The 144,179-nt window shown below is 42.3% G+C and overlaps 3 protein-coding genes and 1 long non-coding RNA gene across 6 annotated transcripts; 2 read left to right on the top strand and 2 right to left on the bottom strand.

The window, feature by feature from the left end:
• Nucleotides 1-30,091: 30,091 nt before the first annotated feature.
• Nucleotides 30,092-44,663, bottom strand: LOC118386747 (zinc finger and BTB domain-containing protein 1-like). The gene is made up of 2 exons (XM_035774518.2): nt 44,374-44,663; nt 30,092-34,152 (listed from the first exon to the last, which is right to left on the bottom strand). The coding sequence occupies exon 2, from the start codon at nt 34,146-34,148 to the stop codon at nt 32,082-32,084; it is 2,067 nt and encodes a 688-aa protein (XP_035630411.1). The 5' UTR covers nt 34,149-34,152; nt 44,374-44,663; the 3' UTR covers nt 30,092-32,081.
• A 4,867-nt stretch (nt 44,664-49,530) lies between these two features.
• On the top strand, nt 49,531-56,606 carry LOC118386746 (zinc finger and BTB domain-containing protein 25-like). The gene is made up of 3 exons (XM_035774517.2): nt 49,531-50,216; nt 51,731-51,925; nt 52,369-56,606. Exons 2-3 carry the CDS (start codon nt 51,753-51,755, stop codon nt 53,594-53,596), a joined length of 1,401 nt encoding a protein of 466 aa, XP_035630410.1. The 5' UTR covers nt 49,531-50,216; nt 51,731-51,752; the 3' UTR covers nt 53,597-56,606.
• A 1,105-nt stretch (nt 56,607-57,711) lies between these two features.
• LOC127931328 (uncharacterized) lies at nt 57,712-62,442 on the top strand. The gene is made up of 3 exons (XR_008140695.1): nt 57,712-57,749; nt 58,425-58,520; nt 61,528-62,442. It is a non-coding gene; the product is annotated as an uncharacterized LOC127931328 (long non-coding RNA).
• Nucleotides 62,443-71,840: 9,398 nt separating this feature from the next.
• Nucleotides 71,841-122,763, bottom strand: LOC118386744 (C-1-tetrahydrofolate synthase, cytoplasmic-like). 3 transcript variants are annotated; one of them, XM_035774514.2, is made up of 28 exons: nt 122,263-122,763; nt 121,484-121,623; nt 121,079-121,163; nt 118,293-118,352; nt 118,142-118,195; nt 114,297-114,433; nt 111,106-111,206; nt 110,625-110,761; nt 104,073-104,184; nt 103,623-103,750; nt 101,191-101,288; nt 100,760-100,933; nt 100,394-100,530; nt 99,808-99,854; nt 99,613-99,720; nt 96,450-96,524; nt 96,033-96,119; nt 94,114-94,248; nt 93,716-93,784; nt 89,568-89,679; nt 88,359-88,498; nt 86,465-86,506; nt 85,574-85,674; nt 84,962-85,139; nt 80,833-80,940; nt 77,459-77,611; nt 73,429-73,517; nt 71,841-72,535 (listed from the first exon to the last, which is right to left on the bottom strand). In XM_035774514.2, exons 2-27 carry the CDS (start codon nt 121,582-121,584, stop codon nt 73,446-73,448), a joined length of 2,751 nt encoding a protein of 916 aa, XP_035630407.1. In that variant the 5' UTR covers nt 121,585-121,623; nt 122,263-122,763; the 3' UTR covers nt 71,841-72,535; nt 73,429-73,445. The 3 variants fall into 3 exon arrangements, with proteins under 3 accessions (XP_035630407.1, XP_035630408.1, XP_052379374.1); XM_035774515.2 differs by having other exon boundaries at nt 121,484-121,615; XM_052523414.1 differs by lacking the exons at nt 80,833-80,940; nt 122,263-122,763 and having other exon boundaries at nt 121,484-121,649.
• Nucleotides 122,764-144,179: the final 21,416 nt, after the last annotated feature.

Raw genomic sequence — 144,179 nt, 5'->3', positions numbered from 1 at the left:
AATTTTATATTGCTTGTTGGTGTGTGGAATTATTTTTCATGGCAGGTGCTAAATGGCATATATTATTATTATTATTATTATTATAGGTGGCGAACCAACATACCACACTTATGGAAAGTATCCACGTATTATCAAATTAAGGTCAAATGTTCATACAGAGGTGTTTGTACACCAGAAAAACACAGTCATAACTTTACTGTAAACAGCACCATTAATCTAATCTTATAATAATACGTAGTAATGAGTTAACCCACATACTTGATTTATTTGCTACATCTAATTTGAGAATAAGAACTATGAATAGTATAATATTATAGCTTTTTACATTTAGGATAATAATCATAAATGGCAAAGACAACCACAAACATTTTCACAATCCATAGTGTTCAGAAACACTCATGTGAAACTCCAAGCCAGCAAGTGTCAAGCTAATCTTTACACCACATTGCCTTTCTGTAGGCCTAGAAATGGTTGCATGTTGAACTAAAGTACCCACCTGCAAACCTTATAGCTTATCATCCATCAGTGGTGCCAAACTGTTTTACAATCCTGACCCTAAGGGCTCACTCTGGGCTTTGACAGATGTCATATTGGACACAACCCTGTGTCGGGCTGATCCTAGCCTACAGTCCTGAAACGTCAAGCCTCAAGTAGAGTTTCAGTGCATAGTTGTACTGACAAGACATATTGCCCAAAACCGTCTTTCATTAACTTTATTTTCCTGGTTCTCTAATGGTACTGCCAGACAAAGAGATGAGACGTGATTGTTCAATGCCTTTTTCATCATTCACCTATTTACAGAAAGTAATACAAAATGCCTCTTCTCAGACCACAACTCATCCATTCCCTGTCACAAATAATAGTGTTACTTCAGTTTAGTCTGGCTGTGTGCTGAAAATAAAACAGAGTAAGACAAGGGTTGAAATAGTCTGGGACATGTTTATCCTGGCCGGATTTCTCCATTGATTATTATTATTCTCCAAAAATATTCAGTCATTTTGTCCTATAAAGATGAATGGTGGGGGCAGGGAACATTTGTCATCGGGATGACATTGCTTCACCAATTGGGATGAACTCCACCGTAGCTGCAGCAGAAACTGCCTTGTTGGACAACATGGCACGAACACAAGCAGGGCATTGTGGGAAGCCATAAGGTCATTAACATGAGGGTTTGTGGACCTTTCAGAGCCCTCAGGGGATTGTATGGAGCACTAACCAAACCAATGAAACCAGTAAACCACAATGCCTTAGAGAAGGTTAAGAAGGTTCCCCCAGAGATGTAGATTGCAACCCTTTGATGTAGGGCCAGGGTATATGTAGGGGCTGTTTCAGAGGGGTGTTACGGGTGGCAACTACCCCCCCCGAAATAGGATTGATCTTAACATTGATCTTAATGAGAAAATGTATTAGATATCACAAAGTATGACAGCTGCTACCTTATTGTATTTTCCATGGGCCATGAAATGGGTTTCTTGCAAACTGCAGACATGACATTGGACAATAACATTGAAAACAGTTTACAGGCTGACACATTTCCTAATAATGTTCATTGAGGCAAGGAGTTCACATGAAGAATATGGTTTTAGAATTTTGGGGCATTTCACATTAAATTGCACATTGAATACAAGATCATATCAACCCCCTTTGATTTGTTCACATTTTGTTGTGTTACAAAGTGGGATAGACAAATATTTGAAGAGATGATTTTTTGTAATTGATTTAGACAATATACTCCATAATGTCAAATTGAAAAGAACATTCTTCACATTTTTACAAATGTATATATTTTTTTATAACTAAAATACAGTTGTTGCATAAGTATTCACCCCCTTTGTTTAGGCAAGTCTTAGCAAATCACATAATAAGTTACATGGACTCACTCTGTGTGAAATAATAGGGGTTGGCATGATTTTTGAATGACTACCCCATCCTCTGTCCCCCATACATACAACATCTATCTGTAAGGTCCCTCCGTCAAGTATTGAATTTCAAGCACAGATTCAACTACAAAGACCATGGAGATTTTAATAAGCCTCACAAAGAAGGGCATTGATTGGTAGATGGGTAACAATAACAAATCAGACATTGAATATTTATTTAAGCATGGTCAAGTTAATAGTTACGCTGTGCTGTGGATGATGTATTAACCCACACAGACACAAAGAGACAGTCGTCTTTCTGAACTGAGCTGCAGGATTATACCATGAGGCCATTGGTGATTTTAAAACAGCTACATAGTTTAATGGCTGCGATAGGAGAAAAAACACATCACTGAGTAACTATTTTAAAGCATGGTGGTGTCTGCATCATGGTATGAGTATGCTTCACATCGGCAAAGACTGACGAGTTTGTCACGATAAATAGAAACGGGATGAAGCTAAGCACAGGCGAGAGACTAGAGGAAAACGTGCTTCAATCTGTTTTACACCTGACATTGGAAGAGGAATTCACCTTTCAGCAGGACAATAACCTACCAACACGAGGCCAGATCTACACTGGAGTTGCTTACCAAGAAGACAGTGAATGTTCTTGAGTGGCCAAGTTACTGTTTTGAGTTAAGCCTGCTTGAAAATCTATGACAAGACTTGAAAATTGCTGTCTAGCTATGATCTACAGTCATTCTTCCTTTAAAAGTTGCGTCGTACTGCAGCACAACTTGCAGGTTGCCGCAGAATTCTATGGCAGAATTTATATCGTTACTTAAGTGTCAGCCATTAATGCTAGTTTGACCACCAGAGGGCATCTTTGAGAAGCTAAGTTATTGAAATGACATGGACCTGTAGGCCTAGCATGCTGACCAGACCGGAAACGTCGTGTGCGCGAGCGTCGCAAAATAAATAGAGAAATCCATGTTATTCTATTATTGCACCCACACTGCTCGCACGCACCTACGAGCGTCTGCGACGCCAAGGGCTAAAATAGAAGTCGTTCCTATTTCTGACTCAGATCGCGCTGAAAGTCATCTCCTCATTGGTTTATAGAAGCAAGTACCCACGTGCCATCTCCTCATTGGTTATACCCACGTGGGTGACTGAAAGACGATCTTTGTTTCCGGTTGTCGTGGTAATACTATGAAAGTTTAGATGCAATCGCCATATAAGTTCAAAGATGAAAATGCCTGGAAGGAGGAGAGATGACTAGAAACGATTCGGTTGTCCGTTTTATGTGTGGATTAATTGTCGGAGTAGAGGTCCTTGTGCATTTCAGGTAAAATAACAACTCAATGTTTATATCCCAGGACAGATTAGCTAGCAACAGCAAGCTAGCTAAATAGGACAAATTAACATTAGTTAGCAATTGCAAGCTAGCTAAATAGGATAAATTAACATTAGCTAGCAATTGCAAGCTCGCTAAATAGGACAAATTAACATTAGCTAACAATTGCAAGCTAACAAGCTAAATTTCCATACATGTTTAATGCTTTTCGATCTGTCCCCAAATTAATGTAATTGGTTCAGAGTTTGTTTTGATATTTTAACCTGCGTCTCGTGATCGCGTTTGGTGTGGTGGGGGCAAAATACATTTATACACTATAGCCCACGATGGTGCTCGCGCACAGCCGGTTTGGGTTCAGTGTTAGAGTCCTGTTTACTGGAGCTGTTTTAGCATAACTTACTTTTAGCATAAAGACCTACTTCAATATACAGTATATCAATCAATCACGCATTCATTTGTGCATGTCATCACACAACATGCAGGTCATCCATGTCTTTAAAAACATTCAAGCAATTTAGTTATAAAATAAAATAACAAAGGGAGCCTTGAATATTTAAACAATAAATAAACCTCAACATGTCAGCAAATGCGATTGAATTCAGGAATGAATTTAGACCTAGGCTACTGAATTAGACCTAGGCTACTGAATTAGACCTAGGCTACTAATTCAGAAGGTTAAACCCATAGGTTTTAGGCCTGCAGTAGGTTATAATAAATGGAAAATTGAGTGTCAACTTGATGATTTGAGTTGGAGACGCGCATGGCCACGCAGTCATGGATGAACAGGGAGTACAGGAGGCGGCTGAGCACACACCTTCGTGGGGCTCCAGTGTTGAGGATAAGCGAGTGGATATGTTGTTTCCTACCATCACCACCTGGGGGGGTGGCCCGTCATGAAGTTCAAGACCCAATTGCACAGGGCTGGGCTGAGACCCAGGGCCTCAAGCTTAATGATGAGCTTGAGGATACTATGGTGTTGAATGCTGTGTCAATGAACAGCATTCTTACATATGTATTCCTCTTGTCCAGATGGGATAGGGCAGTGTGCAGTGTGATGGCGATTGCATCATCTGTGGACCTATTGCGGCGGTAAGCAAATGGAAGTGGGTCTAGGGTGACATGTAAGGTGAAGGTGATATGATCCTTGACTAGTCTCTCAAAGGACTTCATGATGAAAGAAGTGAGTGCTACGGGCTGATAGTCATTTGGTTCAGTTACCTTTGCATTCTTGGGTACAGGAACAATGGTGGCCATCTTGAAGCATGTGGGAACAGCAGACTGGGATAGCGAGAATATGTCTGCAAACACCAGCCAGCTGGTCTGCACATGTGTTGAGGATGCAGTTAGGGATGTTGTCTGGGCAGGCAGCCTTGCGAGGGTTAACACGTTTAAATGTCTTACTCACGTCAGCCACAGAGAGCCCACAGTCCTTGGTAGTGGGCCGCGTCGGTGGCACTGTATTATCCTCAAAGAAGGTGTTTAGTTTGTCTGGAAGCAAGATGTCGGTGTCCATGACATGGCTGCTTTTCCTTTTGTACAGTCGTGCCAAAAGTTTTGAGAACGACACAAATATTAATTTTCACAGTCTGTTGCCTCAGTTTGTATGAAGGAAATTTGCATATACTCCAGAACGATATGAAGAGTGATCAGATGATTTGCAATTAATTGCAGAATCATTAATTGCAGAATCACTGACATCATGCGAGTGATTCTCTCGTTAACACAGGTGTGAGTGTTGATGAGGACAAGGCTGGAGATCACTGTCATGCTGATTGAGTTCGAATAACAGACTGGACACTTCAAAAGGAGGGTGGTGCTTGGAATCATTGTTCTTCCTCTGTCAGCCATGGTTACCTGCAAGGAGACACGTGCTGTCATTGCTTTGCACAAAAAGGGCTTCACAGGCAAGGATTTTGCAGCCAGTAAGAATGCACCTAAATCAACCATTTATCGGATCATCACGAACTTCAAGGAGAGCGATTCAATTGTTGTGAAGAAGGTTTCAGGGCACCCAAGAAAGTCCAGCAAGCGCCAGGACTGTCTCCTAAAGTTGATTCAGCTGCAGGATCCGGGCACCACCAGTACAGAGCTTGCTCAGGAATGGCAGCAGGCAGGTGTGAGTGCATCTGCATGCACAGTGAGGCGAATACTTTTGGAGGATTGCCTGGTGTCAAGAAGGGCAGCAAAGAAGCCACTTCTCTCCAGGAAAAACATCAGGGACAGACTGATATTCTGCAAAAGGTACAGGGATTGGACAGCTGAGGACTGGGGTAAAGTCATTTTCTCTGATGAATCCCCTTTCCGATTGTTTGGGGCATCCAGAAAAAAGCTTGTCCGGAGAAGACAAGGTGAGCGCTACCATCAGTCCTGTGTCATGCCAACAGTAAAGCATCCCGAGACCATTCATGTGTGGGGTTGCATCTCAGCCACGAGAGTGGGCTCACTCACACATCCTCCGAGAGCAACTTCTCCCAACCATCCAGGAACAGTTTGGTGATGAACAATGCCTTTTCCAGCATGATGGGGCACCTTGCCATAAGGCAAAAGTGATAACTAAGTGGCTCGGGGAACAAAACATCAATATTTTGGGTCCATGGCCAGGAAACTCCCCAGACCTTAATCCCATTGAGAGCATGTGGTCAATCCTCAAGAGGCGGGTGGACAAACAAAAACCCACAAATTCTGACGAAATCCCAGCATTGATTATGCAAGAATGGGCTGCCATCAGTCAGGATGTGGCCAGAAGTTAATTGACAGCATGCCAGGGTGTATTGCAGAGGTCTTGAAAAAGAAGGGTGAACACTGCAAATGTTTACTCTTTCTCTTTGCATCAACTTCATGTAATTGACAATAAAAGCCTTTGACACAATTATTGTAATTATACTTCATTATTCCATAGTAACATCTGACAAAAATATCTAAAGACACTGAAGCAGCAACTTTGTGATAATTAATATTTGAATCGCTCCGTTTTGTTCATCACGTTTGGGTAAAAAAAAAACGAAAATTAAGTCATTACAATGCAAACTTTTTTCCAAATTAACTCCATAATATCGACAGAAACATGGAAAATGCTGTTTAGAATCAATCCTCAAGGTGTTTTTCACATATCTATCGATGATAAATCATTCGTGGCAGTTGACTTTCTCCTCTGAAGAAAATGGAAACACGCATTGAGCTGGAGATTACGCAATCATTTCGACAGAGGACACCGGGCGGACACCTGGTAAATGTAGTCTCTTATGGTCAATCTTCCAATGATATGCCTACAAATACGTCACAATGCTGCAGACACCTTGGGGAAACGACAGAAAGTGCAGGCTCATTCCTGGCGCATTCACAGCCATATAAGGAGACATTGAAACACAGCACATTCAAAATCTGGTCCATTTCCTGTATGAAATTTCATCTTGGTTTTGCCTGCAGCATAAGTTCTGGGGCACTCACAGATAATATCTTTGCAGTTTTGGAAACGTCAGAGTTTTTTCTTTCCAACGCTGTCAATTACATGCATAGTCGAGCATCTTTTCGTGACAAAATATCTTGTTTAAAACGGGAACGGGATCTCGAAGAAGTTAATCCAACCGTTGTGTCAGATTTCAAAAAGGCTTTACGGCGAAAGCATACCACGTGATTATCTGAGGACAGTGCCCAGCACACAAAACATTACAAACAGTAACCAGCCAAGTAGAGGAGTAACAAAAGTCAGAAATAGCCATAAAATGAATCACTTACCTTTGATGATCTTCATATGTGTGCACTCACAAGACTCCCAGTTACACAATAAATGTTTGTTTTGTTCAATAAAGTCCCTGTTTATATCCAAAAACCTTTTGTTGGCACGTTTTCTTCAGTAATACAATGGCTCTAAGGCCGTCACAACTGGCAGACAAAAAATCCAAGTATCAGTAAAGTTTCTGGAAACATGTCAAACGATGTTCATAATCAATACTCAGGTTATTTTTAATCATAATAATCAATAATATTTCAACCGGACATTAGCTTCGTCAATATAAAAGAAAAACAAGAAAGGCGTGATCTCAGTCGCGCGCAGAAAGCAGGTCTTTCCACTATCTACTCACTCAGAGTGGTCTTACTCCCTCAGTTTTCAGAATACAAGCCTGAAACTATTTCTAAAGACTGTTGACATCTAGTGGAAGCCATAGGAAGTGCAATCGGAGTTCTAAGTCAATGGATACTGCATAGCCAGTCAATTGAAAACTACAAACATTTAAAAAATCCCACTTCCTGGGTGGACTTTTTCTCAGGTTTTAGCCTGCCATATCAGTTCTGTTATACTCACAGACATTATTTTAACAGTTTTGGAAACTTTAGAGTGTTGTCTATGCATATCTTAGCTTCTGGGTCTGAGTAACAGGCAGTTTACTTTGAGCACGCTTTTCATCCAGAGGTGAAAATAGTGCCCCCTACCCTAGTGAGGTTAACACAGTTTCCAAAGAAGGGCCAGATGTATACAGAATGGTGTCGTCTGCATAGAGGTGGATCAGGGAATCACCAGCAGTAAGAGCGACATCGTTGATGTATGCAGAGAAAAGAGTCGGCCCAAGAATTGAACCCTGTGGTACCCCCATAGAGACTGACAGAGGTCCAGACAACAGGCCCTCCGATTTGACACATTGAACTCTGTCTGAGAAGTAGTTGGTGAACCAGGCGAGGCAGTCATTTGAGAAACCAAGGCTGTTGAGTCTGCCGATAAGGATTCAATGATTGACCGAGTTGAAAGCCTTGTCCAGGTCGATGAAGACTGCTGCACAGTACTGTCTTTTATCGATGGCAGTTATGATATCGTTTAGTACCTTGAGCGTGGCTGACGTGCACCCGTGACCATCTCGGAAACCGGACTGCACAGCGGAGAAGGTATGGTGAGATTCAAAATGGTCAGTGATCTGTTTATTAATTTGGATTTCGAATACTTTAGAAAGGCAGGGTTGGATGGATATAAGTCTATAACAGTTTGGGTCTAGAGTGTCACCCTCTTTGAAGAGGAAAATGACCGCGGCTGCTTTCCAGTCTTTAGGGAACTTGGACGATACGAAAGAGAGGTTGAACAGACTGGTAATAGGGGTTGTAACAATGGCGGCAGATAATTGTAGAAAGAGAGGGTTCAGATTATCTGGGCCCAGCTGATTTGTACGTGTCCAGGTTTTGCAAATGTTTCAGAACATCTGCTATCTGGATTTGGGTGAAGGAGAAGCTGGGGAGGCTTGGGCAATTAGCAGAGGGGGGTGCAGAGCTGTTGGCCGGGGTTGGGGTAGCCAGGAGGAAAGCATGGCCAGCCGTAGAGAAATGACAGTGTTACATAGCCTCAGTGCAGTGGGCAGCTGGGAGGAGGTGCTCTTATTCTCCATGGACTTTACAGTGTCCCAAAACGTTTTGGCGTTAGAGCTACATGAAGCAAAGTTCTGTTTGAAAAAGCTAGCCTTTGCTTTCCTGACTGACTGCATGTATTGGTTCCTGATTTACCTGAAAAGTTGCATATCGCCGGGACAATTCGATGCTAGTGCAGCGGTGGTTGTTTGACCGTGGACCCATGGCGGATGCAGACAATGAGGCAGTGATCGCTGAGAACCTGATTGAAAACAGCAGAGGTATATTTGGAGGGAAAGTTGGTCAGGATAATATCTATGGGGGTGCCCATGTTTACGGATCTAGGGTTGTACCTGGTGGGTTCATTGATAATTTGTGTGAGATTGAGGGCATCTATCTTAGATTGTAGGACTGCCAGGGTGTTAAGCATATCCCAACTTTGCTCACCTAGTAGAACGAACTCTGAAGATCGATGGGGTGCAATCATTTCACATATGGTGTCCAGGGCACAGCTGGGAGCTGAGGGGGGTCTATAGCAGGCGGCAACAGTGAGAAACGTATTTCTGGAAAGATTAATTTTTAAAATTTGAAGCTCGAACTGTTTGGGCATAGACCTGGAAAGTATAACACAACTTTGCAGGCTCTCTCTGCAGTAGATTGCAACTCCTCCCCCTTTGGCAGTTCTATCTTGATGGATAATGTTGTAGTTGGGGATGGAAAATCTCAGTTTTTCTGGTGGCCTTCCTTAGCCAGGATTCGGACACAGCAAGGACATCAGGGTTGGCGGAGTGTGCTAAAGCAGTGAGTAAAACAAACTTAGGGAGGAGGCTTCTGATGTTAACACGCATGAAACCAAGGCTTTTTCGGTTACAGAAGTCAACAAATGAGACCGCCTGGGGATATGCAGGGCCTGGGTTAACCTCCACATCACCCGAGGAACAGAGGAGGAGTTGTATGAGGGTATGTCTAAAGGCTATTAAAACTGGTCATCTACTGCGTTGGGGACAGAGAATAAAAGGAGCAGATTTCTAAGGGTGGTAGAATAGATTCAGGGTATAATGTACAGACAGGGGTACGGTGGGGTGAGGGTACAGTGGCGGTAAACCCAGGCACCGAGTGATGATAAGAGAGGTTGCATCTCTGGACGGGCTAGTTATGCTGGGTGAGGTCATCACATGTGTGGGAGATGGGACAAAGGAGGTATCTGAGGCATGTTGAGTGGGACTAGGGGCACTGCAGTAAACTAAGACAATAATAACTATCCTAAACAACAATGTACAAGGCATATTGAAATTTGAGAGAGACATAAAGCGAGGCATAAAGCAATCACAGGTGTTGATTGGGAGAGCTAGTTAAGATAAGAATGGGTAAGAAAACAACAGATAATCAGCTAAGACAACAACAGGTAAAATGGCAATGAATGGGCAGAGAAGGTCGATTAACCACACACAGGGCCAGAGATTGAGGCTGGGGCCGACAGATAAACAAAAAATAAACAAAACAGAGTACCGTGATTAATGAACAGTCCAGCAGGCATCAGCTATGTAGCCAAGTGATCATAGGGTCCAGTGAACAGCAATAGATGGAACAGAGAAGCTGCGGGGTAGTCGTTACTATGCTAACACACGGGAGACACAGAGTTTAAAGTTAGCAAGCCGGGGTAAGTAGAAGCGTCTGCTCTGACGTCCGGCGAAGGCCGGTTGAGGGCACTGCTGATGGAGTTAAGTTGGAGGATCAGTCGTGGTGGTACGGCGGGGCGCCGTGTTGACTAAGGGTCCAGACCAGATGGCAAAAGAGGTAATTATAGTTGTAGTAATTTTGTTTGCTAGCTGGGAGATGCGCCTGGTTCGCGGCTAACTGGTGTTGGCTTCGGGGCAGGGGCATTAGCCACTATAGCCACTCGGTAGCAGCGATGATCCGATGCACAGGTATAGAGCTTATTGCAAGGATCCGGCGGAGTGGTGGATTCTAGCTGTGTCCGGAAGGCTTCGGCTGAGTAGCCGGGTGATCACAGAGTAGGCCGGGAGGTGGACCTGGCTCAGGGCTAGAGTCGGGGCTGGGTCACTCGGTGGCAGCTAGCTAGCTGTGATGATCAGGGGTAATGGTCCAGGTTTACGACAGGAATCCGGCATTGTAGTGGAGAAAACAGTCCGATTGCTGGAAAGTATTATCCATTCTGTTTGTGCAGAAGAAAAGGCAGCTAGCATTGGCTAACAATGGCTAAATAGCTAGTAGCTAATTAGCTGGCTAGCTCCTGATGGAGGTTCTGGCTGTAAGGTCTTGAAAATAATGGATTTGTGTCAAGGGAAGTGAAAAGAAACCAATTTATACAATACATTTGAGTCATTTAGCAGACACTCTTATCCAAAGTGGATTACAGTTGTGAGTACGTACATTTTCATACTTTACTTCATACTGGTCCCCCATGGGAGTTGAACCCACAACTTTGTCATTGCAAGCATCACGCTCTACCAACTAAGCCACACAGGACAGAGAAGGCTGGCTGCAATCACTTTTGATTTCTGTGAGAGAACCACAGAACCGTCTCTTTTCAAAATGTAATCACTGGGTGGGTTTTATGTAAGCCTGATAATCTTGTGAGTAGATTGCTGGCTAATGCTTAGACCTTCCTCCTCTTTAGGGCCCTAAACTCTGCAGGTGTCGAGGTGGAAACAAATGGTTTATAGGCATCGAAATCCCAATCCCAACTCTGCCTGTGAACACAATACACACAAAGTCACACAGAGCCACACACAGCAGCAGCATGTGCACAAAGCCACACACACATATGACACACAGACATGACACCCACCACACACAGAGATAACATGCACACAAACAGAGACAAGCAGAAATAGACAACACACACACACACACACACACACACACACACACACACACACACACACACACACACACACACACACACACACACACACACACACACACACACACACACACACACACACACACACACACACACACACACACACACACAGAGAGAAACAGAAATAGACAAAACACACACAACTTGCTTCAAACACAATCTGCTTACAAAGATACACAACCTGCTCCCAACACTCTCACACATCTTGCTTCCAACACACACACACAAACACGCCCCTCCACCAGCCAAGGTCTTAGGGGCTGTCCCTGCATGACCCCAGGGAACACTAAACCTAGGGAATACTAAACTGAATCACACTACAGGATAAACCAGGATGCTGTGTGGCTAGGGACCATACTTCCAAGCAGTGTCCTACAGTCCATTTAAAGAACACCCATGTAAAACTGGGACAACAGATGTTATACATAAATTACTGGACCAAGCTCTGTTTATCTCTACAAAAATGACCATTTAAGCTCAACGTTTGTGTCTTCGACTAACCCGGAGTAGCCAGGTACAGTTGTTTGAAGGAATTTTGTAGTGGGTAAACAATAATTAAACAATTAAATTAAGCCCCAAGGTAAACGTTGGCCAAAACAATTCAATTAAGAGGCAGAATTATTATATTTCACACAAACAGTCACTTAATGTTGTTAAGTGACTTTGTACCTCATATGTTGTAAGTATACCATATTGTTATTAAAAGCCAGACAATGACATATCATAAAACAAATGTAATTGTGATTTAAGATGAATTTTACCCTAAGAACACAACACTTCAGTCAGTCATTGTGTGGCATACTATCATCTCCTTTTTTACTAGACTCTTTTACTTACATGCTTTAGGTTGAAGATTTGACAGAAGGATTTGTGTGGTCTTTACTATTCTGTAATGCTTTATCATGCTTTATCATGCTGGCAGAGACTCTTTTACTATGGGCCAAGAGGACAAAATAACAATGCAAAGCTGGCAGACTCTTTTACTATGGGCCAAGAGGACAAAATAACAATGCAAAGCTGGCAGACTCTTTTACTATGGGCCAAGAGGACAAAATAACAATGCAAAGCTGGCAGAGACTCTTTTACTATGGGCCAAGAGGACAAAATAACAATGCAAAGCTGGCAGAGACTCTTTTACTATGGGCCAAGAGGACAAAATAACAATGCAAAGCTGGCAGACTCTTTTACTGTGGGCCAAGAGGACAAAATAACAATGCAAAGCTGGCAGAGACTCTTTTACTGTGGGCCAAGAGGACAAAATAACAATGCAAAGCTGGCAGAGACTCTTTTACTGTGGGCCAAGAGGACAAAATAACAATGCAAAGCTGGCAGAGACTCTTTTACTATGGGCCAAGAGGACAAAATAACAATGCAAAGCTGGCAGAGACTCTTTTTACTATGGGCCAAGAGGACAAAATAACAATGCAAAGCTGGCAGAGACTCTTTTACTGTGGGCCAAGAGGACAAAATAACAATGCAAAGCTGGCAGAGACTCTTTTTACTATGGGCCAAGAGGACAAAATAACAATGCAAAGCTGGCAGAGACTCTTTTACTGTGGGCCAAGAGGACAAAATAACAATGCAAAGCTGGCAGAGACTCTTTTACTGTGGGCCAAGAGGACAAAATAACAATGCAAAGCTGGCAGAGACTCTTTTACTGTGGGCCAAGAGGACAAAATAACAATGCAAAGCTGGCAGAGACTCTTTTACTATGGGCCAAGAGGACAAAATAACAATGCAAAGCTGGCAGAGACTCTTTTACTGTGGGCCAAGAGGACAAAATAACAATGCAAAGCTGGCAGAGACTCTTTTACTGTGGGCCAAGAGGACAAAATAACAATGCAAAGCTGGCAGAGACTCTTTTACTGCGGGCCAAGAGGACAAAATAAAAATGCAAAGCTGGCAGAAACCCTTTTACTGTGGGCCAAGAGGACAAAATAACAATGCAAAGCTGGCAGAGACTCTTCTACTGTGGGCCAAGAGGACAAAATAACAATGCAAAGCTGGCAGAGACTCTTCTACTGTGGGCCAAGAGGACAAAATAACAATGCAAAGCTGGCAGAGACTCTTTTACTGTGGGCTAAGAGGACAAAATAACAATGCAAAGCTGGCAGAGACTCTTTTACTGTGGGCCAAGAGGACAAAATAACAATGCAAAGCTGGCAGAGACTCTTCCACTGTGGGCCAAGAGGACAAAATAACAATGCAAAGCTGGCAGACTCTTTTACTGTGGGCCAAGAGGACAAAATAACAATGCAAAGCTGGCAGAGACTCTTTTACTATGGGCCAAGAGGACAGAATAACAATGCAAAGCTGGCAGAGACTCTTTTTACTATGGGCCAAGAGGACAAAATAACAATGCAAAGCTGGCAGAGACTCTTTTACTGTGGGCCAAGAGGACAAAATAACAATGCAAAGCTGGCAGAGACTCTTTTACTGTGGGCCAAGAGGACAAAATAACAATGCAAAGCTGGCAGAGACTCTTTTTACTATGGGCCAAGAGGACAAAATAACAATGCAAAGCTGGCAGAGACTCTTTTACTGTGGGCCAAGAGGACAAAATAACAATGCAAAGCTGGCAGAGACTCTTTTACTGTGGGCCAAGAGGACAAAATAACAATGCAAAGCTGGCAGAGACTCTTTTACTGCGGGCCAAGAGGACAAAATAAAAATGCAAAGCTGGCAGAAACTCTTTTACTGTGGGCCAAGAGGACAAAATAACAATGCAAAGCTGGCAGAGACTCTTCTACTGTGGGCCAAGAGGACAAAATAACAATGCAAAGCTGGCAGAGACTCTTCTACTGTGGGCCAAGAGGACAAAATAACAATGCAAAGCTGGCAGAGACTATTTTACTGTGGGCCAAGAGGACAAAATAACAATGCAAACCTGGCAGAGACTCTTTTACTGTGGGCCAAGAGGACAAAATAACAATGCAAAGCTGGCAGAGACTCTTTTACTGTGGGCCAAGACGACAAAATAACAATGCAAAGCTGGCAGAGACTATTTTACTGTGGGCCAAGAGGGCAAAATAACAATGCAAAGCTGGCAGAGACTATTTTACTGTGGGCCAAGAGAACAAAATAACAATGCAAAGCTGGCAGAGACTCTTTTACTGTGGGCCAAGAGGACAAAATAACAATGCAAAGCTGGCAGAGACTCTTTTACTGTGGGCCAAGAGGACAAAATAACAATGCAAAGCTGGCAGAGACTCTTTTACTGTGGGCCAAGAGGACAAAATAACAATGCAAAGCTGGCAGAGACTCTTTTACTGTGGGCCAAGAGGACAAAATAACAATGCAAAGCTGGCAGAGACTCTTTTTACTATGGGCCAAGAGGACAAAATAACAATGCAAAGCTGGCAGACTCTTTTTACTATGGGCCAAGAGGACAAAATAACAATGCAAAGCTGGCAGACTCTTTTACTGTGGGCCAAGAGGACAAAATAACAATGCAAAGCTGGCAGACTCTTTTACTGTGGGCCAAGAGGACAAAATAACAATGCAAAGCTGGCAGACTCTTTTACTATGGGCCAAGAGGACAAAATAACAATGCAAAGCTGGCAGAGACTCTTTTTACTATGGGCCAAGAGGACAAAATAACAATGCAAAGCTGGCAGAGACTCTTTTACTGTGGGCCAAGAGGACAAAATAACAATGCAAAGCTGGCAGAGACTCTTTTACTGTGGGCCAAGAGGACAAAATAACAATGCAAAGCTGGCAGAGACTCTTTTACTGCGGGCCAAGAGGACAAAATAAAAATGCAAAGCTGGCAGAAACTCTTTTACTGTGGGCCAAGAGGACAAAATAACAATGCAAAGCTGGCAGAGACTCTTCTACTGTGGGCCAAGAGGACAAAATAACAATGCAAAGCTGGCAGAGACTCTTTTACTGTGGGCCAAGAGGACAAAATAACAATGCAAAGCTGGCAGAGACTCTTCTACTGTGGGCCAAGAGGACAAAATAACAATGCAAAGCTGGCAGAGACTCTTCTACTGTGGGCCAAGAGGACAAAATAACAATGCAAAGCTGGCAGAGACTCTTCTACTGTGGGCCAAGAGGACAGAATAACAATGCAAAGCTGGCAGACTCTTTTACTATGGGCCAAGAGGACAAAATAACAATGCAAAGCTGGCAGAGACTCTTTTACTATGGGCCAAGAGGACAAAATAACAATGCAAAGCTGGCAGAGACTCTTTTACTGTGGGCCAAGAGGACAAAATAACAATGCAAAGCTGGCAGAGACTCTTTTACTGTGGGCCAAGAGGACAAAATAACAATGCAAAGCTGGCAGAGACTCTTTTACTATGGGCCAAGAGGACAAAATAACAATGCAAAGCTGGCAGAAACTCTTTTTACTATGGGCCAAGAGGACAAAATAACAATACAAAGCTGGCAGAGACTATTTTACTGTTGGTCAAGAAGACAAACTAACAATGCAAAGCTGGCAGAGACTCTTTTACTGTGGGCCAAGAGGACAAAATAACAATGAAAAATAAAAATCACCCACTCGCTACTAGAGGGTCAATGTTTAAGGTAGTTTGGCGTTTTATTATTTAAATGGAGAAACATTAAACCTGAGATTATAAATTATAAGAGATGATTTACTCGGAGAGGAGACACGTGTCGACATAATAACCCATCAAATTAACGAGGCGGCTACATGGAAAGCGACAATGTAGAGGGAAACAAGGTAGCTAGTCACGCAATCCCCTTTAAACGGAATATTACTGTAGATAATCTCCTGTAAAGAGGAGCACTAAATTGCTTCCTCTAATTGCAATTACATTTTCCCCTAAGAGGTTTCAATCAAAAATTGGTCACTGGTATAGATAGTACAAAACATTTTTGCCAGTCTGTAATGTTTTCTCGATGTTGAGGCCACTTTCGCCAGAGAGCTAGTTTCTTGTTCATATTTGGGTGCCTCTTAGATTCAAATTCACATCTACAGTTTTGTAACATGAGTGTTCTGATGGTCTTGCTGTAATTGCTTGTTTTTCAACAACAACCCTAATTCCTTAATTACTGCCAAAGATTCATTACATGCTTCCAGTGTATTAATCATAGGAGATATGTATCTGAAAATGTGTTTAGAAAAGCCCCTATTCTAGCTGAACTTCTAGCCCAATTTTTCAGTTTTTGATTTGTTAAAAAAGTTTGAAATATCCAATAAATGTCGTTCCACTTCATTGTGTCCCACTTGCTGTTGATTCTTCACAAAAAAATATAGTTTTATATCTTTATGTTTGAAGCCTGAAATGTGGCAAAAGGTTGCAAAGTTCAAGGGGGCCGAATACTTTCGCAAGGCACTGTATATAGCCCAGGAAAGTAGCATAAATGTGCAGAAAGTAGTTTTATATGCATTTTATTGAAGGGAAACAATAACAGTCTTGAACGTTTTTGGCAACATAGTGATTTATTCTTATATACTGTAGAATGAGGAATGAAGAACTACAAAATAAAAAGTTTTAACCATTGCCCCCACCCACAAGGTCTATAAACAACAAAAACAAATAATAATAAAATATTATAGATATAAAACTAAAATGAGAAGAACAATCAATCAATCAACTCTAATTAGCACATGTAGGACAGTATGCAAGTGTGTGTGCATGAACTTTGCAGATGTATTTCTCACATGTGCAGCACATAGTATTTGTTTTACAGTGCTTTTTGTTTTGGGGGGGCAGAATTGGCATCTCCTCTTGCCTGCCCCAGCTGCAGCCTCCGGTGGATCAGGACAATATTCGGTCCCCTGAACAGCTTTCACAAGTGCTGCAAAGACTGCTGTGCGGGAGAGGCGCTCCTTTCTTTGAATGTGTGGGGTTACAAGTGCTTTTCCCAGCTGCTCCAGGAAACGGGAACGTTTTTCATCCAAAAATTTTAATAGCGCCCCCTAATGCTTAACTGGAAGAGGTCATCATTTCATAGAGTCTGTGAAGAAAGAAACCACATGGATAAATAACATGGTAAGCAAATTAGGTCCAACAAACTGATATTCACAAAGTTGTGTTATATGTTTCATCATGCGTCTAAACCAAAGAAACCCCAACTGATCTACAGAACAGTTGTTATCTATAAGCTTCAATATGAGGTCCTAACCCTTCCATGAAAGTACATCCTTGTTGGGTTAGTGCTATCTAGGATCATTGGGACGTCCCTACCCTGAACCCCAACCCTTACCTTAACCATAGCCCTTACCGAACCCTAACCATTTTACATGTCAATGGGGTAGCGACATTCCAAAGATGCCGGATAGCATGGACCATCCCTGTAGCTGTGAGGGTTAATATGGGACTCGTTTCAGGAAACTAGGCGTGTGTCGCATGTCACTAATTCAGAGAGGCATTTGAACGTAAACATTTATTTTTAATCAAAATGTGTTTATTTGGTAGAAATGCCTTCTGGAACATGTGCACTTGCTCTTAGTACCAAACTTGTGTTCCAGCCATAAATACAAATACAATTGTTAAATCACAAACCTAGTTGGTTAAGTTACGGAAAAAGCCAGGAACCTTCCTGCTAGCCATGATTGGCTGACATAATGGAAGGGCTGGACATGCCAGGGGATGAGTTTGAATTGGTCTGCCATATAGCATGCTTCTGTCTATAATGTGAGCAGCTCAGTATGTATTGAAAGTCCTTTCTACTGCAACATTTTTGAAAGATATAACATTAGCCATCAAGAACTACAACAATTTTGCTACTTTTCTTAACAACATTGATGCCCTGAATTTAGCAGGCGCTATCAACAGATCAGATGTTAAAAGTGATGGGCTACACACGCCACAGTCTGCACACGCCACAGTCTGCACACGCCACAGTCTGCACACGCCACAGTCTGCACACGCCACAGTCAGTGTCAGTGTGAACCAAAACAGAGTTAAATAAGAGTCTAGATACATTTACAGATAGTATATGTTTCTATTTTTGTCAGAAAGTCATTTTCATATCAAGTCAAAGCGTACTATTAGCTAGCTAGCAAACATTAGCTTGCTGGCTCGCTAGCTAATATTACGTGTATGATCTGTGTAGTAATATAATTTGTATTGCTAGTTATAGCCTAATGTTAGCTAGCTAACATTGCACCTAGTTGGTTAGCTGTTTAGCTACCTGCAGATTTACACTACAGCTATGACAATGTTTGTATTGGGAGTCAATATAAATATTCTCTAAAACAGGCTATAGACTACATGTGCACCACCATGTCAGAACAGTAGGCTGAGTTCTGAGGGGAAATGGATCAAATTATTATGGTGAGGTACATGGGCTACCGATAGCTTAATACACAACAATACACAACATACACTTAGTATAACTTTCTTAGCTACAGTATACAGTGCCTTGCTCACCGTTCTTGTGATTATTTTGACCCCACGGGGTGAGAGTGAGATCTTGCTTGGAGCCCCAGATCGAGGGAGATTATCAGTGATCTTGTTCGTCTTCCATTTCCTAATAATTGCTCCCACAGTTGATTTCTTCAAACCAAGCTGCTAACCTGTTGCAGATTCAGTCTTCCCAGCCTGGTGCAGGTCTACAATTTTGTTTCTGGTGTCCTTTGACAGCTCTTTGGTCTTGGCCATAGTGGAGTTTGGAGTGTGACTGTTTGAGGTTGTGGACAGGTGTATTTTATACTGACAACAAGTTCAAACAGGTGTCATTAATACAGGTAACGAGTGGAGGACAGAGGAGCCTCTTAAAAAGAAGTTAAAGGTCTGTGAGAGCCAGAAATCTTGCTTGTTTGTAGGTGACCAAATACTTATTTTCCACCATAACCTGGAACTAAATTCATAAAAAATCCTACAAAAGGGATTTTCTGGATTTTTTCTCTCATTTTGTCTGTCATAGTTGAAGTGTACCTATGATGAAAATTACAGGCCTCTCTCATCTTTTTAAGTGGGAGAACTTGCACAATTGGTGAATGACTAAATACTTTTTTGCCCCACTGTACATCTCTGCTGTCTTCAACCAGGATCTCAGCGATCGCTGCCTCATTGCCTGTGTTCGTAACGACCACCCGTCATCACTGTCAAACGCTCCCTAAAACACTTCAGTGAGCAGGCTTTTCTAATTGACCTGGCCCGGGTATCCAGGAAGGATATTGACCTCATCCCATCAGTAGAGAATGCCTGGTTGCTCTTCAAAAGTGCTTTCCTCACCATCTAAAAATAAAAATGCCCCATTCAAAAAATGAACTAAGAACAGATATAGCCCTGGGATCACCTAAGACTTGACCGCCCTTGACCAGCACAAAAACATCCTGTGGCGTTCTGCATTAGCATCGAATAGCCCTCGCGATATACAACTCTTCAGGGAAGTTAGGAACCAATATACTCAGTCAGTTAGGAAAAATAAGGCCAGTTTTTTCAAACAGAAATGTGCTTCCTGTAGCACTAATTGCAAAAAGTTTTGGGTCACTGTAAAGTCCATGGAGAATAAGAGCACCTCCTCCCAGCTGCCCACTTCACTGAGGATAGGAAACACTGTCACCACCGATAAATCAATGATAATCGATAATTTCAATAAGAGTTTTTCTACAGCTGGCCATGCTTTCCACCTAGCTACCCCTACCCCGGTCAACATCTCAGCACCCCCTGCAGCAACATGCCCAAGCCCCCCCGCTTCTCCTTCACCCAAATCCAGACAGCTGATGTTCTGAAAGAGCTGAGAAATCTGGATCCCTACAAATCAGCTGGACTAAACAATCTGGACCCTCTTTTTCTAAAATTATCTGCCAAAATTGTTGCAACCCCTATTACTAGCCTGTTCAACCTCTCTTTCATATCGTCTGAGATCCCCGAAGATTGGAAATCTGCCGCGGTCATCCCCCTCTTCAAAGGGGGAGACACTCTAGACCCAAACTGTTATAGACTTACATCCATCCTGCCCTGCCTTTCTAAAATCTTCAAAAGCCAAGTTAACAAACAGATCACAGATGATTTCGAAACCCACTGTGTCTTCTCCACTATGCAATATGGTTTCCGAGCTGGTCATGGGTGCACCTCAGCCACGCTCAAGGTCCTAAACGATATCAGAACCACCATCAATAAAAGACAGTATTGTGCAGCTGTCTTCATCGACCTGGCCAAGGCTTTCAACTCTGCCAATCACCATATTCTTATCTCAAATGACTGCCTCGTCTGATTCACCAACTACTTCTTAGATAGAGTTCAGTGTCTCAAAAACGGAGGGCCTGTTGTCCGGACCTCTGGCAATCTCTATGGGGGTGCCAAAGGGTTCAATTCTCGGGCCATCTCTTTTCTCTGTATATATCAATGAAGTCGCTCTTGTTGCTGGTGATTCTCTGATCCACCTCTACGCAGAAGACACCATTCTGTATACATCTGGCCCTTCTTTGGACACTGTGCTAACAAACCTCCAAACGAGCTTCAACGCCATAAAACACTCCTTCCGTTGCCTCCAACTGCTTTTAAATGCTAGTAAAACTAAGTGCATGCTCTATACAACCGATTGCTGCCCTCACCCTCCCGCCCGACTAGCATCACTACTCTGGATGGTTCTGACCTAGAATTATATATTCATTAAGTACCAACACATATGTTCAACTGGTTCTATTACCGAAATATGGTTCCCTTCCCCCCACCCTTTGATGTTCCCAGACTCTCTATGTTTAAGAAAGGCTATTCAAGAGTCCTTCAGTCGAGTCAAGAGAGAGGGGAGAAAGGTATTTAAACCTTACCCACAGGCCAACGTCATGACACTGTTTTGCACCATAATTGCGCACACCTCGGTTTTGTTGCCAAACAACCAACCCATCTACAGTCAGATGAGAGTTGTTTCTTCAGTAGCTTACTTTTACTCTGGTAAAACACAATTTTCAACAGCACATTTAATAACAGTAACTTATCAAATTACATTGGTTGTAATAATAAAGCCTAATATTGCAGAAGTCATTTACAAGCATTTTTTAATGCTTAAGGTGCGCAGATGTGCAAAATCAGGGGTATATATCTCGCACAACAGCCTCACACGAAGCTGCACACAGTGTGCAGTTTGACTAGGCTACTGATATTGCCTGGGGTTGTTCAACATACAAAATGACTTGTAAGCTCAATGACTGAGTGTCAACACAGTTACTTGCCTAGCTCAACACTGAAGGAGAGGACACATCAGTTGTCACAAAAGATTAGGTACTTTCAGGAGGTAGAAAGAAAGTAATTTGCAAAAAACCTTTGTGAACCAATGATTCGTAGTGTTTGAATTGATTTTCTGACCCATGCATGCTTCATTTTGATCGATTCGGGGTCCCACAGACCGATGCACTTCTATCTTAAAAATACTTTTTTGGGGGCCGATGCTTATTGGTGAATTGTTACATACCTATGTTAACCTCTCTAGGATAGGGGACGCGTGCGTTCCACTTGGCCAAAAGCCAGGGAAAATGCAGCGCGGCAAATTCAAATAAAATTATATAAAAATCAAACTTTCATTAAATCACACGTGTAAGATACTAAATTAAAGCTACACTTGTTGTGAATCCAGCCAACATGTCAGATTTTAAAAAGGCTTTTCGGCAAAAGCATAAGAAGCTATTATCTGATGATAGCACAACAGTAAACAAAGAGAGTAGCATATTTCAACCCTGTAGGCGCTACACAAAACGCAGAAATAAAATATAAAACATGCCTTACCTTTGACAAGCTTCTTTTGTTGGCACTCCAATATGTCCCATAAATATCACAATTGGTCCTTTAGTTCGATTAATTCCGTCCATATATATCCAAAATGTCCATTTATTTGGCGCGTTTGATCCAGAAAAAAACAGCTTCCAATTTGCGCAACGTCACTACAAAATATCTCAAAAGTTGCCTGTAAACTTTGCCAAAACATTTCAAACTACTTTTGTAATACAACTTTAGGTATTTTTAAACATTAATAATCGATCAAATTGAAGACGGGTCTATCTGTGTTCAATACAGGAAGACAACAAACCAACGCTACTTTTCAAGTCTTGCGCAACTTTCAACAGTGTTACCCAGTTCCTAGATGGCCGTACTTCTTCATTGCACAAAGGAATAACCTCAACCAAATTACAAAGACGTCCAGTGGAAGCGGTAGGAACTGAAAACAAGTGCCTAAGAAATATCGTTTCCCAATGAGAACTCAGTGAACAGACAGAGACCTCAAAAACAAAAAAATCTGAACGGTTAGTCCTCGGAGTTTTGCCTGCTACATAAGTTATGTTATACTCACAGACATGATTCAAACAGTTTTAGAAACTTCTGAGTGTTTTCTATCCAAATATACTAATACTATGCATATCTTATATTCTTGGTATGAGTAGCAGGAAGTTGAAATTGGGCACGCTATTTATCCAAAAGTGAAAATGCTGCCCCCTGTACCTTAAGAAGTTTGAACCTTTTTAAAAAAGGGATTTAGAGTGAAAACCTGAACAAATTTGGAAAAACCTGTAACATTTTGGGGGAAACTAAATGGAATATAAAAATGACAGATTTTATAGGGCCCTAATATTCCACGATATGCAATACATAGAATCATTGTAAGATTCCATTCGACAACACTCAACTTGGCATTATATAGGCCTTTCATAATAACAGGGTACTCACAACAGAAAGAAATAGAACACAAGTAGACCTATTTTGTGGTATGTATGACCTATGCACGTTGTACTAGCGGATATAGTCAGCAGATGATGGCCAGCAGTGATTTCTGCATCCTGTGTGGAGTGGTGGGCATAATCAGGCCTAATTGCCTCTCCCAGGAAACTCAATTACTGTTTGACAGAGACTCAAGTCTCAGTGGGGGAGAAATGTGATATATAGCAGCTTTCTGATGTGTTTGGAGTTGATAGGGCTCCACAGTTGCCCGATAGAAGGCAATAGGGGCACTAGTTGTTGGTCAATCAATTTAGCAAGTGAAATGTAGAATTCAAGAAACATAAACTTGACAAAAAAACTGCTAAAACGGGAAAATGAACATACAGGACTAAAACATGGGTCAAGAAATGCTGTAGAATAGCCCTGGACTAATTCAAACAAACAACTGTAGAATAGCCCTGGACTAATTCAAACAAACAACTGTAGAATAGCCCTGGACTAATTCAAACAAACAACTGTAGAATAGCCCTGGACTAATTCAAACAAACAACCCTGGACTAATTCAAACAACTGTAGAATAGCCCTGGACTAATTCAAACAAACAACTGTAGAATAGCCCTGGACTAATTCAAACAAACAACTGTAGAATAGCCCTGGACTAATTCAAACAAACAACTGTAGAATAGCCCTGGACTAATTCAATTCAAACAAACAACTGTAGAATAGCCCTGGACTAATTCAAACAAACAACTGTAGAATAGCCCTGGACTAATTCAAACAAACAACTGTAGAATAGCCCTGGACTAATTCAAACAACTGACCCTGGACTAATTCAAACAAACAACTGTAGAATAGCCCTGGACTAATTCAAACAAACAACTGTAGAATAGCCCTGGACCAATTCAATTCAAACAAACAACTGTAGAATAGCCCTGGACTAATTCAAACAAACAACTGTAGAATAGCCCTGGACTAATTCAAACAAACAACTGTAGAATAGCCCTGGACTAATTCAAACAAACAACTGTAGAATAGCCCTGGACTAATTCAAACAAACAACTGTAGAATAGCCCTGGACTAATTCAAACAAACAACTGTAGAATAGCCCTGGACTAATTCAAACAAACAACTGTAGAATAGCCCTGGGCTAATTCAAACAACTGTTGGAGAGAGAACCTGTTCTGAGAGGAACAGCACACCCAACTGTACAAATTAGGAATCACAGCCTAGGCAACAGCAACAGACAACCCAATGAATTAATCTCCGCCAGCATGATTTGTTCATTGTTTTCCAACAGTACATTGCATCATATCAAAAGACATGTACGCAAGCAGAGTGCAACAACTAAAACACTAGGCCTACTGTGTGAATTGAAGCATAGTAAACACATTTGAATGAATTCGACAACACATTTTGCAATAACAGATTGCAGCAGTAATGTGCCTTCAAAGGGATCAAGCCGAGGGCATGGCCCAAAACTACACAATCACCATGGGGACTGAAATAGCAACTCTGCTGCAGTTGAATAATTAGCATCTATCCCTGAACTTCTTTTCCATTCCACTGTTAAAGCCAGTTACTTAAGTGTCTTAAAGTGGGGTGTTTAGGCTTTCCGGGGGTGGCCTTGTCTGCTTTTAGCTGGGCAGTGTTCAAAAGGGACAAAACAGAAGAAAATGCTCTAAAACAGAGTAAAACAGGGTGGTACTATGTGAACATGTCCAATAAGAAACAATTGTTTTTGTTCACTGCTACAAAAATAATTCTACGCTCTGACCTTATGGTGAGATTTCTGGCACAAAATGGATGCCATGGCATTATCCAGGTGGGTACTTCACATCAACAGTGGACGAGGAAAGTACTCCCAATACAATGTAAAGCGCCAGGAGCACCTAGAACAGCACTAGCTGCAAATCCAAACCATTATTATCAAGTTATCAAGGCCTACACACTGTATACAATATTGGATACAAACAACCAATCAACAGTGGGTTCTACAATAGTGTATACCTTCTACTACTGCTGCTGGCCCTATGATATAGTTGTGGGACCCTAAAGTAGCCTAACATATACTACACTACGTGGCAGAGCACTAGCTCCTACCCTTCAGAATGGGATAGCGCGCTATGCAGTTTAGCCTTGTGGCTGACATGCTGTTTTCATTGCACTTCGTAATTTGCATGGCACTGGTGTGTGTGCATCACTCTGCTCAACACTCTGCTCTGTTTCCGAACATTCCGTGGTGGTTTGGGGTCCAGCATTGCTGGTCCAGCAATGACAGCTGGTATAGAGAAACATGACTAGAATATGGGTTGAGAAAGTCTGAAATATCCCACTCTCTTTTCCTACAAGGAGTTAATAGTGTTAACCTTGTCTTCTGGCATACCACTTCTCACAAAGGAAAGGAAGCAGATGAGGACTATTGGATTGGGACACAGACCATGAAGCTCAATGGCAGACAGGTTCAAGAGGGATTTAAAACAGGATATGATGTCAAAGGGTAGATGTTCTGAATTGTGAAAAAAAATTGAGAACGTCAATGTTCTCTCAGCCTAGGTCATAATGAACAAAAGTAGTTTCACCTAATGAGAGTCACATTACCATAGTGAACCTTATAAAAGGTGAAAAGAAATCACTGCAGTTTGAGGTCAGGACAGAAAGCTGACAAACACATGTTCGTGTTATAGCAGACACACAGGGCTGTATAGAATGTGTTTCCATTTCCGGAAACACATTAGCAGAACAGCCAAGCTTTACAGATGTAAAACATTGATGTCAACCACACATTAGTACATTACACAGCTTCCTTTTCAAGGGTCTTATTTGTTCATCCTTGTGTGAGGGGATGGAGTTTCCTTGTCAATGTTAGGGGGTGATTTTATGCAAATTACTTACTTAAAAATCAATACAATACAATGTGATTCCGTCTCTCACAGTTGAAGTGTGCCTATGGTAATAATTACAGACCTCTACATGCTTTGGTAGTAGGAAGTAGGAAAACCTGCAAAATCGGCAGTGTGTCAAATACTCTCCCCACTGTGTGTGTGTGTGTGTGTGTGTGTGTGTGTGTGTGTGTGTGTATATATATATATATACACTGCTCAAAAAAATAAAGGGAACACTAAAATAACACATCCTAGATCTGAATTAATGAAATATTCATATTAAATACTTTTTTCTTTACATAGTTGAATGTGCTGACAACAAAATCACACAAAAATGATCAATGGAAATCAAATTTATCAACCTATCAACCCATGGAGGTCTGGATTTGGAGTCACACTCAAAATTAAAGTGGCAAACCACACTACAGGCTGATCCAACTTTGATGTAATGTCCTTAAAACAAGTCAAAATGAGGCTCAGTAGTGTGTGTGGCCTCCACGTGCCTGTATGACCTCCCTACAACGCCTGGGCATGCTCCTGATGAGGTGGCGGATGGTCTCCTGAGGGATCTCCTCCCAGACCTGGACTAAAGCATCCGCCAACTCCTGAACAGTCTGTGGTGCAACGTGGCATTGGTGGATGGAGCGAGACATGATGTCCCAGATGTGCTCAATTGGATTCAGGTCTGGGGAACGGGCGGGCCAGTCTATAGCATCAATGCCTTCCTCTTGCAGGAACTGCTGACACACTCCAGCCACATGAGGTCTAGCATTGTCTTGCATTAGGAGGAACCCAGGGCCAACCGCACCAGCATATGGTCTCACAAGGGTTCTGAGGATCTCATCTCGGTACCTAATGGCAGTCAGGCTACATCTGGCGAGCACATGGAGGGCTGTGCGGCACCCCAAAGAAATGCCACCCCACACCATGACTGACCCACCGCCAAACTGGTCATGCTAGAGGATGTTGCAGGCAGAAGAACGTTCTCCACGGCGTCTCCAGACTCTGTCACGTCTGTCACATGTGCTCAGTGTGAACCTGCTTTCATCTGTGAAGAGCACAGGGCGCCAGTGGCGAATTTGCCAATCTTGGTTTTCTCTGGCAATTGAAAAACGTCCTGCACGGTGTTGGGCTGAAAGCACAACCCCCACCTGTGGACGTCGGGCCCTCACACCACCCTCATGGAGTCTGTTTCTGACCGTTTGAGCAGACACATGCACATTTTTGGCCTGCTGGAGGTCATTTTGCAGGGATCTGGCAGTGCTCCTCCTGCTCCTCCTTGCACATAGGCGGAGGTAGCGGTCCTGCTGCTGGGTTGTTGCCCTCCTCCACGTCTCCTGATGTACTGGCCTTTCTCCTGGTAGCGCCTCCATGCTCTGGACACTACGCTGACAGACACAGCAAACCTTCTTGCGCACATTGATGTTCCATCCTGGATGAGCTGCACTACCTGAGCCACTTGTGTCGGTTGTAGACTCCGTCTCATGCTACCACTAGAGTGAAAGCACCGCCAGCATTCAAAAGTGACCAAAACATCAGCCAGGAAGCATAGGAACTGAGAAGTGGTCTGTGGTCACCACCTGCAGAACCACTCCTTTATTGGGGTTGTCTTGCTAATTGCCTATAATTTCCACCTGTTGTCTATTCCATTTGCACAACAGCATGTGAAATTTATTAAATAAATAAATAAAAACAGTGAAGAGGCGACTCCGGGATGTTGGCCTTCTAGGCACAGTTCCTCTGTTCAGTGTCTGTGTTCTTTTGCCCATCTTAATTTAATCTTTTTATTTGCCTGTCTAAGATATGGCTTTTTCTTTGCAACTCTGTAATCTGTTACTCCCCAACCTTGGATATGGCTACTATATCCAGGTTTGGATACTGCTTTCAAGCTAATTTCTGCAGCCTTAATAAATATGTGATCAATAGATTTCATTCCTGTCTGTTTTTAACTCCCCTGGTAGCTTGACTGATAACCTGAACCCAGTTGCAGGCACTGGTTACAGTAGCAAGAGTCAGAAGAAGTGCAATGTCTCCCCCTAGTGAGCTTCATAGGAGACACACCTGAGTTGGCATCTGGTTCATTAAAGTGATGGTGAGGCTATCCCACTGGTCCGACAGGTGATATGAGCTGAATAACTGGTTTTGGTTTTGACCAGCAGGGTTGCCACGCTCTGTTTGGCCTTTCTCCTGTCCTTCTAAACTTTTTATAACGAATTAGACATGTCACGTGATATAGGTGAGGCCTCAATGCAGCCAAAGACATTAGGAAAAGGTAACCAATTCAGTGTTTGTATGCAAAACTATACACAATCGATCATTCAGATAAATGCTTAAGAATATGCTGTAAAAGGTGTGTAAAAGGCTTCCGTTTGAACTCAAACAGAGACGCATATCAACATATGGTGTTTACCTTTGTGTGATATTGGTTTCTATCAGTCAGGGCACTGCACTAGCTACTGATAGACACTCACATTGAACCTCTCCGGCAAAGCCTCATTTCTCCTCGATCATCCTTTCCAGCTCTATGGCTGTATTGGATGGGTGTACAACCTCCAGCTCTGCAGAACACTAGCAAGGGGAAAACATGGAGTTAATTAACAAGCAACTGTATACCATCTTTGTGAAAAGTAAAAAAGTTTTTTTCTTCTTCAGAATAATATTTCTCTATTAGGATGTGCCGGCATTCAGCGTTGTAGATGAATGACCACAACATCGTTGTCTTGTTGACTCTTGCATTGGCATAGACCATCACCAAGTTTGCAAAACAGAATGAAAGTGTAGTGTTTAACAAGGAAAATTTCATTTGAAAAACTGAAATATTGAGTAAATATGCACCACTAGATTGCTGACTAAAGCTATGCTATGCTAGAGTTTTTTGCCAAAGCTAACTAGCAGCTATAACGTTAGCTAGCATTGCTAGAATTGTGACTTTGCCACAAAATTGACAGAGTAAAAATTCACGAAAAGTAGGAACAATGTTTGTAGCAACTAAATTACCTAGCTATATCAAAAGCAAACTTTATTTGTACTTTATTTTACCTTTAATACTAACGTTATGGGCCATGATGAATTTGTAAACCAATACACTTTGGCAAGCACATTTTCGCCATCTTGTTTCTAGCTACCACCGAGAGCTAGCAATATTTTGCCCACCTGACCAACAGGCCTAGCCTTCTCCAGGTACCACCTAGGTTTGATTTGGACAGTTATGCATGGTGGATTGACAGATGAAAGCAGCTTGCACCATACTTAACTTGGTTAAAACGATCAATCTTGTTTTTTCTGTCATGTCGTGCAATCAGTTGCTGTATCACGACCATTAACTTGTGTCTATCCTAAAAATACTCCATATCAAGAGTGTAGTTGCAGCCAAATCAATCATAATATACCATTTGCATATAGCTCTGTTATCTGCCCTGTTGGATTATACTCTAAATCATTAGAGTACAAACCAGTGCTCGATCCCTCTGGTATATGGTCTAGCTACATATCTAGGACTGCTGCCAGGTGCTGACTAGTGCTGACTGAGGGAGCTAGACTTATTTTGTATATTTTTCCATCATTAAATATTTCAAATACTCAGTGCTTGACTCGGACGGAAATAGGTTTCGGTACTCATTTTGGGTGTCAGTACTGCTTATATTTAAGTGCAGGAGCTCCACAATACTTTTGAGCTAATATTCTAGAAGAGAAAGAGGAGCTCAAGCAGTATAATATATTTTCATAACTCAGCTCCGGCAAGCTCCTGCTGAAGTCAAGCCCTGAAAAGACTACAACCCTTGCCTAGGTAGGTCCGTTATGATCTCTTCAAAGTGGGTTAACTGTATTGGAGCCATGGTTAGCAAGTTTGCCTCTGGGCTGTTGATGCTCCCTACATTGTGATCAGAAGTGGGATGAGTCTATCAGAGTTGCGTGTACACCTGAGGGACTTGTTATGTTGAAGCCAGGGTACACGCTTTTCCGAACAGAGGGGATAGGGTAACAACCCTTGACCTAAGTAGGCCTATTACGATTTCCCCCCAAGTGGGTTACCGTTTTGGAACAGTGATTAGAAAGTTTGCCTGTGGGCTTTGAGACCCATAGGGGAGTTGCACTGTTGCTGTCTGCTACAATACTTTGTATATATGTGGTAATTAAGTAAAATGGGAGACAACATGAAAGACTAATTAACATAACCCACTGGAGTTCGATAGAAACAAAAATGTTTTTTCACACGGAGAGTATCCTCTTGGTTTATTCAGACCTTGAGAAAAAGCATCAATATCCAAATGAAAACATCAATCGTGGGTAAATAATATATTTTTTAAACAGCTTTACAAACCGGTGCGATAATGTTTTGACCTCTCAGATACCCAAACATCAGTCAACCAACAAAACTGACATTTCTGAGTGTGAACACAACACAACCATTAAAAAGGTCAAATTTTAAAAAACAATGAAATGACCACCAAAAAACAGTGACAGTGATACACTAAATTCAGATCCTTAAAAGATGACTCATCACTCTTGATCTTTTGAAACAGGATACATACTAAGCCATTTAACACTACTGTGAAAACTAACCAACAGCTAGAACAGTAACCTTTGAGTGTACTAGGCCTACCTTTTACCAAGGGAAATCAGCATCACTTGGGGTGAGTTATCAGATTGTATGTATGTATTATTTTAAAGGATTATTTTAGCCCCTGAAGGGATGTCACCCTGTTAAGGTAACTAAATAGACAACCTCCATACATGGTTATTTTGTAAGCTACATTGTGATGGTTTAAGAGGCTTCACTAGCTCCCACACTAATGCATGTCGTGTCAAGCTGTTTTCAGAGATTATGTTCTCTCTGCAGTGAAACAAACAACATGATTGGCATTTCACAGTAGCGACATGTGTGCGATACTATCTAACATGCAGGAGACATATTGCTCAAGTAGTTCCCCGCAATACAACACCAATGTAGGACAAACCTTAATATTGGCTGTGCAATGCAATCAAACGAAAGGGCTGATCTGATTGGTCAAAAGACCACTTAGTGAAATGGTCTGCCTGTGTAAATGCAGCCAAGTTAATACAAAGGCAAATGTAAAGGGAAGCTTTAAAATGTAACACACATTTTACTTTGATACCTATCCAAGCTGAAGAGAAGGCTAAAGTAACACGAATGAAATAGAGATCACTTAGTACATAAAAGTTCCTAAGAGTGGATTCAGACTTCATGATTTTAGGCTGTGTACAGTATACACAAAGGAAATACTACAGTTTTTGATTTGTCTGTAAAGCCAAAATGATGGCCGTCCTAGTCACTGGGTACAGAAGTTCTGTTGCTAATTGTATAGGTAATTTACAGTACCCCTACATTGCCATGAAATCTGAACAACAGATTAAATCATTGATTATGCAAAAGAGCGAATGCATGCGCTTGCCTTTGTGGCATGAACAATTTCATAGGGAATTAAGTTATAACCATTGGCAATATTCAGTATGCGTTTCTATTTGTTCTGGTTTCAACCAGTGGAGCAATTCTAGTGTTTTTGTGTATTGACATTATTTTAAATGTATAAGTGCTGGTACAGTAACTGCTCAACAAAACTATATTGAAGTGTGGATTCATATTACAATAATAATTTAAAAAAAGCTTAATTTGAATCCACTTCATTCCATTAACTGTGTATTACATAGGCTGTTTGCTAGACACTAGATTCCAAAAGCATTAAAACATGAACAAATTTGCTAAGGATTTGTCTATAAATGTTTACATTTTTAATTTAACTAGGCAAGTCAGTTTAGAACACCAGCCAAACCCGGACGACACTGTGCCAATTGTCCACCACCCTATCTGACTCCCAATCCCGGCCGGTTGTGATACAGCGTGTACTCGAATCAGGGAGTCTGTAGTGACGCCTCTAGCACTGAGATGCAGTGCCTTAGACCGCTGCGCCACTCTACTGTGTGTGGCAAATGTGCTAAGGATTTGTCTACTGTATGTGGAAATGTCATGAAATTACATTGTGTGTTTAGTACAGGGGTGGAAAACAAATAGACATCAAACTCAAAAATATATGCCTAAACTTTTAGGCAATAAGACACTTCGATTATGCATACATTTTGAAAGTGCAGATTTAGTAGGTTCTATTTTTTGGTGTTTAAGTGCATACATTTGTTCTCACTTTTATGACTTTGAAGTAACAGACAGACATTCATTCAGGCAGGACACAGTCTTTTGGTGTGTTTGGAGTTGTAGTGACTCCGCATGTCCTTGCGAAGGCGAAACTTCTCCCCACAGACGCTACAGAGGTACAGGTGCACGTCCATGTGCTTCTCCAGGTGCTCTCCGCTGGGGAAGATTTGAAAGCACACCTGGCAGATAGTCTCCCCGGCTGACAGGTGCGAGGTCATGTGGCGCACATGGTCATGTTTGAGGAAGGTGCCCTGGTCGCACACGGGGCAGACGTAGCGCGCCATGCCCTTGTGCATGTCGGTGTGCAGCCGGAGCTGCCGCTCACGCAGGAATTGCTTGCCGCACGTCTGACAGCTGAACTGCTTCTCCTTGGTGTGGACGGTGTAGTGCTCCCGCAGGTGGCAGCGCTGGTAGAAGCCCTTACCACAGATGGCACAGAAATGCTTGCGCCGGTGGTCAGGCTCGACACCGTCATCCTCCAGCAGGACAGGGCGGAACAGCTCCTGCTCGTGGCAGGTCAGAGCGTGTTCCAAGGCCAGGCTTTCACTCTGGAAAAGCAGGCCACAGTGGGGGCAGGCCAGGTCGCCCCCCTCCAGCAGCCCATCGTCCATGGCCTGCAGGTCCTCTGGCAGGGGCGTGTCGCCTTCCTCCCCATGAGAGTCAGTGTCAGCACTTTGAGGTTCACCACAGCGCTCAGCATGCTCCTGCAGTTGCCACCCCTTGATTAGGACCTGGCCACACCTCCCACAGGCACAGATGTGGCCCATGTGGCTGGAGATGTAGTGGGCTGACTGGTACTCCTCCGTGAGAAGTTCTCCACACAGCTCACATGGCAAACTTTCCCCGTCCTTCTTCTCCTCTTTAATCTTGTGCATCTTAGCAGGTATGCCAGAATCCTCATTGCTGGACATGTGCCCTTCAAATGGCTTGTTGCTGTCATTCATGACGGAAACACCAGCCATGGGCTCCTGGTCAAATTTAATCGGGTCCTTCATTGTGTCATTGAGTGCACTGTGCCTCACACTGATATCTTCCACCTGGACCACCTTAATGCCATCCATCATCTCGGACACCACGTTTTCTTCCGGCTCCACCTTGATGGCAATATTTCTGGCAGACCCAGGCTCGTTTTCCGTACCAGTTGCCACAGACCTGATCGCCGTGTCGGAGTCAGACTTGTGGTCCGGCCAATCTCCTCTAGCCTTGCAGACCACCCTGTGCTCCTCCATCTCCTCAGAGGCCGAGCTCTCCGCCTTGCTGGAATCATTGTCTGCCTCTGCGCTGGTCCTGGGGACCTTGAAGGCCTTACGGTTGGTGCAGGTGAGGATATGCTCAATCAGCAGCTTCTCGCAGCTGAAAACAAAGCCGCAGTCGTCGCAGGTGTATGTGCGTCCGAAGCGGGGGCGCTCTTTTAAGGTGGCGATCCGGGCGCTGGGCCTCTTGCGCAGGTCACAAGGTTGCTCAGCTACACTGTCTAGAAACGGTGATGCTACTACTACCAAAGGGGGTGCCACTTCCTCCACCACGAGTGGAGGCCTGTTGACTGGGACAGGAATGCTTGGTTGCACAGCAGTAATTGCAACTTTGGGCTTGCTCTCTGGGGCACCTGGCTTCTGCTGCTCATACATGCGGACTCCAAACATCATTTTGCCGATAATTGCCGGGCCAGCGGAGGAAGAGGAGCTGGACGAGGAAGAGGTAGAGGAGGACGGTGTGAGGTTTGAGGCGCTTCTGATGTCCCCGAGGTCCTCCGGGGAGTCAGGGATGTAGTACATCTGCAGGAAGGCCATTGAGGCCTTGAGCTCCTCGAACTCATAGCTGCCCACCACGATGCGGCCCAAGTACATGAGCTGCAGGATTAGGTCGAAGCACTCCGCGCTAATCTGCATGTTGCTGAGGTCCATGCGCGCCGTCCCCTGTTGGTCTCGGATGAACATCATGCGGAAGTAGGAGCTGCAGGCAGCCAGCATGGCCTTGTGGGCCCGGAAGTAGATGTCGCCGATGGCAATGCAGCAGTCACACAGGAAGCCCCACTCCCGCTGGTTGTTGAACTGCTGCAGGACATGCTCGCTGTGGCTCGGCCTCGCCATCAAACTGGAAAAGGAGCAGAGAGGAGAGAATTAGCAAAGCAATGCTTAAATCTACAGATGCTAAACAACAGCAATGTAGCACCAAATCTGTTCGAAAACAAGTGTGTAAACTTGTGCAGAGACCAATTGCATGTCTTACGATGTCTTTATAAAGTAAATTAAGCTGTTATTTCTTCATGATACCCCGAGAAAAATAAAAGGTTAAATGCAACAATATAAGAGACATATCTGAATCAGTCTTTTCACAACACAAGAGGAGACCCAATAAACGCAACATAAAAACACAATTGTAGTACTCCACGCTCCTAGGCATTCGATAATTTACAGATGAATGGTTGCTTATTAAATTATTTTTAAAGATTAACACTCATGCCTTAAAAAAAGGTGGAATCCACAAGTCGCCCCACTTCTTGTGTTGTGTTTTCACTTTGAATGAATACAATTGGGTTGAGCCCTGAGCCGCCTTGGGCTGGCCTTTTGGGCAAGGTGTGTCATTGTGCTAAATCATGCCTACTCAAACGACGCTGCTGCCATGGCTTCGGAGCCAGGTTGCGCCTTCAATATGCCGATAACATTTAGGGAGCCTTGTTTTCAGATAATCGAAGAGAATTCTCTTGGTGGATAATGCATGTCGGCATTTGATTGTAAGGAATTCTAGGTCAGGTGAATAAAAGGACTTGAGTTCCTGTATGTTGTTATGATCATATGATCACACCACGACTCCTTAATCACAAGGCATACACCCCTGCCCTTCTTCTTACCAGAGAGATGTTTGTTTCTGTCTGCATGACGCGTGAAGAAACCAGGTGGCTGTGCCGACTCCGATAACGTATCCCGAGTGAGCCATGTTTCCGTGAAACAGAGAATGTTAAAATCTCTGATGTCTCTCTGCCACTGGATCCTAGACTTCCTGATGGGCCGCCCCCAGGTGGTAAGGGCAGGTAACAACACATCTGCCACACTGACCGTCAACACGTGGGCCCCCAAGGGGTGCGTGCTCAGTGCCCTCCTGTACTCCCTGTTCACCCATGACTGCACGACCATGCACAACTTCAACACCATCATTAAGGCCTGATCACTGACAACGATGAGACAGCCTATAGGGAGGTCAGAGACCTGACCATGTGGTGCAAGGACAACAACCTCTCCCTCAACGTGATCAAGACAAAAGAGATGATTGTGGACTACAGGAAAAAGAGGACCGAGCACGCCCCATTCTCATCGACGGCACTGAAGTGGATCAGGATGAGAGCGTCAAGTTCCTTGGCATCTACATTACCAACAAACTAACATGGTCCAAGCACACCAAGACAGTCGTGAGGAGGGCATGACAAAACCTATTCCCCCTCAGGAGACTGAATAGATTTGGCATGGGTCCTCAGATCCTCAAAAGGTTTTACAGCTGCACCATCAAGAGCATCCTGACGGGTTGCTACAGAGGGTACGAGCGTACGGCCCAGTACGTCACTGGGGCCAAGCTTCCTGCTATCCAGGACCTCTACACAAGGCGGTGTCAGAGCAAGGCCCACAAAATTGTCAAAGACAACAGCCACCCGAGTCATAGACTCTTCTCTCTGCTACCGCACGGCAAGCGACACCAGCGCGCCAAGTCTAGGTCCAAGAGCCTTCTAAACAGCTTCTACCCCAAGTCATAATGATCCCGGGCAGCTCATCAAATGGCTACCCAGACTATTTGCACACCACATGCTGCTACTCTCTGTTATTATCTATGCATAGCCATTTTAACAACTCTACCTGCATGTACATTATTATCTCAATTACCTCGACACCGGTGCCCCCCCACATTGACTCTGTACCGGTACCCCTTGTATATAGCCTCCACAATGACACAGTACCGGTACCCCTTGTATATAGCCTTCACATTGACTCTGTAACGTAGCACCCTGTATATAGCTCCGCTACTGTTATTCTCTGCTGCTCTTTAATTATTTATTTTTCTCATCTCTTACTTTTTTTTAATAGGTATTTTCTTAAAACTGAATCTTAAGGGCTTGTAAGTAAGCATTTCACTGTAAGGTCTACCTACACCTGTTGTATTTGGGGCATGCAACAAATATCAATGTTATTAACTATTATCAACTGCTGTCTATTTGGTTAGAAAGATGGTTCTATACAGAGGATAATTCTGTACTGAATGGAGAGCCATCCTCCTATAGGTTGACTTCATCCACACACACACACACACACACACACACACACACACACACACACACACACACACACACACACACACACACACACACACACACACACACACACACACACACACACACACACACACACACACACACACACACACACACACACACACACACACACACACACACACAGGTAAGGGATGAAGGGAACCTGTAGGAGGATAGCTCTCCATGACAAGGGTTGGGCGTGAAATGACAGTAGGCTGTTTAATACTAAGCCATACTGACTGATGAGTGGCATGGATTGGTACTCGACTCAGTCCCACACAGTATATTATCATTTATTTAGCTAACTGATTATCCATAGTTGCCTCTTTTGATACAGCAACAGTCTTAAAATGCACTGTTACCTTGAATGCAACATTAAGATGTTAAACTTTCCAACTCCAAATTAACTCTATGACATTTCCTATTTTTACTCTCTCTCTCACTGCAGTTGTTCTCAGATGATGGATTAGTGTGTGTAGAAAACATATCTGACAAGGTTAGTCAGGCTTCTACTTGGACCACTACACCTATGAGGCAGAGGATGCCAATTTTGACCTGTGTGTTACCTTTGACCTTGACATAACTTTCTAAGGCTTTTGGGGTCATGGGTGTTCCCTAACTCATTTTGTGCCTTACACAACTTAACACATATGTATCCATTCACCTTCCTCCATTCACCTGGGGTATCAAACTCCAATATTTGTGAACTCAGAGGAAGGCTTCAACAGCAGAGGGACATCAGGGAAATGTGGCGTCTTTGTTTTTACTAAGACGTGGCTTACGAACAATAAACTCGACTCTGCTATACATCCGGACGGCATCTCCATATTTCGATTGGATCGAGTGGTGGCTTCTGGTAAGTCAGGGTTAGGGGCTGTGCTTTCTCAAACAATTCCTGGTGTCCCGAAGTTGAAAACATTGCAATCCTCTTCACCCCATCTGGAGTTTCTGATGTTTAAATGCCAACCCCACTATATGCTGAGGGAATTCACGCGTTTTATTATCGCATCTGTGTACATACCGCCACAAGCAAAACCAAGGCGGCACTCAGCGAACTGTAAAGGATCATTAGCCTGTAAGAATCCTCTCACGCGGAAGTAGTCTTTATTGTTGCGGGTGACTTTCAAATCAAACCAGTCTAAAACAAATGTTTCCAAAAAAAAAATCACCAACATGTATCCTGCCCCACAAGAGGATCCAGCGTGCTTGACCATGTATACACAAACATCCATTTAAAAAAAGATTTTACCTTTATTTAATTTGACTAATATTATGGTATTTCTATTCAGAGAAAAATGAAAAACGAAACCCCCATGGTTTCCGATAGGGTGGAATGGAAAATGCGGCGCTGTACAACGTGATGGTCGGGGGTAGGCTACGGGATTGGAGGAGCCTAAATGGTTTGCCTTCATTAGACAGATTTGTACCAATATTTCTGTAAATCAGCAATATTTATTCCCATAGTAATTCGTTATGGATCCATAACTAAATAATCATCTGCATTTTGAAAGAGTATTTTTTATCATTATTATATTGATGAAATGTGTTTTTGTTTATTAGGTTACTGTGCAATATACAATACTGTAGTAAACATTTTTTTTTACTGTAGTAAACATGGGAAAGTGCCTAATTCCTTACATAAGGGAGAGCAGTCTGTACTACAGAATGCGGGGCACGCAGGAGACCAGTGTTATTTCACAGTTGTGATGCCTTTACTATAATTCTACAATGTAGAAAATAGTAAAAATAAAGAAAAATCCTGGAATGGCAATTGACTGGTACTTGCTTAATTAAATTGACTAATATTATGTTTTTTCTATTCCAAGAACTATGAAAAACTCTCTGGGTTTCCATTAGGATGGAACAGAAAATATGGTGCTGTACAACGTGACGGTCGGCAGTACAGTACTGGGCTATTTAGCAAAAGAAGCTCCGTAGGGCACGAGGAAAGAGTAGGTTGTGCTTGTAAATAAGAATTTATTAACTTTTTGGGGATGGGGGCAGCATTTGGAATTTTGGATGAAAAGCGTGCCCAAAGTAAACTGCCTGCTACTCAGGCCCAGAAGCTAGGATATGCATATAATTGGTAGATGTGGATAGGAAGTGCTCTACAGTTTCCAAAACTGTTAAAATAATGTCTGTGAGTATAACAGAACTGAAATGTCAGGCGAGAACCTGAGGAAAATCCATCCAGGAAGTGCTATTATTTTGAAATGGGTGTTTTTCCATTGAAAGCCAATCCACCATTTAAAGGGATAGGACCCAGATTCCATTCCCTATGGACTCCACTAGCTGTGCACAATCTTTAGACATTGTTTCTGGCCTTTATTCTGAAAATTGAGGGAGAATGAGCTGTTTCAATGAGAAGTCCCCAACCTGTTTGGTGCGTAATCCCGAGAGCGCGTCTTTCTTGTTTTTCATTTAAATTGACGACACTATTGTCCAGTTTAAATATGATTGATTATTTAGGCTAAAAACAACCTGAGGATTGATTATAAGCATCGTTTCACATGTTTCTAAGAACTTTACGGATACGATTTGGAATTTTCATCTGCCTCTTGTGAACGCACTTGAGCCATTGGATTATTGAACAAAACGCGCCAACAAAATTGAGGTTTTTGGATATAAAGAGGGACTTTATCAAACAAAACAAACATTTATTGTGTAACTGGGAGTTTTGTGAGTACAACCATATGAAGATCATCAAAGTGATTCATTTTATTGCTACTTCTGACTTTCGTGACTAATCTACTTGGCTGCTAACTGTTTGTAAAGTTTTGTGTGCGGAGCGCTGTCCTCAGATAATCACATGGTTTGCTTTCGCCGTAAAGCCTTTTTGAAATCTGACACGGCGGCTGGATTAACAATTAAGTGAAGCTTAAGGTTAGTGATTCATTTCTCTCTTTCTGCTTTTTGTGACTCCTCTCTTTGGCTGGAAAAATGGCTGTGTTTTTCTGTGACTTGGCTCTGACATAACAATCTTTTGGTTTGCTTGCGCTATAAAGCCTTTTTGAAATCGGACACTGTGGTGGGATCAACAAGAAGTGTATATTTAAAATGGTGTAAAATATTTGTATGTTTGAGGAATTTTAATGTTGGGATTTCTGTTGTTTTGATTGGCGCCCTGCACTTTCACTGGCTGTTGTCCTATCGATCCCGTTGGCGGGATCTCAGCCCAAAGAGGTGAAAGACTGTGCATCCGTATTCATCGACCTAGCCAAGGCATTCGACTCTGTCAATCACCACATTCTTATCAGCAGACTCAACAGCCTTGGTTTCTCAAATTACTGCCTTGACTGGTTCACCAACTACTTCTCAGACAGAGTTCAGTGTGTCAAATCGGAGTGCCTGTTGTCCGGACCTCTGGCAGTCTCTATGGGGGTGCCACGGGGTTCAGTTCTCGGGACGACTCTCTTCTCTCTTCTCAATTATGTCGCTCTTGCTGCTGGTGATTCTCTGATCCACCTCCACGCAGACAACACCATTCTGTATACTTCTGCCCCTTCTTTGGACACTGTGCTAACTAACCTCCAGTCGAGCTTCAATGCAATACAACTCTCCTTACATGACCTCCAACTGCTCTTAAATGCAAGCAAAACTAAATGCATTCTCTTCAACCGATCGCTGCTAGCACCTGCCCACCCATCCAGCATCACTACTCTGGACGGTACTGACCTAGAATATGTGGACAACTACAAATACCTAGGTGTCTGGTTAGACTGTAAACTCTCCTTCCAGACTCACATTAAGCATCTCCAACCCAAAATGAAATCTAGAATCGGCTTCCTATTTCGCAACAGAGCATCCTTCACTCATGCTGCAAAACATACCCTCGTAAAACTGTCCTACCGATCCTTGACGATGTCTTTTACAAAATAGCCTCCAACACTCTACTCAAGAAATTGGATGCAGTCTATCACAGTTCCACCCGTTTCTCTGAAGCTGGAGACTCATATCTCCCTCACTAGCTTTAAGCACCAGCTGTCAGAGCAGCTCACAGATCCTTGCACCTGTACACAGCCCATCTGTAAATAGCCCATACAACTACCTCATCCCCATACTGTATTTATTTTGCTCCTTTGCACCCCAGTATCTATACTTGCATATTCATCTTCTGCACATCTACCACTCCAGTGTTTAATTGCTATATCATAATTACCTTGCCACTATGGCCTATTTTATTGCCTTATCCCTTATATTATCTCATTTGCACACTGTGTATATACTTTTTCTACTGTATTATTGACTGTATGTTTGTTTATTCCATGTGTAACTGTATTGTTGTGTGTGTTGAACTGCTTTGCTTTGTCTTGGCCAGGTCGCAGTTGTAAATGAGAACTTGTTCTCAACTAGCCTACCTGGTTGAATAAAGGTGAAATAAAATAAAACCTCTGGGACTTGTTGGATTGGAGGGTGAGGGCTAGGTCCATTCCCCCAGAAATGTCTTAATGCAGCTGGTGGCGACACCAGATAATGACTGTTACTTTTGACCCCCCCCCCCCTTTGTTTAGGGACACATTATTCCATTTCTGTTAGTCACATGTCTGTAGAACTTGTTCAGTTAATGTCTCAGTTGTTGAATCTTGTTATGTTGATACAAATATTTACACATGTTAAGGTTTTTTCAAATAAACGCAGTTGACATTGAGAGGACGTTTCTTTTTTTGCTGTGTTTATGTCAAGGAAACAACTTTATAGGTGTAAGCAATAGAGTGAATGCACTTTGAAGTAAATCTCAGCCCTGTTAAAGTGGCAATATGTAACTTTTGGGGGGACCAGACCAAATTAACATAGAAATGTGAGTTATAGATCTGTCATTTCCATTGTAAGCAAGTCTAAGAAGCAGTAAATCTGTTCTATGTGCCCTATTTCTATGCTTTCAGTTATTATTTTTTAAGCACATTTTTTCTTTAAATAGGCAATTCAGTTAAGAACTCATTTTTATTTACAATGACGGCCGACCCCAGCCAAACCCTAACGACGCTGGGACAATTGTGCACCGCCCTATGGGACTCCCAATCATGACCAGTTGTGATACAACCTGGAATTGAAACAGTCTGTAGTGACGCTTCTAGCACTGAGATGCCATGCCTTAGACCACGGTCACACTTGGGGATCCGTAAGTTTAGTTTTTGTGTTTTTTACTATTGATTTTGTACACCAGCTTCAAACAGTTGAAAATACAATATTTTGGGTTATGGAAAAGATATTTCACAGTGGTTTAGATGGTACAATGATTCTCTACACTATACTAGCTGATTTTGTCACAAACTGAAATTAGGCCAACTATTACAATTTCGCTAACTAGGAAATGTCTGAGTGATTTTTTCATAGTCTAACTTTAAATGTACACAAAAATATTTTATTGATCATAGTGATTCAGGATTATCATTAAAAAAACAGGTTAACATGCCTCACCAATATTAGACAACTATACAGAAAGCTCTTGAAATAAGTAAATCAAATCAATGATGAGAACAGTCAGATTAACCAATACGTGACTGGACACAGTGGCGTAACGGGAAGATCGGAATACCATGAACCAAGAGGTTGTGAGTTCAAATCCCAGGTTAGAAAATGTTGAATATTTGCTGTATAAATGAACATGCACAATGTAATCATCTACTTCAGTGTGTAAAAGGCTCTGGAGCAACGAACCGCCCTTGCTGTCTCTGCCTGGCCAGTTCCCCTCTTTCCACTGGGATTCTCTGCCTCTAACCCTATTACAGGGGCTGAGTCACTGGCTTACTGGGGCTCTCATGCCGTCCCTGCAGGGGGTGCGTCACCTGAGTGGGTTGATTCACTGTTGTGGTCATCCTGTCTGGGTTGGCGTCCCCCCCTTGGGTTGTGCAGTGGCGGAGATCTTTGTGGGCTATACTCAGCCTTGTCTCAGGATGGTAAGTTGGTGGTTGAAGATATCTCTCTAGTGGTGTGGGGGCTGTGCTTTGGCAAAGTGGGTGGGGTTATATCCTTCCTATTTGGCCCTGTCCTCGGGTGGGGCCACAGTGTCTCCTGACCCCTCCAGTATTTATGCTGCAGTAGTTTGTGTCGGGGGGCTAGGGTCAGTTTGTTATATCTGGAGTACTTCTCCTGTCCTATTCGGTGTCCTGTGTGAATCTAAGTGTGCGTTCTCTAATTCTCTCCTTCTTTCTTTCTTTCTCTCGGAGGACCTGAGCCCTAGGACCATGCCCCAGGACTACCTGACATGATGACTCCTTGCTGTCCCCAGTCCACCTGGCCATGCTGCTGCTCCAGTTTCAACTGGCCTGGGCCCTAGGACCATGTCCCAGGACTACCTGACATGAGGACTCCTTGCTGTCCCCAGTCCACCTGGCCATGCTCCTGCTCCAGTTTCAACTGTTCTGCCTTACTATTATTCAACCATGCTGGTCATTTATGAACATTTGAACATCTTGGCCACGTTCTGTTATAATCTCCACCCGGCACAGCCAGAAGAGGACTGGCCACCCCACATATGCTCTCTCTAATTCTCTCTTTCTTTCTCTCTCTCGGAGGACCTGAGCCCTAGGACCGTGCCCCAGGACTACCTGACATGATGGCTCCTTGCTGTCCCCAGTCCACCTGACTGTGCTGCTGCTCCAGTTTCAACTGTTCTGCCTTATTATTATTTGACCATGCTGGTCATTTATGAACATTTGAACATCTTGGTCATGTTCTGTTATAATCTCTACCCGGCACAGCCAGAAGAGGACTGGCCACCCCACATAGCCCGGTTCCTCTCTAGGTTTCTTCCTAGGTTTTGGCCTTTCTAGGGAGTTTTTCCTAGCCACCGTGCTTTTACACCTGCATTGTTTGCTGTTTGGGGTTTTAGGCTGGGTTTCTGTACAGCACTTTGAGATATCAGCTGATGTACGAAGGGCTATATAAATAAATTTGATTTGATTTGATTCAATTACACCTGACAACTGATACACAGAAATGATCCCATAAAACGTGTCTAGAACATTAACATCTTAGATTCTGATAAAATGGTAACCATACTCTGGGTAGGATCTATGTGACATTATGTAGATGGTCTCTTAGAAACATTCATTACACATCACACAAACATTCCTATGAAAACGTTATTTAATGACCTAATGAGATTCTTAAGGAACCTTCTCTAAAGTTGTGGGGACGTTCTTGTTAGCTGGGGTGGCCCTTCAACCAGAGGGTACAATAGGGACAAATCTGCTGTGATTCGGTTATTCTAACAAGGCCCTTAATCCCTATACTCCAGGCGTGCTACACCGTGGCAGACTCTGGCATCCAGCCGCTCAGTGTGTGTGTACCTCGGGAAGCAAAAAGGACCGGTTTCTATATTGCTTATCATTTTTGATGTGATATACAGCCAGCCTGTCAATGACATATGTTCTACAGTGTTGACATAGAGGGGTTCAGTCTGCAATAACTAAGCATTTGTAGCCTTTTTTTATTTTAAGCCTTAGCTGACTAAAATCCACTCCATAGTGAAGGAAGTTGAGTTCATCAGAAATGCCTTTCAGCTCTTCAAGCCTAAATCTATAACATTCTAGAATGCATTTGAACGTAGTTGACCACAATGAACTATCTGCTATCATCAATGGTCTACTTTGAGAATGTGCAGTCAGTAAAAATAACCTCATGTTTGTGGTTCAAAACAGCAGTTTTTTGTCAGGACTCCACGACGACTCAAATTGAGAGGTTTTACATCCCACCCACGCATCTTCATTTGCCTAATTTGGAGACTGTCGCGCGGACATCATGTCTGTCAATCATACCACAATAAATAGTAATAATCAGCTAGACAGATTTACAATCATTCCGATCGGAGCAACAGAGTGGTGCTTCTTGAAAATATCGGACCAAACAAAGTGAAACCAAAATGGAGAGCTCCACGGCAGTGTTGTCGGAAATGTCACGCAAGCACGCACTGCCACCCCGCGCTGCTTCCCGCATTCACGCTAAGTGAAAAAAGGCACAAGGTTTTTCCAAACGCCGGAATGTTGACCCTGTGAAAACACTGAATAAATACTCACCGAAAACAAAGGTGGCCGACTGTGGCTGTAGTAAAACTCAAGTTGGGTTGTACTGTCCAGAAGTTCCACCTGAACCGCTTTTATCCAAGCATAAAGTTGTGACGAGAATAATCGCGAGGGCGAAGCCCCTTCTGCAGCAGGGATGACTGAACTTCCGCACAGCCGCTGTTTGAGCTCGTTCACCGCACTGAGCCTGATCGAGCCCCACTCACGCAAATCCAACCCTCTCGAGACTGCACAGTAGAGTAACAAGGCAGGTAACATTACTCAGTTGAATGCTTGCAGTTAAAATGGACGAACATAGAAAATGTGATTTATGTGATACTGGCATAGTAGGCTAGTTATTATATTATACATGTAGGCCTGTACAATTGAATTAGGCATATCTTCCTCATCATTAATTTGATTAATAGCCAATGTGTATTGCACGGGCATTTACTATAATGACCGCCGATTATGTTTAGGCTACATTTCAGCATAAAGGCAAATTAGAATAAACTTTGACATATCCAAGGCATACGTTAATTAGAACTTTGCTGCACTCATTGGCTGAGCATGGCATGTACATTTGATGATCTATAAGAAAGTGTTCTCTGCTGCAAAGTTTGTTAACGAACATCATATTTTTATTAGGGTGGCGTAAAACACTATGTGCAAAAATAAATAAATACGTGCGTTCGTTCGCTACCCAGACAGGTGATTTTTACACATTTTATGACCTGACAGAAAATGTACATGGGACACACACTTTTTGTGTTTATTAGGATATAGCATCAAGTACTAGGATTAGGATATACAGTGTCTGAGTGTCTCATAGTGTTATTGTAAGAGTATCGTTCCATAGTATAGTAATTCCATACCCAGCATTTGGAATTCAGTTTATGTCCTCCCACTGCTAAAGGGTGGAGATCCCTCAGATGCTAATAACAATCGTCCTATCTCCAAACTCCCTGTCCTGGTCAAAGTCTATGAATTCCTAGTGAATTCACTATCCTGGCCAAGGTCTATGAATCCGTAGTGAACTCACAGTTCAACAACTTATTGAAAAGAACATACTGAGCAGGGTTCAGTCTGGCTTTAGATTGGGGCACAGCACCACAACTGCAGCTATGGCAGTGGCAAACAACATGATAGGAGAGACCATGTGAGGTTTGTCATTCTCAAAACTTTTGGCCACGACTGTATGTAAAACTTCCAACTTCAACTTTGTTCTTTCTGGATTCCAATAGAGTGACAATCGCTGAGAAAGGGGCAGGGCAACACATTTTACAATCAAATCCAGCTTTATTCACAAAGCACATTTCAGACATGGCAACACAACGTGCGTTACAGGGGGAAAAAAACACTGAAGTTTAAAACTGAAATATTTACTACACAACAAACGTAAGAGGATTCAAAACAAAAGAATAACAATACAAACTGAACGACTAAAAAGCACCCTGAGGAAAAGCAAAGGAAAAAAGACGCGTTTTAAGATCTCTTTTATATATGTCCACAGTTTTGGCCCCCACCAGGTTCTCTGGCAGGCTATTCCAGAGGCTGGGAGCATAATAACTAGAGGCTGCCTCTCCATGCCTCTTGTTCTTAGTGTTTGGGATAGTTAAAAGGCCAGAAGACCTGAGGGACCTATTGGGTACATAACTCTAAAGCATGTCCGACATGTATTGGGGTGTACAACCGTGGATTGATTAAAAAAAAACAATATAAGTATAAAAATGTATTATCAAACTCGCAGGCAGCCAGTGGAGAGACCTTAATACCGGTGTAATGTGTGCTCTCTGTCTGGTCTTGGTCACTACCCACGCTGCAGCATTCTGTATGTTTTTCAGTTGACCAATGGGTTTCTTGGGTAGAGCAGACAGGAGAGCACTACTACAGTAGTCAAGGCTGCTTGTAATAAAAACACGGATGAGTCTCTCTGTATCAGCCAGAGAGAGAAATGGTTGCACCTTGGAGATGTTCCTCAGGTGGTAAAAAGCTATTTTGGTCACATTCTCAATGTGTGATTCAAAATGTATTACCTGGTGTTTTCTCTTTATTGCCTGTGAATGACAATGTGCGGCCAGATTCTCTCTCTGTGCTGTGGCTCAAACAATAAGTACCTCGGTCTTGTCTTGATTTAGCTGGAGGAAGTTGTGTGCCATCCGAGTATTTAAATCACTAATACAGTCTAATAATTTATCCATGGAGCTAAAATCGTCTGGGGACACAGAAATGTAAAGTTGTGTATGGTCTGAGTAGCAGTGAAATCAACGCTGTTCTTTCTGATAACGCTCCCAAGGGGGTAACAATATAGAAACTGAACAGTAACGGGACCCAAAATCGAACCTTGTGGAATGTCACATGTGATATGTATTTTCTATGAGTTATGTTCACCAAGGGTGACGACAACTCTTGACGGGTTAAATAGGTCCTAAACCAATTTAGATCTGGACCAGAGAGGCACACCCACCTCTGCAGTCTGTCCAGAAGGGCATCATGGTCAACAGTGTTGAATGGAGCACTTAAATCCAAGAGTACAAGGACAGAGAGCTGTTTAGCATCTGTGTTGGCTCTAAAGATAATTGACTACTTTACAGCACCCTCAGCACCCCTACATCCCGCGGCTATAAGCCAATCTACAAAATGTATTTGAATGAAATATATTAAACTGATTATGATTAGATTTAACCTAATTTCAGGACCTCTATACCAGGCGGTGTCAGTGCAAAGCCCACAAAATTGTCAAAGACTCCAGTCATAAGACGCGCTCTCACCACTGGTGTCCCCCAGGGCTCTGTTCTAGGCCCTCTCCTATTCTCGCTATACACCAAGTCACTTGGCTCTGTCATAACCTCACATGGTCTCTCCTATCATTGCTATGCAGACGACACACACACACAATTAATCTTCTCCTTTCCCCCTTCTGATGACCAGGTGGCGAATCGCATCTCTGCATGTCTGGCAGACATATCAGTGTGGATGACGGATCACCACCTCAAGCTGAACCTCGGCAAGACGGAGCTGCTCTTCCTCCCGGGGAAGGACTGCCCGTTCCATGATCTCGCCATCACGGTTGACAACTCCATTGTGTCCTCCTCCCAGAGCGCTAAGAACCTTGGCGTGATCCTGGACAACACCCTGTCGTTCTCAACTAACATCAAGGCGGTGGCCCGTTCCTGTAGGTTCATGCTCTACAACATCCGCAGAGTACGACCCTGCCTCACACAGGAAGCGGCGCAGGTCCTAATCCAGGCACTTGTCATCTCCCGTCTGGATTACTGCAACTCGCTGTTGGCTGGGCTCCCTGCCTGTGCCATTAAACCCCTACAACTCATCCAGAACGCCGCAGCCCGTCTGGTGTTCAACCTTCCCAAGTTCTCTCACGTCACCCCGCTCCTCCGCTCTCTCCACTGGCATCCAGTTGAAGCTCGCATCCGCTACAAGACCATGGTGCTTGCCTACGGAGCTGTGAGGGGAACGGCACCTCAGTACCTCCAGGCTCTGATCAGGCCCTACACCCAAACAAGGGCACTGCGTTCATCCACCTCTGGCCTGCTCGCCTCCCTACCACTGAGGAAGTACAGTTCCCGCTCAGCCCAGTCAAAACTGTTCGCTGCTCTGGCCCCCAATGGTGGAACAAACTCCCTCACGACGCCAGGACAGCGGAGTCAATCACCACCTTCCGGAGACACCTGAAACCCCACCTCTTTAAGGAATACCTAGGATAGGATAAAGTAATCCTTCTCACCCCCCTTAAAAGATTTAGATGCACTATTGTAAAGTGGCTGTTCCACTGGATGTCATAAGGTGAATGCACCAATTTGTAAGCCGCTCTGGATAAGAGCGTCTGCTAAATGACTTAAATGTAAATGTAAATGTAAGACTGCTGAACAATTAATCAAATAGTCACCTGGACTCGCTAATTATTATCTCTGCATAGTCACTTCACCCCTACCTACATGTACAAATGACCTCGACTAACCTGTACCCCTGCACATTGACTCAGTACCGGTACCCCCTGTATATAGCCTCGTTATTGTTATGTAATCTTATTGTGTTCCTTTTCATTTAATTTTTTACTTTAGTTTATCTAGCAAATATTTTCTTAACTCTATTTCTTGAACTGCATTGTTGGTTAAGGGCTTGTAAGTAAGCATTTCACGGTATCCGGTGCATGTGACAAATAAAATTGGATTTGATTTGCTGATTGGTTAGTCAACATGCAATAATACCTGTATACTGTCAATCACTGAGAAATGCATTTCTAGCTTCATTAAAAACTGTTAACCTGATGGATTTTGGATGTCCTTGTTCTTATTTGTTGGAGGCCCTATACATGAGGCTAACTGTTACGTAACTATGAGTGGTGGGTGTAACTTTACCATATTATCCTTTAGGCAAACTCACATTTGCATGAATTATATCTCTCAACTTTAAACAATGCGAAATTTGAATACAAAATCATTTGTTTAGCTTTTTCCTATGATGTGGCTGCATGAAATTGCAAATAACGTGAATTCGGCGATTACATTTGTTAACTTCATCTTTGTGGCTCCCTGATGAAACAGTAACATCCATTACTGTAGTTAGGCTTAGAACATCTGAACTCTCTATTGCTGTTTTTCAACTGTAACACCAGTGTTACACTAGTGCAGGGTTCTCCAATTAGCACCCCCGAGAGTGGTTTTAGTTTTCTGAGCAAAAAAAAAGATTTAAATTGTTCACAGTGTAGCCATTGTTATATAAATGCAGCTGAAAAACCCCAGCAGCAGTGCCTTGGCCCCAGGGCCGGTGCTAGCCTTTTGGGGGCCCTAAGCGAGATTTGGTCGGCATGGCAAATTGAGTGATTGTCAGTGACTGACATAACAATAAAAAAATTGCTCAACCAAATTTCGAACTTGCACCTTGTGTATTCTACTATTCTAACTCTCAACAGTAAATTGAGACCCTGAGTTCCACAAAAAATGTGGAAGTGTTCTGCAGTTCTACATATTTTGCCATAGGGTGGAGATACATTTTTAACACCTTTCATGCAATTCTATTCATTGTGGCAAGGGGCAGAGATTTATTTCTCTCTTCAGTTTTGTAGCTACTTTCCTGCAATTCTATGACTTATGCCATGTTAATGATATTTCAGTGAGAGTGACTAACAAAATCAATTTGAGGTCAGGGCCCCTGGGCACGTGCCCTGCATGACCGGTTGGTATTCGGCCATGATAACTAATTTAACAATCTAAAAAATGCTGGCTGACCTAGCTAATTTGAGTAACTGTCAGTGATTGACATAACAAGAGAATAATTGCTGATTCACAACCAAATTTCTAACTTGCACCTTGTGTATTCTACTATTCTAACCCTCATCAATAACTTGAAATCCCGACTGGGGTTCGGGCCCCCTAGTGGCCTGGGCCCCCAAGCAACCGCTTTTGTCACTTATTCCTGAAGCCGGCCCTGCTTCGCCCCAAGTTAGCTGAACCTGCTGTTCGCAGGAGCTATGGTCAAGTGAGATATAGGTGCCGGCCTGCATAGAAGGAAACAGAACACGGTTAAATCATCAGTGGAAATGCCCCATATATGGCTTTGCGCAGAGTGTTGAATAGATGCCACGATCCGGACATGAGTGAGTGCTCGGCTCGTTCTCGACACTGTGCGCGTTGAAATCTACGCCCACGGTGACGTTAGCACCGCCTACCGGGCGAAATGCCGTGAAAGAGTACGTCCCAAATGTACGGCGCAGTACAGTCACGTGACGAATAACATGCTCAGTTGACAATCACATATGAAGACGTGAGAGACTGCGAGAATTTCTCTGCAGCAACAAATAAACTCCGAAATATAAACCTGTATTTCGCAAATAGGTGGTAAGAAAGACTCCCAATTATCGTATATGTTTTGTTTTGCAAATAGGAGGGGATATCCAAATGCATGCATTAGTCTAGAAGGAACACTTGATTCGGTCTGACGGAACACTTGATTCAACGCAGACGTGTGTGAATGGATATTATGCTGTCGTGAAACAAGTTGGCGAATTTATAATGAAACTAGCTGTGGGTTGTAGGCTACATAGGGGACTGGCATATTGACCATCTTTTAGGATGGTATTTTCAGTTATTGATGTATTCCATTCGTCGAAAGCTGACCCTGTCGTGGTTGCAGAATGCATGCTTTGTTGCCATGTCAGACAGTCCATCGTATTGGCCCATCTGCTTTGAAGTAGATAACATGAATGTATACATTTGAATAAAGGCTTGCTACAATATAAATATGCCCGGTCGACAATAATACTTCTGGCATCTTTGGAAAGCTCAAATTCTCGCCTTTTCAAGGAAAACACTGTCATGTCCCTTGACGGTTATGATTGGGAGAAAATATAGAGATTGACACTGTTTTTAACCTGTAACTAAGGCTTTATAGCCTATATGGTTAATTATGGCTGCCATTGGTTAAAATCTGCCACAATATCAATGCTGTCAGCTAAGGTACAGTGTATGAGGGGATAGTAGGTGGGTTGGACAAGGCTAACAGAATGTGCACATGATGGACGGTAGAGGTAGCCTAAATATTCATGATTTAATATTTCAAAAAATTCACTGACTATGAGACTAAAATGGCTGGGATTTAAAACTAAACTGAAATTGTTTTAGTCGAACGAATACGAGAACTAACGAAGGATGAAATAACACAAATGTAACAGCCTAAAATGTATTTTAAAACTTAATCTTAAATAGCTGCCGAAATGAACACTGCAGTGTAACAGTACATTCTATTGACCCCATGCTCAGTTGCAATGTACCATTATTGCTATAAGGCTACATTGACATCTGGAATAGTTTTTACGTCATAGTTTTTAGGTTAGCCTACAGTTACTCAATGTTTCAAGTGTCAATGTTTTTCACACCAGACGTGAAGCTCCTTTACTATCTAAAATGTCTACATGTAGAAAGTTACGGAGATGCCAACATCTGGCCCAGTACTTTAGTTAGAGATGCTTCTTTCAGTGCTTTGACCAGCAGAGTATGCCATTGTTTCAGCAACACCTTGAGAAATGCCTTAGTGGATGAGTCAGAGGTGTTACATTTACGAACATGTGTTTGGTGCGTGTTTTAGAGCGTGGGGGAAGAGTGTAGTCCGATAGAACCACATTTTGTCATTGTACAGAAATCAGACCTGTCATGGTTACCAATAGTATTTGTGTGTTTCGTCGTTTATTGAGCTTACCTGGCAAAATGGAATAGCCCCAGAAGTGCAAACCCACCACACTAAAAGTGTTTGATAGGAAGGACATACTATTTTAACCCACGTCTGCACAATATATCCTCTCCCAAATTAATTTTAAGCTGTATATAATACAATCTTAATTACTGTGTGCGTGTAGCAGGAGGTCGAGAAGTGGCATCATGGACGTGTCCAGCCACAGCCTGTTCCTCCTGCAGCAGCTCAACGTCCAGAGGGAGTTCGGCTTCCTGTGTGACTGTACTGTCGCCATTGGCAACGTGTACTTCAAGGCCCACCGGGCCGTCCTGGCTGCCTTCTCCAACTACTTCAAGATGATCTTCATTCATCAGTCAAGGTTTGCTAGCTTTTATCAACAGTACTAGTCAATATCACACTCATGTTGTTGTTAAATACCTATTTGGAGGCCTTCAAGCATTGTACAGTAGCGTGGGCTAGTGTCCACATATGATGTAGGCTAGCATAATAGTGGTCGTCAGGGGTTATTTCATTGGTATTGGAGATTCAAAGGAAGGTTTTGTGTTGACTCATATTTCACTGACTGTTAAAGCTAATATTATCGTTGAGGATGGTAATATACAAAATGTATATGATATGTGTGTTTTCCCTGGAAAGCTATCACAAATAAGATATTTTGAGCTAGTTTTATATATCTTACTCTACAAAATCCAAGAGATACTTTGATATAAGAGACAGATTCAATAAAATGACCTGTCTTTGTAGACTAAAAGCTAATGGGCAGCAATAATACTTTCCCACTGTCTACTACCATCTCCACAGCGAGTGCATTAAAATCCAGCCCACGGACATCCAGCCGGATGTGTTCAGCTACCTGCTCCACATCATGTACACTGGCATGGGCCCCAAGCAGCCAGTGGACCAGGGCCGCCTACAGGAGGGCATCAAGTTTCTCCATGCCTACCAGCTGTGCCGTAACCCCGACGACGAGGGTTCCCCCGATGTTGGCGACCTGGTCCGTATGTCCAACCTGTACGGTATTCAGATTTCATCCCAGTTGGCCAACAAAGAGGGTACTGAGGGCCCTAAAGGTAGTGCAGGGGCCCGAGGAGGAGACGGGCGTCTGTCCACCCAGGCGGGCCGCTCCCACGCTGCACAGTTCTCGATGACCGTGGGGATGGAGGGCATCCCCTCCTCGGACCGTCAGCCCTTCTCTGGTCACCTCCGTGGCGTCTCCTCAGTGGCTTCCGGCGACGACTCAGACATCTCGACACGCATCAAGCAGGAGAGGGTGGAGGAAGGGGAGGGAAAGGAGGGCCACCAGGTGCTGGGAAGGGTAGGGTCCCCAACATCTCCCTCAGCCCAGGGCGGCAGCCCCTGCCAGGGCCTCCTGTTCAAGGATGGCCCTCTGGTGCTGCTGTGCCCCCGCTGTGGCGAGCGCTGCTCCTCCCCCGAGCGGCTCCGCAGGCACCTTTTCAGCCATGCCGCCTGTTCCCTGGATCCCAGTGGACTAATGGAGGACCTCTCCCAGGGCGGGGTAGGGGACCCGGAGGGCCCTGAGGACAAGCAGCAACGTGGGGCCCCCCAGGATCAGCTAGATGCAGGCTGCTTGGAGGAGGCCCTGCGGCAGAGCCAGGCCCTAGCTAATGAGCTAGCTGCTGAGCTAAGTTGGAGCAGGGGCGGTATAGCCATTGGCACTAGTCCACCCCCCACCACCACCTCCAGTACCAGTCACGCACGAAAGCGCAAGATCGCTTGTGCTGTGTGCAGCTTGCGCTTCGCCCAGAAGAGCCAGCTGCAGGAGCACATGTATACTCACACGGGCAAGCCGTCACGCTACCACCGCTACAGCCGCCTCTGCAGCCAGCTCATCCACGCCTCCGGACACTTCTGCGAGGGGCCACCGGAGGGCAGCGTTGGGGTGGCAGCAAGCACCACAGTAATGTTGACGGAGGAGTCCAACAGGGAAGCTCAGGACAATGGCAGCTCCTGCTATTCGCTAGACTCTGAGATCTCACAAGAGAGCGTGGATGCCGTCACTGTGGAATGAAAGTGATAAAAAAAAACTGAGTGCCAAATATTTTTTCTTATTCTTAATTCCCGATAGTACCTCCTGTTTCAGTTTGTTTTCTTTGGTTTGATTCCTACTGAACATGACCTTGTTTCAGTTATAGGGATTCCTTACCTTTTGTCATTATCCTTCCACTTATCCGCTTATATCCTGTCTTTTGTCAATACTGTCATCTTTCTGTTGGTTAGATGAAACCCTGTGATGTGATTCCAGTGTAAACCGTATCTAATTTTATTCAGTGAATGTCTGAATAGAATAGAACATTGTTTTTACATGATACTTGTGTTCTCTCTCTGTTGTCATATGTTACCAGCTGATATTGATTGGAATTGAGCAAATACTATGTATCTGCAGTTATTTCTGAGAATTTGCACATTCCGAAATAAGTAGTTGTTGAAACAGGTATAGTACCAGTCAAACGTTTGGATACACCTACTCATTCCAAGGTTTTTTTTCTACATTGTAGAATAATAGTGAAGACAACAAAAATGTGAAATAATACATGGGATTATGTAGTAACTCAAAAAGTGCCTTGATGACGGCTTTCCATTCTCTCAACCAGCTTCATGAGGTAGTCACCTGGAATGCATTTCAATTAACAGGTGTGCTTTGTTAAAAGGTCATTTGTGGAATTTCTTAATTAGTTTGAGCCAATCAGTTGTGTTCTGACAAAGTAGGGGTGGTATACAAAAGATAGCCCTATTTGGAGAAAAAAAACAAGTCCATATTATGGCAAGAACAGCTGTTATAAGCAAAGAGAAAGATTCGGAAAATGTACAGAGCTTTGAAAGTTTCTTCAAGTGCAGTGTCAAAAACCATTGAGCTATAATGAAACTGGCTTTCATAAGGACCACCACAGGAAAGGAAGACCAAGAGTTACCTCTGCTGCAGAGGATAAGTTCATTAGAGTTACCAGTTACCAGAAACACGAGCAATGGACATTAGACCTGTGGAAACCTGTCGTTTGGTCTGATGAGTACAAATATTAGATTTTTGGCTCCAACTGCCGTGTCTTTGTGAGACACAGAGTAGATTAATGGATGATCTCTGCATGTGTGGTTCCCACCATGAAGCATGGAGGAGGAGGTGTGATGGTGTGGGGGTGCTTTGCTGGTGACACTGTGACACTATTTTGAATTCAAGGCATTCTTAACCAGCATGGCTACCACAGCATTCTGCAGCGATACGCCATCCCATCTGGTTTGGGCTTAGTGGGACTATCATTTGTTTTTCAACATGATTAACAACCAAACACACCTCCAGGCTGTTTAAGGGCTATTTGACCAAGAAGAGTGATGACCTGGCCTCCACAATCACCTGACCTCAACCTAATTGAGATGGTTTGGGATGAGTTGGACCACAGAGAGAAGGAAAAGCAGGCAACAAGTGCTCAGCATATGTGGGAACTCCTTCAAGACTTGGAAAAGCATTCCTCAAGAAGCTGGTTGAGAGAATGTCAAGAGTGTTCAGAGCTGTCATCAAGGCGATGGGTGGCTACTTTGAAGTGTTTAACAGTTTTTTTTGGTTACTACATGATTCCATGTGTGTTATTTCATAGTTTTGAGGTCTTTACTATTATTCTACAATGTGTTATTTCATTCTACAATGTGTTATTTCATAGTTTTGAGGTCTTCACTATTATTCTACAATGTTATTTCATAGTTTTGAGGTCTTCACTATTATTCTACAATGTGTTATTTCATTCTAGAATGTGTTATTTAATAGTAAAATTAAGGAAATACCCTTGAATGAGTAGGTGTCTCAACTTTTGACTGTTACTGTATGTAATGTTGTTATGGATGTTTGTCAGGGTTACAGGAATTTGCAAGGGACAACTTCTTAAGATCACAATGTTGCGGTACACAATTAAAGTATGGAACATCATTATACATATTGGATTTATTTAATTTTATATTTCTTCCCAAAATTGTGAGCAGTGCCTTGCTGTTTATTTTTTTTATTCAGTACCTCCTAACAAACTAGCTAAACAAACTAGAGAATTAGCTTGAATTCAAATGATTCAGGAAGAGTGTACTACCTACTTAAGTGGACAAATATGCAAAAGTAGACTGTCACAAGTGTCATCCCAAGACCTTTTCAAGCTGGAAAACCTGGATCTGTATGTTTCAAGTGTCACAAGAGAGGTGATCTAGAATCAGGTGTTTCCTGTCTTATTCATTCTTGATCGAAAAGGCAAAACTTATTCTAAATCAGTTGGGGGGGGAGAACTCAATATACTTTAAAAATGACAAAAACTAAACTGTAGAAATGATAATGGACCTACATTCACACAGTTTCTAGACTGTCCAGCTCGCTAATAATCACTGAAATGAAAGGTAGACAGTGAGGGAGCATTTAAAATGTCCTAAATGATGGATAGAGGGCTATTTTTTGCAAATTTTGCCAGCAAGGAAATATATCACATTTTCGATGTGGCCCTCCGTACCTCGTTAAAGACCGAATGTGGCAAGGACCTTTAGCACGGGGACCTAAGCAGAGTGGCTAAGTATAGAGTACACTTGTTGAATGTCCTTTCTCCTTGACTAGGAGTATTCAACACTAAGAGGAAGGACTTATTTTAGCTCATAACAGGCTAACATGAGTAGAAGTGACTAAAAGAGATGTTCTGAAATTCGTTAGTGCTCTACAGCTTTATGATAGTGAGATTATAGTTTCACCTTTTGGATATGTGCCAATGGCCATCAGAATGTGTAGAAGAATGCATCTGGTAATGACAAAACCAGGAGTCTGCATGTACTGTGATAGGTTTATACTGTCTCGAAATTGACGATCAGATTTGCCATTTTGGGTGTTTCCATTTTTGTACTGTTGTGTGTGACTTCTGGTCTGTTTGAATTCGCTACTCTTCTATGGTGTTTCCACTTTGTCATACACTTTAAACATGAATGTGGTTTAATGTTTTGTAAATCTGTGTCACCTTTCCATAAATGAGAAATGTTTTGTAAATAAATGTTAAGAGATTGTCCAATTTAACTCTTCTCATTGATAAAAAACATTGGTTTCCACAAACCTGAGTCTGTTTGTGCTATACAATGCCAACTCCTTTGCCAACTCCCTCCTTGACATGCCAAACTTAGACAAGGACTGCAATGGAGTAGGCAAGAGCACAAACAGATCTGGGACCAGGCTTTATGTTCCCTGTTCTTGTAGTAACAATCTGTCACCACCAGAGGCCACTTAAGAGCTGACGGACTCATCCCCAAAAGGTACCATCGCTCCTCTCCTCTACCCCGTGCTTGATGGACTGAGTCCCAATTCTACACCCTTTTCCAGAAGTGTGCACTTGAAAAATATCTGACATGGATTTAACAAAGATGGAAACTCCCCTCCAGCATATGCTTACGCCAATCCTATGCTTATAAATCCATAATGGGGAGTGTGCAAGTACACACTTCTGAATACGCGTGGAGAATTGGTAAGCAAACATGGTCCATTAGTAGCGCAGGGTAATGGAACGACTACACAGAATGTTTTATGCATCCCTCTACGGGGCTCAACAACAAAATATTAAAACTGACAGATGGCTTCTGACTCTGAGACAGCACACCTCTCAAGCAGTGGGTTCGATACATTCCAATTCATTCTTGGACAGCTAGTGCTGGAACCCATCAAACTGTCCAGTGTTGTATTGATGATATATGTTGTTACATAAAGTAAGAGGCTGAGGCTGTAAGGACAATAATTCTCCCTCCCAAACAAATGGAAAACTATTATTGCACCTAATTTAAGAGAAAAACGGATAAACTCGGAAACAGAGCTGTAGTGGTAAAAACTGGCAGTTGTTTGATGATTTATTATAATTTAACTAGGCAAGTCAGTTAAGAACAAATTCTTATTTACAATGACGGTCTACCAAAAGGCCTCCTGCGGGGACGGGCGCTGGGATTAAAAAATGAAATACAAATATAGGACAAAACACACATCACGACAAGAGAGACGACACTACATAAAGAGAGACCTAAGACAACAACATAGCAAGGCAGCAACACCTGACAACACAGCATGGTAGCAACACAACATGACAACAACATGGTAGCAACACAACATAGCAGCAGCACAAAACACGGTACAAACATTATTGAGCAAAGACAACGGCACAAAGGGCAAGAAGGTAGGGACGACAATACATCACGCGAATCAGCCACAACTGTCATTAGGAGTGTAGATGAGTCTCTGAATGAAGAGATGAAGATAAAACTGTCCAGTTTAGGTAGGTTATAAATACATGTAAGATAGTTATATTGCTATAGAAACCAAACACTGCAGCATTCACTGGGGAAGATCATTTTCACGTTAATGAAAAACATTGGTAGACCAGGAGTGAGATTTTGCTTGTCTGTTCGATAATTGAATGAAAAATATTGTTATATTGATAAATACATACAGTGGGGCAAGAAAGTATTTAGTCAGCCACCAATTGTGCAAGTTCTCCCACTTAAAAAGATGAGAGAGGCCTGTAATTTTCATCATAGGTACACTTCAACTATGACAGACAAAATGAGAAAACAAAATCCAGATGATCAAATGATGGTGGAAAATAAGTATTTGGTCAATAACAAAAGTTTATCTCAATACTTTGTTATATACCCTTTGTTGGCAATGACAGAGGTCAAACATTTTCTGTAAGTCTTCACAAGGTTTTCACACACTGTTGCTGGTATTTTGGCCCATTGTTTTGAGGATGTTGCTGGTCAACACGGACTTTCAACTCCCTCCAAAGATTTTCTATGGGGTTGAGATTAGTTGTTTTAGGGGTTAATCTGTTTCGCATTTCTGACACTTACAGGATGATCAGAAGTGGGTCTGGGTAAATTGAAGTCTTCAGAAGATCCTAAAAAGATCCTAAAAATTCCACACCACACTCTCGGGGTGAAAACCTGAGGTAAGGCTGACAGAGACCCCCAGACGTTCCAATAACGCCCTCCAGACCCTCAACGTGAACTGGGGACCCCGATCTGACACTATGTCCTCAGGCACCCCGTAGTGCCAGAAGATGTGAGTGAACAGGGCCTCCACAGTCTGTAGGGCCATAGGGAGACCAGGCAAAGGGAGGAGACGATAGGACTTAGAAAAATCCACCGACAGGTGCGACCACGGCCGTTGTGGAACGGGTAAGGGTTGTAGCTTACCTCAAGGCAGGTGCCTAGGAGCCTTACACTGGGCGCACACCGAGCAGGAGAAAACATAAACCCTCACATCCTTAGCCAAAATGGGCCACCAGTACTTCCCAAAGACAGCGCACCGTCCGGCCGATCCCAGGATGACCAGAGGAGGGTAACGTGTGGGCCCAATAGATCAGCCAGTCGCAGACAGCAGATGGAACATACAGACGCGCGGCCGGGGGAGTGGGCTCTGCACGTGACGCCCACTCAATGTCCGCGTCCAGCTCCCACACTACCGGCGCCACCAAACAATAGGCGGGGAGTATGGGAGTGGGATCCATGGACCGCTCCTCTGTGTCATACAGCCGGGATAATGCGTCTGCCTTAACGTTCTGGGAGCCTGGTCTGTACGAAAGGGTAAACAGAAAACGGGTGAAAAACATGGCCCACCTTGCCTGGCGAGGGTTCAGTCTCCTCGCCGCCCGGATGTACTCCAGATTGTGGTGGTCAGTCCAGATGAGACAAGCCAATGTCTCCACACCTTCAAGGCCTTGACGACAGCCAACAACTCCCAGTCCCCCACGTCATAGTTTTGCTCCACCGTGCTGAGCTTCTTTGAGAAGAAGGCACAAGGGCGGAGCTTCGGTGGCGTACCCGAGCCTTGAGAGAGCACAGCTCCTATCCCAGCGTCAGACACGTCCACCTCCACTATGAACTTCAAAGAGGGTTCCGGATGGGCCAGCACGGGAGCCGAGGTAAACAGAGCCCTCAGGTGACTGAAAGCCCTGTCCCCCTCAGCTGTCCACTGCAAGCGCACCTGACCCCCTGCAGCAGTGAAGTAATGGGAGCCGCTACCTGACCAAAACCCCGGATAAACCTCCGTGCCAAGTAGTTGGCAAACCCTAAGAATCACTGCACCTCCTTTACCGTGGTAGGAGTCGGCCAATTACATATGGCTGCAATGTGGTCACTCTCCATCTCCACCCCTGACGTGGAAATGCGATATCCTAGGAAGGAGACGGACTGTTGGAAGAACAGGTATTTCTCAGCCTTGACGTACAGGTCATGCTCCAACAGGTGACCAAGCACTCTGCGCACCAGGGACACGTGCTCGGTGCGTGTAGCGGAGTATATCAAAATGTCATCACCACTACACCACTACACCCTGCCCGTACAGGTCCCTGAAAATCTCATCTACAAAAGCTTGGAAGACTGATGGCACATTCATCAAACCGTACGTCATGACGAGGTACTCATAGTGCCCAGAGGTGGTACTGAAAGCCGTCTTCCACTCATCTCCCTCTCGGATACGCACCAGGTTGTAAGTGCTCCTGAGATCTGGTTTTGGGAAGAAGCGCGCCCCGTGCATTGACTCTATGGCTGTGGCTATGAGTGGTAGCAGGTAACTATACCTCACCGTGATCTGATTTAGATCCCGGTAGTCAATGCACAGACAGTAGTAAATGTGCAGACGCAGATCTCCCTCCGTCTTATTCACAAAAAAGAAACTCGAGGAGGCAGGTGAAGTGGAGGACCTAATGTACCCCTGATGCAGGGATTCGAGACATATGTTTCCATAGCCTCCGTCTATGCCTGTGAGAGGGGATACACGTGACTCCTGGGAAGTGCAGCGGCAACAACCGCACAATCGCCCCGTCGATGAGGTGATAATTGTGTCGCCTTCTTTTTAGAGAAGGCGAGAGCCAAATCGGCATATTCATGGGGAATGCGCATGGTGGAGACCTGGTCTGGACTCTCCACCATAGTAGCACCAACGGAAACCCCTAAACACCTACCTGAGCACTCTTGCGACCACCCCGTGAGAGCCCTCTGTGGCCAAGAAACAGTGGGGGTCATGACAAGCTAACCAGGGTAGGCCCAGCACCACGGGAAACACAGGAGAGTCAATAAGGACGAGACTAATTCTCTCCGTATGACCCCCCTGCGTCACCATGCCCAAAGGAGCGGTGACCTCCCTAATCAACTCTGACCCTAATGGTCGTATATCTAAGGCGTGAACGGGGAAAGGAACATCCACAGGGAAAATGGGGATCACTAAACTATGGGCTAAAGCTTTATCAATGAAATTCCCAGCTGCGCCTGAATCGACGAGTGCCTTATGCTGGGAATGCGGGGAAAACTCAGGAAAAGTTACAGACATAAACGTATGTGCAACAGAGGACTCTGGGTGAGGATGGTGCCAGCTCACCTGGGGTTACGCCAGGGTGCCCTGCCCGCTGCCTCGATTCCCAGAGGAACTGATAAGAGAATGTTCTCCAGGTACATAACCCAATTTAATTATATTGCTCAGTCTGCAAACCAGAATTTGTAAGATCCTGGTCGAATGAAACAGACGGAGGCTCAGCTAAAATAGTCAAATAAATGGATTCATGGGAACTTTCTAAAGTCAAGAATACACAACAATTCATTTTATACTGACTTCTCACGCCCACACATTCACACAGCCATACACACACACATACACACAAACAGACGCACACAATGTCCTGCTACGCACACACTGTCTCACTACCCAGCCGACAGAGATTAGTGACCTTGTCCTTGAGACATACTCCCCGTTCTCTCCCAAATCTCTAGTCAGGTCGGCACCAAGCTCAGACAGTCTGTGTTTAAAATACCATAAAGACATATTGTTTACCCTAATTCTGACTAGGACTACACATTTATTGATTATAATTTTATACATTCTAATTAATTCCGTACAATTATATGTTTCAGGGTGGAATATTCTAATCTTTAAATTAACAGATAATTCTCAACTAACAGGAACCCACCTGGCACCAACCGGCAGTGTGACCTCTGCGGCCACAGATAGTGCACGAGTGGGAACCCCTTCCATTCTCCCTGCGCACCGCCCCTCCCAGCTCCATGGGTATTGGAGAAGGGATGAGGGAGGATGAAAGCACCAGACCCGATCTGAACGTCCGCGAGTAGCCAGCAGGTTGTCCAGCCGGATGGACAGGTCCACCAACTGCTCAAACGAGAGGGTGGTGTCTCTGCAGGCCAGCTCCCGACGGACATCCTCGTGTAGACTGCAGCACTGTACACTTTACCTTCTCCACTATGCAATCTGGTTTCCAAGCTGGTCATGGGTGCAACTCAGTCACGCTCAAGGTCCTAAACAATATCATAACCACCATAGATAAAAGACAGTACTGTGCAGACGTTTTCATCGACCTGGCCAAGGCTTTCGACTCTGTCTATCACCACATTGTTATCGGCAGACTCAAGAGCCTTGGTTTCTCAAATGACTGCCTGCAATAATCACTGAAGCTGGAGACTTATATCTCCCTCTCTGTCAGAACAGCTTACCGATCACTGTACAAGTACACAACCAATATGTAAACAGCACACCCAACTACCTCATCCCTATATTGTTATTTATCCTCTTGCACCCCAGTATCTCTACTTGTACATCACCATCTGCACATCTATCACTCCATTGTTAATGCTAAATTGTAATTGTTTCACCACGATGGCCTATTTATTGCCTTACCTCCCTAATCTTCTACATTTACAGACACTGTACATAGATTTTTCTATTGTGTTATTGACTGTACGTTTGTTTATCCCATGTGTAACTCTGCGTTGTTGTTTTTGTCGCACTGCTTCGCTTTTTCTTGGCCAGGTCGCAGTTGTAAATGAGATCGTATTCCTGGTGAAATAAAAAATATACATAAACGTGACTTGTTATTAAGCACATTTTGACTCCTGAATTCATTTAAGGCTTGCCATAACAAAGGGGCTGAATACTTGACACAAGACATTTCAGCTTTTCATGGTTAATTAATCCGTAAAACATTTAGAAAAACATAATTCCACGATGACATTATGGGGTATTGTGTGTACTTCAGTCACAAAATACCTACATTAAATCCATTTGAAATTCAGGCTGTAACACAGCAACATGTGGGAAATGTCAAGGGGTGTGAATACTCTCTGAAGGCACTGTGGCCTATACATAGAAATAACACAGGTGAGTCAGTCCCTCTAGAGCAGGTAGCTTTCTGTAGACAATCAGTAGGCCTACAGCATCTAACTGACATACTGATTAATGAAAGACATGTCCTCAGCGGACTTTATTAACCATAGATTTCACCCAAGCTGTCCATGTCTCATTCATTGAATTGCAGTCATCCTAACTTCTGAAGAAGAATAAACTGAAGATGAGGAAGGAGGCGGTATGGTAGGTGTCACACTCTGACCATTATTTGCGTTATTTGTTTCCTTGTTTTGTTTGGTCAGGATGTGAAACGAGTGGGCATTCTATGTTGCATGTCTAGTTAGTCTGTTTCTTTGTGTTTTGGCCTGATATGGTTCTTAAACAGTGACAGGTGTTTGTCGTTGTCTCTGATTGGGAACCATATTTAGGTAGCCTGTTTTTTTTTTATTGTGGTTCGTGGGTTATTGTCTATGTTATGTTGCATGTTAGCACAGTGTTTCGATAGCAGTCGTGTTAGTTTGTTTTAGTGTATTTCCATCTTTCATTAAATCATGCATTCACACCACGCTGCGCTTTGGTCTCCTCAATACGGTGATCGTGACAGTAGGAGGAGGTGGTGGAAGGCATATGAATATCATCTATTCGTTATATTCCTGTTACAGAGGCTATATTGTGAAGTGTTCAATGAAATAAATGAGATAGCCGTAAACAAAACTTTTCTGGGCCTTGGCAACTAAAATTGACCACCTGAGGATACTGTACAGTTTTGAGAGCAAAACATACAATTCAACATTGACAGAGGTCATTGCCATATAACCATATAAATATGGATATTGGCATCATAAAGAGACAGTCTCTAGGCGTTTTGCAATATAATCGGATATTAGGTAATGGTCAGGGTGGTCCATTAAAATGTAAAGTTCTCCTGGGTCAGAACACAAACACTAACTATCCGTTTTCAGACACTAGGTTAGCCTCCAGCTGCAGAGGAATGAAAATGTGCATCTTCTCGCTTTGACTTTATTTGTCAGCTTTTGGCTCAAACAATTGGAGATAAAATGGGCATTTGTACTTTTTCCCAAAAAAGGGCACATTTGTTATTTTTCCCTATAGAATTCTGGCAGGCTTTTGTTCTAGCCCTGCACTAGCACACCAGATTGAACAAACCAACTAATATTACAAGCCCTTATTTTAAGATTGGGTTAAATACACACACAACCCACTTTTTTCCCACTGCCACAATAGTTTACCAAAGGGCCACTCATCAGAAAGTTTTTTTTTACTGAGTGTGTCATGTTGTGCTAATGAATGATGTACAGTACCAGTCAAACGTTTGGAATTAACTACTCATTCAAGGGGCTACATTGTAAGAATAATAGTGAAGACATCAAAACTATGGAAATAACATATGGAATCATGTTGTAATGAAAGAAGTGTTAAACAAATCAGCTTCACCTGGAATGTTTTTCCAACAATCTTGAAGGAGTTCCCACATATGCTGAGCACTTGTTGGCTGCTTTTCCTTTACTCTGCAGTCCACCTCATCTCAATTGGTTTGAGGTCGAGGGATTGTGGAGAACAGACCATCTGATGCAGAACTGATGCAGAAATGGGTCATTTTCCTGTTGAAAGAAAAATGGATAGTCCCACTAAACCCAAACCAGATGGGATGGAGTATCACTGTAGAATGCTGTGGTAGCTATGCTGGTTAAGTGTGCCTTGAATTCTAAATACATACATTCTAAATAAATCGCTGACAGTGTCACCAGCAAAGCACCCCCACACCATCACACCTCCTCCTCCATGCCTCATGGTGGGAACCACACATGCGGAGATCATCCGTTCACCTGCTCTGTGTTTCACAAAGACATGGTGGTTGGAAACAAAAATCTCAAATTTGGACACCTCAGAGCAAAGGACAGATACGCACTGCCCTCTGTAGTGCCTTACGGTCAGAAGCCGAGCAGTTGCCATACCAGGCAGTGATGCAACCCGTCAGTATGCTCTCGATGGTGCAGCTGTAAAACCTTTTGAGGATCTGAGGAACCATGCCAAATCTTGTCAGTCTCCTGAGGGGGAATAGGTTGTGTCGTGCCCTCTTCACGACTATCTTGGTGTGCGTGAACCATGCTAGTTTGTTGGTGATGTGGACACCAGGGAACTTGAAGCTCTCAACCTGCTTCACTACAGCCCTGTCGATGAGAATGGGGCGTGCTCGGTCCTCCTTTTCCTGTAGTCCACAATCATCTCCTTTGTCTTGATCATGTTGAGGGAGAGGTTGTTGTCCTTACACCACACAGTCAGGTCTCTGACCTCCTCCCTATAGGCTGTCTCATCGTTGTCAGTGATCAGGACTACCACAAACCAAGATATATTTTATTCACTCCTTCAAATATGCATTCACATAATACTTTTGTGGCCAAATGACATTTCCAAATGAAAAGTCAGTAATGAAAGCCTGCAGGAATAAGAAAAGGCCTAAAGCGCTTTGGTGATATCAAAAGTATTAAAATATCAACATCACATTGGTAAAAGTGCTGTTCTTCTTAAAAGTCTTAATATGATCATATTAAACAGCATATGATTGGTCCTGTGGTATCTCATATTGTGCCAACAAAACAGCATATGAGACTTTATGCAAGTAAGTGCGTGCACAGACACACACACTCCCCTTTCAGTCCATGTGGCTAGCTAGCTAGGTTCTTCAAAATCCCCTTTCACACTAAGTGCTGATGGACAGGCTGGCTAATTCTCCACAGCAGCATTAGCGCTGCCTGGGGTCTATTCTTGGAGATGCTACCTATGACTGTGTCCCAAATGGAACCCTACTCCCTTTATAGTGCACAACTTCTGGCCAGAGCCCATTTAGAGTTAGATAAACTTGGAATTTTTGGCAAGGACATATACAGGATACTACCCTCCACAAAATAACCTTCACTCCAAATCAAAACTCCAAACCTACAACCTGATTTTGGACAAAATAACTTGGGAAGATGCCTACTGCCTGTCATGGATCCCTCCGGAACTTTCCTTACGCACACCTGGTCCCTATTCCCATTGATTAGTAATTGTATAAGTGTGCCCTTTGTTCACCATTGTCCTGTCGATTATTGTTACAATGTCCATTGGTTCGTGTGTGCACCTGTGCTGTGTGTTTTGGCCTTTCTGCCATTGTGGATTGCGCAGACAATTACGTGTCTCGTCCCGTGTGTTAATCATTGTGCGCTTGTGTTATTTATTCGAGGTACTCCTGGCTCTTTTGTTTGGATTTCAACCCTGTGTTTTGTATAGTGTTTGGTTGGTCTTTGTCTCCGTGCAGCAGACAGAGAAGACCGGTATAAATACACAGGTAATAAAAGGATCAAATGGGAGACACCTGGTGTGGGGTGGAGACATGCGCAAGAGAGATGAAACAAATCAGGATGTGTCTGTACATTACTTTACTACTTATTTTTTGACAAATTTTACTTTAACTTCACTACATTCCTAACGAAAATAATGCACTTTTTACTCATTACATTCCCTGACAACCAAAAGTACTATTGACATTTTGAATGCTTAGCAGGACAGGAAAATGATCTAATTCACACATTTATCAACAGAACATCCCTGGTCTTCCCTACAGCCTCTGATCTGGCAGACTCACTAAACACAAATGCTTAGTTTGTAAATGATGTCTGAGTGTTGAAGTGTGCCCCTGGCTTTCCATAAATACATTTTAAAAACTAGAAAATCTTATGGTTTGCTTAATATAAGGAATTCTGAATCATTTATACTTTTAATTTTGTTACTTAAGTATATTTTCCCGATTACATTTACTTTTGATACTTAAGTAAATGTTAAATCAAGTACTTTTACTAAAGTAGTATTTTACTGGGTAACTAACTTTTACATAAGACATTTTCTATTAAGTTATCTTTACTTTATGACAATTGGGTACTTTTCCCACACTGCTCATCAGACCAAAGGACATATTTCCACTGGTCTAATGTCCAGTGCTTGTGTTTCTTGGCACAAACAAGTCTCTTCTTTAGTAGTGGATTCACGCAGTCTCCTCTGAACAGTTGATATGGAGACGTGAAGCATTTATTTGGGCTGCAATTTCTGAAAATGGTAACTCAGATGAACTTACAGTGGCTTGCAAAAGTATTCACCCCCTTGGCATTTGTCCTATTTTTTTTGTCTTACAACCTGGAATTAAAATAGATTTTTGGGGTATCATTGATTTTCGTTTGTATCATTTGAAGACGCAAACAAGAAATAAGACAAAAAAAATGGAAAACTTGAGCGTGCATAACTGTTCCCCCCACCCCCAAAGTCAATACTTTGTAGAGCCACCTTTAGCAGCAATTACAGCTGCAAGTCTGTTGGGGTATGTCTCTATAAGCTTGGATTTTTTCCCATTCTTCAAGGCAAAACTTCCTTCAAGTTGGCTGGCTTCCGCTGGTGTACAGCAATCTTTAGTCATACCACAGATGCTCAATTTAATTGAGGTCTGGGCTTTGACTAGGCCATTCCAAGACATGTAAATGTTTCCCCTTAAACCACAGCAACCAGTGTTGCTTTAGCAGTATGCTTAGGGTTATTCTCCTGCTTGAAGATGAACCTCCGTCTCAGTCTCAAATCTCTGGAAGACTGAAACAGGTTTCCCTCAAGAATTTCCCTGTATTTAGCGCCATCCATAATTCCTTCAATTCTGACAAGTTTCCCAGTTCCTGCCGATGAAAATCCCCACAGCATGATGCTGCCATAACAGGAAGTTAATCTTTAAGCGATGTATAACACTTATATTTTTATGAACGTTAAATTGGACTATTTCTGTATTTTGAATTTGGCGCTCTGCAATTTCACCGGATGTTGGCCAGGTGGGACATTAGCACTGCCCATAAGAAGTTAAAGTGGTCCTATGGACAGATACTCCAATCTCCGATGTGGAGCATTGCAGCACTTTGTTGCCTCTCTGATTAATGCCCACCTTGCCTGGTGCGTGAGTTTTGGTGGGAGGCCCTCTCTTGGCAGGTTTGTTGTGGTGCCACTTCTCCACTACTTTGTCTCTGACCTGTTTGGAGAGCTCCTTGATCTTCATGGTGCCGCTTGCTTGGTGGTGCCCCTTGCTTAGTGGTGTTGCAGACTCTGGGGCCTTTCAGAACAGGTGTATATATTCTGAGATCATGTGACACTTAGATTGCACACAGGTTGACTTTATTTAACTAATTCTGTGACTTCTGAAGGTAATTCTGGAACTGCCGATCTGCGGCCAACAAGGCAGAGTTCATCTCAGCCTATGCCTCCCTCCAGTCCCTCGACTTCTTGGCACTGACGGAAACATGGATCACCACAGACAACACTGCTACTCCTACTGCTCTCTCTTCGTCCGCCCACGTGTTCTCGCACACCCCGAGAGCTTCTGGTCAGCGGGGTGGTGGCACCGGGATCCTCATCTCTCCCAAGTGGTCATTCTCTCTTTCTCCCCTCACCCATCTGTCTATCGCCTCCTTTGAATTTCATGCTGTCACAGTTACCAGCCCTTTCAAGCTTAACATCCTTATCATTTATCGCCCTCCAGGTCCCCTCGGAGAGTTCATCAATGAGCTTGATGTCTTGATAAGCTCCTTTCCTGAGGACGGCTCACCTCTCACAGTTCTGGGCGACTTTAACCTCCCCACGTCTACCTTTGACTCATTCCTCTCTGCCTCCTTCTTTCCACTCCTTTCCTCTTTTGACCTCACCCTCTCACCTTCCCCCCCTACTCACAAGGCAGGCAATACGCTCGACCTCATCTTTACTAGATGCTGTTCTTCCACTAACCTCATTGCAACTCCCCTCCAAGTCTCCGACCACTACCTTGTATCCTTTTCCCTCTCGCTCTCATCAAACACTTCCCACACTGCCCCTACTCGGATGGTATCGCGCCGTCCCAACCTTCGCTCTCTCTCCCCCGCTACTCTCTCCTCTTCCATCCTATCATCTCTTCCCTCTGCTCAAACCTTCTCCAACCTATCTCCTGATTCTGCCTCCTCAACCCTCCTCTCCTCCCTTTCTGCATCCTTTGACTCTACATGTCCCCTATCTTCCAGGCCGGCTTGGTCCTCCCCTCCCGCTCCGTGGCTCGACGACTCATTGCGAGCTCACAGAACAGTGCTCCGGGCAGCCGAGCGGAAATGGAGGAAAACTCGCCTCCCTGCGGACCTGGCATCCTTTCGCTCCCTCCTCTCTACATTTTCCTCCTCTGTCTCTGCTGCTAAAGCCACTTTCTACCACTCTAAATTCCAAGCATCTTCCTCTAACCCTAGGAAGCTCTTTGCCACCTTCTCCTCCCTCCTGAATCCTCCTCCCCCTCCCCCTCCCTCCTCCCTCTCTGCAGATGACTTCGTCAACCATTTTGAAAAGAAGGTCGACGACATCCGATCCTCGTTTGCTAAGTCAAACGACACCGCTGGTTCTGCTCACACTACCCTACCCGGTGCTCTGACCTCTTTCTCCCCTCTCTCTCCAGATGAAATCTCGCGTCTTGTGACGGCCGGCCGCCCAATAACCTGCCCGCTCGACCCTATCCCCTCCTCTCTTCTCCAGACTATTTCCGGAGACCTTCTCCCTTACCTCACCTCGCTCATCAACTCATCCCTGACCGCTGGCTACGTCCCTTCCGTCTTCAAGAGAGCGAGAGTTGCACCCCTTCTGAAAAAACCTACACTCGATCCCTCCGATGTCAACAACTACAGACCAGTATCCCTTTTTTCTTTTCTCTCCAAAACTCTTGAACGTGCCGTCCTTGGCCAGCTCTCCCGCTATCTCTCTCTGAATGACCTTCTCGATCCAAATCAGTCAGGTTTCAAGACTAGTCATTCAACTGAGACTGCTCTTCTCTGTATCACGGAGGCGCTCCGCACCGCTAAAGCTAACTCTCTCTCCTCTGCTCTCATCCTTCTAGACCTATCGGCTGCCTTCGATACTGTGAACCATCAGATCCTCCTCTCCACCCTCTCAGAGTTGGGCATCTCCGGCGCGGCCCACGCTTGGATTGCGTGCTACCTGACAGGTTGCTCCTACCAGGTGGCGTGGCGAGAATCTGTCTCCTCACCACGCGCTCTCACCACTGGTGTCCCCAGGGCTCTGTTCTAGGCCCTCTCCTATTCTCGCTATACACCAAGTCACTTGGCTCTGTCATAACCTCACATGGTCTCTCCTATCATTGCTATGCAGATGACACACAATTAATCTTCTCCTTTCCTCCTTCTGATGACCAGGTGGTGAATCGCATCTCTGCATGTCTGGCAGACATATCAGTGTGGATGACGGATCACCACCTCAAGCTGAACCTCGGCAAGACGGAGCTGCTCTTCCTCCCGGGGAAGGACTGCCCGTTCCATGATCTCGCCATCACGGTTGACAACTCCATTGTGTCCTCCTCCCAGAGCGCTAAGAACCTTGGCGTGATCCTGGACAACACCCTGTCGTTCTCAACTAACATCAAGGCGGTGGCCCGTTCCTGTAGGTTCATGCTCTACAACATCCGCAGAGTACGACCCTGCCTCACACAGGAAGCGGCGCAGGTCCTAATCCAGGCACTTGTCATCTCCCGTCTGGATTACTGCAACTCGCTGTTGGCTGGGCTCCCTGCCTGTGCCATTAAACCCTACAACTCATCCAGAACGCCGCAGCCCGTCTGGTCTTCAACCTTCCCAAGTTCTCTCACGTCACCCCGCTCCTCCGCTCTCTCCACTGGCTTCCAGTTGAAGCTCGCATCCGCTACAAGACCATGGTGCTTGCCTACGGAGCTGTGAGGGGAACGGCACCTCAGTACCTCCAGGCTCTGATCAGGCCCTACACCCAAACAAGGGCACTGCGTTCATCCACCTCTGGCCTGCTCGCCTCCCTACCACTGAGGAAGTACAGTTCCCGCTCAGCCCAGTCAAAACTGTTCGCTGCTCTGGCTCCCCAATGGTGGAACACACTCCCTCACGACGCCAGGACAGCGGAGTCAATCACCACCTTCCGGAGACACCTGAAACCCCACCTCTTTAAGGAATACCTAGGATAGGATAAAGTAATCCTTCTCACCCCCCCCCCCCTTAAAAGATTTAGATGCACTATTGTAAGGTGGCTGTTCCACTGGATGTCATAAGGTGAATGCACGAATTTGTAAGTCGCTCTGGATAAGAGCGTCTGCTAAATGACTTAAATGTAATGTAAATGTAATTGGTTGCACCAGATATTATTTAGGTGCTTAATAGCAAAGGGGGTGAATACATATGCATGCACCACTTGTCCGTTTTTTATTTTATATAATGTTTAAAAAAAAAAAATCTCCATTTCACTTAACTAATTTGGACTATTTGTGTATTTCCACTACATGAAATCCAAATAAAAATCTATTTAATTTACAGGTTGTAATGCAAAAAATAAAGTGGAGACAAATTTGACCCCAATAACTACCGTGGGATATGCGTCAACAGCAACCTTGGGAAAATCCTCTGCATTATCATTAACAGCACACCCGTACATTTCCTCAGTGAAAACAATGTACGGATCAAATGTCAAATTGGCTTTCTAGCAAATTACCGTATGACAGACCACATATTCATGCTTTGTTGATTTCAACAAAGTTTGACTCAATTTGGCATGAGGGTCTGCTATACAAATTGATGGAAAGTGCTGTTTGGTGAAAAACATACGACATTATAAAATCCATGTACACAAACAACATGTGTGCGGTTAAAATTGGCAAAAACACACACGTTTCATTCCACAGTGCTGTGGGGTAAGACAGGGATGGAGCTTAAGCCCCACCCTCTTCAACATGTATATCCCAAACGGAAAGCTTTGACTATGTATAGATTCAGTTAGCATAGCCTTGCTATTGAGAAAGGCAGCCGTAGGCATGGCTCTCAAGAGAAGACAGGCTGTGTGCCCACAAAATAAGGTGGCTACTGAGCTGCACTTCCTAACATCCTGCCAAATGTATGACCAAATTAGAGACACATATTTCCCTCAGATTACACAGATCCACAAAGAATTAGAAAACAAATCCAATTTGGATAATCTATTGGGTGAAATATCACAGTGTGCTATCACAGCAGCAAGATCTGTGACCTGTTGCCACAAGAAAAGGTCAACCAGTGAAGAACAAACACCATTGTAAATACAACCTATTTATATGTTTATTTACTTTCCCTTTTGTACTTTGACTATTTGCACATCATTACAACACATGATATGACATTTGACTTTATTCTTTTGGAACTTCTGTGAGCGTAATGTTTACTATTAATTTGTGTTAAATTCACTTTTGTTTATTATCTACTTCACTTGCTTTGGCAATGTTAACATATGTTTCCCATGCCTATAAAGCCCTTAAATTGAATTGAATTAAGGGAAAGAGAAAAGTCCAACGAACATGGTCCATCAGGGACAGCAGGAGAACAGGTGTGAGATGGAGCATATTGCCTTTTTCCTTCTCATGTCTTTTTTTCTGATTTTTTTTCTCCTTGTTTGGTCCACATTTAATGAAAGGGGTTGTTACAGTATATCTACAAAGAATGGTAGTTAGCTGATTTACTGAGTGTGCGGTTGATAATGGTACTGTGTGTAGAGGAAGTGTTCTTCAACCACATCGTGAGTAGGCTTTTGTTCCAGCCCAGCACTAGCAAACTCGCCTGATGCCTGCACACCCTGTGGGTTCCCCGGGACCAGGGTTGAAGAACATTGGTTCTATTGTAGTTCTCAATGGTTTGATCACTGGGTTTCCTGTTGCACTGTGGTTGACTGTTGCTGACAGCAGTTGGAGGGGACAGAGGTCTCCACTCCTCTTGAGATTAATGATTTCCAACTCTTTTAGAAAGGCACAAAGAAAGAAAAGGATTAAGGAGGGTGGGAGAATGACGGATGGGAAAGAGGGGATGGAGGAGAGAGAGAAAAGAGAGGCTAAAGAGACAGGCAAGAGAGGAAGGGATGGGAGAGAAATGCAGGGGAGGGAGAGAAGTGAAGTGGAAAAAAGGAAAGGGGGTACACTCTTAGAAAAAAGGTGCTTTCTAGAACCTAAAAGGGTTATTTGGCTGTCACCATATGATAACACTTTGAATCATTATTTTTAGTTGCAGGTTAAACCCCTTTCGGTTCATGGATCCCGAAGGTTGCACATAGAACAAAACATGGTTATCCTATAGGGATAGCAAGATAATCCCTTTGGAACCTTTTTTCCTAAGAGTGTAGAGTGGGGAAGAGAGACAGAGGGTAGAGAGAGAAAAAATAGTGTGGGTGAGAGAAAGAGTGGAAGAGGGAGAGAGAGCATGAGTTACACACTGATAAACAGGTGCAGCAGGGAACCAACACAGTCAGCAATAAAATGCTTAATAAAAACACATTTTAAAAGCCTTACACAGACCTTGTCTACGGCCCAAATGTCACCATATTCCCTATTTAGTGCACTACTTTTGACCATAGGGCCCTGGTCAAACGTAGTGTACTAAATAAGGAATAGGGTGCCATTTGGGATGCAAGCATATTTTACCATTGGCTTTCAAACTGAATTGGATTCCAGACGAGAAACATTACTATTCAAATGAGAAACGAGATCAAATTAGTCTCGAGCAGAGGCACAACACAACCTCTTTCATGATTGTAAGTGAATTCATGTTTTTGATTCCATTGAATTATAAATCGATTATGTCAAACAAAGTAAAGGTGGTGATTTAGTCATTCAGCCCGTTGCCCTGTGAACTCACCCGAGAGGAGGCAGGGACTATTTGCTCTCAGTGCTGAAGTCGTTGTCATGGAAACAGGAGAAGGCTGGCGATTGGGGTGGTACACTCGTCTAGTATAGGGCGGATAGAGGAAGATAAGAAATGTGTAAGAACAATAATACAGTATCTGGAGAGCAGCAGGTTGCAATATGCTACCTTTTTCTGTTACTACACTCAATAACAAAAAAAGGTGCTAGTTATTACCAAAAAATGGTACTTCATTTTTCCCTGCAGGGAAAATTCTACCATTTTGAGTTCCATTTAGAACCATCATAAGCAACCCTCTGGTTCCAGGTAGAACCAATGGCAAGTTCTACAGTTATACCCATAGGATACTTCAGATGTGCTAATGGCACACACTGTTAAGGGTAGTGACCAATACTGACCAGCCCCCCAAAATTATTATTATTATTATTTTAAACCTTGTACATGTGGGCTACATAGATGAGGTAGTCATATTGCACACAGAGTCCATGCAACTTATTATGTGACTTTTAAGCACATTTTTACTCCTGAACTTATTTAGACTTGCCATAGCAAAGGGGTTGAATACGTATTGACTCAAGACATTTCAGCTTTTCATTTTGTATTAATTTGAAGAAATGTCAAAAAACATCATTCTACTTTGACAAATCTAATATTTTAAATTCAGGCTGTAACAGCAGAATGTGGAAAAGGTCAAGGGGCATGAATACTTTCTGAAGGCACCTACATCTAAGTGTTAAATACATGTTATTCATGGGGTGCCTTTGATACAACTATGAAACAGAAAGCATGTGTTGTAACAGCATAACAGATTTGATTATTATGACAAAAAAAATAAAAAAATACCCCAACCACCGCAGTCAGTAAGATGCATGGTCAAATGATGAAAACATTAGTAGCCTAAACATCGTTATAAGTGCCAAGTGTGCTTGATAAATAGTGAAAATCAGCACAAAAACAATAATGGCATTATAATGATTATATATAGTTAATTGTCAGCCCGCAGTGGCATCGGTTGGCAGTTGTCCATATCACATAAATAATGAATGATGGTGAGTGTGTTGCTGAAGTTGTTTTTTGCTTGAGTTGTAGGGTCTGCTCGCTCAGTTAATCGGCCCATAGCATTGTCACCGGCTTGTTCTACCCAAACAGTGCCTTCCCTTCCTCTCTCCTCTCTCACTGTTTCATTTGGTGGTGGTGTAGACACCTGACACGCTTACTCCCTCTCCCCCTCTCCAGCGCAAGATGTTACCAGGCTACTAACCAGCGGCCCTGGCAACCATTACCACACACACCTGCATCCCATCATTACGCACACCTACTTTCCACCATTACGCACACCTGGACTTCATCATTACCTTGATTACCTTCCCCTTTTTTTAGCCCTCAGTAGCCTCAGTCATCAGGTAGTATTGGTTTGTTTTGATTCACGGTCTCATGTTTTGTTCATCTGCGTTTATCATTATAAAACTCTAAAACCTTCTGTACTTGCTTCCTGAATCCCGGCGTATACGTGACAGCACCTGTTTAGTGCGCACCATCCTGGCTTTTTTGCTATTGGACCTCAGAGATGTATGTTCAGCCTGAGGCTCAGAATCAGAAGAATAATCAGAGATGTTATGATTCATTTCTTCCCCACCATCTGAGTTGTTTTCGTTCAATTTTGTATCAATGCGAATGCAGCATGTGCATCCATTCGCCTTGCTATTCTTGCCATTATAAATTACGCACGGTTTCACTGTGTACTCCAAGTAGGCTCGAGTAGACTGACAAGTCTGCTTGGATTCGGTGGCACTCCTTGGGATAGACAAGTGACAGCAGTTTCCTTCCGTACACGTCCATATTCAGAACCCCGGTGCAACCTAGCAAATATTGTTAGAAATGTCCTCTGAGTAATTTTGGGCAACAGTGTCTTGGCTTCGTCAGCACCACAACGCTGTTCAGACAGCTCACCCGCATAGATGAAACTCAATCTCATTGAATTTGTCTCCTCAGTTGAATTTTGTGTGTTGTGTGTGTGTGTGTGCGTGCGTGCGTGCGCACGTACAGTTGAAGTCGGAAGTTTACATATACTTAGGTTGGAGTCATTAAAACTTGTTTTTCAACCACTCCACAAATTTCTTGTTGACAAACTATAGTTTTGGCAAGTCGGTTAGGAGATCTACTTTCTGAATGACAAAAGTAATTTTTCCAACAATTGTTTACAATTTCACTTAGAATTCACTGAAGGTACCTTGTTCATCTGTACAAACAATTAGTACTCAGGTATAAACACTATGGGACCACACAGCCATCAGACCGCTCAGGAAGGAGACGCGTTCTGTCTCCTAGAGATGAACGTACTTTGGTGCGAAAAGTGCAAATCAATCCGAGAACAACAGCAAAGAACCTTGCGAAAATTCTGGAGGAAATAGGTACAAAAGTACCGATATCCACAGTAAAACGAGTCCTATATCGACATAACCTGAAAGGCCGATCCGCAAGGAAGAAGCAACTGCTCCAAAACCACCATAAAACAGCCAGACTACGGTTTGCAACTGCACATGGGGACAAAGATTGTACTTTTTGGAGAAACATCCTCTGGTCTGATGAAACAAAAATAGAACTGTTTGTCCATAATGACCATCATTATGTTTGGAGGAAAAAGGGGGAGGATTGCACACCATCCCAACCGTGAAGCACGGGGGTGGCAGCATCATGTTGTGGGGGTGCTTTGCGGCAGGAGGGACTGGTGCACTTCACAAAATAGATGGCATCATGAGGGAGGAAATTATGTGGATATATTGAAGCAACATCTCAAGACATCAGTCAGGAAGTCTCAAATGGGTATTCCAAATGAACAATGACCTCAAGCAGACTTCCAAAGTTGTGGCATAAGGACAACAAAGTCAAGGTATTGGAGTGGCCATCACAAAGCCCTGACCTCAATCCTATAGAAGATTTGTGGGCAGAACTGAAAAAGCGTGTGCGAGCAAGGAGGCCTATAAACCTGACTCAGTTACACCAGCTCTGTCAAGAGGAATGGACCAAAATTCACCCAACTTATTGTGGAGAGCTTGTGGAAGGCTACACGAAACATTTGACCCTAGTTAAATCATTTTAAAGGCAATGCTACCAAATACGAATTGAGTGTATATAATCTTCTGACCCACTGGGAATGCAATGAAAGAAGTGGTAATCCTAACTGACCTAAGATAGAATTTTTACACGATTTTTAAAATAAAAAATGACAGTTTAAATGTATTTGGCAAAGGTGTTTGTAAACTTCCGACTTCAACTGTATGTGTGCGTTTATGTTGAAGGAGGGGTTTTCTGAGTCCTTGTGAAATATTTGAATATGTCTTCTGATTGTATTGACATGTGACTTCATCCAAAGAAAAGTGACTGTCGAGTGACCTGTGCTTCATTGGGTTTCTGTTTTGTATTTGTCTCTTGAGGGCTTTTTGCACTAAACCAAGGCGAGCCAAACCATGCATTACTGAGCTGGCCTGGTTACGCATCCAACATAGTTGCTAAAAAAGCACAATGTCAGCATGGTAGTGTGAAAATGTTATTAGATTCTTTCTTGCCTTTCAAATTGTGCTTGTAGCAAAATGTGCACATTTTGTGAAGAGGAGACAAAATAATCCTCAAAACAATCGCCTGAGCATGCAACTGATCTTGGAGAAGAGGCTTTTGGTCAAAATAAGAGATATGTTATGTGGCAGGTGTCATCTATCTGTTAGTCAGAGATGGAATATGAGAGACGTGTGTGTGGCCTTAGTGAAAATCTCTGTGTGAATCTTATTTTAGCTGAATGCTCGTCGGTATTACAGGGGAGTTTCAAAAGTGTCTGCAGAGTCTGAATCTCTCTTGCAATGATTCTAAAAAGCTCAAGTCGTCACTCGTTTCAGCATTTCAGCTAACTGGCATTCCTCACTATACCCATGTGTCACATGCCCATGTATTCCATGTCATGTTCCAGTTCCGCATTCATATGAGTAACACTGAGTAACTCATATGAATGAGTGACAGCCCCAATACTCACCGTGCCAACCAAGGGGTAGAGAAAACCAGCACCCAAATTGGCATGGATGTCCCTGATGGGCAAGGTAAAGCCGGTGGGCACCCCTTTCCTCTCTGGGTCGTGGGACAGGGACAGGTGAGTCTTTGCCATGCATATGGGCAGGTTGCCCAAGCCCTGGGGGAGAGATGGAGAGACGATGTTTCATTTACCCTGGTATGAGTTTAAATGCATCACATTGAGAAGCTTTCATTGGCGTACAATGGCCAGTCCAGTGAAGCGTTAGCTAGGAATTCACCATTTGTTGTAGATGGCATTCATACAGAATCACAGCCTTTTTTGTAGGGCAGTATATTTTTTGTTTATTTTACAGTACCAGTCAAAAGTTTGGACACACCAACAAATGTTTCTTTATTTTTACTCTTTTCTTCATTGTAGAATAATAGTGAAGACATCAAAACTACGAAATAACACATATGGAATCATGTAGTAACCCAAAAAGTGTTAAACAAATCAAAATATATTTTAGAGTCTTCAAAGTAGCTACCCTTTGCCATGATGTCAGCTTTGCACACTCTTGGCATTCTCTCAACCAGCTTCATGAGGTAATCACCTGGAAAGCATTTCAATTAACAGGTGTACGTTAAAAGTTAGTTTGTGGAATTCCTTTCCTTCTTAAATGCATTTGAGCAGATCAGCTGGGTTACGGGTGGTATACAGAAGATAGCCCTATTTTGTAAAAGACCAAGATCAAGTGTCTTCAAGTGCAGTCACAAAAACCATCAAACGCTGTGATGAAACTGGCTCTCATGAGGACCGCCACAGGAAAGGAAGAACCAGAGTTACCTCTGCTGCAGAGCATAAGTTCATTAGAGTTAACTACACCTCAGAATGCAGCCCAAATACAGTGGCAGGAAAAAGTATGTAAACCCGTTGGAATCACCTGGATTTCTAAGTCACAACAATAGACAAATTCAGTGTGCTTAAAATAAAACACAGTTGATTGTATTTTTTCTGTCTATATTGAACACATCATTTAAACATTCACACTGTAGGTTGGAAAAAGCATGTGCACCCCTAGGCTAATGACTGCTCCAAAAGTTAATTAGAGTCAGGAGTCAACTAACCTGGAGTCGAATCAGTGAGACGAGATTGGAGGTATTGGTTAGAGCTGCCCTGCCCCACAAAAAACATAACATTTGAGCTTGCTATTCACAAGAAGCATTACCTGATGTGAACCATGCCTCGAACAAAAATAGATCTCAGAAGACCTAAGATTAAGAATTGTTGCCTTGCATAAAGCTGGAAAGGGCTACAAAAGTTTCTCGAAAAGAAAGTCCGCGGTAAGACAGCAGCTCTGTTGACAAGTCTACAATACATAAAACACTAAACAAGAATGGTGTTCATGGGTGGACACCACGAAAGAAGCCTCTGCTGTCCAAAAAAGCATTGCTGCTCGTCTGAAGTTCGCAAAAGAGCGCCTGGATGTTCCACAGCGCTTCTGGCAAAATATTCTGTGGACAGATTAAACTAAAGTTGAGTTGTTTCAAGGAACACACAACACTATGTGTGGAGAGAAAAAGGCACAGCACACCAACATCAAAACCTCATCACAACTGTAAATTATGTTGGAGGGAGCATCATGGTTTGGGGCTGTTTTGCTGCCACAGGGCCTGGACAGCTTGCTATCAACGGAAAAATTAATTCCCAAGTTTATCAAGACATTTTGCAGGAGAATGTCAGGCTATCTGTCTGCCAATTGAAGCTCAACAGAAGTTGGGTGATGCAATAGGACAATGACCCAAAACACAGAAGTAAACCAACAACAACCTATTAGAGCGTTGGACTAGTAACCGGAAGGTTGCGAGTTCAAACCCCCGAGCTGACAAGGTACAAATCTGTCGTTCTGCCCCTGAACAGGCAGTTAACCCACTGTTCCCAGGCCGTCATTGAAAATAAGAATGTGTTCTTAACTGACTTGCCTGGTTAAATAAAGGTAAAATAAATTCATTAAATAAATCCAAGGGTTCACATACTTTTTCCAACCTGCACTGTGAATGTTTACACGGTGTGTTCAATAAAGACATGAACAATTATAATTGTTGTTTGTTATTAGTTCAAGCAGACTGTGAGCGTCTATTATTTTGACTTAAATGAAGATTAGATCAAATTTTATGACCAATTTATGAAGAAATCCAGGTAAGTCTAAAGGGTTCACATACTTTTTCTTCTCAGTGTAAATTATTCACAGAGTTCAAGTAACAGACAGCTCAACATAAACTGTTCAGCGAAGACTGCGTGAATCAGGCCTTCCCATGGTCGAATTTCCGCAAAAAAACAACTACTAAAGGACATCAATAAGAAGAAGAGACTTGCTTGGGCCAAGAAACACTAGCAACATTAGACCGGTGGAAATCTGTCCTTTGTGACCAAATTTGAGATGTCTGGTTCCAACCGCCGTGTCTTTGTGAGACACAGAGTAAGTGAACGGATGATCTCCGCATGTGTGGTTCCCACCGTGAAGCATGGAGGAAGAGGTGTGATGGCATGGGGGTACTTTGCTGGTGACAATGTCAGTGATTTAATTAGAATTCAAGGCACATTTAATCAGCATGGCTACCACAGCATTCTGCAGCAATTCCCCAAAACACACCTCCAGGCTTTGTAAGGGCCATTTGAACAAGGAAAGTCATGGGGCTGCATCAGATGACCTGGCCTCCATGATCACCCAACCTCAACCCAATTAAAATTGTTTGGGATGAGTAGGACAGGAGAGGGAGTAGGCAACGAGTGCTCAGCATATGTGGGAACTCCTTCATGACTGTTGGAAAATCATTCCTCATGAAAAGTTGGTTGAGAGAATGCCAAGAGTGTGCAAAGCTGTCTTCAAGGCATAGGGTGGCTATTTGAGGAATCTAAAATCAAAAACATATTTAGATTTGTTTAACACTGTTTTGGTTACTACATGATTCCATGTGTTATTTCATAGTTTGATGTCTTCACTATTATTCTACAATTTAAAAAATAGTAAAAAATAAAGAAAAACCCTTGAATGAATAGGTGTGTCCAAGCTTTTGACTGGTACTGTTGTTATTTTTAGGAAGGAATAAAGCACAAACGGAAGTAAAGGTTATGATGAAAATAGTTGGTGAAAAGAATTCTGGATTTTGAGTTTAATTTTCAGATTTTTTGGAATGAGTGTCTGTCTGGTTCAAGATATTGACGAAGTTTCCCCTTTCCACGGATCTAGGATAAGATTTCCTCAGACCAAGACCCTTAACCAATTGGGGTTTGCCTTAAAATATCTGACCCTGGATCAGCGGTTAGAGGCAAATTCTTCCAACTCTGTTGAGCTGTCTAACATAAAGGTTGTCCTGTTGCATTGTGTGTGGACTCACTTGTTTTGAGAACAGCGCCACCTTCTGTTGGGCCTGAGGAAGGAGCTCCACATCATCCGCTCCATACATTGACTTTGCTATTACTCTGATTTTGTCGTCAATGGGAATCTGAAAAATATACAGATTTTCTCAGTGAGTGTTGTCAACACATAGCTTGTAGCATGACGACACCAACAAGACACTGACTTTATTTTCAAAGGGGTAACGAGCAGTACTGAACAATTAACACCTGAAGTAGAAAGCTTGTGACACATTCATTTTACAGTTTAAATTTAGTCAGTTCGAATAGGCTTTTATCCAGAAAGTCAGTTGTGGTTAATGCCAATGCTATGTTATTTTCAACAGGGTCATCGTGTTCATCAGGGCATGCAGGGCAACAAAAACTGTTTTAAAACATGTTTGAATACAATGGCAAGAAAAAGTATGTGAACCCTTTGGAATTACCCAAATTTGTACATAAATTGGTCATAAAATGTTATATGATCTTCATCTAAGTTTGCGTTCATTTTATTTTTTACAGGGACAGTACACATGAATCAACGTTTCAGTAAAAGTTCCGGTTTTAGCCAGCCGGCTAATTTTCAACCGCAGTCCCTGGGCAGGTTATAAGTCACAACTATAGCCAAACACAATCTGCTTAAACTAATAACAGAAAAACAAATATTTTCATGTCTTATTGAACACACCGTGTAAACATTCACAGTGCAGGGTGAAAATCCAAGAATGCAGTTGGGATGAGGTTTTGATGTTGGTGTGCTGTGGAACCTCCAGGTGCCCTTTTGTGACTCATCAACAGAGATGTTAACATGTTCCAGATATTTTTGTAAGTATTTAGCTGACACTCTAGGATTCTTCTTAACCTCATTGAGCATTCTGCACTGGGCTCTTGCAGTCATATTTGCAGGACGGCCACTCCTAGGGAGAGTAGCAACAGCGCTGAACAATTTGTCTTACCCTGTACTGATGAACATCAAGGCTTTTAGAGATACTTTTGTAACCCTTTCCAGCTTCATGCAGGTCAACAATTATTTATCTTATGTCTTCTGAGATCTCATTTGTTTGAGCCATGGTTCACACCAGGCAATGCTTCTTGTGAATAGCAAACTCACATTTTGTGAGTGTTTGTTATAGGGCAGGGCAGCTCTAACTCCTTCTAACTCCCTTATGTTACCTCATTTGCACTCACTGTACATAGACTTTTCTTTTGTTCTGCTGTATTATTGACTATGTTTTGTTTATTCCATGTGTAACTGTGTTGTTGTATGTGTCGAAATGTTATGCTTTACATTGGCCAGGTTGCAGTTGCAAATGAGAATTGTTCTCAACTAGCCTACCTGGTTAAATAAAGGTTAAATATATAAAAAATAACCAACATCTCCAATCATTGATTGTACTCCAGGTTGGCTGACTCCAATTAGCTTTTGGGGTTGTAGAACATGTTATATGAGATTGAATTTAAGACATTTTGCCTAATAAAATTAGATACATTTTATGGTGTTTCTATTCCAAGAAAAACAAAAAATTATGGCACTGTGCAACGTGACAGTCGGGAGACTAGCTCCTGAGTGGCGCAGTGGTCTAAGGCACTGCAGCTCAGTGCAAGAGGCATCACTACAGTCCCTGGTTTTGGGAGTCCCATAGTGCCTTAGACCACTGTGCCACTCAGGAGCCATGACCAATATATATTGTCCTGCTAATAGCCCATCCTAGAAACGGTGTTTGCAGAATTCACAACCTGTTACGCTTGTGAAAAACAGGGTTATTAATAATAATGCTTATTCCCCCTTCCACTTGTTAAAGGTTCCATTTTCTTATTTAAAATATATATATATTTTACCTTTATTATTACAGGGTTAACATCTCTTTTCCAAGAGCGACCTGGTGCAATAGCAGCAGAGGGAACAACGTTTCAGACAAAACAACTTATATACACTAATACAACATTAAACAAAACTATAAACACACATACAGTACAACAAAAACATTTTACATTAAAAACATGAACGTCTTGACTAACAACAATGTATAACGTTTTTGGATGAATTAGTATATTTGAGTTTAACCACAATATTTGTTGTATTATTTGTTCTGTCTTTTCTGGTGGTTTAAACTGAAATTGCAACCAACTGGCTTGTTTAAAAAATAACAGTATTTTGGAAATGATTTCATTTTCAAATAACCGAAAGTGAGCGAGAAAAAGTCCATTCTTGAACATGGGGTGAGACATTTTTACTAATTTGTAAATAAAGTCAGTTTGTTATTTAGAATTATTTATTTCTGTTTTTAGAGGGAGAGAAACCAAACCCAAACCGTGATCTGTAGCAATGCCACTCGGGAGGCCCCAGCCACAAAGTTTTTAATGCTGATCAATTGCCTTGCACAAAGTATCTATTGTCCTGTTAACAGCCCATAATATCGCTGTACAACGTGACTGGTCGGAAGTAGGCTACACTACTACAGTAAGAGCAAAATAATCCCCAAATTTCCACACCCTAATTGTAGTCTAACCAATACCCAAATGGAGATAAAAATCTCATTGATTTATCAAGACCAGTCCCCAATGCTTGTCTCAAAGCAGCGCTGTTTTGACCTCTGAATGCTGTCTTTGCCCCCTTCCACTTGCCTCTTCCATTAATTTTGAAAGCGTATTTTCCAGTAAGCATAATCAGTACTCTACTGTAACTCCCCGTTGTGCTGGTCTGGAGCAGTGACGAACCGTACTAAACTAAAAATTATCTCCAAGTCCCGCAGCATAATCTCCAAACTTTTAGTTGAGCAACCACTGTAGATATATTTGACGTTGTATTATTTTCACTTTCACTTTCTTAGCAAGCGAATGCAGCTAGCCAGTTTAGCCTACTCAAACGCCCAGCTCAAACAGAGAGGGATGCTCTGTTAGCTAGCTGGCTATGGATATCCAGCACTGGAACTCTTCCAAGTCAAGGTAAGCTTATGGTTTTGTTAATTAATTAATTAATTAATTAATTGCGGTCCTTCTGTAGCTCAGTTGGTAGAGCATGGCGCTTGTAACGCCAGGGTAGTGGGTTCAATCCCCGGGACCACCCATACGTAGAATGTATGCACACATAGACTGTAAGTCGCTTTGGATAAAAGCGTCTGCTAAATGGCATATATTATTATATTATTATATTATATTATTATTATATTAATTTATGGCCACCAGAGCCCGCCGCTGTAACTGCTAAACTACTTGGACTGTCATGTACACTGTACTTCATGATTGTAGCGGGTTTACAATTGCGTTAGTTCTTGTAGCTATGTTGACTAGGACGTTAGCTAATATGGTGACAACAATGTAGACTGTGTGTGTAGCGATTAGCCGTTATGATATGAAAGTTTGGCTTGGAAAGGTTTATTCATCTGGTCACAAGACAGCTGATGTGTTTTGCACTGAAGTCCACAAGTGAAGGGCAAAGGTGAGAGGAGGAATAGTATGAGCAAAGTGATCATGCTGTTTGTTTGTGGCTGCTATGAAAGTGAACTGTGTTTTCGTGTGATTAGGGGTGTATTCATTCTGCTGATTATTTTCTTAAACAGAAGCAAATGGAATTAAACAGGGATATACATAGCTGAATTTGTCCAATAGAAACTCTTTTGCAAGTGTTGGAATAATGATTACACCCTAGATCAGCTAGATGTAGGCAAGAGTGTGCCTAATAGGCTAGGTTGTAGAAACCTCATGATGAGTATAAGGAATATTCAAGTATAATGTGAAGCAGCCTAAACCTATCGATGTTACATTGAGCTGGGTGAATGGAAGATGAATGACAGTCATCCAATATGCTGTAATAGAAATGCTCATAAAAAAATATTGATCCTCCTTCATCTTAACTGGCACCAACCACCACTGCTTACCACCTTATTACTTTCACCAATCCAACCAACTCAGATCCACCATTACTTCTAGGAAGGACTGATGCATTTCTGAGGTTTTCCAACAGCGTCACATTTGTAATGGGGTAGTTGAGGATAGAGTATAGTTTGAGCTCCAGGGTGAATGTTCCCAATGGTACAGATGCAGGAACTGGAAAATGCTAAAACTGACCCAAGATCAACATCTAGGGGCAACTTACCCCTACGCCATAGCTGATAGTGGGAGCTGTTTTACCTCCAGGTCATACAGGAAGTTCATCTGGTGTGGTGTCTCAGCTGCCCTCTGTACCGCCTGACCCAACGCCACCGCTCCGGCACCGCCTTCAGCCCAGTGTGAGCATGGCACCGCCTCCAAGGCCCCCGCCAGTTTAGCCTGCTCACAGACTAGGCCCAACTCTGCATCAGTGTCGGTGCTGTTGTAATCAAAGGACAAATACACCAATGAGTCTGATGCAAGGCTGGGCAGTAAGAAATGTTTCGCCTGTCACAGCAGGAATGAAAGTGTGCAGCTTCTCTTGAGTTGTGGTAAATTCCGTTTCAATTCCGCTGAGGACCATTGAACTCTGAACTGACTGAATTGAAATGGAAATAATCAGATCCCAATCTTGGAAATGACCCCAATGGAAATGACCTCAGGGCTTCTCGATCAGACGAGGAAATACACTTCTATTCTCTTGAATAAGGTAAAGTCAACTTTTTAATTGGACTGAAAATCCACACCAGACCAATATCCCTAGACCATTCAAGACAGTGACACACACTGTGTGTGTTCAGTGCTGTTTTTAAAATACGCTGACAGACACCCAAACATCAGTCTGGAATAGGAACACTGGAGACAATGGCCTACCTGAAGGTGTTGATGGCTACAACGACAGGTAAGCCAAAAGCCCGGGCATTCTCCAGCTGCCTCTTCAAGTGGTTGCAGCCATTTTCCAGTAACGTCAGGTTCTGCAAACAAAAATTGGAGAGACAGACCAACTAAAAGTGATTCTGACACAACTTCCATTGATGTGGGACTGTCCTAATATGGACACCGTACACTACTCTTTTTCCTCTTGATGGCTTGAAGCACATCTCAACCACAGGAAACAACGTCAACAGCAATAACAACAAAAAGTAATTGGACATCTCATTTCTATCTGTATCTCCAATCCGACCACAACAACCTCTCTCCTCTACAATTCTCATTGAGGTTTAGCTCTGACAGAAAATCTCGAAACCTCCACTATATAAATAAGTTGAAATGTGTCAATGAAGGTTGTTTTAAAAATCTCCACAGAGTGAAAATAAATCCTGTATCATTTCGAAGGGGGGCAGCCTGTGTCACGACTTCCACCGAAGTCTCCTCTCCTTATTCGATCGGTGTCACCGGCTTTCTAGCCATCGCCGCTCCATTTTTCATACAGTATATCCATTTGTTTTGTCTTGTTTTCATACACACCTGGTTTTCATTTCCCCAATCAATCTACTTGTATTTAACCCTCTGTTTCCCATCATGTTTTGTGTGTAATTGTTTTCATGTCAAGTGATGTTTTTCAGCGCTTTACTTTATTGTTCCGATTTTTTGAGCGCGTTTGTTTTGTTGTGCTCCCGGTTTGGAACTATAATAAAGTGACCTTTATTTAATCATACTCTGCTGCACCTGGCTTCGCCTTCATACACATCTTGACAGCCTGATATATATTTCAGCAGCTTGTGAGTGAGTGTATGGCTGGCTGGGAAGCCATAGGGAACTTACCTCCGCTGAGTACTCCTTCGGCATGGCTGAACCTGCCGTGACCTGTGTAAAAGAAGAGGAAAACCAACAGGGACATTACATTTAGTGTGCATGGCCACTACACTGTTAGATGTCTGTCTCTCCCACTCTCTTTTTTCGCCTTTCTCCACACTTAGATGTATTGGGTTGTTGGGTTGGGAAATGGTCTCGGTCGCTCTCTTTCTCACTCTCCTTCTTTCTGCTTCATTCTGGCACCCATAGAGATGTGCCATCAACGGTCCACTGTTTATTTTCTCTCTCTCACTGTATCGCTCTCTTTCGCGCTCGCTCTCTTTTTCTTTCAATCTCTCTCACACCCCTCAAGAAGCAGCCACCACAGAAGCAGGCACAACAAAACAATTTCTTAATTGTTCAGTTTAGATTATGAGAATAAACATTGACTTTATCTATTCAGGGCACTACAACTGTGTTTTGGACAATTAGCATGTCAAATTACATTGACTACAACAACTCCTGTACGGCTTTACCTCCCCAGTGTAGGCACTCAATGGACTCTGAGCGTCTGTTCAACGAATAAATATCACATGTAAGAATACATGTGTGACCAGGTGTTAAATTAACGAGCGCTCAGTCCTTGAAGAGTTAGAGATCTCGAGAGACGTTACACGGTGTTTGTGTGTGTGTGTGTGTGTGTGTGGTGTTGATGCTAGATACATCGATGCCAGCCAGTGGTGCCCATTAGCATGTTAAATAATTAAACATCTCTGTGTCATTGCCCAAAGTGGAAGCATGTGTGTCCTGTGACAGAAGAGGCTTCATGAAGACTGTATGGGCTTGAAGTTTACATCGTACTCTTCGGCTGTCCCCGTAGTTTAACCTTTTTTGGTTCCATGTAGAACCCTCCGTGGAAAGGGTTAAACCCAGAACCAAAATGGTTCTACCTGGAACCAAAAAGGGTTCTTCAAAGGGTTATGATATGAGGACAGCCGAATAAACCTTTCAGGCTCTCGATAGCACGAAGAGTGTATGTGTGGTACAGATTACTTTTCCAAAGTGCAAACTCCGTTTTAAGTTCATTGCAGTTTCCCAGTTCAATTCAATTCTATTATTTTTAATTGCCATGGCAGCTTCAGGTTTAGTGCACACTGTCATGAAAGTTCAAACCCGTCGCATTTATCAACAGTCGATATCTGTGCGAGGCAGGTTGCCCTTAAACACAGACCTAGGATCCGATTATCTTTTCCCCGATCTTCATCTAAACCATAAGGGATTGAAAACATATCCAACCGTGTATCAGTGGATAGTGGCAATTTATGTCTAATCCTCTAGTATGTTTGCGGTGAGAAATGATGATGGATGAGGTCGATCAGTCAATTAATAATTGATATCTAATGAATCCTCAGGGTTAGAAACGTTACATTAAAATGGCACCCCATTTCTTATATAGTTTACTACTTTTAACAGAGCCCTATGGGCCTTGGTCAGAAGTATTGCACTACATAGGGAATAGGATGCTATTTTGGAGGCAACCATATCCAGGAGCCACTTGCCAGATGTTCTTAGATCTTCAAAGGGAGTGAATGAGAGGGGCCAGTGTTTCAAAAATCAAGTCTCATTTTTATGTTGTCCATGGAGTGCATTCAGATCCTGGCTCTTTCTTAATTGTATAAGAAATATTTCCTCAACTCGCCTCCTATCCTTCATTGCGCTGATCTAAATGGACTGACTACAGTAGGTGAGACTAATGATGAGCTTCTAGCATTTTGTCTTCACCTGTCAAGTCTTTTCAAATCAAATGCAAATGAAGTGAAAGAAGACAGATTTTTCAGCAATTGAGATAGAGCACTTATCCAATTGACTGACTGGTATTTTCTACTCTCCTCCCTTACTAGCACTCCCCCTAGTAGTAGCTCACCGCAGGTCCACCCCCATGCATCTTCAGGGCAGGAACTGAAGCCACCATCACCACCACGTCAGGATGCAGGCCCGAAGAGCGACACTTGATGTCGAAGAACTTCTCCATGCCTAATTCAGCACCTCCTTCTGCCTCAGTGACTGGGGGAAGTTTTATTTGTGCGTGTGTGTGTGTGTGTGTGTGTGTGTGTGTGTGTGTGTGTGTGTGTGTGTGTGTGTGTGTGTGTGTGTGTGTGTGTGTGTGTGTGTGTGTGTGTGTGTGTGTGTGTGTGTGTGTGTGTGTGTGTGTGTGTGTGTGTGTGTGATGTTACATTGGTGATGTAGGGAGGTGAGACACAAACAACAGAATCATTATATATTCATAAGTATATGTCCCATTTATGTAACATTACAAAAATTGATCATTTTATTGAACAGAAACAAAACCCTGGTCTAATATCCTTTCACTTTACTTTTTCTAACCGACTTTTCTAAACGTTCCCTCTATAATCCGATTGTATGACTTTGTGTCAATGCCAGCTTGTGACCATTCTGCAGAGCTGCCTCCCGTAAATGAGTCATCCCATTTCACGCAAGTTGTTTTTCAAAAGCTTTCTGCTATTAATTGTGTTAAACGTTTCTCCTGTTGTCACTTATTTCATGGAATGTCCACCATTGAATGAAATAAAATGTGCTTTATTGTCCATTCAATTGACCTTCGACAGAAAATCACACAAAGTGCATACTACAGTGCATGATACAGTTAGTGTGTCATATGTGTTAAAGGCCCAATGCAGCCATTTTTATCACACTGTCATATCTGGGTAACAGTATCTTACTGTAATAGCTATTCATTAAAACGGTCAAAGATAAACAAAAATAGCCTAATAGCAACAACAACAAAAATTCTCAAACGATAATTTTGTTAGGACTGTATGGGAGTGAGGGGTCTCATTGGAGGGGCCTAATGCGAGGGATATGTATGCTGAAACTAGCTGTTATTGGAAGAGAGGCTTGGAACTTTTGATGTCACCAGACAAGCCAAAACTCCACCCATTCAAAACCTGCTGATTAGAAGGTCCTGTGTAAATTGTATTTTCAACCATCAGGAAGTAAAACTTTTATTTACACTTTTACAGTGTTAGTTTCATCATCTGTTTTACAATATGATACAAACACAGGAAAAACAATCATTTTGGCTGCACTAGGCTTTTAACAGCATTTCACTTACCCACAAACCCCTCTGGGCCCACCAGCTTTAAGGCGATCTGGTCAGCCAGGATGGACGAGTTGCCCTGGGCAATATCTGACAATGGACAGGTGTGAACAAACACAGGTGTCCCCTAGAAAGAGAGAGAGAGAGAGGTGGGGGGTGGAGAAGAGGAAGAGAGTCAACAGTAAAAAACCTAAGACACAGAACCTAAACCTCAATCATTTAGCAACAACAATATTAAGAATTTATGAAGCAATTGTTATCTGGGCCTCACGGCTGTATTCTCTCCCTCTATCCTTTCCTCTGTCGCTCCCTCTATCCTCCCCCTTCCTTTGTCTGTGTCCTACGTGCTTGTCAAGATAAACATACAGTTGCCTGGTGGATGTATGCAGTACCAGTCAAACGTTGTGACACACTTACTCATTCAAGGGTTTCTTTATTTGTACTATTTTCTACATTGTAGAATAATAGTGAAGACATCACAATTGTGGAATAACACAGATGGAATTAAAAAGTGTTAAACAAATCAAAATATATTTATATTTGGGATTTTTCAAAGTAGACACATTTTGCCTTGATGACAGCTTTGCACACGCATGGCATTCTCTCAACCAGCTTCACCTGGAATGCTTTTCCAACAATCTTGAAGGAGTTCCCACATATGCTGAGCACTTGTTGGCTGCTTTTCCTTCACTCTGCAGTCCAACTCATCCAACTCATCCCAAACCATCTCAATTGGGTTGAGGTTGGGTATTGTGGTATTGTGGAGGCCAGGTCATCTGATGCAGCGCTCCATCACTCTCCTTCTTGGTCAAATAGCCCTTACACAGCCTGGAGGTATGTTGAGTCATTGTCCTGTTGAAAAAAAATGATAGTCCCACTAAGCCCAAACCAGATGGGATGGCGTATTGCTGTAGAATGCTGTGGTAACCATGCTGTTTAAGTGTGCCTTGAATTATAAATAAATCACTGACAGTGTCACCAGCATCCCCACACCATAACACCTCATCCTCCATGCTTCACAGTGGGAAATATACATGAGGAGATCATCCATTCACCTACTCTGTGTCTCACAAAGACACGGTGGTTGAAACCAAAAATCTCAAATTTGGACTCATCAGACCAAAGGACCACCGATCTAATGTACATTGTTCATGTTTCTTGGCCCAAGCAAGTCTCTTCTTATTGGTGTTCTTTAGTTGTGGTTTCTTCGCAGTAATTCAACCATGAGAAGGCCTGATTCACGCAGTCTCCTCTGAAAAGCTGATGTTGATGTGCCTGTTACTTTAACTCTAAAGAACTCATCCTCTGCAGCAGAGTTAACTCTGGGTCTTCCTTTCCTGTGGCGGTCCTCATGAGAGCCAGTTTCATCATAGAGCTTGATGCTTTTTGCAACTGCACTTGAAGAAACTTTAAAAGTTCTTGAAATTTTCCGCATTGACTGACCTTCATGTCTTAAAGTAAGTTAAAGTTGTTTCTCTTTGCTTATTTGAGCTGTTCTTGCCATAATATGGACGTGGTCTTTTATCAAATAGGACTATATTCTATATACAGTGCCTTGCGAAAGTATTCGGCCCCCTTGAACTTTGCGACCTTTTGCCACATTTCAGGCTTCAAACATAAAGATATAAAACTGTATTTTTTTGTGAAGAATCAACAACAAGTGGGACACAATCATGAAGTGGAACGACATTTATTGGATATCTCAAACTTTTTGAACAAATCAAAAACTGAAAAATTGGGCGTGCAAAATGATTCAGCCCCCTTAAGTTAATACTTTGTAGCGCCACCTTTTGTTGCGATTACAGCTGTAAGTCGCTTGGGGTGTCTCTATCAGTTTTGCACATCGAGAGACTGACATTTTTTCCCATTCCTCCTTGCAAAACAGCTCGAGCTCAGTGAGGTTGGATGGAGAGCATTTGTGAACAGCAGTTTTCAGTTCTTTCCACAGATTCTCGATTGGATTCAGGTCTGGACTTTGACTTGGTCATTCTAACACCTGGATATGTTTATTTTTGAACCATTCCATTGTAGATTTTGCTTTATGTTTTGGATCATTGTCTTGTTGGAAGACAAATCTCTGTCCCAGTCTCAGGTCTTTTGCAGATTCCATCAGGTTTTCTTCCAGAATGGTCCTGTATTTGGCTCCATCCATCTTCCCATCAATTTTAACCATCTTCCCTGTCCCTGCTGAAGAAAAGCAGGCCCAAACCATGATGCTGCCACCACCATGTTTGACAGGGGGGGGTGGTGTGTTCAGGGTGATTAGCTGTGTTGCTTTTACGCCAAACATAACGTTTTGCATTGTTGCCAAAAAGTTCAATTTTGGTTTCATCTGACCAGAGCACCTTCTTCCACATGTTTGGTGTGTCTTCCAGGTGGCTTGTGGCAAACTTTAAACACTTTTTATGGATATCTTTAAGAAATGGCTTTCTTCTTTCTTCTTGCCACTCTTCCATAAAGGCCAGATTTGTGCAATATACGACTGATTGTTGTCCTATGGACAGAGTCTCCCACCTCAGCTGTAGATCTCTGCAGTTCATCCAGAGTGATCATGGGCCTCTTGGCTGCATCTCTGATCAGTCTTCTCCTTGTATGAGCTGAAAGTTTAGAGGGACGGCCAGGTCTTGGTAGATTTGCATTGGTCTGATACTCCTTCCATTTCAATATTATCGCTTGCACAGTGCTCCTTGGGATGTTTAAAGCTTGGGAAATCTTTTTGTATCCAAATCCGGCTTTAAACTTCTTCACAACAGTATCTCGGACCTGCCTGGTGTGTTCCTTGTTCTTCATGATGCTCTCTGCGCTTTTAACGGACCTCTGAGACTATCACAGTGCAGGTGCATTTATACGGAGACTTGATTACACACAGGTGGATTGTATTTATCATCATTAGTCATTTAGGTCAACATTGGATCATTCAGAGATCCTCACTGAACTTCTGGAGAGAGTTTGCTGCACTGAAAGTAAAGGGACTGAATAATTTTGCACGCCCAATTTTTCAGTTTTTGATTTGTTAAAAAAGTTTGAAATATCCAATAAATGTCGTTCCACTTCATGATTGTGTCCCACTTGTTGTTGATTCCTCACAAAAAAATACAGTTTTATATCTTTATGTTTGAAGCCTGAAATGTGGCAAAAGGTCGCAAAGTTCAAGGGGGCCGAATACTTTCGCAAGGCACTGTATCACCCCTACCTTGTCACAACACAGCTGATTGGCTCAAATGCATTAAGAAGGAAAGACATTTCACAAATGAACTTTTAAAAAGGCACACCTGTTCATTGAAATGCATTCCAGATGACTATGAAGCAGGTTGAGAGAATGCCAGGAGTGTGCAAAGCTGTAATCAAGGCAAAGGGTGGCTACCTTAAATCATCTCAAATATAAAATATATTTTCATTTGTTTAACACTATTTCATAGTTTAGATGTCTTCACTATTATTGTACAATGTAGAAGATAATCCAAATAAAGAAAAACCCTGGAATGAGTATTTTATGAAATGTTTCACCTTTATTTAACCAGGCAAGTCAGTTAAGAACAAATTCTTATTTACAATGATGTCCTACACCATCCAAACCCGGATGGCGCTGGTCCAATTGTGCGCCGCCCTATGGGACTCCCAATCATGGCTGGTTGTGATAGAGCCTGGATTCAAACCAGGGTGTCTCTAGTGACTCCTCTAGCACTGAGATACAGTGCCTTAGACCGCTGCGCCACTCGGGAGCCCAAGTAGGGGGGCCCAAAGTGAAGCCGAAGCTCTGACGTCATCTATAGCATGTTACTGTATAGCCACTGCATTCCAATTTAGCCATTTATCATTGCCCAAATCTGTCATTTTGAACCTGTATATGGGTATGAGTGTAAAGTACTGTACTAGGATACTCTTTAAAGAGGTAAGGATTCAGATGTTTTCAGACGGACTCCACTGTCCTGACATTATTAAGGGAAAGCTTGTTCCACCATTGGGGTGCACACACACACACACACACACACACACACACACACACACACACACACACACACACACACACACACACACACACACACACACACACACACACACACACACACACACACACACACACACACACACACAAAAGGCTTAAGAGGGTCTAATACGAAATATTAATCTCATAGATCGGTCTGGGTCTCTGGGTCTCTTACCTCCATGGTCTGCATTAGACTGGGCTTCACAGCATCTCTCATCAATGTAGCCAGCACTCCACTAATACCCTGTTGGATGAACACAGCAAGAGACTCTAATAACATGTTATTCACTCAGAAACAATAAGAATAGCACTCGCTCCTGTTGCACACCATGATTGGAAATGATATAGAACAAGCGCCATAAGTGGACACACGTTCGTCCGCAAATCAATATTTGCACACTTGCTAACGCATATCGTAAACTCTTTCTCTTCTTTTCAAACACACACACACACACACACACACACACACACACACACACACACACACACACACACACACACACACACACACACACACACACACACACACACACACACACACACACACACACACACACACACACACTCTCTGACCAGGTCCTCTGTTGTGACAGGCCTCCCCTTGCGGCTGTAGGCCACCACCATCCTGGCCAAGCGGCGCGTCATGTCTCCCAGACTGGTACTGAGGGCCAACACCGCCATCATCTCACTGGCCACATATCCACTCAGCTGTTTGGAAGGAGTTTATTAGATATAACCTTACAAATATACCTATTTGTATTTATTATGGATCCCCATTACCTGCCAAGGCAGCAGCTACTCTTCCCAGGGTCCAGCCAAATGAAGGAATATATACAATTCTAAAAACAATACATTCATTACAGAATTCACAACACACTAAGTGTGTGCCGTCAGGCCCATACTCCACTACCACTTATCTATAACGCAAAATCCATGTGTACGTGTGTGTATAGTGAGCATATTATCATGTGTGTGTATAGTGAGTATGTTATCATGCATATGTTATCATGTGTCTGTGCCAATGTTTGCTTTTCTTCACAGTCCCCACTGTTCCATACAGTGTATTTTTATCTGCTATTTAATTCTGATTCTACTGCTTGCATCAGTTACCTGATGTGGAATAGAGTTCCATGTTGTCATGGCTCTGTGTAGTACTGTGCTCCTCCCATAGTCTGATCTGAACTTGGGGACTGTGAAGAGACCTCCGGTTGCATTTCTTGTGGGGTATGAATGGGTCTCCGAGCTGTGTGCTAGTATTTTAAACAGAAAGCTCGGTACCTTCAGCTTGTCATCACCTCATACAAAAACAAGTAATGAGGAAGTCAATCTCTCTTCCACTTTCCATCTGACCACACTACTGAACAGTAGTCTACGTGCGACAAATCCAGGGTCTGTAGGACCTGCCTTATTGATAGTGTTGTTAAGAAGGCAGAGCAGCACTTTACTATGGACAGACTTCTCCCCATCTTAGCTACTGTTGTATCAATATGTTTTGACCATGACAGTTTACAATCCAGGTTTACTCCAAGCAGTTTAGTAACCTCATATTGCTCAATTTCCACAATCATTGTGAGATGTAGTTGAGGTTTAGGATTTAGTGAATGATTTGTCCCAAATACATTGCTTTTAGTTTTAGAAATACTAAGGACTAACTTATTGCTTGCTAAACATTCCGAAACTAACTGCAGCTTTTTGTTAAGTGTTGCAGTTATTTCAGTCGCTGTATTAGCTGATGTGTAAAGTGTTGAGTCATCCACATACATAGACACTCTGGCCTTACTCCAAGTCAGTGGCATGTTGTTAGTAAAGATTGAAAAAGCAAAGGGCCTAAACAGTTACCCTGGGGAATTCCTGATTCTATCTGGATTATGTTTGAGAGGCTTCCATTAAAGTACACCCTCTGTGTTCTGTTAGACAAGTAACTCTTTATCCACATTATAGCAGAGGGTGTAAAGCCATCACACATATGTTTTCCCTGCAGCAGACTATGCTTGATAATGTAAAAAAATGCAATGAAGTCTAACAACAGCCTCCACAATAATTTCATCATCAATTTCTCTCAGCCAATCGTCAGTCATTTGTGTACCGTGCTTGTTGAGTGTCCTTCCCTGTATGCGTGCTGAAAGTCTGTTGTCAATTTGTTTACTGTGAAATAGCATTGTATCTGGTTAAACACATTTTTTTCTAGCTTATCTCCGAATCCATTGATCTTTAGTCAAGCATGCTTATTCACAGTTGTTTTAAGAGACATTCAGTATCTCTGTGTGTTACATTCAAAATGTCACGGTATACAGTCGCTGAAGGAAGAATACTTGTGAATGGATGTTTATGAGGGAATCATTAGTACTCCTCATGTTGCCTGGTCCCAGATCTGTTTGTGTGTTCTTGTCAACTCCTATCATCATTGTCACGCAAATTCTCAAACAATAGGAGTTGTCAAGACAATATAAACAGATCTGGGACCAGGCTCCACCTCATGATAAGTGACATACCGTCTTGGTCTCTGGATCAATGTCCAAACGGATAAATCTGTATATCTCCTCTGGTTTCAGGGTTTCTGGTTTCTCTATACCCAGTCTCTACAAACACATCACAAAGCAAACAATCATCTGCAAGAATGACAAGACCCCCCAACAAAAAGAATGAGCCCTTTAAACATGTCCCCCCACGGCCCATTTGTCGACTGCTATTCGTTTTAAACCCTACATTTGATTTAAACTCTTTACATTCATTTCTACATTCACTATTCCTTCGTTGTTTTTTCGACAATGGTCTACACCCTTGACATTTTCTGTAAGTATTTTTCTTTACAGAAATGGCCCCTTACACAAATTTGCTTTGAGATGTCTGCTTTAAAACAATACTTTGTAATAACCACATCAATAAAGAGAGGAAGATATTCCACTTGCCTTCAACCTATTGAGTTGGGACAGGGAGAACTTCCTGTGACCGTCACTCAGTGGCACCAGCCAATCAAAGAGAGCCTGTACGGGCATGGTAAAATTAAATCGCTCCCTGTCACAACTTGATTAACAGCCATTCCTCCTCCAATACATTTTGGTTTTACAAATCTGCTACTCATCTCAAATCTACAGTGCCTTCAGTTAGTATTCACACCCGTGACTTTTTCCACAATTTGTTTGGCAGCGTGAGTGAAGGAGGCTTTGTTGCAAAATAGGAAGCCGATTCTAGATTTAATTTTGGATTGGAGATGCTTATTAATTTGAGTCTGGAAGGAGAGTTTACAGTCTAGCCAGACAAATAAAATAAAATAAAATTGTGTAGCGGAATGCTTGTGCTTCTAGTTCTGACCATGCAGTAATATCTAACAAGTAATCTTACCTAACAATTTCACAACAACTACCTTTCACACAGAAGTGTGAAGGAATGAATAAGAATATGTACATAAAAATATATGGATGAGCGATGGCCGAACGGCGTAAGCAGGATGCAGTAGGTGGTGTAGAGTACAGTATATACATAAGATGAGTAATGTAGGGTATGTAAACATTATATAAAGTGGCATTGTTTAAAGCGGCTAGTGATACATTTACTACATCCACTTTTTTATTATTAAAGTGGCTAGAGATTTGAGTCAGTATGTTGGCAGCAGCCACTCAATGTTAGTGATGGCTGTTTAAAAGTCTGATGGCCTTGAGATAGAAGCTGTCTTTCAGCCTCTTGGTCCCAGCTTTGATGCACCTGTACTGACCTCGCCTTCTGGATGATAGCGGGCAGTGATCTTTTTGAACTTCCTGTGACATCGGGTGGTGTAGGTGTACTGAAGGGCAGGTAATTTGCCCCCGGTGATGCGCTGTGCAGACTTCACTACCCTCTGGAGAGCCTTACGGTTATGGGCGGAGCAGTTGCCGTACCCGGCGGTGATACAGCCCGACAAGATGCTCTCGATTGTGCATCTGTAAAGGTTTTGTGTGTTTTTGTTGACAAGACAAATTTCTTCAGCCTCCTGAGGTTGAAGAGGCGCTGCTGTGCCTAGGTATTTGTAGTTGTCAGAACCGTCCAGAGGAGTGATGCTAGTCGGGCAGGCAGCAATTGGTTGAAGAGCATGCATTTAGTTTTACTAGCATTTAAAAGCAGTTGGAGGCCACGGAAGGAGTGTTGTATGGCATTGAAGCTTGTTTGGAGGTTTGTTAACACAGTGTCCAAAGAAGGGCCAGATGTATACAGAATGGTGTCGTCTGTGTAGAGGTGAATCAAGGAATCACACGCAGCAAGAGCAACATCGTTGATATAATGTCAAAGTTGATTTTAGTTTTTTGAATTTGTACAAATGAATAATTCTTTAAAACTGAAATGACTTGAGTCAATAAGTATTTAACCCCTTTGTTATGGCATGCCTAAAGAAGTACAGGAGTACAAATTTGCTTAACAAGTCACATAATAAGATGTATGGACTCACTCTGTGTGCAATATTAGTGGTAACATGCTTTTTGAAATACTACTCATCTCTGTACCACAAAGACCAGGGAGGTTTTCCAAAGCCTCGCAAAAAAGGGCACATATTGGTAGATGGGTGAAAATGTAAAAAAGCAGACTGAATATCTTGAGTATGGTGACGTTATCAATTACACTTTGGATGGTGTATCAATACAATTCCTAACTCAGTTGCCAAAGACGAAGGAAACCTATCAGGGATTTCACCATGAGGCCAATGGTGACTTTAAAACAGTTACAGAGTTTAATGGCTGTGAGAGGAGTAATCTGAGGATGGATCAACAACATTATAGTTACTCCACAATACTAACCTAAAGGACAGAGTGAAAATAAGGAAGCCTGTACAGAATAACAGTCTTTCAAAACATGCATCCTGTTAGCAATAAGGCACTAAAGTAATGCTGCAAAAAATGTTTGCAAAGAAATTGAAAGAATGCCAAGACCGTGCAAAGCTGTCATTAAGGAAATGTCATACCCTGACCATAGAGAGCCCTTGGTTCTCTATGGTGTAGTAGGTCAAGACGTGACTAGGGGATGTTCTAGTTCAATATCTCTGTTGGGTTTTGTTTGGTTCCCAATTAGAGGCAGCTGGTTTCGTTGCCTCTAATTGGTGATCATATTTAGGTAGCAATTTTTCCCACCTGTGTTTGTGGGATATTATTTGTGTTTGTGCTTGTAGCACCACTGAGGTTACGTTTCATTGCTTGTTTATTGTTTTGTTTGAAAGTTTCACTCAAATAAAGATGTGGAACTCAACACAAGCTGCGCCTGGGTCCCGTCCTTATTACGAATGTGACAGAAAAAGGGTGGCTACTTTGAATCTCAAATCTCAAATATAAAATATATTTTGATTTGTTAAATACTTTTTTGGTTACCACATGATTCCATATGTGTTATTTCATAGTTTTGATGTCTTCACTATTATTCTACAATGTCGAAAAGAGTAAAGAAAAACCCTGGAATGAGTAGGTTTTCGAAAACTTCTGACTGGTACTGTAAATTGGCTTACAAATGGCTATCTGGCAATGATCAACAACCAGTTTGACAGAGATGGAAGAATTTTGAGAAGAATAATGGGCAAATATTGTACAATCCAGGTATGCAACGCTCTTAGAGACATACCCCAAAACACTCACAGCTGTTATAGCTGCAAAAGGAGATTCTTACATGTATTGACTCAGGGGGTTGAATACTTATCTAATCAAGATGTATTTTTCATTAAATTGTTTTAATTTGTATATATTTTTATTCCACTTTCACAAGACATATTGTGTGTGAATCATTGACAAAAAAGTTATTATTAAATACATTTTAATCCCACGTTGTAACTTAACAAAAGGTGTAAAAGGTTAAGAGGTGTGAATACCTTTTGAAGACAAGTTTATAATAAAGTAAAACATTCTATAATGAATCCCTTTTGTTTTTAGTGTGAGTAATGTAAAGAGGCTTTTTTTACATACAATTTTAAATAATGCAGTTTTGCAAGTTTTGGCTTGGAAATAACAGAAAGCACACATACCACATACTTTCCTAGTAAACAAAGTAAAGAACAATTGAAATAGGTTTTGAAATAGAGAGACCAAGTAATATTGGGACTAATATGATGTTTTTTATTACCTTATCTGACTGTGTTGACTCGCATAACACACGTGCATTGATAGTGTCCACCACCAGGCTACTGGCTGCCATGACAGCTTGTGTGTCACTGGTGAGGTGGAGACTGACCTGGAATCAGTGAGGTAGAACAGATTAAAAAGACTGCACTCAAATGTGAACATTGATGTATCTAAAGGAGTAGTAGAAAGTGCTTACCTCTTCCATAGGAATGACTTGGCAATAACCACCTCCAACAGCACCAACTACATAGAAGTTATAATCAAAGTACCGTTTTATAATTGTTTAAACATGTGTGTATAACTATCTTTACAAATAATGGAGTAATTATTAATAAATCATTTAACAAACAATTTACAAATCCATAAATAAAACTTTATGAAAAGGGGTATACAGAGTACACTTTGAGGGCGAAACGTAACTTGAGAACACGTGGTCACGTTAAGTTTTGCATAAATAATGTGCTTTTTATATGTGGAAGATTTTTGCATGTGTATGAGACTACACAACAACAACTGAGTATGCTTTCTTGTGATTATTTTGATTCGTCAGTTAAAGGCTTGTGATTATTTTGATTCGTCAGTTAAAAGCTTGTGATTATTTTGATTCGTCAGTTAAAGGCTTGTGATTATTTTGATTCGTCAGTTAAAAGCTTGTGATTTGTCAGATAAATTAGTTGGATTGATATATTTTTTAAAACAAATTAACAACTGGGTAATCCAGGGGCAAAAAAAAATCAAAGACAGAAACACCAAGCAGTATGTTTTCTTTAAAAAAAACTCACCTTTCACCCCAAAGTTTGAGCCTCGGCTGGGTTGGCGCACACAGGCAAAACTGTTGACATGAAGGTGTGCTCCTAGGGCCTGTGCCAACCCCAGGGTGGTGGTTGTCGTTCCCTCACCCAGTGATGTGGGTGTGATCCTGCAAGGAGGAAGTCAAAAGACTTGGCACAGATATGATGCTGTGCCATTTGCCATAAAACATTTGTCATTTCCGCGCACAGAGGCCAGGGCATATCCCATACAGGCTCATAATGAACTTTCCGTGCCAATGTTAATTGGTACACATACTGCATATCGGTATGTGATGTGACCTAGAGTATTGCATACTGTCCCATTGGGCCCAGTCTTTCAAGTTTTACTACCCTTACCCTGTGACCACCAAGTATTTCCCATTAGGCTGTGTCTTGAGGCGGTTCAAGGCCTCCAGACGAACTTTGGCCCGGGTCGTCCCGTAGGGCTCCACCTCCTCTGAGAAGAGGCCAACCTCCCGGGCCAGACGGCCAATTGTCTTTGGCGTGAAGGAGTGTGCGATCGCGGCGTCACTGAAAAAGGTCACACTAGCTACAGCATGTAGAGAGTTTCTTTGATCTCATAAATGACATCATACTGATGTAGGCCTACAGTGATGCCAATTCTCCCCATTCTCTTTCATAATGTGGTTGTGTCCTTATGGCCACTACTGTTAGGACATGACCCTTACTTATTGTCAAATTGATAATGTAGGAGCAATATTAAAATATAACTGTATTGGCTGGCTGATAACTTGTGTGAAGATGTAGCACGGATATCAAGTCTATACCTGGGTTGAGGTTTCTGTGGCTTTAGCTTTGCGTAGGAAATGTTCCACTTTCCTGGCTGGTACGTCTTGAGAAAGCTCTTTGCACTCTGGACAGTGTTCTAGAAATGACAAAGAAAGAAAACACGAGATTAAATAGTTTACAGTTGTTGTTTTTATTTAACCGGGATAGCCCCCATTTTTTTTTTCAATTTTCGCCTAAATGACATACCCAAATCGAACTGCCTGTAGCTCAGGACCTGAAGCAAGGATATGCATATTCTTGGTACCATTTGAAAGGAAACACTTTGAAGTGAATTGAATGTGAATTGAATGTAGGAGAATATAACACAAAAAATCTGGTTGAAGAAAATACAAAGAAAATAAACAACCAGTATTTTGTTTACCACGATCTTTGAAATGCAATAGATAGCCATCACGCTGTTCCTGTGTTGTCTGTTCACACTGCCTTATCTATACCAGGCCCGTCGCTGCCAAACCTCACCCAGCATGTGGCCTCAACTGCTCTTAAACGCAAGTAAAACCAAATGCACATGCTTTTCAACCGCAACCACCCACCCTGGATCCAGCCATCACTCTGGTTGTAATAGTGTCCACAAGATGGCAACAGTGTATGTGCAACGTTTCAGATGGTTAACTTCAAGTATGACTGAACCTCGAGACTTTTAGTGTGAAGTCACCAGGTACATTTGGGCAAATCGCAAGGGAGACATTCACATTCATATTCCATTTTTATGCAATAATATCGTCAAATCTGTATATTTGGACTTTGATTTAGCTTTCCAAGTATTAGTAGCCGTATAATAAGTTCCACATTTGCAAAACAACCAGTTTTAATAATAACTACATAACTCTGAATATCTTTATAATTTTTGTCCCAAATGAAAAGGCATGCTGTCGTACAAGGTTGGAAACTTCATTTTACGATATATACATGGTTTCCCATATACATGATACTCCCGCAAAGCCCAGCTCATTGGCTATCTAGCTAGCTTTGTTTGACCCCGATTGGTGCTTATTTGACAAAGATACAGTCATTCAAGTGGTGACCGCCCGCGTCATTGGCGTGCCATGAAGACGTCGCTCTCTGACCAAATATGGTGTCCTATAGGATATACGACACCCCTAATGAAATAGTGAAGTCTTGTTAGCTTCTAGGATCTCTGAGGAATAGATTTGAAAGTGATGTAACTTGCTGAAACAACGTTTAGGGTGAGATTTTCACAGATTCCTTTCTTTGCAAAATGAACAAGTGGAAATACAAAATTGTTCGTGCATGCTATATGGACCTTTTTTAGGATATGAAAAAGGATTTGATCGAACAAAAGAACACTTAATGTTATCTCTGGGACACTTTGGATGATACATCAGAGAAAGGTTTCAGAATGTAATTACACATTTCAGCTATCAAACCTATCACGATGAAAAAGCTGTTTTGTTGTTAGGCGCTCTCCTCAAACAACAGCATGGCATTTTTTTTGCAGTAATAGCTACTGTAAAGTGGACAGTGCAGTTATATTAACAAGAATTTAAGCTTTCAGCCGATACAAGAGACTTAAATTTCCCGAAATGTGTTTTTTATCTAAAATCTGTGATCTTGACATAACACGCTGCATGATTTACAACTGTCCCGTTGACAGGACGCCGATCCTTAAGATTAAGAAAAAAAAATCCCCAAAAGATAAACATCCTCATTTAAAACTACACAGAGAAAAAAGGGCATTTTTTTGTAACCATAGGTGAACATTGAACATTATAGCGTTGCGATCCTGACACAACCATTACAACTAAATGAGAAAACAAGGAAAGAAATACTCCCTCAAAAGCAATGGAGAAAGACAGCGATGTGTTCTAAATGGCACCTTATTCACTATTTTGAGCACTACTTTTGACCAGGTCCCATAGGGATCTTTTCAAAAGTAGTGTCCCATATAGGGAATAGGGTGCCATTTGGAATGTTGCCAGTAAGTGCATAACTAGGGCCTACATTTGAATTACATTAACCAATAATAGATTTACTTCTGTGTTGTTGCCAACATGACAAAAAAGAATATCTACAAGCAGCCATGGCAGGGTCAAAGCCAAGATATTTATGTGGTAAGGCCTATAAAATAGACTGGCAAGAACATTTACGAACATGAAAAACTCCTATCTATTATTTTGTATTGATTTAGTATCTTTATCTTAGTGAGGAAACTAAAACAATTTAATCAGAAAGTTTAATTGTCCCCCTTAGCTCAAAATGAGTGTCTGTGCATTATAATATAGCCATAATTTGTTTCAGATAAATTATTTTACAACAAAACTTATATCTACACAAATGCAAAAAGCCAAAATAAGTATGTTTGACGTTCATGTGGGAAAGTAAATTGAATGCACTTTTTAGCCCGAAAAAAACACCCAAAAGTAATATAATTGAATTTATGACAGCCTACCTCCATGAGCATAGCAACGGTCATTGGTCCCACTCCCCCGGGCACAGGGGTAATGAACCCAGCCTTCTCCTTGGCAGAGGGGTAATGCACATCCCCCACCACTCGCATCCCGTTGGCTTTGCTGTCATCTGTGGGGGTCCAATGGTCAGGGTCAAAGTTCAAAGGCTGAAGTTGAGGGTCACTGAGAACCCAAGCAGTAGCCTGGCTACTGGACTTTCTACATTCAACATCATCACATTGTTGCATTAATGACAAGTTGACTAAAGCAGAAACAGACTAGCACCAGACAAGGTGGAATTTAAAAGGAGACATCTGCTTCCTTCTGAAAGTGTTAAATGGCTTCCTCTCCTCCTCTCCTGTTCTTCATCACCAATGATCGGTATGGACACTGGATGCTATTCAAGACTGTAGCTCTTGGGTTGTGATTGAGAAAACGGTTGTTATACATACCTGGGATGTGGTTGATGCCACAGTCGATAACCACAGCACCCTCCTTCAACCACTCGCCTTTCACCATCTCCGCCTTGCCTGCACCCACCACCAATATGTCTGCCCTTCCCACCTGGAAAAGGGTTCAAATGTCATACATTCACGTAGATTTGGACCTTTTAGCTCTGTCTTATTGTTAAAGGTTACATCTTTACATCTTCTAAAATATGTTTTAAAAAGGGGTGGGAACCAAAATGATTTCCCAACCGTTTTGCTCTGAACAGAACCATTATTATTTTTGTTCCGTTCCACAGTTCAGACCAGCAGTTCCACATTTAGCTCGATATTAAATCACTTCACCAATCAGTGTGGATAAAGCAGCGTCTATAGTTGTTTGCATTGGGCAGACAAGTGTGGGGCAAGAGATGTGACTGTAATTGTGGGGAGAGAGGGCCTCAAACATGAATCTTTAAAGACATGGGTGGGGATAAGGCTTGAGAGGATGTGAACAATCCTGAATGGGTGTAGACAAAGACGAGCTCTCTAGTAGGTGTACCAAAACATTTAAGGGCCATTTTATAAAGATTGGGGTTACAAGTTTATCAACTTTCAATGCAGAATAACTTTCCCATTTGTCTTCAACTGCAGTGTATGATATACCATCTTGTAATGCTATCCAATGTAAAAAAAAATACCACTTCAAATGTTGCTCCATGAGACAATCGAGGCGGTTGGTCACATAAACAGTACATTCGGGAAAGTATTCAGACCACTTGACTTTTTCCACAATTTGTTATGTTACAGCCTTATTCTAAAATTGATTCTTGTTTTTTTTTCCCTCATCAATCTACACACTACATCCCATAATGACAAAGCAAAAACAGGTTTATAAAAAAATGTAAACTGAAATATCACATTTACAAAAGTATTCAGCACCTTTGGCAGCAATTACAGCCTTGAGCCTTCTTGGGTATGACGCCTCAAGCTTGACACACCTATATTTTGGGGAGTTTCTCAGATTCTTCTCTGCCGATTCTCTCAAGCTCTGTCAGGTTGGATGGGGAGTGTTACGTTACCCAGTTCCTGTGTTGTTGTGGGTTTGTATGTATGTGTATGTATTTCAAGAAATGGCTTCCTGGATTCCCCATAAGCAGCTGATTGTTCGGCCCCATTGCTAGTTGGAGCTGACCCCGCCCTCTCGTCAGGGGATACAGTTCTGGTCACTCTCCTTCCAGACTCACATCAAACATCTCCAATCAAAATCAAATCCAGGCAACACCCACAGTTGCCTTATCTCAGTTCACTGGTCACGATGGCACCCATCCGAACGGCTCAGCAGGTGTATCTCACTGATCATCCTAAAGCCAGCACCTCATTTGGCGCCTTTCGTTCCAACTCTGCTGCCTGTGACTGGACCTCTGCAATCACAGACTCCGTCTCCAGCTGTATAAAAGTCAGTGTTCCTTGGCTCAGAGGGAGAGCTTCTGGGTATGCACCAGTATTGTTTGTTGCTCAGAGAGAGTGTCTTTGATGCCCTGTGTTGCTCAAGCAGTTTTCGTAAAGTATTTTGTAGCCGGTCCTGCTGAGGTATGTTTTTGCCACAAGGACTGTGTTTTGATTATTGAAATTGTTCACATTACGTTAGTATTATTCTGTTTTTGTTCCCAGGGGGGAAGGGGAATGCACCTTGGGAGTGCTTAGGCAAGAGGCCTGCGGTGATACATATACCCGTAGTATGTACTGTCTATGCACACTAGGTAAGACCTGGGTGGACCACCCCCTATAATTTGGTTAGTGAGCCAGGTGGTGCTAGTTAGGTAAGTTGTGGGTAGGTAGGAGAGGGGGCTCTTTAACTTTTACTTTCGATGCTTTGCACCAGTCCAGCCCCTTTTTCCCAAAGTACAGTGTGTAAATGAATAAATTCCCTGTTAAAGGTAACATTCTCTGCCTCTGTCATTCTTACCCGCACCTACAGTCACATACCTCTTTCACTCCAAGGGGAGTTGAGAGTAGCAGGGTGTTGCGTTCCCCCCTCCAAGAGGCTTGCGTAACAGGGAGCATTGCTGCACAGCTATTTTCAAATCTCTCCTGGGATGTTCGATCGGGCTCTGGCTGGGCCACTCAAGGACATTCAGAGACTTATCTCGAAGCCACTCCTGCGTTGTCTCGGCTGTGTGTTTAGGGTCGTTGTCCTGTTGCAAGGTGAACCTTCACCCTAGTCTGAGGTCCTGAGCGCTCTGGAGCAGGTTTTCATAAAGGATCTCTCTGTACTTTGCTCAGTTCATTTTTCCCTCTCCTGACTACAATGGTTGCTCAATGAAAAGTGTTGTGATTATACTGCTGGACTTAGAGTTAATTTGTGGTTTAGTACAGTACCCTGCATCACTGCTTCATTTCTCCAGACCAGCACAAGGGGGAGTTAGAGCACTGATTTATGATTTTGGGTCCCAATGTATAAGCCAAGTAGATATAAGCCAAGTAGAAACTGATAATTGTGCACAACTTCAAAATTGAATGATGAGGATGAAGAAGGTGATTGAATTTAGAACAATAGTGTAAGAATTGCTATTCCTCTGTCCTGTACGCGCACACCCTGTTTATTTCTACTCGTCGGTATTACTTACTGAAACTGTTGTTTAAGTATTACTAAAAACCTACATTTTTTATTCAAGATAAACTAAAATGTTGGAGTACATTCCATGATGAAACTGTTGTTTAAGTGATATAATACTAAAAATCAAGTTGATGGCAATAAATAGCACTAAGGTTTTTATTCTAAGATAAACTAAAATGTTGGAGTATATTCCATGATATTGACTTAAGATATATGACTCACTTGACTGAATATAAGCCTGATATAAAGTACTAAATAATCAAGTTGATGGCACAGTCTCATATAGCCTCGGCACCTACATAAAGCTGAGTGACTCAGCTGAGTCAAATAGCCTCAGTCATATAGCCTCGCACCTACATAAAGCTGAGTGACTCAGTCATATAGCCTCGGCACTACATAAAGCTGAGTGACTCAGCACCTACATCAAGCTGAGTGACTCAGTCATATAGCCTCGTCACCTACATAAAGCTGAGTGACTCAGCCTCATATAGCCTCAGTCATATAGTCACCTACATAAAGCTGAGTGACTCAGTCATATAGCCTCGGCACCTACATAAAGCTGAGTGACTCAGTCATATAGCCTCGTCACCTACATAAAACTGAGTGACTCAGTCATATAGCCTCGGCACCTACATAAAGCTGAGTGACTCAGTCATATAGCCCGGCACCTACATAAAGCTGAGTGACTCAGTCATACATAAAGCCTCGGCACCTACATAAAGCTGAGTGACTCAGTCATATAGCCTCGGCACCTACATAAAGCTGAGTGACTCAGTCATATAGCCTCGTCACCTACATAAAGCTGAGTGACTCAGTCATATAGCCTCGGCACCTACATAAAGCTGAGTGACTCAGTCATATAGCCTCGGCACCTACATAAAGCTGAGTGACTCAGTCATATAGCCTCGGCACCTACATAAAGCTGAGTGACTCACTCATTCATGGCTTTGGATCAAAGTAAATAAGTATCAACATTCTAACTGTTAGTCTTTAATAAAGAAACGTTCTGGTTGTCCTGACCTGGACACCATGTACAGTATTATAATAGCCCCTTATGGGCTGTTAGCAGGACAATATACGCAACACCTTTCTGTAGTTTGATACTTTGTGCTTCAAATCCTATAAATCCAAGATCAGCGTTAAAAACTTAGTGGACGGGGCCTCCTGAGTGTCGCAGCTGTATCAGACACTGCATCTCAGTGCAAACTGCGTTGCTACAGATGCTAATTCGATGTCAGACGCGAATGGGAGACCCATGAGGCCTTTTGTTGGTTTTTCTCCCTCTAAAAACATAAAGAAATCATTCTAAATAACAAACTGGCTTTATTTACAAATTGGTAAGAATGTCTCACCCCATGTTCAAGAATGGCCTTTTTCTCGCTCACTCGAAGTTATTTGAAAATGAAATAATTTCCAAAATGTAGTTTTTTTAAAACAAATTGATTATTATTAATTCATTTAGAATGATATAAAAGCCCCTTAGATATTAATTTAGAATACTCCAATCCTCTAAATGTAATTATTGTTGGAGTCACGTCATTGAAAAAAATATATTTTTGATATACTGGTGGCCTAGACATGAGTCTCACTAGTGTTGAGTAATGTGGTGTCTGTCTTATTTATTTAAAGAGCATATTGAAGTGAGAAGGAACACGATTTGAAGCAATAGTCTACAACTATTTTAGCACCGTTTTGCACTGCTCTGAGACCAGCATGGGGACTGGTCTTGATAAATCAAGAGATTTTTACTTTCACTATCTCCATTGGGGCATTGGTTAGACTACAATTAGGGTGTGGAAATGTTATACTCGTTGTACAGTAGCCTACTCCTGACTGTCACTTTGTACTGCCTCAGAGCTCTATGGACAATTCCTTTGAACTCATGGCTTGGTTTTTGCTCTGACATGCACTGTCAACTGTGGGACCTTATATAGACAGGTGTGTGCCTTTCCAAATCACGTCCAATCAACTGAATTTACCACAGTTGGACTCCAAGTTGTAGAAACATCTCAGTGATGATCAATGGAAACAGGATGCACCTGAGCTCTTATGTAAATAAGGTATTTCTGTTTTTAATTTTAATACATTTGCTATTTCTAAATACCTGTTTTTGCTTTGTCATTATAGGGTATTGTGTGTAGATTGATGAGGGAAAATTCTAATTTAATCCATTTTAGAATAAGGCTGTAATGTAAAAGAAAATAGGGATCTGAATACGTATGTATATATATACTTAAAAATGTCCTTGTTTTTCAAAGAAAAGCAAATTGATCAGAAATACAGTGTAGACATTGTTAATGTTGTAAATGATGATTGTAGCAGGAAATGGCTGATTTTTTAATGGAATATCTAGCGTACAGAGGCCCATTATCAGCAACCATCACTCCTGTGTTCCAATGGCACGTTCTGTTAGATAATCCAAGTTTAGCATTTTGAAAGGCTAATTGGTCATTAGAAAACCCTTTTGCAATTATGTTAGCACAGCTGAAAACTGTTGTTTTGATGAAAGAAGCAATAAAACTGGCCTTCTTTTGACTAGTTGAGTATCTGGAGCATCAGTATTTGTGGGTTCGATTACAGGCTCAAAATAGACGTCAGTCTATTCTTGTTCTGAGAAATGAAGGCTATTCCATGTGAGAAATTTACAAGCAACGGAAGATCTCGTACAACGCTGTGTACTTCTCCCTTCACATAACAGCACCAACTGTCTCTAACCAGAATAGAAAGAGGAGTGGGAGGCCCCGATGCACAACTGAGCAAGAGGACAAGTACATTAGTGTCTAGCTTGAGAAACAGACACCTCACAAGTCCTCAGCTGGCAGCTTCATTAAATACTACCCGCAAAACACCAGTATCGACGTCAACAGTCAAGAGGCAACTCCAGGATGCTGGCCTTCTAGGCAGAGTTGCAAAGAAAAAGCCATATCTCAGACTGGCCAAAAATAAAAGATTAAGAACTCTGTCTCGAAGGCCAGCATCCTGGAGTCGCCCCTTCACTGTTGACGTTGAGACTCTGTACGCCTATGTAGATATTCCATAAAAAAATGTGCCGTTTCCAGGTACAATAGTAATTTACAACATTAACAATGTCTACACTGTATTTCTGATCAATTTGATGTTATTTTAATGGACAAAAACAAGGTAATTTCTATGTGACCCCAATCTTTTGAACGGTTGTGTACATACTGAACAAAAATATAAACACAACAAGTGTTGGTTCCATGTTTCATGAGCTGAAGTAAAATATTCCATAAATGTTCCATATGCACAAAAACATATTTCTCTGGTGCTGAGGAGTATTTCTGTCTGTAGCCCTTTTGAGTGGAAAAACTCATACGGATTGGCTGGGCCTGGCTTCAAAGTGGGTGGGCCTATGCCCTCCCAGGCCCACCAATGGCTGCGCCCATTGCCCAGTCTTGAAATCCATAAATTAGGGCCTAATTTATTTATTTCAATTGACTGGTTTCCTTCTATGAACTGTGACTCAGTAAAATCTTTGAAATTGTTGCACGTTGCTTTTATATTTTTGTTCGGTATATATATTTCTACACACATTACATCTAAATAAAGGATGCTTATCCAAATAGAACATAACTGAGCGCATCTGTGGAGTTAGCTGATGAACGCAACTTTTTGAATGACTATTTTGAATCTATTAAAAAATAAAGTGCACTAAATGGTGCTCAAGGATTCAAGAGGAGGTGACGATTACAAGAGGGGTCCATTTCATGCTTCAACAGATGCAGTAAAAAAAAATCAGTGAGAGGAAGGACGTGAACTTTCAACTAAGTGATTATAGGACGCAGAAAGTTCAAGAAGGGGATGGGATGCTAGCCTGAGTCCAGATATGTTTGTGCTGTTCTGCCGTCTGTTTATTTCTATCACTGTCGCACCAAATGACAGCAATGCAGTTGGCAAGACAGAGCACACAGATCTGGGGTCAGGTTAGATGGTGTTACTTGTGCAGCCAGGTCAGTTGTTTTGGAATGACAGGTGGTCACGGTGGCATGGCTCCAAAGAAGCAGGTCATGCATGGGCGCTCCCACAATCTTGCTACGGCCAATCACCACAGCGTTCTTCCCTGCCACTGACGTGCCTATACGTGCAGACACAATTGGGGACCATTACACATTGCTCCATTTCATTCTCACACATACACATACTTGTCAATTTTCAAGTAATGATTTTTTAAATTATTACGTACATTTTTATTGTATAATGTTATATAATGTAAATATTGTCAGGTCCGGTCATACATTATGATATATTTATCAGTAAAGCACAAACCCAATTAAGACCCTGACAAGCATCCTAAACAAGGAAAACTGCCTTTAAGTATCCAGTTTCGTGCTTATGTGCGTTTCAAGGGAAGTGTTTGTGTATCGTTCGGCTACTATACAATAATCTCCATGGCAACAATAAGAGGTGTGTGACCCTCACCTGTCTGGCTAATGAGCTTCATGCAGCCTTTAGGAGTACAGGGGATGAAACAGTCCCCCAGGTCCCCCCGAGAGAGCTTCCCCGCGTTGATACTGGTCAGCCTGAGAACACACACACACATACAAATCTATAGCATCACATTTCACATGCAATGGATGCTAAGGAATAGGTCCCCCACCCCACACTCTCACTCTCTCTATCTCTCTATAAAACACACACACACAATCAAACAAACAATGCCGACTGTGCCAGACACACACACTTCCATAAACTGAGAGCTTCCGGAAATGTTCTAAACTTCCAATCGACGGAAGGTATTTTGGGGACATGGATTGATATTGGGGCCTCCTCTGACTTGTGTCATAGTTTATACGACCTGCAGAACAAATCACTACTGCCCTAAGATGTGGACAAGGAATCAATTGTACTCATCACTTGCCTAAATTGGACCAGCTTGTCTAAATTGGACCAGCTTGTCTAAATTGGACCAGCTTGTCTAAATTGGACCAGCTTAATTTCCAAGCTCTCCCACAGTGTGAGAAATGACTTGTACAAGTCTGCCTAAACACTATTCAAACCCCTTCAAAGAGTCCACTCTGTCGCCTCCAACAAATCTTACTGATGCGCTTGCTCGATCACGTACCCTCAATATATTTGCTCTAGTTCCACACCAGTGCTTGAATCAAACGGCTGTGTACACACAAAAAAAAGATACTACACTATTTGCCCTTAGGAGGTCTGCGTCCTGAATGGCACCAAATTCCCTTTATAGTGCAATTATGCCCAAATGGCCATGATCATAGAAGTTGGCAAGACAGCACAAATCATGGTGGCTGAAACCAGACCAAAGGGAGTCAGATGGAACTGGAAGAGTCCGGAGCCTCAGGGAGTGGTTGTGGTGTGTGTGAAAGTATTTGTTTTTTTATGTGTTTGGGAGTTGTTGTTTTTTTTGGGGGGGGGGGTCGTAGTGGTGGTAGTGGTGGTGTTTGTGTGTTGGGTGGGGAAACGCTTATTATTATTTTATTAAAAAAATATATTTAACCTTTATTTATCTAGGCAAGTCAGTTAAGAACACATTCTTTCTTACAATGACGGCCTAGGAACAGTGGGTTAACTGCCTTGTTCAGGGGCAGAACGACAGATTTTTACCTTGTCAGCATTATGACCAATAAACATATATTTTATATGTTTACAATATTTACAGATGACAGACTTATCATTTGCTCAGAAACTGAAAAACAATTAAACTAAATAGTGACTGATTTCAGCAGGTCATGTTACTCTCAAGACAGGTCAACAGCGTCCATTGTGCTAATAGGCTGCTGGATTGCAAGTGCAGTATGACTCTCTTTTCCTCAAATTAGGTTTGTCCCTCAAATATAAATAACTATACACCGTGTTAATATCTAAGTCCCTAAAGCCAACACCTCATTTGGCCGCCTTTCGTTCCAGTACTCTGCTGCCTGTGACTGGAACGAATTGCAAAAATCGCTGAAGTTGGAGACTTTTATCTCCCTCACCAACTTCAAACATCAGCTATCTGAGCAGCTAACCGATCGCTGCAGCTGTACATAGTCTATTGGTAAATAGACCACCCATTTTCACCTACCTCATCCCCGCACTGTTTTTATTTATTTACTTTTCTGCTCTTTTGCACACCAATATCTCTACCGGTACATGACCATCTGATCCTTTATCACTCCAGTGTTAATCTGCAAAATTGTAATTATTCGCCTACCTCCTCATGCCTTTTGCACACATTGTATATAGACTCCCCTTTTTTTCTACTGTGTTATTGACTTGTTAATTGTTTACTCCATGTGTAACTCTGTGTTGTCTGTTCACACTGCTATGCTTTATCTTGGCCAGGTCGCAGTTGCAAATGAGAACCTGTTCTCAACTAGCCTACCTGGTTAAATAAAGGTGAAATAAAAAAATTTAAAAAATAGTATTTCTTAAGGGTAAAAAAGTAAACGATTGATTACTTAAAAACCCTGGTGACAAACAGCTCCTCACTGCCACTATGAGCTTATTGTGAAAGGTGTGACCTGTAAGCTAATAGTAACAGTAGCAACAGAAGTAACAGTAGGCCTACTACTCACAGTACAAACAATAGTAATAGTATGTTTCGATGTTCATATCAATAGTAACATACAGGGGTTGGAACCGGTTCAGGGAACAGAACTGAAAACTGGAAAAGAAAGGCATCAACAAACAGGACCAGAACCCGGTACGAAAGTGATCTACACTGTTCTGGAACATAACTGTTATTTTAAAAGCATGTGAACCGGTTAATAAAGTATTTTATCCAGGCATTTTCCACAAAAAAAATGCAACAAAGCACCTATGCAAAGTCCTCCCTTTTTGTCAATCAGAAACTTATTCCATCATCTGCCTGCCAGCTGAAAATCTTGCTAATATGTGTGAGTGTAGGCTACCTACCCATCCCCCTCCGAAACACAGCAGTAGCCTACTGATGTTACAAACAGAAGATCCGGAGCGTGATTTTTTAATTAGAGAACAATGGATGAACCTTTCCAGTGCTAGTCAGGGATACTATCTATATACTATATTATCACATGTCACATTAGATCCATTATCTACAAAAAGGTAAGAAGGGTTTTTAATTTTGGTGCCGCTCTGCACACACACGCTTGTTAGCTAGCTAGCTTCTCTGGTCCAACATTAAGCCAACTCTGAAGTTAAAATACATTCAAAGTTCCTCCATAAAAGCCATAGGTATAATTATGTTGGCCTAATTCAGATAATGCATGTCATCACAAGATGCCCAGTGCTTCAAGCAAAGCCTTCTCGTCCACCCTCTCGTTCTTTCCCCACCCGCAAAATCTCAGCTGCATCTTGCGCCTGACACTTGTCTTTCCATCATGCGTGTAAACAACTCACTGAGCTATAGCTTCTCTGCTCCATATCACACTGCATGGTTGGTGAAGTAATTTAATGTTGAGCTAAATGTAAAGAAAAGAGAAGGCTTTCAGAGGTTTAAAAAGGACAGAAAGGAACTACATGAACCGGTACTTTTTTGGGGAGTTCGAACTTGTTCAGAACCTTATTTTGCTTGTCGAAACGGGAAAAAATAATAATGGTTTTGTTCAGAACAAAACAACTGGAAAATGATTTAGTTTCCAACCCCTGGTAACACATGCAGGCTCCCTGTGAGAGTTGTCACTTACCCATCCACATCCTTTTCTGGGGCCACGGCATTAGTCACCTTCTCTGTGTCCATGGGGTTGATAGAATCCAGTGGCAGCTGGACAATGAGGCCGTGGACCTCTAGGTTCTCATTGACCTCTACAATTCTACGGAGGACCTGTGCAGGCCAAGGTTTTAGAGTGGTGGTCAGGGATTGGTGAAGAGGTGCTAGTACAGAATAACAACATAGCCCTATTATTAAAATAATATCAAACTTGTTTAAAAGTTAATATCTGAGGAGTAATCATAATATCAAACTTGCTTGATTTTTTTTATATTTCAAATGCTTTTCAAGGCCTGTATTTTTTTTTTGCTTAGGTAGAGGATTCAATGCCCCTCTTACGCAAATGTGCCAAATGTTGTATCCATATCTATGTTATATTTTAGATGCTCCTTGTTCAGGCTCTTCCCACTGGTCACAAACATCAATTCAACGTCTATTCCACGTTGGTTCAACGTATCTTCATTGAAATTATGTAGAAACAACATTGATTCAACCAGTGTGTTCCAAGTAGGTTGAAATACACACACTACTCTGGCCGTATAGGGGCATGTACAATACCAGTCAAACGTTTGGCACACCTACTCATTCAAGGGTTTTTCTTTATTTTGACTATTTTCTACAACTAACAACAATTTTCTAGTAACCAAAAGAGTGTTAAACAAATCAAAATATAGTTTATATTTGAGATTTTTCAAAGGAGCCACCCTTTGCCTTGATAACAGCTTTGTACACTCTTGGCATTCTTTCAACCAGCTTCAACTGGAATGCTTTTCCAAGAGTCTTGAAGGAGTTCCCACATATGCTGAGCACCTTTCCTGCTTTTCCTTCACTCCGTACCAGGCGGTGATACAGCCTGTCAGGATGCTCTCGATTGTGCATCTGTAGAAGTTTGTGAGTGCTTTAGGTGACAAGCCGAATTTCGCTGCTGGCCTTCTTCACGATGCTGTCTGTGTGGGTGGACCAATTCAGTTTGTCTGTGATGTGTACGCCGAGGAACTTAAAACTTACTACCCTCTCCACTACTGTTCCATCGATGTGGATAGGGGGGTGTTCCCTCTGCTGTTTCCTGAAGTCCACAATCATCTCCTTAGTTTTGTTGATGTTGAGTGTGAGGTTATGTTCCTGACACCACACTCCGAGGGCCCTCACCTCCTCCCTGAGGCCGTCTCGCCATTGTTGGTAATCAAGCCTACCACTGTTGTGTCGTCCGCAAACTTAATGATTGAGTTGGAGGCGTGCGTGGCCACGCAGTCGTGGGTGAACAGGGAGTACAGGAGAGGGCTCAGAACGCACCCTTGTGGGGCCCCAGTGTTGAGGATCAGCGGGGTGGAAATGTTGTTGCCTACCCTCACCACCTGGGGGCGGCCCGTCAGGAAGTCCAGTACCCAGTTGCACAGGGCGGGGTCAAGACCCAGGGTCTCGAGCTTGATGACGAGCTTGGAGGGTACTATGGTGTTAAATGCTGAGCTGTAGTCGATGAACAGCATTCTCACATAGGTATTCCTCTTGTCCAGATGGGTTAGGGCAGTGTGCAGTGTGGTTGAGATTGCATCGTCTGTGGACCTATTTGGGCGGTAAGCAAATTGGAGTGGGTCTAGGGTGTCAGGTAGGGTGGAGGTGATATGGTCCTTGACTAGTCTCTCAAAGCACTTCATGATGACGGAAGCTCAGTTACCTTAGCTTTCTTGGGAACAGGAACAATGGTGGCCCTCTTGAAGCATGTGGGAACAACAGACTGGGATAGGGATTGATTGAATATGTCCGTAAACACACCAGCCAGCTAGTCTGCGCATGCTCTGAGGGTGCGGCTGGGGATGCCGTCTGGGCCTGCAGCCTTGCGAGGGTTGACACGTTTAAATGTTTTCCTCACGTCGGCTGCAGTGAAGGAGAGTCTGCATGTTTTAGTTGCGGGCGGTGTCAGTGGCACTGTATTGTCCTCAAAGCGGGCAAAAAAGTTATTTAGTCTGCCTGGGAGCAAGACATCCTGGTCCGTGACTGGGCTGGTTTTCTTTTTGTAATCCGTGATTGACTGTCGACCCTGCCACATACCTCTTGTGTCTGAGCCGTTGAATTGAGATTCTACTTTGTCTCTATACTGATGCTAAGCTTGTTTGATTGCCTTGCGGAGGGAATAGTTACACTGTTTGTATTCGGTCATGTTTCCGGTCACCTTGCCCTGATTAAAAGCAGTGGTTCGGGCTTTCAGTTTCACACGATTACTGCCATCAATCCACGGTTTCTGGTTTGGGAATGTTTTAATCGTTGATATGGGAACGACATCTTCAACGCACGTTCTATTGAACTCGCTCACCGAATCAGCGTATTCGTCAATGTTGTTGTCTGAAGCAATGCGGAACATATCCCAGTCCACGTGATGGAAGCAGTCTTGGAGTGTGGAATCAGATTGGTCGGACCAGCGTTGAACAGACCTCAGCGAGGGAGCTTCTTGTTTTAGTTTCTGTGTGTAGGCAGGGATCAACATGGTCAGCTTTTCCGAAGAGATTATCCGTTCACCTACTCTGCAAATCTCAAAGAAACGACGGTTGGACCCAAAGATCTCACATTTGCACTCATCAGACCAAAGGACAGATTTCTAATGTCCACTGCTCATGTGTATTGGCCCAAGCAAGTCTCTTCTTATTATTGGTGTCCTACTAGTGTTTTCTTTGCAGTTATTTGACCATGAAGGCCTGATTCAATTATTTGGGCTGAAATTTCTGATGCTGGTAACTCTGATGAACTTATCCTCTGCAGCCGAGTTAACTCTGGGTCTTCCTTTCCTGTGGCGGTCCTCATGAGAGCCAGTTTCATCATAGCGCCTGATGGTTTTTGCATCTGCACTTCAAGAAACCTTCAAAGGTCTTGAAATTTTCCGCATTGACTGACCTTCATGTCTTAAAGTAATGATGTACTGTCATTTCTCCTTGCTTAATTGAGCTGTTCTTCCCATAATATGGACATGGTCTTTTACCAAATAGGTTTATCTTCTGTATACCACCCCTACTTTGTCACAACGGATTAGCCAAAGGCATTAAGAAGGAAATAAATTCCACAAATTAACTTTTAATAGGGCTCACCTGTTATTTGAAATGCATTCCATGTGACTACCTCATGAACTGGTTGTGATAATGCCAATAGTGTGCAAAGCTGTTGTCACACCAGCCTTCGCTTTGGCTCCCCCTCCTGTCCAACTCAGGCATTCGGTGTCGCCGGCCTTCTAGCTGCTGGCGAACCTACTGCTGGAAAACGCCTTTCACTCATCAACCCTGGATTTGTCTCGTCATCATTACACACACCTGGTTCCAATCCCCCTCTATCACTGTATACATACTCCCTCTGCCATTTGTCTTTGTCAGTCATTGCAAATGTTACTTGTTTTCCTGAGAGGAATCTCTCCTACTATTTCCTGAATGCTTTATATTTTGCACTTTGGGTTCACCCTGTGCCTTTTTGTTTCTGAAGATGTATTTTTTCACAACAGCATTTAGGTTTCTTCCCGCTTTGATCTATGTTGTTAAAATAAACTCAGTAGTACTAAACCTGCGGCTGCCTCCTGCCTACTCCTCTCTACTACCACAGTGACAGCTGTCATCATGGCTACTTTGAAGAATCTCAAATATAAAATATATGTCGATTTGTTTTTGTTTTTAAACGCTTTTTTGGTTACTACATGATTCCATTTGTGTTATTTCATAGTTGTGATGTCTTCACTATAATTCCACAATATAGAAACGAGTAAAAATAAAGAAAAACCCTGGAATTAGTAGGTGTGTCCAAACTTTAATCAAAACATAACATGGATGTAGTGGCTGTACTTCTTACCTCATCCTCTGTTGCAGTCTTCGGCAGTCTGACATGGCTGGCATTGATTCCAATCTATAGAAATGGTGGCAGTGATTAGCATTCTCACTGCAAGTATACATCAAATAGCTAGCATGTGTTACTATCGACGCTCTGCTGCCACAGTGCTTACCTCAGCTGCGGCTTTTAGCTTCATGCTAATGTAGAGGTTAGAATCGTCTCTGTCACCCACCTGAAACACACACACAGTCCTGTATAACTAACCTTGTGCGGACACACAATTCAGTCCCATTCAAAATCCTATTTTCCCTAAACCTAGATACTAAAACTAACCTTAGCTCCTAACCCTAACACTAATTCTAACCTTAACCCTTAAACCCCTAGAAATACTATTTGACCTTGTGGGGACAAAAATGTCCCCAGTTGGTCAAATCTTGGTTTGCTTAAAACCTGTTGCGACTCTAGGGGGGAGTATTTTCATTTTTGGGGAAAAAATGTTCTTTGAGCTGTTCTTCCCTACGTCACAATGCTGTAGACGCCTTGGGGAATACGTAGAAAGCATAAGCTGGTTGATAGCACATTCACAGCTCAATAGGGACTCATTGGATATTTTGTCAGGATAAGATGCTAGAATATGCATATAATTGACAGCTTTGGATAGAAAACACTCTAATGTTTCCAAAACTGTAAAGATATTGTCTGTGAGTATAACAGAACTGATGTTGCAGGCGAAAGCCTGAGAAAAATCCAATCCGGAAGTGCCTTATATTTTGAAAAGGCTGCGTTCCAATGAGTCCCTATTGAGCTGTGAATGTGCTATCAACCAGCTTATGCTTTCTACGTATTCCCCAAGGTGTCTACAGCATTGTGACGTAGTTTTACGCATTTATGTTGAAGAATAGCCGTAGGCGGCCACATTGCATAAGTGTTCACCTGATGGCTCCCAGGGGGACTCTCGCGTAAAATACAGAGGTAACCATTACTCTAATCGGTCCTACTGGAAAACAAATTGTCCCGACGGATATGTTATCGAATAGATATTTGAAAAACACCTTGAGGATTGATTATAAACAACGTTTGCCATGTTTCTGTCGATATTATGGAGCTAATTTTGAATATTTTTCGCCATTTTCGTGCCTGCAATTTCCGGGTGATTTCTCAGCCAAACGTGAAGAACAAACGGAGCTATTTCGCCTTCAAAAATAATATTTTGGGAAAAATGAACTTTGGCCATCTACCTGGGAGTCTCGTGAGTGAAAACATCCGAAGTTCAAAGGTAAACGATTTAATTTGATTGCTTTTCTGATTTGTGAAAAGATTGCCTGCTGCTAGCAAGGCATAATGCTATGCTAGGCTATCGATAAACTTACACAAATGCTTGTCTAGCTTTGGCTGTAAAGCATATTTTGAAACTCTGAGATGACAGGGTGATTAACAAAAGGCTAAGCTGTGTCTCAATATATTTCAGTTGTGATTTTCATGAATAGGAATATTTTCTAGGGATATTTATGTCCGTTGTGTTATGCTAATTAGTGTCAGGCAATGATTACGCTCCCGCATGCGGTTAAAATAAGTATAGTTAAACACATCTATAGACACCAAATAGGATTTTAATAACAACACAATACTAGAATATACTGTATGTATGTTGTTTTATCAAGTTACACAGCTTCAAATGCTAAACATGGAGCTCGAATGCTCTCCAGCTACACATCAACAACAAATAAAGAGCAAGTACCATGTTCCCCAAGTCTGTATATCAGCGATCCTACCACAGAGTAAGCTGAGCAAAAACTGATGAATAAGTGTAGAGATTAAATGAATTACTAAATGTATAATTAAATGCAAATGATTCATTGTAGTTGATAAAACAGAAGTTATACAAAAGAAATAGAAAACAACAATCTACGTGTGGTGTTGGGATACATGTTACTCAACGAAACAATGTGTACAATTTGAAACAAAAAAAGAACACTGAAAACATTTAATTATTCACTGAGTGCACAAAACATTAGGAACACCTGCTCTTTCCATGACAGACTGACCAGATGAATCCAAGTGAAAGCCATGATCACTTGTGAAATGCAGAAAGGCTTGAAGTGGAGGAGACAGGTTAAAGAAGGATTGGTAAGCCTTGAGACAACTGAGACATGGATTGTTTATGGGCGAGACAAAATATTGAAGTGCCTTTGAACAGGGTATGGTAGTAGGTGCCAGGCACACCGGTGTGAGTGAGTCAAGAAGTGCAACGCTGCTACATTTTTTTTATACTCAACAGTTTCTCATGTATATCAAGAATGGTCCACCACCCAAAGGACAACCAGCCAACTTGACGTAACCGTGGGAAGCATTGGAGTCAACATGGGCCAGCATCCCTATGGAACGCTTTCGACTCCTTGTAGAGTCCATGCCCTGATGGATTGAGGCTGTTCTGAGGGCAAAAGTGGGTGCAACTCAATGTTAGGAATGTGTTGCTAAGGTTTTGTACACTCACTGTATATTCTGTTGTTTTGAATGAATTGGGCCTCTGAATATTTGAGCAAGGTTATTTAAGACTTAGAAGGGTTACAGAGGGGAGAACCTCACAGTTAGAAAAAAAAATCAACCGTAAAGTAGCCTACCGTTATAAGGCGAGCAAAACAATCAACACATTTACCGAAAGCTCATCTGAAGAAGTGTGGAATTAGAAGAGAGGAATAAGAATTAAGTAAAGAAAAACAGCTCAAAAGAACACACTCTGGTAATGAAATAAGGAAACACAAAGGGGCAGTTTCACACTACGGTGCAGAGTTGAGCCAAACTGAAGCAAAAGAGCTGTACTGAGCCGGCCTCATTATTAAGCCTCCACCACAGTTGCTGGAATTGTGCTGGAAAGGACAAAGTGAAGAGAAAATATCCAAGCAAGCACACGACACAGTTTGGGTTGGCAGGATAATGGGAAAAGGGTAAAAGACACACCTGCAACACTACCAGACCTGGCCGGAAGCCAGGGAACTGGCCCCTCATCTGGTCCAAGTCCTCTTTCAACCTTTCTCTCACCAGCCTGTGTTGAACAAGAACAACCACATTGTAACATTAGTTACACTTTCTATGAAGCTGATATAATGCATTATAAACACACTCGTAGAACGAACAACCACATTGAAACATTGGTAACATTTGCAATGAATCCCATGCCCATCGACCATCATTGTAAATAAGAATTGGTTCTTAACTGACTTGCCTAGTTAAATAAAGGTCAAATAAATAAGAAAGAACAAACACAATATAACATTCAGCACTCCCCCGTATCAAACTCCATGACCTCCATGAGGCACCTTCACTCCAACATGCTGTGGTATCACCGAGTCATAGGCTACTCACTGAGACGTCTTGTTGCCGGAGACAATTGTGGCCAGGTTGCGCCTGCCTCCTCTGCATCCTGTGGACCCTAGACGGAGGGTGAGGGAGGCGAAGGAAAGCATGGCTGACAACTGGAGAAAGATGGCTGGATGGCTGGATGGCTGGATGGAGAAATTAAGAGAAATAATAATGGATAGATGGTAAAGGGATTTTAAGAGGCCCAGAGAACAGAAAAAGGAACTGCATCCACTACAACTACAGTGCAACATATATCCCATTATGAACAATTGAAAACATCACAAGTGCCAGTTACAACTATAATAATAATAATAAATTACATTTGGAGAGCGCTTTTCATTTACAGATGTAAATCACAAAGCTCTTATAGTGCAAGCCAGAAAACTGCAAACCCATACAGCAAGCTAGAAAACTGCAAACCCATACAGCAAGCTAGAAAACTGCAAACCCATACAGCAAGCCAGAAAACTGCAAACCCATACAGCAAGCTAGAAAACTGCAAACCCATACAGCAAGCTAGAAAACTGCAAACCCATACAGCAAGCTAGAAAACTGCAAACCCATACAGCAAGCTAGAAAACTGCAAACCCATACAGCAACTGGCTCAAAAGTTTCTACTATTGACTACAACCATGACTACTTGCAGAAATGGTTAGCATGCAATGTTGCAATATCTTATAATAATGTAATAACAGATTACAACTATATTATTATACAATAATTGTATTATTATTTTTGTTATTATAAATATTTGAAAAGTAAGAGAGATAAAAATGACTTACCAGAGTTAATGCAATGTCCAGAAGTGGATCTAGTCTCTTGAGGACCAGGTCAGCCACCAAGTGATCCACACTCCAACATAGTGGTCTAGGCAACTCCTCTTATCAGTGTGTGTGTGTGTGTGTGTGTGTGTGTGTGTGTGTGTGTGTGTGTGTGTGTGTGTGTGTGTGTGTGTGTGTGTGTGTGTGTGTGTGTGTGTGTCTGTAGCGCCCACTCTTTCTCACTCTCTGTCTCTCGTTCTCTCTCACAACTTGGGAGGCTTCCAGCAGTATCTTATCACAGTCTATGGACTTTTCCGTGGCATTCCTGCCTACTCCAGATTGAACGTGAACTAGGTACATACATTTCTCACTGCCAAGGCTATTGGGTTAGAGAGAGGGTAAAACATAGGGAAAGTTGCAACTCGTAGGCTCAAACCAAAAATCCAGGGGGAATGGAGTTTGGTTGAACAGAGACCCAGAGGTTGGGAAGTGTATTGCGCCATCCCACTACTGGGTCTACTCCCAGCCAATCAGAATTCATTCTGACAAGACAGTCTGAAATGTTTTTGGCAACCAAGCTTGTTTTTTTCCCTTGTTTGCTACCAAAAGTCGCTACTTTTCCACAGAGTTAAAGCAATTATTCATATCCAAGGAAGATGAACTGAGGTTGCTTTCTATTCAGGAAGGAGCCTGCCCCCTGCTTTCTCTGTTATTTCTCTTTCAGCCAGAACTTTCTTTCTCTTCCCCTCCTTCTTCTGCATGTCAAAGACAACAAAACAACCTCCCGCGAGAACTCAGCTTTGGACAGAGTAAGAGGAAAGGCCTGGGATATGTTCATTGGGCACCAAACAGGGAAAAAACTGACTGGAACAGGGAGGGACTACTGCGGCTCGTCCAGTAAGTAACACTTCATTTCATGTTCCATTGCAAAGCATTTTAAAACATTTTCCATTCTATGCACTAACGAACGCAAGCTCTGCTAACCCTGTTCTTTCTCTGTGTGTACATTGCAATAAATGAAGCAGTCTGATTTAGGTTTGTCCAGTTTCACAACATGGCATAACCAAAGCCTCAGTGTTGACCACAGTGGGTGTTAATCTCCACTACTACAACCAACACATTCAATAACCAGACCAGACCAGATTTACTGGAGTGAGTACAAAGGTCCTCTTGAGTTACTGAGAAACGGTTGCTGAAAAACAACACGATTTTCCAACGGCAATAAATATGGAGAAACAAAACTTATCAACCAGTTTGTATTTGGGTAGATGAAACCATGACTTGACAAATAAAAAGCTCCATTAGGCATTGCCTTCGTGAACATGTGTACTTTTCACTAAACCTATTTGACTCCATTTTTTTGCATCTCAGTCAGAGGAACCGAACAGAACACACTTACAAAATGGAGCCGTGATGTGAATTGAGCATTGAAGCCAGAATACTTTAATTACATGTTGTTTATAAATGTGTTATCAATTATTATAAAGGACATTAATTTCAATGCTTATAATATGTTCACAAACAACAATGACCGCTAATCTTCAAAAGCGACACAATTAGCCTACCTGTAAATAGTGGGTTCAATCTGCTTCTTACATATTTATATCACTTCATTGCCTCTGGTTTTGCTTGGTTGGTTTTAATGCCTTTTTTCTCATGTCTCCCACTCCTCCAGCTGTTTGATAGAGATACTAGCCCTCTTTTAAGAACCACAGCGCCCTCCAGTGTTTACTTACTAAATTACAGTGGTTTTGAAAACAGTACCACCACACATGTGGACACCCTTGGTCGATCGCAAAAAAACAGGCATAATTTAACGTTGGTTGTCTCTTGACTTCTTAAAATGTTACTAACGGGAGATTACATCCACCTGTTAAAACACACTTGATTGAAACCAATAGATCTCTTGCTGTTTCCATGTCAAGTGATATGATACTAGACAGCTGTGTCTATGTTCTGTGCTCCCGCCTCCAATGAAAAACCAAACTATCAGGGGTATGGGAAAAATTATTAAACTTCTATAGTACTTTTCATACAAATTGTAAAGCGCTTCATTAGCAAACAAACCAACAATAATGCAGCTAGATAAACTAGCTAGCTGCATTAGCTAGCTCGCTGCAATATATAACTTTTTTGTCAATGTAATCTGCAGATGCTATCTCAGCACTGTTCAGCACTCAGGACCAGTCCCCTGGTTGAGTTATCATTATAGGAAAAAGGTCCATTAACAAATGCTCTTTATATTGAATTGTTGTGTCCATGTTTGACATTTTAATATAGGGAACATCATTGAAAGTAACTGATATATCCTGTTGTACAAAATGTGCAAGACATTTCATTTATGTTTCATGCTCTCACCTATGCAGAACTTAAACTCTTCAGAATGGCAATCAGATACGTGCTTTGATTGATAGAAACAATGATTTTAGGGGTTCTTATCAATAATTTCAGAAAAAGGCCTATTTAATTCATTTCAATTGTATATAATATTGTGTTAAATTCTACTAGATGGCTGTAATGAGCAGCAATTAACCCTGGACACTATTTGAACCCTGTTGGTATCTTGTGTCAGACTTTTGTATCACTATGCTTACGTTATGGTTATTTAGCATTTTACCCATGCACCCACTAGCCGTCAAGTCCTTGCTTCCTCTGTCCTTGTTTCCTTCATTCCTCACTGCTCTTTCAAAGCGCATTGGATGAGGAGGAGGACTGAGGGGATGAACCTTCAATCCTCTCTCCCATTGTGGTTTCAGAGGGAGGCAAGGCATTAAGGAAACAAGGGCAGAGGAAGCAAGGATTTGACGGCTAGTAACATTTTCAGACAGTGCATGAATGAGTGAGTGAGTGAGTTGCCATGATACCCAGGCCTTGTCATGACACAACCGCTAGGCTAGCCCCTACTCTCTAAACACTTGTGGAGATATGAGAGGATGTGTGGTTACATGGTAATAGCTCCACTTTGCCCTCTGATAGACTTGCTGGAATTTTGTCCATATTGCTTACAATCCAATTCCAATACTTTCAGACCTCCACAAGAGTCTAGGGGTAGGGGCTAGGGGCTGGAAAGGACACCAGAACCCTGTGGGGACCTTTAGCACCAGTGTTAATTTTGGCAACAATAACTATGACAAAAAACATTAGTCAATAATATACTTTTCCCGACAAAATCTAATCTAATTTTATTTTATTTTTATTTCACCTTTATTTAACCAGGTAGGCCAGTTGAGAACAAGTTCTCATGTTCAACTGCGACCTGGCCAAGATAAAGAAAAGCAGTGCGACAAAAACAACAACACAGAGTTACACATGGGATAAACAAACGTACAGTCAATAACACAATAGAAAAATAAAATTATAAAAATCTATGTACAGTGTGTGCAAATGTAGAATAGTAGGAAGGTAGGCAATAAATAGGCCCTAGAGGCAAAAATAATTACAATTTAGCATTAACACTGGAGTGATAGATGTGCAGATGATGATGTGCAAGTAGAGATACTGGGGTGCAAAAGAGCAAGAGGGTAAATAATAATATGGGGGTAATGAGATGCCCTGAATAAAACGATAACCATTAAAGTATTTTGAATTTCAGTTGACGAAAATGTAATGAAACGGGAATAACATGTTTGACTAATGGACATTCAATCTCACATGAAGCTCTTTTTCATCTGTCTTGTCCAATCATAATCATGCATGCCTTTGCAGAATATAATACAATCTATCACTGGTCATTTAACTGGCGGGCTGATTGAGCTGATCTGCCTGGCTCTCCAACACACACATCTACTAGGTGGTCACTTCAGTCACTCGTCTCTCCTTTGAATTGATGTGCAGCCAGGACACTTCAATTGTGACTTACGTCAATTAGAAACAATAATGTATTCAATCATCTTTGCTTTCAGAAACTCTATTTTGCCATGTGCACTGTCTTGTCATCTGTGTTGCCGCTCTCATGGTCGGCAAATGCGAGTGCAGTTGCTTTTTCCCAATTGGAAATAGTAATGCAATTTGCTGAACATTAGGAGCACAGTAAACATTCCAGCATTGTTGGAAAGCTCATAATCTCCACTTTTTAAAGCCAGACTCAGTAAATCCAAAATAAAATAATGAATTTTTTTATTTATTTTTTTATCACTCAAGTAAAGAGATATTTTGTCTTAATTTGAACTATTCAATGCTTTGACGGCACATCACTTGAAATACCGGAGTTTTTAAGTTCAAGATTGTTTACATTTTGCAGCTGATGTCTCAGCCAGGGGAAGTGATGACGTAGGCCAAGATGTAATCTCGCCCACGAGCTGAGTGATGTTTACAACTCAACTCTCACCCTGCTGCAGTACCGATTAGCTTTACAGTTAATCCCATCCAATTCTCTTATGTAATTAGCCATCATCCATTATATTGTACACTTTGTTCTGTTCTGGAAAATAGCTAGAATCTGCCAACCTGTTCTGCATGTTCCGTAGTGTTTTGTTGTGTTTTTCCTGTTGGCTAGACTAGGCAGCTAGCTGGCTAAATTAGCTAGCTAGATAGCATGCTAACAGTTAACTCGGCACATCGTAATCAAAAATGCTTTTTTTTTTTATTTAACCTATAAGCAAAATGTTTTGAGTATATTTGGTTAATTAATTAAATATGTTTTCTTTCCACAACAGAAAAATCCAAAGCGATCGTGATTCTTGAATTATTGTTTTAACGAGAATCTGCTTAAATGATTGCTTTCAGAAGTATCTGCTACCTGAACATGTCACAACATATGTCTACACAGAGAGGGAGAGCCAGGTGCAGAGGTCCAAGGTACCGTAGAGGATTGCTGAGGGCCAGTGTAGAGACAGGGGCTCATGTAGATAGCAGTGCGCAAGTAGAGAGCAGGGCAAGAGGATGAAACAGAACCTGGGGAGGGAACAGGGGGAGAGGTAGAAGGGGCAGAGGCAGAATCAGGGAAATATCCCTGGCAGACAGTTGATCAAGATAGACGTGCACAGGTGGAGCTTTGTTAGCCACAATACACCATCTCTGATTAGTCTAAACCAAATCTAGACCAGGTTGTAAACTCTGGTACATATGTCAGCCAGGAAATATAGCTATTACTTTTTTTTAACTTATTAACTTTAGGTGTATCTTGAACAGCGGTTGGAGAGATACCAGCATGGTGCATGATGATGATGCTGAAGAGGACACCAGGAGCACTTTTTGATGTGATCCATCTCATTCAGGCCAACTAGTGAAGTGGAGAATGTGTGTGGGGGTGCCCTTTTTGGTGCACCTGTGGCAGTTGTCATGAAATGCAAACTGACATTGAGATGGAGTGCTGTGGTGGGGGGGCCAGTGCATTGCCGCACATATACAGTGGTTCGTCCTTTAAAAGTCGCTGTGTACTGCAGCACAGCTTGCGAGGTGCCGCAGAATTCTATGGCACGTTATTTATCCATTAATAGTTAGTTAATGCTAGTTTGACCACCAGAGGGCATCTTTAACAATCATTTGATAGCCTTCAATAGTGGCTGTATGTCACGTTCTGACCTTTATTTTCCTTTGTTTTGTCTTTATTTAGTATGGTCAGGGCGTGAGTTGGGGTGGGCAGTCTATGTTTTGTGTTTCTATGTTTGGTTTCTGTTTCGGCCTAGTATGGTTCTCAATCAGATGCAGGTGTCGTTATCTGTCTCTGATTGAGAATCATACTTAGGTAGCCTGGGTTTCACTGTTGGTTTGTGGGTGTTTGTTTCCTGTGTCAGTGTTTGTGCCGCACGGGACTGTTTATTTCACATATTCATTTATTGTTTTTGTATTTCATAGTGTTCCGTATTTTCTTATTAAAATTCGACATGGACACTTACCACGCTGTGTATTGGTCCGATCCTTGCTACACCGCTTCAGACGAAGAGGAGGAAATCTGCTGTTACGCTGTACTAGAGAATTTAAAACCTTTTTTTGTAAGAACATATTATATGGGACCGATTCTAAGAAATGTTGCTTAATTCATTTGATAAACATTATGCTGTTTCTACTCCAAGAAAAATGGAAAACCCTCTGGGTTTCTGTTAGGATGGAACGGAAAATATGGCACTGTACAACGTGACGGTTAGGAGTAGGCTACAGGGCTGGGCTATTTAGCTAAAGAATCCCCATGTAGTACGGGCAGGACACGCAGGAGTCCGGGGTTCAATTCCGCCGATGTGGAGGAAGGAGTAGGCTGTCCTTGCAAATAAGAATTTGTTCTTAACTGACTTGCCTAATTAATAAAGGTTACACTAAGAGTATAACATTTCTACACCATAATTTTAGTCGAACCAATACCCAAACGAAGATTCAGTGAAAATAAAAATCTCATTGATTTATCAAGACCAGTCCCAGTGCTTGTCTCAGAGCAGTGCAAAACGATGCTGAAATAGTTGTAGGCTAATGCTTGAAATTATATTGCTTCTAACTTCTATATGCTCTTTAAATAAATAAGATCTACACCACTTTAAACAGCACATTACTCAACACTAGTGAGACTCATGTCGCCTACCGTAGGGTTACAGTATATCGAAAAAATATGTTGTGACTCTCCGCCAATAAATACATATAGAGGATTGGAGGATTGAAAGATTCCAAATTGAAACCAGGCACGGGTATCTGTAGCAACTTATTTTGCATTGTGATGCAGTGACTTAGACAGATGAGCCACTGGGTAGGCCCCATCCACAAAATGCAGAGAGGTGTTGGTAAATGTATATTGTTCTTCTAATACTGTACATGGTGTCCAGGTCAGGATAACCAAAACATGTATTTATTAAAAACTATCAGAAAGAATGTTGGTACCTTCTTATTTTGATCCAAAGCCATGAATGAGTGAGTCACTCAGCTTTATGTAGGTGCGGCTATATGCCTGTGCCATCAACTTGATAATATACAACGATATTTTGGAGGTTATTTCATTTTCAAAAAAACAAAAGTGAGCGATTGTAATCTGAATAAAGGCCAAAATAATATTTGCAAAGGCCAAAACATGTTTTTTGAGGGAGAGAAACGCTGGGCCAATTGTGCGACTCCCAAACACGGTCGGATGTGATACATAATAATAATACTTAACTTAGAAATACATTTGATAATAGAATTTTCCCCCAACCCTCCTAGGCAAGTCTATTGTCCAGCTAGAACAGTGGGAACGTTTCGCGAGTCAGCGACATTAGTGCAATCCCCCTTAGTGCTGATTTGTGTTTACCCAGTGTGGCGGGGTGGGGGTCCCCTCCCTTCCCCATGGGCTAAGTCTGTCCTCTGTGCGCGGCTCTGCAGCCCGTGCCTTGAACCTTGTACGCTTTCAGTGGATACAGATGGAGAACTGCAAGGCAATCCCATTGTGCGCCACTCAGGAGCCATGACCAATATATACTGTCCTGCTAATAACAGGGTTAATAACATATCTGTGAGAATATCCAAGGGGCTTTTATATAATTCTAAATTAGTCATCTCATGTGTCTCCCAGTTGAGGACAGTACAGGTATTGAACCAGCATCGGTTGAAACACACCTTGCACTGCTTTGCAGTGTGTTAGACCGTTGCACCACTCAGGTGCTGTACAAGATGTCCGGTTGGGACTGGGCTACAATACTACAGTAAGAGAAAAATAACAAAATGAAATAATGAAAACCTTAGTGTAACAACAGTTTTAGTAAGTAATACTGAAGTCGTGCACAATTATAATTTTCTATTTAGGTTTATGTCGCCCTTCATTGTCAATTAGGGACACAGTAGGACCCAAAAGCGTAATCAGTGCTCTAACTCCCCCTTGTGCTGGTCTGGAAAAATGAAGTGGTGACGCAGGGTACCGTACTAAACCACAAATGACCTTTATGTACCACAGCATAATCAATGCTCTGGTCTGGAACAATGACGTGGTGATGCAGGGTACTGTACTAAACCACAAATGACCTTTATGTACCACAGCATAATCAATGCTCTGGTCTGGAACAATCAAGTGGTGATGCAGGGTACCGTACTAAACCACAAATGACCTTTATGTACCACAGCATAATCAATGCTCTGGTCTGGAACAATGACGTGGTGATGCAGGGTACTGTACTAAACCACAAATGACCTTTATGTACCACAGCATAATCAATGCTCTGGTCTGGAACAATCAAGTGGTGATGCAGGGTACTGTACTAAACCACAAATGACCTTTATGTACCACAGCATAATCAATGCTCTGGTCTGGAACAATCAAGTGGTGATGCAGGGTACCGTACTAAACCACAAATGACCTTTATGTACCACAGCATAATCAATGCTCTGGTCTGGAACAATGACGTGGTGATGCAGGGTACTGTACTAAACCACAAATGACCTTTATGTACCACAGCATAATCAATGCTCTGGTCTGGAACAATGAAGTGGTGATGCAGGGTACTGTACTAAACCACAAATGACCTTTATGTACCACAGCATAATCAATGCTCTGGTCTGGAACAATGACGTGGTGATGCAGGGTACCGTACTAAACCACAAAGGGCCTTTATATACCGCAGCATAATCAATGCTCTGGTCTGGAACAATGACGTGGTGATGCAGGGTACCGTACTAAACCACAAAGGGCCTTTATATACCGCAGCATAATCAATGCTCTGGTCTGGAACAATGACGTGGTGATGCAGGGTACCGTACTAAACCACAAAGGACCTTTATATACTGCAGCATAATCACACAACTTTTTGTGAAGTAACCACTGTACACTTACTGCGTGGAGCCTGGAAACCTGAGGAAAATAAGGGTCTATAGGAATGATCTGTTAGTCCTGGATGAGAGCGAGGAACCGCTTCGTTTGGGTCACATAATTGTTATTCCAAACTGCTGCATGTAGTGCATCAGAGACACTTTCCCTGATCCCCATGGCCAATATAAAGGATTCACTCCTGGTAGACTGACCTAGAGAATTCTGTTCACATGTTTTGAACTGGGTTTTTTGTATGTGTTTGCTAACCCTAACACACTGTTTTAAAAAAACAACTGATGTTACAGTCAAAGGATGACTATAGTGTAAGTGAAAAATAATGTATATTTGTGATGTTCCACAAATAGTTCAAAAATTGTATATGAAACAACATGTTTGACTGACTGACAAAGTATTCATAAGGTCTATAACACAGACCAGCAAAGAAAGAGTAATTAGTATTACAATATCAAGGTATAAGCAGATATAGGCAGTAAAATGTGCTGCTGCACTGAACAAGTTCATGCAGGTTCAGACAGGAGATGTACAAAATAGTCTGCATGCGCAGAACAGGTGAGTGCCCAGAACGGCAGGGAAACAGTAAACACTATTAGGAACACAGGTTTGTAAACGGGTCAGAGTTAGGCAGGTACAGAACGGCAGGCAGGCTCGCGGTCAGGGCAGGCATGGTCAGAACCAGGGAACAGAACTTGAGAAAGCAGGGAGACGGGAAAACCCGCTGGTAAGACCTGACAAGACAAGACGAACTGGCAACAGACAAACAGAGAACACAGGTATAAATACACTGGGGATAATGAGGAAGATGGGCGACACCTGGAGGGGGTGGAGACAAGCACAAAGACAGTTTAAATAGATCAGGGTGTGACAAACACTCACATCTTGTTGCCAGCTTTGTTCCTCAGAACAGGCCTCTCTCGATGTTGATTATAGTTCAATGCTGCCAGGAGAGTCCTGGCCTCATATACAGTTGAAGTTGGGAGTTTACATACACTTAGGTCATTTTTCAACCATTCCACAAATTTGTTGTTAACAAACTATAGTTTTGGCAAGTCGTTTAGGACATCTACTTTGTGCATGACACAAGTCATTTTTACAACAATTGTTTACAGACAGATTATTTAACTTATAATTCACTGTATCATAATTCCAGTGGGTCAGAAGTTTACATACACTAAGTTGACTGTGCCCTTAAACAGCTTTGAAAAATCGAGAAAATGATGTCATGGCTCTAGAAGCTTCTGATAGGCTAATGGACATAATTTGAGTAAATTGGAGGTGTGTCTTTGCTTGACGTCATTGGAAAATCAAAAGCATCCAGCCAAGACCCCAGAAAAAAATGTTTACAACTCCACAAGTCTGGTTCATCCTTGGGAGGAATTCCCAAACACCTGAAGAGACCATGTTCATCTGTACAAACACTAGTACGCAAGATAAAACACCATGGGACCACGCAGCCGTCATACCGCTCAGCAAGGAGACGCATTCTGTCTCTTAGAGATGAACGTACTTTGGTGCGAAAAGTGCAAATCAATCCAAGAACAACAGCAAAGGACCTTGTGAAGATGCTAGAGCGATACAGGTACAAGTGTATCTATATCCACAGTAAAATGAGTCCTATATCAAGATAACCTGAAAGGCCACTCAGCAAGGAAGAAGCCAGTGCTCCAAAACCACCATGAAAAAGCCAGTCTACAGTTTGCAACTGCACATGGGGACAAAGATGTACTTTTTGGAGAAATGTCCTCTGGTCTGAGGAAACAAAAATAGAACTGTTTGGCCATAATGACCATCGTTATGTTTGGAGGAAAGAGGGGGAGGATTGCAAGCCGAAGAACACCATCCCAACCGCAAAGCACGGGTTGTCAGCATCATGTTCTAGGGGTGCTTTGCTGCAGGAGGGACTGGTGCACTTCACAAAATAGATGACATCATGAGGATTGAAAATTATATGGATATATTGAAGCAGCATCTCAAGACATCAGTCAGAACGTTATTAAAGCTTGGTTGCAAATGGGTCTTCCAAATGGACAATTACCCCAAGCATACTTTCAAAGTTGTGGCAAAATGGCTTAAGGACAACAAAGTCAAGGGATTGGAGAGGCCATCACAAAGCCCTGACCTCAATCTCATAAAATATGTTGGCGGAACTGAAAAAGCGTGTGTGCGAGCAAGGAGGCCTACAAACCTGACTCAGTTACACCAGTTCTGTCAGGGAATGTGATGAAAGAAAGAAAAGCTGAAATAAATCATTATCTCTACTATTATTCTGACATTTCACATTCTTAAAATAAAGTGGTGATCCGAACTGACCTAAGGCAGTGAATTTTTACTAGCATTAAAAGTCAGTAATTGTGAAAAACTGAATTTAAATGTACTTGGATAAGGTGTACGTAAACTTCCGACTTCAGCCGAATGTGTGGTGTGAAGGAAAACGTCTTACTGGCATACATCAGAATGTGACTCTGGAATGCCTCCAGCTCATCAGTTGACCTGTGAAAAGCATCACAATTAGCCTTATGTGTGTTGTCTCATCAAGCATATAAAATATATATATACGATTTTAGAGTAGCTAAAAGCCAGGTACAGCGCCTTGCGAAAGTATTCGGCCCCCTTGAACTTTGTGACCTTTTGCCACATTTCAGGCTTCAAACATAAAGATATAAAACTGTATTTTTTTGTGAAGAATCAACAACAAGTGGGACACAATCATGAAGTGGAACGACATTTATTGGATATTTCAAACTTTTTTTAACAAATCAAAAACTGAAAAATTGGGCGTCTCTCTTCTCTGGCACTAGAGTCCTGCATCAGGCAACAACAACAAAACTGTTGGAGTTAAGAAAGAACTTTGGTAAATACAACAGGGGAATTTACTTGACATGTGGACTGAGGATTTTTTTTTTTAAATAAGCTCTTTTTTACTGTAGTACTGTGGCCCACTTCGACCTGCCATGATGTACAGCACCTGAGTGGCGCAACGGTCACTCAGGTGCTGGTTCAATACCAGATGCTGGTTCAATACCTGTGCTGTCCTCAACTGGTAGACCCATGAGATGACTGCAGGTTTTTGGTTTCTTTCCCTCGAAAAACAGAAATAAATTATTTTTAATAAACTGGCTTTATTTACAAATTAGTAAGAATATCTCACCCCATGTGTCAAAAATGGGTCAAATGGGTCAAAAATGACCCTCAGACAATCTTTGTACCCTGGTGGTGTACAGCTTTCTTGGAAATATGAACAAAGGCGATGTTTCACTTTTTCTAATGTTGGGGTCACTGTAGGAAAAGTAATCAAATTTCAAGTTGAAAAACAAAAAGCTTTATTAACCCCTGTAGGTCTACGCCCTTAGATCGCGATACCTACTACTCTAACATATGGAGTTGTTTTAAGGTTGTCATAAAATGGATAATTTAGACATCTAATTTGGAATTTTACAACTCCTGTTGGTATGCAAAAAATATATTAACACATTATTTGATGAAACATTGAATTTGGCCTTTACTGCTGTAGCCCATATAAAAGCATTGAATGACATATAATATAAGAAAACTCACGTAATTCACATTTAACCCCTCCCACTTTTTGCCATTTTTACAGTCCTACCGGCTTCAGACGATTCCCCTGAAGCGTGTGTGCATCATAGAGAGAGTCTCCTCTTTCGATATTGATAATAAATTAGTTTGTAGTTCCAATGGTTTGGTCTGGCTAGTTGATATTCTTCAAAATCAGGATGTCCACGGCAGAGAGCAAAACCTGAAACCAAGTGGGGAGGGTAGAGGGGGTGACTAGTGTCAGTGGTGGCTCCAGTGCGGGTCGTAGCCCCCGCCCGACAACGGATCCGGCCATGGAGCTGGGTTGGACATCATGCCTGGACTGGGCACTGGAAGACTCCGGCCATGGAGCTGGGTTGGACGCCGTGCCTGAACTGGGCACCGGCACAGAGGAAGGCTTCGGCCATGGAGCTGGGTTGGACGCCGTGCCTGAACTGGGCACCGGCACAGAGGAAGGCTTCGGCCATGGAGCTGGGTTGGCCACCGTGCCTGAACTGGGCACCGGCACAGAGGAAGGCTTCGGCCATGGAGCTGGGTTGGACGCCGTGCCTGAACTGGGCACCGGCACAGAGGAAGACTTCGGCCATGGAGCTGGGTTGGCCGCCGTGCCTGGACATCGGCGCAGAGGAAGGGTCCTGCCCTAGAGGGGGACTGGGCACAGGACACAGGACGTACCGGACTGTGGAGGCGCACTGGAGGCCTGGTGCGTTGAGCTGGCACAGGTGGCACCGGACTGGTGACACGCACTTCAGGGCGAGTGTGGGGAGCTGGCACAGGATGTACCAGACTGGGGAGGCGCACTGGAGGCCAGATTCATGGAGCCGGCCCAGATTTCACCAGACTGCTGACAGGCTCTGTGGCCGCGGTCCCTGGCGTCGTCTCTGTCCTTCCACCCTGCTTGGTGTCTCCTTCCAAGGAAGGGTCTCACTACCTCCCATAATTTCTTGCCAGGTCCAAAACTCCTTTACCTCCGTCACACGCTGCTTGGACCTTGCTTGGTGGGATATTCTGTCACATTCGTTATGAGAGATGGACCAAGGCGCAGCCTGTTCTGAGTTCCGCATATTTTATTTTGGTGAACTTTAAACAAAAACAATAAACAATCAACGTAACGAAATGAAACATAAGTGGTGCAACTAGCACACACACAAATAATATCCCACAAACACAGGTGGGAAAATGGCTACCTAAATATGATCCCCCAATTAGAGGCAAAAAAAGAAATACAATGACTAGAGTCACGCTCTGACCGAAACACCGAGGGCTCTCTATGGTCAGGGCGTGACACTTTATATCGGCGGAAAAGAGGGGAATGAGTTGCAGCCACTACAGGAAACGAAAAGTCTCTAGCATAAACACACATGCAGCTATTCAATAATCAAAATGAAGTCACCATGTGAAGCACGGGTGCATCAATCGACTGCATTCTGCTCATTGAACATTTGTTAATGTTTACTATGGAATCCCTAGCATAGGGATGGATTATTTGGACTGTCTTCTTGTCAAAAAAAGGTTACATAGACCTACCTAAATAACCAATGATGTTTCAGCCATTGAATAGATATTAACGATTGCTTCAATAGAGAAATAAATGACTCCTAGTGGGACACAACCAATGCAGTACTGTAGGTTTTTGTACACACACTACAGTAATGGGAACAGGAGAGTCATATGATTCCAAATAAAGTCAAATAAATGTTGATGTGCATCAATATAAAAAATGATTAAGTTACATTTCAAATAGATAAATTCAGTCTGGATTTGTTTCTCTAGCAACAGACGATTGTTGTCAAGTTTGTTATTCAAAAGGAGCCCACTAGGTGGAATCCAAATATCAGAAATACTCCTCAGATGAAACCACGAAAAGGTGTAAACATGTCAACAAACACACAAAATAGAGACTTGACTGTGATAAATAATTCTGAGCATAACATAAATAACAGTTAAAATTTTACAGATCTTTTGATTTAATTCAAGATCTAAATAGTCCCATATACCCTCTAGGTAAAAACCTAGAGCAAACAGCCGTGGCTGCCATTAATACTTCCAACAGTAGATTCCTCACCCCTGTGGCTTTACTGGAATGCTGATAGGCCATCCAATAGAAGGGTTTGACAATCTTGTTCAAGGAAACCGTCTAAACCAAGCATATCAACACTAGCTACATACTGTAGGCTAGGTTGTTAAGTTACTCCAATGTAAGGCATTCTAAGATCTAGGGAAATTGCTAACATGAACGCCTCAACTGGATGTAAATGGTGTTGTAACATGTATTGTAACATGGTAAAACAATAACAATGTGTGCTGTGTGTGATCTGTACACCAAGAGTTGCAATTTACAGTACTATAGAGTTTTATACTTTATATATGGAGTATGTGCAATGCTGGAAAGCTATGTTCTCCAAAACCATGGTAAGTACTGCAAGTAGCCTTACATACATGCAAGGGCTATGGCTTGTGAACAGCACATAGGAGCAGGAGTCTACTGTATCTCCTGTTTCTGTAGCGTAACCTAACATTGCAGGCATAAAATAAACGCTTGAAACTAGATCTCCTATGGAAAAAAAATGTTTTAAAAAATTTGGATTTAAAAAAAACAATTTAAACAATTTTTATTTAACCTTCATTTATCTAGGCAAGTCAGTTTAGAACAAATTCTTATTTACAACGACGGCCTACACTGGCCAAAACCGGATGATGCTGGGCCAATTGTGCGCTGCCCTGTGGGACTCCCAATCACGGACGTTTGTGATGCAGCCTGGAATCGAACTAGGGTGTATGTAGTGACACGTCAAGCAATGAGATGCAGTGCCTTAGACTGCTGCGTCATCCAGGAGCCACAAAGAACCCCCAGGTTCTCTTCTTCACGGTTCAACCAATACAGTAAATGTGGAGGAGTTAAGAGGGTTGTACAACTGAATACATTCAACTCTGAATCAGAGAGGTTAACGTCCAAAAGCAGAGGTCACGTCACATTCTCTCTTTCCATTTCCCCTAAAAACCGTACCATCTGGTTGTTGGGGGCTCGGCAGAAGCTCCTGTAGTGTGAGGCAGCTTAAAGCAACGGTGCACCCATTTTGAATGTTATATTGTTTTTGTGCATCTCTATCGATTCCCTGGGTCATTTCATGTGTTCATGTGTATCTGAGTTATTGGTATTCAAGCAGGCAGAAGGCCGGTATGATGGAGCACCGTGATAAAATCCCTCTCGCTACACCAGAAGTTAATTGGACTACCACTTTTAGATCAAAAACATCTATCATACATGTCAGATTTCAATACGGTCTGATGTCATAACTCAGGATGATGTATTCTCTCCAATGTTTTTGCAATATTCCTACCTCGAGAAATGTGTCATTTAACAGAGGGTCAAGCACATTTTTATTATTTGTCTGCCTCTTTAGTCCTGGGTGCGTTGCATGGTGTCGTTGCCAGAGTTTCCTGTCTCCTCAAAAGTATATATGTCGTTGTGAATGTTAGACAGTCCACTCTGAGGCACATCGACATGTAGGTTGAAAATGGTGAGAATGTAGACCCCTAAATGTATAGTGCAGTTTGTTTAGCTTATTTTACTGCTAACTAGCTACGTTGCATGCTGATATTGTATTTGGTATTATTGTGTGTAGCTAAGGTTGCTAGCTAGCCAGCCAGCCCATAGAGAGAACATTGCATTGTGGATTTTGTAGTCAACTTTAGCTGCAGCAGAATTCCACAACAATGTTTCATGCTGCTACCAACACCAAAATTAAACCTTAAATAACACAATTTTGTTTGTGAACTAACACTATAAATTAAAGGAAACAGTGGTTTTGGGTGGATTTTTCCTTTAATGTACAAGTACACCCCCTGGACAGAACACTGGTGTGTCACATGACCCCCAATCTATCTACTTAATGCTGACACGCATCGGGTACCATTTTTACAGTTTTTGGTATGACTCTATTGGGGATCAAACCCCCAAATTCCCAATCTTAGAGAATATACTCTAACCACAAGGCCACTGAGTTGATATGCAGACCTATTTTCTGTAATCAGTATGTTGATGATTCTACGCAGTACCACATCTCTGAAACACAAACATGGATGATTCTGATTCCCACTACCCCCAAGAATGTCTGTAAGTGAATCAACATCATTAGTATAACCTGGTTTGTGTTCATCAGGACACACCGTAGCAAAACATTGCAATGAAAAATGAAAACGGGTGATTCTTATTGGACAAATTCAGATAGTACCTCCCTGTTAAACTCATTTTTTGAGTGTTTTATTCAGTTTAGTGCATACTGAACACAACTGTGTATGTTGAAAAATATCTTCTTAGAAACATGAGGAAGTCTTCGTTAATGGGAACACCTTATTTGTCCTTTGCTTTCCTGTCAGGGCGGTTTGTTGAAAAGGAATTTGAGGTGCGGTCTGTGGCTTCCTTGCACTGTTGCCGCCAAGGAGCACTTGAAAGCTATACCTGATTCACACTATAGGGCCCGAGACCAAGCCAAGCCAAGTCAAGCAGACCTGCACTGGGCTGTCCTACATGTAGTTGCTGGAAAGGACATGTGAAAAGAAAATGTTAGAGCCAGCAGAGTATGGTTCAGATCAGACCTATTGTGTTAATGAGGCAATTGTTAGGACTACAGTGCCATAGATATGACATCTGGAAAGAAAGGTAGCCACACATACAATCGCTATACATTTATACATCCCAACCCTGAAGCACGGGGGTGGCAGCATCATGTTGTGGGGGTGCATTTCTGCAGGAGGGACTGGTGCACTTCGCAAAATAGATGGCATCATGAGGATGGAAAGTTATGTGGATATGTTGAAGCAACATCTCAAGTCATCAGTCAGGAAGTTAACCTCTTCAACCTATGGGGGCGCTATGTCATTATTGGATAAAAAACGTGCTCGTTTTAAGCGCAATATTTTGTCACGAAAAGATGCTCGACTATGCATATAATTGGCAGCTTTGGAAAGAAAACACTCTGACGTTTCCAAAAGTGCAAAGATATTATCTGTGAGTAGCCCAGAACTGATGCTACAGGCGAAACCAAGATGAAACTTCAAACAGGAAATGAGCAGGATTTTTGACGTTTTTCATTGTCTCCTTATATGGCTGTGAAAGCGCCACGAATTAGCCTGCCCTTTCTATCGTTTCTCCAAGTTGTCTGCAGCATTGTGACGTATTTGTAGGCATATCATTGCAAGATTGGCCATAAGAGACTACATTTAACAGGGGTCCGCCCGGTGTCCTTTGTTGAAATTGTTGCGTAATCTCCAAGCTGATCGCATTCATCCATGTGATGGAGACAGAGAGGAGACTTCCAGGAATTATATATCATGAAGAGATTTGTGAAAAACACCTTGAGGATTGATTCTAAACAACGTTTACCATGTTTCAGTCGATATTATGGAGTTAATGTGGAAGAAAGTTTGGCGTTTGGATGAATGAATTTTCATTTTTTTTTGGTAGCCAAACATGACGCAGAAAACGGACCGATTTCTCCTGCACAAATAATCTTTCAGGAAAAACTGAACATTTGCTATCTAACTGAGAGTCTCCTCATTGAAAACATCCGAAGTTCTTCAAAGGTAAATTATTTTATTTGAATGGTTTTCTGGTTTTTGTGAAAATGTTGCCTGCTGAATGCTAACGCTAAATGCTAACGCTAAATGCTAACGCTAGCTATCAATACTGTTACACAAATGCTTGTTTTGCTATGGTTGAGAAGCATATTTTTGAAAATCTGAGATGACAGTGTTGTTAACAAAAGGCTAAGCTTGAGAGCTAGCATATTGATTTCATTTCATTTGCAATTTTCATGAATAGTTAACGTTGTGTTATGATAATGAGCTTGTTGATAGATTTACACAATCCTGGATACATTTTTTTTCCTTAGCTAAACGTGACGCACAAAATGGAGCGATTTCTCCTAAACAAATAATCTTTCAGGAAAAACTAACATTTGCTATCTAACTGAGAGTCTCCTCATTGAAAACATCAGAAGTTCTTCAAAGGCAAATGATTTTATTTGAATGGTTTTCTGGTTTTTGAGAAAATGTTGCCTGCTGAATGCTAACGCTAAATGCTATGCTAACGCTAAATACTGTTACACGAATGCTTGTTTTGCTATTGTTGAGAAGCATATTTTTGAAAATCTGAGATGACAGTGTTGTTAACAAAAGGGTAAGCTTGAGAGCTAGCATATTTATTTCATTTCATTTGCGATTTTCATGAATAGTTAACATTACGTTATGGTAATGAGCTTGAGGCTGTATTCACGATCCCGGATCCGGGATGGCTCGACGCAAGAAGTTAAAGCTTGGTCGCAAATGGGTCTTCCAAATGGACAATGACCCGAAGCATACTTCCACAGTTGTGGAAAAATGGCTTAGCTTGTTATGGGCGGTAGCGTCCCACCTGGCTAACATCCGGTGAAATTGCAGGGTGTGAAATTCAAACTACAGTATTCTAAATATTTAGCTTTCATAAAATCAAAAGTGTAATACATCAAAATAAAGCTTAACTTCTTCTTAATCCAGCCACTGTGTCAGATTTCAAAAAGGCTTTACGGCGAAAGCACACCATGCGATTATCTGAGGACAGCGCCCCGCATACAAAACCATGAAATACATATTTCCACCAGGCAGGTGTGACACGAAAGTCAGAAATAGCGATTTAAAAAATGTCTTACATTTGATGATCTTCTTCTGTTGGCACTACAAAAGGTCCCAGTTACATCACAACTGTTCCTTTTGTTCGATAAAGTCCTTCTTTATATCCATTAAAACTCGGTTTAACTTGCACGCTTCAGTCAATAATTCACCTAGTTTCCCTACATCAAAATGCATACAAAATGAATCCCAAAAGTTATGAGTACATTTTTCCAAACAAGTCAAACAACGTTTATAATCAAACCTTAGGTACCCTAATATGTAAATAAACGATGACATTTAAGACGGAGAATCGCAATTGTCTTTACCGGAGACAATAACCAAAGAACACGCTCTCTTCCATGCACTTGGAAACACTACAGCCAAAATGGGAGCCACCTACAAAAACTACAATTTCTGGCTCATTTTTCCAAAAAACAGCCTGAACCTCTTTCTACAGATTCGTGACATCTAGTGGAAGCCCTATAAACGGAAATCTGGTAGGACTTGACCTTATAATAAAAGTGATAGCCATTGAAAATAGTGGTAGGCTGACATTTTTGGGGGGGGATGGTTTGTCCTGCCATATCAGTTCTGTTATACTCACATACATAATGTCAATAGTGGATAGTTTCCTATCCAAATCTACCAATTATATGCATATCCTAGCTTCTGGCCCTGAGTAATAGGCAGTTTACTTTGGGCATGCTTTTCACCCGGACGTCAAAATACTTCCCCCTACCCAAGGTTAAGGACAACAAAGTCAAGGTATTGGAGTGGCCATCACAAAGCCCTGACCTCAATCCTATAGCAAATTTGAGGGCAGAATTGAAAAAGCATGTGCGAGCAAGGAGGCCTACAAACCTGACTCAGTTACACCAGCCCTGTCAGGAGGAATGGACCAAAATTCACCCTACTTATTGTCGGAAGCTACCCGAAACATTTGACCCAAGTTAAACACTTTAAAGGCAATGCTACGAAGTACTTATTGAGTGTATGTAAACTTCTGACCCACTGGGAATGTGATGAAAGATATAAGAGCTGAAATAAATCATTATCTCTACTATTATTCTGACATTTTCACATTCTGAAAATAAAGTGGTGATCCTAACTGACCTACGACAGGGAAGTTTTACTAGGATTAACATCAGGAATTGTGAAAAGCTGAGTTAAAATATAAGCATGTTTTACTCCAACGTTTGTAAAAAAGTAAACGTAAACAAAACACTATGTAGCTTTAAAACATGGTTAAAACCATAATGTTGATCTACTGGAGGGTCAGTCCTTGCATCCATAGCTCTGTCTATCAAATTAGAGAGCAATTACATTTCTCCAGCCCCGTCTCGCAACTTTTTACGGAAACAGGGGAGAACGCATTGTTAATGTTTCAACTGCTGATTGCCGCTTTTATTAAACATTTAATGACACTGTCATCATCCAGGTTGCCTGGAAAACACTGCAGGTCACGAGAATATGTAGCATCTATTAAAGTCCCCTGGGCAGGCGAAGGTGAAACGTGTCATACCTGTCAAATAATTGTCATTGGGTTGGACAACTATCCAAAGCCCACCCTGGAAGTTTTTCTTCACCAAATATCTGCTTGATGTGCCCACTTTCCCCTTTAACTATCAAAAGGTTGGCTTGTCGTCATTGAAGTCCCGTAGATCATTTAAACCTTGTGTGGTGTTCAGGTCAGTGGGACCCATTTTCAACATTTACTACAAGAAAAATTATACAATGAATTTTTTTCAACCTGAGACTCATTGGCATTGGCTCATTTTTTGTGAAGAACATGTTAAACAAGATATTTTCATTGAGTGCACACTGTGCACTTTCCTACACATTTATATTACATACAGTGGGGCAAAAAAAAGTATTTAGTCAGCCACCAATTGTGCAAGTTCTCCCACTTCAACTATGACAGACAAAATGAGAGAAAAAAAAATCCAGATAATCACATTGTAGGATATTTTAATGAATTTATTTGCAAATTGTGGTGGAAAATAAGTGGAAAATAAGTAATAAGTACCCAGAATCTGTCTGTCTCCATGCCTGGCTATCTGTCTCCTGCTTTTCTCAAACTCTTTACCCTTTGTAGTATGTGAAACTACACAACACAATGTCTTGCGGGATCCTGAACAATGTTATTACAATACAGCCAGGTGCAAATTGGGGGAGGGACACAGCAAATACATAGCTTTGCATGTGTGGCTCAATCAGTATGGCAAGAATAATCTCTGCACAGAGGGCTTTAGACATTTTTTTGCCTTGAGAGAATCTAGTGTGGAAGGAGCACCTTCCAGTTTGGAAAATGAAGAAATGTCAGAATATGAGGTTCCTGTGTCTGTCAATTCAGAGTCTGACAGTGAGTTGAAAGAAGAAGATGAGATCGACCTTCAGCCAGCCCCAGGACCAGCCCGTCAGCATCCAGCTCATCAGCAGCCTGCAGGAGGAGACATATGGATGTCAAAAAATTGTGAAATTGAATCGTCTTATTGCCCAAGGAATGAGCCACCCTGCATGGCTGCCAATGTGATAAGGATGTAACCAGGGCCGACGCAGATGGCTGTTACTCATGTGCAAAGTCTTCTTTTGAACTGTTCATCCCAGACACCATCCAGAAAATCATTCTGGACTGCACTAATTTGGAGTGAATGCGTGTTTTTGGAGAGAGATGGAAGGAGAAGGAACAAGCTAATTTACATGGATTATTTGGGGTTATTAACCTTGCTGGTGTTTTCAGATCCCGTGGGGAATCCTTGTGGGATGCAGAAACTGGCAGGGAACTTTTAAGTGCAACAATGACTCTGGAAAACTTCCACATTATTTCCAGTATTATCCGCTTCGATAACCAAGACACCAGTCCACCTCGCCATCAGAGAGACAAGGTAGCTGCAATCAGGTCAGTGTGGGACACGTGGGTGGACCGCCTTCCCCTGTTTTACAACCCTTGGCCCAACGTTACTGTTGATGAGCAGCTTATGCCATTAGGGGCCGATGCTGCTTTATCATATGTGTGGAACTT

This window comes from Oncorhynchus keta, chromosome 8 (genome assembly GCF_023373465.1).
Source record: "Oncorhynchus keta strain PuntledgeMale-10-30-2019 chromosome 8, Oket_V2, whole genome shotgun sequence".
Lineage (NCBI taxonomy): Eukaryota > Metazoa > Chordata > Actinopteri > Salmoniformes > Salmonidae > Oncorhynchus > Oncorhynchus keta.
Note: the sequence above shows the minus strand (reverse complement) of the source record. Positions and strands in the feature narration are given on the sequence as shown.

What these genes read in the sequence shown, in the direction of transcription:
- LOC118386746 (XM_035774517.2), top strand. Translation starts at nt 51,753, where the DNA reads ATGGACGTGTCCAGCCACAGCCTGTTCCTCCTGCAGCAGCTCAACGTC. An exon ending in ATCTTCATTCATCAGTCAAG is followed by an intron (nt 51,926 to 52,368) that starts GTTTGCTAGCTT and finishes CCATCTCCACAG; the next exon opens with CGAGTGCATTAAAATCCAGC.
- LOC118386747 (XM_035774518.2), bottom strand. Translation starts at nt 34,148, where the DNA reads ATGGCGAGGCCGAGCCACAGCGAGCATGTCCTGCAGCAGTTCAACAAC.
- LOC118386744 (XM_035774514.2), bottom strand. Translation starts at nt 121,584, where the DNA reads ATGCTTTCCTTCGCCTCCCTCACCCTCCGTCTAGGGTCCACAGGATGC. An exon ending in CCAGAAAAGGATGTGGATGG is followed by an intron (nt 111,207 to 114,296) that starts GTAAGTGACAAC and finishes GTGTGTTCTCAG; the next exon opens with GCTGACCAGTATCAACGCGG. An exon ending in AAGTCATTCCTATGGAAGAG is followed by an intron (nt 99,721 to 99,807) that starts GTAAGCACTTTC and finishes CACTGATTCCAG; the next exon opens with GTCAGTCTCCACCTCACCAG.